At 41.7% G+C, this 144,179-nt stretch overlaps 2 protein-coding genes across 8 annotated transcripts; one reads left to right on the top strand and one right to left on the bottom strand.

Annotated features, from left to right (window-relative positions):
- Positions 1-31,097: 31,097 nt before the first annotated feature.
- BMP7 (bone morphogenetic protein 7) lies at positions 31,098-90,835 on the bottom strand. 3 transcript variants are annotated; one of them, XM_030533394.1, is made up of 7 exons: positions 90,041-90,835; positions 61,958-62,150; positions 47,751-47,899; positions 40,231-40,428; positions 38,532-38,608; positions 37,734-37,844; positions 31,098-31,403 (listed from the first exon to the last, which is right to left on the bottom strand). In XM_030533394.1, exons 1-7 carry the CDS (start codon positions 90,471-90,473, stop codon positions 31,341-31,343), a joined length of 1,224 nt encoding a protein of 407 aa, XP_030389254.1. In that variant the 5' UTR covers positions 90,474-90,835; the 3' UTR covers positions 31,098-31,340. The 3 variants fall into 3 exon arrangements, with proteins under 3 accessions (XP_030389254.1, XP_030389255.1, XP_030389252.1); XM_030533392.1 differs by lacking the exon at positions 31,098-31,403 and adding an exon at positions 34,043-36,311; XM_030533395.1 differs by lacking the exon at positions 37,734-37,844.
- A 107-nt stretch (positions 90,836-90,942) lies between these two features.
- Positions 90,943-142,183, top strand: SPO11 (SPO11 initiator of meiotic double stranded breaks). 5 transcript variants are annotated; one of them, XM_030533397.1, is made up of 12 exons: positions 90,943-91,023; positions 126,884-126,972; positions 128,723-128,789; positions 129,039-129,147; positions 129,780-129,866; positions 132,326-132,362; positions 132,599-132,708; positions 133,015-133,114; positions 139,173-139,210; positions 140,699-140,775; positions 141,026-141,137; positions 141,750-142,183. In XM_030533397.1, the coding sequence occupies exons 2-12, from the start codon at positions 126,909-126,911 to the stop codon at positions 141,867-141,869; spliced, it is 921 nt and encodes a 306-aa protein (XP_030389257.1). In that variant the 5' UTR covers positions 90,943-91,023; positions 126,884-126,908; the 3' UTR covers positions 141,870-142,183. The 5 variants fall into 5 exon arrangements, with proteins under 5 accessions (XP_030389257.1, XP_030389256.1, XP_030389259.1 ...); XM_030533398.1 differs by lacking the exon at positions 90,943-91,023 and adding an exon at positions 119,881-119,926; XM_030533396.1 differs by lacking the exon at positions 126,884-126,972 and having other exon boundaries at positions 90,945-91,023.
- Positions 142,184-144,179: the final 1,996 nt, after the last annotated feature.

Genomic DNA, 144,179 nt, shown 5'->3' with positions numbered 1-144,179 from the left:
CAAAGTCCTGTCTTGGTCTAGGTGAGGGGTAAGAGCGTTGAGGTTGGGTGCGGAAGGATCTTCGTTGAGTCTGTGATGTATGCATCCCGAGCGAACGCATTATCACCCGATTATCTTTCAGACTCTGTAGCCTAGGGTCCATCTTCTCGGAGAATAGACCCTGGCCATTGAATGGCAAGTCTTGGATAGTATGCTGAAGTTCAGGTGGCAGGCCTGACATCTGAAGCCATGATATACGCCTCATGGCGATTCCAGAGGCCGCAGTTCTGGCTGCCGAATCAGCAGTGTCCAGCGAAGCCTGGAGAGAGGTTCTCACCACCTTCTTTCCTTCCTCCAATAGTGCCTTAAATTCTTAGTGGGAGTCTTGCGGGTCCAGCTTTATGAATTTTCCTACCGCCTCCCAGGTGTTGTAATTATACCTGCTAAGTAGGGCTTGCTGGTTCGCTACCCTGAGTTGGAGGCCCCCCGCGGAGTAGATTTTAAGGCCCAACAAATCCATACGCCTAGCCTCCTTGGATTTTGGGGCAGGGGCTTGCTGGCCATGGCGCTCCCGTTCATTTACAGATTGAATGACCAGTGAGCAGGGAGGAGGGTGCACGTATAAGTACTCGTATCCCTTAGAGAGAACCATGTACTTCCGTTCCACTCCTCTGGCCGTGGACGGAATAGATGCCGGGGATTGCCAGATGGTATCTACCTTAGCTTGAATCGACCGAATGAAAGGTAAGGCCACTCGAGTTGGTGCATCCGCCGACAATATATCTACCATACGGTCCTCAACGTCTGGAACCTTCTCCACCTGCAGGTTTATATTCAGGGCGACGTGCCTCAGGAGGTCCTGGTGTGCCCTGAGGTCAATTGGAGGCAGGCCCAATAAGGATGTCCCAGCTACCGCTTCATCCGGGGAAGAGGAAGAGGAAAGGCTTGGGATGAGTGGGTACTGTATGGTCTCCTAATCGTGGGGGATGTCAGGGACTGGTGGGACCTGAGGGTCCGGAGCGTGGGTGGAAGCTTCCTCCGTACCTGCAGAAGGAGGGTGGCTGACAGTGGCCTCTGGCACCCGGTGCTCCGATGGAACGGAGCATGATGTCACTGATGGTCCATCTTGGGCTTGGTGATATGCCCAAGGTGTCCAGAAGGACCACTGGTGAGGTTCCTGGTCTGGGCCGTGAATCTCTTGGAAGACTCAGCGGTGTGTATCTGAATCGCGGTCGTGTGAGTAGGAGGCACTGTCCTCGTGTGATGGTACCGATGTAGGGCGAGACGGCCACGGAGGAGCTGAAACCATTTGGGAAGGGTCTCTGCGTCTGGTTGATTCATCTCCACGCGGCTCTGGAGAACGGTACCGGGCGCCATACCGGTGCCGGGAATGAGACCGGGACCTCGAAGCTCTACATCAAGAGCGGCTGCGAGAGGTGCGGTGCCGTGAACGGTGCCAGGAGCTGGATCAGTGCCGAGAGTATTGGGTCGGCGAGCGCGATCTCGAACGGTCCCACGAGTACGACTGGTACAGAGATGGAGAGCGGTACCGGGACTGCGAGCGGCGTCGGGACCGGGATCGGTGACGGGACCGAGAGCGCCAGTGGGACCTCAATCGTGATGGGTGCCTTTCAGCGGTGCCGAGCGAGGATGGTCTCATGAGGGGAGGCTTCCCACTGATTGGATAACCCGCACCGGTGGTGCCAGGGGTTGAGGTCACGCAGGCTCTCTCTATGGCAAGGGAGCTGATTGCTGTGACAATGTCTGTGGAGGGAACAAAAAGCTCAAGCACGGCGTGTGCCAGGGAGCTGTCAGGCACCAGACTCAACAACTCTTGTGAGGCCGGAATCAACGGTGCTGAAGTTGTCAGTGCCGCGGCAGTTGTCAGTGAGGGGTGGTCCGACTTACGTGAGTGCTCTGACTGCGATGTAGGCATGGGAGTCACAGGAGTCTTGTGCCTCTTGACCCGAGGGGGGAGAGAGAAGTACCGGGCAGGCTTCTGGGCCAGCGACGGTTGGTGCCTAGGGGCCTTCGCGGTGCCAGTGCGCTCCGGTGCTGAAGATGCACTTTTCTCTGGTGCTCAGTGCCGAGGGCGGAGGAGTAAGGGCTGCCTCCATCAGGAGCTGTTTGAGACGAAAGTCCCGCTCTTTTTTCGTCCACGGCTTGAAAGCCTTGCAGATGCGGCACTTATCTGCGAGGTGGGATTCCCCAGGCACTTAAGGCAGGAGTCGTGAGGATCTCCTGTCGGCTTCGGCTTGCGACAAGGTGAGCACGGTTTGAAACCCTGTGAACTGGGCATGGGCCCTGGCACCGAGTGAGGGGAAAGAGCTAATCCCCAACCCCTCTTAACTATATACAATAAATACGTTAAAGAACTAATAAACCTAAGTAGAAATGTAGAAAATTGAACTATATACAGAATAATGATGAAAGAACTACGAGAAGCTAGGGAGGTGGAGATCAGCTAAGCCGCGCTCCACTGTTCCAATGATTGACACGGGCGGTAAGAAGGAACTGAGGGGAGATTGGGTCAGCAGGAGTATATATCCGGCGCCATGGCGGCGCCACTCCAGGGGGCACCCAGCCGACCCACCGAGTGTTGCTAGGGTAAAAATCTTCCTACGAACGTGCACGCGGCTTGCGCACAACTAACTGGAATGGATATGAGCAATCACTGGAAGAAGAATTATTCTTCTCTACTGTGGAAGCAAACACTATCAAGGACAATAATTTGTAATTGAGACAGAAATATTAAAATCTTAATTACAATGTAACTATCTCTAAAGTTGGGGGCTGTGAGGAGGGCCTCAGTTCTGGTTTTGCCTCATCTCTAATTAGAGCTTATGGTAACCACTAACCAGATCAAATACTCCATATGAAATTATCCTGCAAGGTATCATAGAAAATAGAAGCTTGTCATAAGAAGGGGTTGGGCAAACCTTGTGAAGTTTGAAGCTTTGTGGAACCTTGGGAAATCTCTCCTGGGTTTGCAGGTCTCACTACTCTGAGCTCACAACTCTCTCTTCTCCTGTAATTTAAAGCCATGTTTTTCTTTTTTTCTAAGGATGATGCAGTTTAAAAAAATGTTGTTTTAGCCAAAGGGCCAATATTGAGATCAAAGAGCCCCTGCATACTAGCCTAGTACAAGTGATCGGGTCTGTATCTAGTTTGTCATTAGATTTTTTTTCTCTCTCTTTCTTTCTCATTTCCCCACTAAGCTTGAGCCAAATTCTTGAGCTTCTGTGTTCAGCTAGGTCCAAAATTAGGTGAGAGGATTTTGCCCATCTTTAATAATCAGAGAGCAGACCAAATTTCATTTCTGCTTTAACTCCACTGGAATAGGTGGAGTTTCAGCAAGTATGAATTTGGCCTACAACAAATTTCATATCCTTGACCCTTTGATTTGCTTGTCTCTAACATGTAAAGGAGCTCTTCAAAGGTTTGTGGTGCAATAAGACCTCAAGTTCAAGCTTAGTTTTAATGACTGCTTGGAGGATGACAGACCACGCTTTTTGGGAGCGCTGCCTTACGGCATGAAGCGTCAAAACCACTTGGCCAAATGTTAGAATATGGTAAGCCTGGTCAGCCCTTACAGCTGCCGTGGCAGCTGTCAGATGCATACCCAGAGAAAGCCACGCTCCTGGCTGAAGTTAGCAGGGTGGGGAGGTTGAAGCACAACTTCAAGCAGAAATGTTCCTTTGATGAAGATCCAAAGCCAATGGCTGGTTCCTTTCAGGCTGTGCCTGCTGTGCTAAGGAGATGCTGAACATTAGCTTGAGGGGACAACATGGATGTTTGATGGGATAGGAATCCCCACAGTGATGGCCCCGGATGCCATTTATTGGTTGACCCACAAGCAGAGCCCAGAGAATTCAGGGGGCCTGGTGCGAAGCAATTTTGGGGGCCCCTTCCATATAAAAAAGTTGTAATACTGTAGAATACTACATTCTTGTGGGGGCCCCTGCAGGGCCTGGGGCAAATTGCCCCACTTGCTCCCCCCTCCCCCCGGGCAGCCCTGTCCACAGGGCGTCAATGGCAGAAGGTCAGTTCAAACAGACTGTATCCCTCCTAGAGAAAAAGACCAGCCATGGAATGGTGGGAACTGGATAGGGCTTGGGCCTTGTAGAATCATAGCAAAGAGTTGGAATTGACAGGCCGTTTCCTTGGCTGGTATAAATCGACATAGCTCCGTTGAAGCCAAGGCAGGGGTGGAGCAAGGATTGAGAATCTGACTCTTAATATTGAACAGTGTGTTTCTTGGAGTCCAGTTATCATTCCCTGTTCCCCCTCCCCCCTAAAAAGAGTACAGTGTATGGGACTTTTTCTGAGAACTATGACGGCCAAATGAGGCTCTAGAAAAACCCATAGAGTCTATAGTATGACTTTATTACATGATTCTTAGAGGAGAGAAATCCTTGTCATATTTGGTCAGGGAAATTCTGCCAGAACCATACTAGAGACACTGTTTATGTTAAAGGACAAGGGATAGCTGTCAGGGAAGGAGATGCCTGAGGTTAGAAACTGAAAGCATGAGGGAGTCTTAGTCATATAAACAGTCCAAAATGGAAAGTTCAGTTCTGGATCCAAACTTGGTTGTTGGAATTTAGGCATGTGGTTCAATTCATTACAGAGCTGGTCCCAGCTGTAACTTTCAGGTTCAGCTTAGCTACTCAATAACTGGGTGTGCACAGATCTGGGGGTTGGATATGATTTTGGGATCTGATTTCAGAAAGCATTGTTTACCCCATGCATTATATACAGGAGGACCCAGTGTTGTAGCAATACCACAAATCACTCCTCTGGCATCCACATTCAAATTCCAGTTCACTCTCAGTAGAACATATTTTATTATAGGGCTGTGAGAACATCACCACGCATGAAGGAAAAGGCAGGAGTGATGGTTAATTTCAGATAGTTGTGGGTTTATGGAGCAGTTTGCCCTCAAATCAAAGCCAGGCATTCATGTAGAGCTATGTAAACAGGAGTATAAAGGCTTAGGTGAAGCTGGCTAGGGAAGCAGAAGCTCTAAATATGCTGACCACTTTCAATTTGCTTTTGTTCTCTTAAAGCTTTGCACTTAGGTTGTGCATAGTTTGTTGTTATCTTGGACTACATGACACATCTAAAGGCAATGGGAAAGAAGGATGTGAACCCTGGGGAAGGACTAATAAACAAGCCCTAGAATTCTCTTTTGTCTATTGAAGTAGGTTCTTTCTCTTAGACTCCATTTGGGCATTGGGGAGTTTAGGAGTGGCTCAACCACTCCAGGTTTGGAGCTTCAATTCAGATAGGCAGCCAGGAGCTCACATCCATCTCTATTCCAATTATTCTGAACTTCAGAAGAGTGAAAATTAAGCTGGGAATTTTGCAGAAAGAGACGATGGTCTGAGCATGGGCTTAACTGAATTTAAATCCCCATCCTGACACTTGCTATTTCCTCAGCCTTGGGCAAATCACTTCACTGATCTACGCCTCGCTTTCCCATTGCTAAAATGGGGATAATAATACTCTACTTACTTATCTCGCTAGTGTGATCAAATGCTATATCAGTGACCGTTATTAATGCTACTTTTCTTTCTTAGAGCTACTTTTCATTTGAGGACCTCAAACTGCAAAAAGGCATCGCAGCATCCCTGTAGGGAAGGTATTTATTATTCAACTCTTTTTATAGGCATTCAGACTTGGGGACAGAAGAGTTAACTGAATTGTCCAAGGTCACACTACAAATCTGTGACGGCAACAGGAATGGAACCCAGTTCTGCTGACACTAGCGATCATGTACTAACCCACAAGGTCATGTTGTTGTTAGTCTGAAGCTACCTGAAGTTCACAGAATGTTGAACTTGCAGGGACAAAATAGTGACAGGAAGTTGAATAACAATTTCTTCTGCACAATTCATACATTATGTTAAAAAACTAAACCATAGTAGCATTGCCAGTTTAGTGAGATTCATACATGGCACTGCATTTGTACTGTTGGTGTTGTAGATGGGGAAGAAGATTTTGAGAGACAAAAATAGTATAAAATCTCAATGGGTCTTAGGCGCTTAAACATTTGCACTGTAATCTACTTTTCAGTGTGGCACAATTTGGATCTGCACTTTTGCATCTACAATAAATAAATGATCTGCATATGTATCTGAGTATTTGTCCTTTTGCCCATCAGATTTGCACGCACATTCAGGCAGGCGGAGATGTAAGTCCGGTACTCAGATTTGTGGGCGCAAATTAGGGAGACCAGCCTTTTGAAAAGGCAATCCTCAAATTCGCTGGATCTAATTAGCCACTGGTCTAAGTGGCCACAGTTCCATTGACTTCAGTGGAGTATTGGCCTACTTAGTCTAACAGCTTGTCCCTCAGCAGTCACATCTGTAAAATTGTGCAATATAACACCTAACTCTCGGGATTGTTGTGAGCTTTAGTTAATAAGTATTTACACAGCACTCTAAGATCCTTAGATAAGAAGTTGAATCTAGATGCAAACTACTCAAAAACAATGGCAATACAACTGTATGCACAAATTCAGTAGTTTCCTGTGTGGTTGTCTAAATAGACACACGTGTGCAGAACTCCCTAGTTAGCATACATAATCACTGTAACTGCAGGCACAATTGTCTCAGAATCCAGTTACCAAGGTCTGTGTGTGTAAACAAGAGAAACAATATTGGGCCTTCTCCACTGTTCCAAGGTCACCAAAATTCTGTTCCATCCTGCTATAGATTGTCATATTATTAATTATACTGCCCTGTGGGAGGGGCAGACGAAAGAGCTACTTGTTGATCAAGATTCTTCAGGCGTGAGAGAGGAAACAATATCAGACAACACTACACTGTTTGAAATGACATGCTGCTCTGGGAACAGGCTTCAGCAGGCAGCACCCGGAGGAGGTAGAGCTTGCTGCAAGTCCAAGATCAACCATTTCCCGCCAAGGGAAAATGTGTCTGAGCCTCTTTGGCTGGGAACAAGGGAGGGAAAGGGAGAGTGGGAGAAGGAGAAATGGTCACAAACAGATTGAAACTTTCAGACGTACCCATTATTTGAAATAGAATTGTGATTTTCAACAGTAAATGATTCTTGGTTTTACAAACCAAATAGTCCAGTGTTTCTCAACTGTCAGGCTGTGACCCCCACGGGGCTCACGAGGCATTAAAAATCTCACTCCTCAGGCTGTCTAATACTCTGTCAATGTCTCAGAACACACACACACATTGTGTATGGTATCATCGTTATTAGAGACATTTTTAACTTTTATCATAAAGTTAAGGCAGGGACTCGTGAACATTTTTGACTTTGAATAAGAAATCACCAACCTAACAAGGCTGAGAAACACTGAAATGAACAATCTGAAACTTGCTGCCAGGGAATAGTAGAGAATTCAAGCTCAAAATTCATTTTTCACCAGTATTTTCACCAAAGCTCAAGCATTGGAATGTTCACAGAAAATGAACAAGATCAAATCAAAATTCAGTTTTCAATTTGGCCCAGTGCCCATGGGCAGTTTGCCTAGCTCTGTGCTAAACAAAAGTGCTGTGTGGCTGTTTATTGCCCTCAGTTTTTACCTACAACCTATTCCTACAATGCAGAAAAATGCCTTTATATCATTGCTGCTGTAGGAGCTTTTCCTGACTGGGTGCTCAAGAGTTTTGGAAGAATGCAAGGAGCTTTCTACCCTCCTTGCATGAGGCCAGTCACAAAATGATCCCTTGTGCAGAGGGGATAGGTTAGCAATCAAAAGACAAGACATGCACATCTAACTGATTTGCAGGAATAATGGAAATCGCACCATATTGGAAATAAAACTGTACAAAGGGCTGATCCCTTGCCCGTGAGTCTAATGCTGCCTGTCGAGTTTTAAACCCTGCCTGCCACCCTCTTTAATATGCAGGTGCAGCCCACACAAACTGCCCCTGCCAGCATACAGTCTGCCAGTGGTCTTTGCTCCAGGCGAAGTACTAGAGGCTAAGAACTGTACTTTTAACGAGTGGCAGCTCTGTTTTGATGACGGTGGCTGCAATGTGCCCCATTTTATATTGGTTAAGTGTGGCTCTGGGTCCTGCCAGTTTCCTAACTTGGCCTTCAGTTGGGAAAAGATCCAAAGACCAAACCAACAACAAAAATATTGATAAATGACCTTTTTTTCATTTCTTTTTACTTCACTCATCTCGGGGAGGGGGGAAGAGAGGTAGGAAAAAACTGGATGAGGTGTCCTTCATTAGCGATTGTTAAAAAGAGTAAAACCAGAGGTCTCTGCAGTCACAATGGACAGTCTCTTTTGCCACAGCAAGAAAAGCAAACATGTTTGTGACATGCCACCTCATTATGTTCAATGTAACCTACAGAGCAGCACGACAGTAGCCAGAAATGAACTGTGATGGATTTACAATGAGTTTAACCAGGTGCCAGATCAGTATGAACTGAAACACACTAAAGAAAGAGTAATGTGGTTTGCTAAATTCAAATATTAGCAAAGCACATTCTGGCCTCAGTGGAGGTGTTCATCTGCATCTGCCTGTTATTTCACACCTTGGGGAGTTTTTAATTCACCATAGGTGGGGGTTTGGGACAGGGGGAGGAGAAGTTATCTGGAAAATAAAAAAAGTGAGAGAGAGAATTTCTCAGATCTCCAGCTACCTTTCATTTACCAAACCAAAAAAGCTTCTCTGTGTGATACATTTCTTAAATTATAGGTTTACTGTTTCCTGGCATCCTAATAAAGTCGAGATGAATGATGAGAGTCTGCTGGGAGAATGAGTAAACATCTCCTACTGTCTGGAATGCAAGACAACTACTGTCTTATCCTTTGTTACAGGTTGTTAAGATAAAATTACCCTATATATCACCAGCACTGTCAATGAAATTAGAAAGAGCATTCTACCTCCCAGGTGGATTTTTTATTTTGTTGGTGGGGAGTGGAAGGGTGTTATTTCTCAGCTACGAGAGAGAAAACAAGAAAAATGTATGCTGGAGTGAAAACATATGGGATTGGCAATGGCACACTTTGGATACTCTAGACTGGGCTACTTTGAGTTGGAGCAGTGCGGGGAAGTGACCAAAACCAGAGATGAGCTAAACCAGGAGTAGGCAACCTATGGCACGGGTACCGAAGGTGGCACACGAGCTGATTTTCAGTGGCACTCACACTGCCTGGGTCCTGGCCACCGGTCCGGGGGGCTCTGCATTTTAATTTAATTTTTAATGAAGCTTCTTAAACATTTTTAAAACCTTATTTACTTTAGATACAACAATAGTTTAGTTATATTATAGACTTATAGAAAGAGATCTTCTAAAAATGTTAAAACGTATTACTGGCACGTGAAACCTTAGAGTGAATAAATGAAGACTCGGCACACCACTGCTGGAAGGTTGCCAACCCCTGAGCTAAAGCAAGAAAAGTAGATCAGATCTGGCTCAGATTGTCACCGAAGCGTGGATGAATGAACCCAGAGTTTTAGATTCAGCCCCTTGTGAACAAAAAACAGTCTTCAAATAAGCATCTCCTTTTGGGTTATCTTTAATGCTCATTCAACTGAGAGGACTCGCTGTGGAGCAAAGTGTGCAGCCTTCGGTCAGGCTGATGGGCATTATCTCACACAAGCATTTCCACTCAGTATGAGGAAGGGTTGCACAATGTAACCCTAAGGAGTCCATTACAAGCATCCCTTCATTCTGTGGTGTTACACAGAAATACAGGGCCAGAATCTGCCATCCTCACAGTGGGTACTCCCTTACTACACAGACAGTCCCGCTGATTTCAATGAGTCGACACCTAAAGTAAAATGCTAATGAATGTGAGCGGAGGTGGCAGAATCAGGTCCATAGAAAGAGTTCAGTTAGATCCTGGACTGGAAGATTAGGAGGTGATGGAATCAGGATGGGAAAAGGTCCAATGGATCAGAGTTTCAGTTCAGTTCAGTACCCCACTGAAGGAGAGTTGGCCAGGTCCACTTTCATTTCTGAAGCTTGTTGGGTTGCGGGAAGCAGCAGTTTGAAAAACCATAGGTAGCTAGCTACATGATCTGCTTCAATATACATAATAGCAGTTAGCCACTGCCAAATAGGACAGGTTCAGAGTTTACACTCTCTTCTAATTCCTCTGCCCATTGAAGGTATAATACTCTCTTTCTACTGAAATCCATTTTTTTTCCTTTACAAAATGTTTTTTTGGGACAGTTTTCATGAAGGTTCAGGTCAGAGTAAATATGGTATTTGTTTTTACAGAGCTATCTTAGTGGCAGTCCCTGAAGCTTTTAATGACACAGCCAAATCTAAGGCGCTCCGCTTACTGTGACCCAAAAGGTGTTTGTGGTTCTCTTCAACTTTGCCTGTTAGGTTTATGGGCTACTAGAATATACAGAAATGAAGCAGATGCACAAAGTGTGTGTCTGTCTGTCTTCCCAGCCAGCTACCAGTGTCCTTAGGGATCAAAATCCTTAGAGTTTGTGTAGTTCTGTCTCACACACTGGGGAAGCAAATCCCCCGAGTGAAAATCCTGCCCAGGTGGGAACTTCAGAGAAGGAGCCTTTATTTTTAAAAGGGTAAATTGTATAATGTCCTTATGCATAGAACTTTGATTAACTGATATCTCATGATAGGGTTTAGGGTTGGTTATGAGAGAGAGGGGGCAGGAGAGGCAGAGTTTGGAACTCACAGTGGGTTTCTGACATAGGCAGGGGCAGTTTGGAGATCAGAGGTAAGGTGGCCCATATTCAGTGCAGGTCTGGGATTGGGCATGGTCTCTAGTGGCAGTGTGACAAGGGAAAGGAAGATGGGGATGAGTGTCAGTTTTAGACAGAAAGATGAATCAGAGTGCTAGCACAGGTTGGAGAATGGAAACATGTCCCTTGCACTAGGCTAGTGAATCACGTGAGCTGTTGTTTTTAAATGGAAATTATTTGTGTGCAAGGATTTGAGTAGATTTAAGGGAGGATCAAATTAATTGGTCCTGGATAATAAAGATACTTATTCTTTCAGCCCATTTCAAATTATATTAACGGCCAGCAAGGATCAGAACAACAACAATTGCAAATGAATTTGAACCAAAGCAAGCATAGCAAAAGAGGTAAAAACAAAGAACAGCAGTAAATGGATCTGTAAAATTTGACTCAATAATCAACGTAACAAAGAGCAGGAGCTCTAATAACATCCCCTGTCAATGATCTGTGCATAAACATATATTACGCAGAGTGAGAAAGGATGTAGAGATGAGGAGGGAAGAAAATATTTTATAAGAGTAGCATTTGGGGCCACAAATGGAAATTTCACCACGTTCCTCAGAACCCATGAGAGAGTAGCAAAGAGGGATGGATGACACTTCTTACTGAACAGTGTCCTCTTCTGACTGTCTAAGGGAATAGCATCTACCTGGGTTTGGGGGTCCACCCTTGCGGGATTCTATAGGGGTCCACCCATGATGCCAATGGAAGCAACAACAATAAGAAGGGAGGTGAAGGGGGGGTGGAGGACGGGATTCTCTGTGAATGAGTTGGGATGGTTTTTGCATGCAGCAGAACAGGGGACGCGCACATTTGGTGCATATGCGTGGGATGTCAGGAGTATTTTACAGTGGTGTGAAGATTGGAAAGACAGAAAGCAGACACTCCCCAGAGGCTGGAGCTCTGATTAGCAAAGCTGCTATGAACTGGACAGGGTTTCTCTTATGTATGACCTGGCCACTCCTTCCGGTGCTGTCAGCTATCCAGCCTCACGGGATCCGAGAGCATTTTGTAGCAGATCAGGAAATATGGATAGCACTGGCAGCTGTGGAAGATCACATAGATGCTCAGATGGCTTTTGGGTTGGGAACAGGGTTTCCCGTTGTGGCACAAGTCATAGTGCAGCCTGCCAGGATCCTGTTTTGGGGCCTACCTGAGGGTAGTGTTCCTTCTCACACACTGACTCACCCACCAAGAAGTTAGCCAGGAACATGTAGCGCGTTCCAGCCTTGCTTGCAGCTGTGAAGGTGTGAGCATCAGTGGCATCCACTGAGAAACAGCTCCCCTGGCAAAACTCAGAGCCCTGCTGATCCAAGGGCATGTGTCAAAGTTCATCCAGCAGACTGCATCAGAGTCTTTGGCCTTCTGAGGCCCACAGAGCCAATGCTGGAGAGATGCCCAGGCTATGGTCTCTGACGGCACTTGTTCCCCAACATGTGTCTCAGCAAAGCTTCCTCTTCATCCAAGCATGACGCTGACACATGAGAATGGGTCCTAAAATAGAATTAAAGGAAATATTGCAATGAACAGGTGTTTCAAATTGAAAGATAGAAACATTTTGATTTTTTTCAGATTTTTTTTTGTTTTGTTTGAGAGATAAGGGGTTTGACATGAATCATTTGGGAAAACTGACCTAAATTTGCAAAAATTTTAGCCAAAGACTTTCACCCACTTCCCCTCATGTTCCCAGACTGGCCTCCTGCCGCACTGCTAGAATGCCTGCTCCTTTGCTGACCTGCTCTGTTTTTCCCTCAGATACTCGTGTATCCTGTAATTTGTCATCAGCAGCACTTCATCCTCCAGCATTGTGAAGTGAAAGAGGACATAGATGCCATGGTATGCAGCTTCTGATGGTACCACCTCACACCCTGCATAAGTAGGTCCCACCACCTGGGTCCAGTTGGCGGGACATGGGCCACAGTGCCCCTGAACAGCAGGGCCGGCTCTAGGCACCAGCGCTCCAAGCATGTGCTTGGGGTGACACTTTCCAAGGAGCGGCACTCCAGCTCCTTTTTTTTTGCTTGAGGCGCAAAAAGCCAGGAGCCAGCCCTGAGCGGAGGTGATCTGCGGTGGTGGGGGACACAGGGAGGGCTGCAGGAAATGACCTGGGGGCAGGGGCCAAGGAACCACTCCCCCTAGCTCACCTCTGCTCCACTGCTGCCTGATCCCCCCAGCGCGCCGCAGCTCCGCTTCTCCCCCCTCCCTCCCAGGCTTGCTGTGCGAATCAGCTGTTTTGCGGAAAGCCTGGGAGGAAGGGGGGAGAAGGAGAGCGGTGGCGGCGCACTCAGGGGAGCAGGCAGAACAGAGGTGAGCTGCGGCAGTAGGGGGCGCAGGGAGGGCTGCAGGAAGTAACCTGCAGGGGGGCAGAGGAACCTTTCTCGCCCCGCTCACCTCCACCTCTTTCCCTGAGTGCGCCACCACTCCGCTTCTCCCCCCTTCCTCCCAGGCTTGCCTGGGAGGGAGGAGTAGGAGGGGAAATGCGGCATGCCCAGGGGAGGAGGCGGGGCCGGGGATTTCGGGAAGGGGTTGGAATGGGGCAGGAAGGGGTGGAGTTGGGGCGGGGGCAGAAAACTTGGAGCCGGCCCTGCTCAATAGGATCCTGCCACGTGAGGGTGGAGGTTTCTGTCAGACTCACTCAGCAGCATCCTAAGGGAGAGAATAAGGGAGTCTCTCCAGATGCTGATTACATTCTGTTGGTCAAGCTGTCACCAGGGAGTCATTTACATAAGAGGCGGGGCCATGAAATAGGTGAGCGGAAGGCAAGCCGACACTGGATAAGGTACTTCTTCCCTGTCTCTTCATTCCATTGCATCAGATATCTGGGATGCACTGCGAAGGTTTCCCCTGGTGTTGGTACAGGCAGCTCTCTCACCTGTCTCAAAGGCAGTCCGGATTTGGTGGGAGACTGGCTGAGACCAGAAAGAGATACCAAAATCACCACTGGGTTGCCCAGTGATGATTTTTTTTATAGAGGAAAGCCAACTGCGCCCCTCATATGTAGACATGCATGTGCTGTTGTCCAGTGGGACAACAATCTGGCCTAAGGTCAGGGAAAGTGTGGGACCCTTAATCAATGGAGGAGGCAACCTAATGACAGAGGTGGAAAAAGCTGAAGTACTCAATGCTTTTTTTGCCTCAGTCTTCACAGACAGGGTCAGCTCCCACACTGCTGTCCTGGGCAGCACAGTATGGGGAGGAGGTGAGCAGCCCACAGTGGTGAAAGAACAGGTTAAGGGCTATTTAGAAAAGCTGGACATGCACTAGTCCATGGGGCCAGATCTAATGCATCCAAGGGAGCTGAAGGAGTTGGCTGATGTGATTTCAGAGCCATTGGCCATTATCTTTGAAAACTCATGGCGATCAGGCTCCCACTGGCCGCGGTTCGCCGCCCCAAGCCAATGGGGGCTGCAGAAAGCAGTGTGGGCCGAGGGATGTGCTGGCCGCCCTTCCCGCAGCCCCCATTGCCCTGTAACGATGAACCACGGCCAGTGGGAGCTGCGATGGGCCGAACCTGCAGACATGGCAGGTAAACAAACTGGCCCGGCCCACCAGGGGCTTTCTCTGAACAAGCGGCAGCCCGACTTTGAGAAGCACTGCCCTATAGCACCTCCTGCTAGGAGATACTAGGACTGGAGTAGCTGAGAGCTCCTTCATGGTTGGCCTTCATCCCTCTACACATACCAGTCCCCCGGTGGAACACCATTCCCCACTGTGCCCCTCCTGGGAGTCCATTTCTTGAGACCATTCTCCTGGACTTCAGGACTCACTTCTGTATATTCTGCCCTGACTAAAGAATCCCAGCCCTGCCCCTCAGAGGCCAAATTTTCCTGAGGGGGAAAGGAGAATGCAGAATTCAAATTCATTCAATCCCAGACTTCTTCCTTCTCCTTTACCGTCACTTGTCCCCAAAATCCTGTTCCTCTGCTTGGACCCCAACCATGCACTGGAGGGAATCAAAATTGTGCTTTCTGTCCCAAAGTGTCATGAACTTGCTGCTATTCCATACAAAGCCTCTTCATTCCAAACACCTACCAGAGATGACTGGATGGGAGGTGAATTGGCCATTGCAAGGCAAGGCTCTCCTGCAGGGTGTTTCCGTGGTTTCCTTTTGGTGAAGAAGAGGCTTTACTCGGGAAGCCAGAGAAGAGTCTCACGCTCCTCTAGCACTTGATGTCTGTTTCCTTCTATGTCTCTTTTAATATGAACATTATACTGCATGAGTCAGGGGGCTTAGAAATCTGGGGTGGCCCCTTCTCCGATTGGTGGGTTTTAATGAACATTCATGAAGGCAAAACTCCTCCCATGTTTTAGTTTTTCACTGGGCTAATGCCATCGGACCTTTGCCTCATTCCAGCTAGTCAATCTATTTCCCCTCTCTCCTTCCTTTCCCATCACTACCACTAGAGGATGACATCAGTGAGGCCAAGATTTTTTAAATGGTTGCAACAACATTTCCACTTCTGTTTTGAAAATGGATTTTTTTTCAGTTATGAAATTGGCAGATTTTAGAACTGTTTTGAAATCAGAACAATAATTCTGATTCTTTTTATTTTTGAAATTGAAATATTAATTTTTGTAAATTATTCTGCAGAATATTTGGAAAATGAAAAGGGCAGTTAGCAAATGTTGTGAGATGTACAATGCTCTTGAGTTTGCAAAACATTCTGCAGAAATGTTCTCATTTCTCCAGCAGCTCTCAGGCTACCCTCGCACCTGTCCATGGATGTTAAAGTTAACGGAAGTTATCAACGTCAGTCACACATAGCTGGGGTAATGGGCTGTAACAAACTGTAGTTTTATGATTTTCTTGCCCCCAAGTTTCCAGTTCTTACCATGACAAGAAGAAAATAGCTCTGTTAATAAAATGCAGTTGGCCTCTTTCCTTCTGAATTTCATCCTCGTTTGCATAGGCAAGGCATCGAGCATGCAGGCCTGTAGCTCATAAAAATTCTTTCTGGCTGCACTCAAGAAGGACCTCCCAGTACATGGCTTAAAAATGGACAGCAAAGGAGAGAGAAAGCAGTTGAGATGGTTGTTACCTGTATAAATTATGCATATTTCCTTTAGACAGTTTTTCAAAGGAGAATGCTTGTGGTGCTGTAGGCTAAAGGACAATTCCATACCAGCTACAATGTTCTTCAGATCCAAAGCAGCATTAAGAAATTGACTTACCAATGCATACTTTTCATCACTTGTCTGCACTTAGAGAGCAACCTTAATAAAAGGGCAAGCTCCTATGTCAGAATATGATAAGTTAAAAGAAGAGTTGCTTGGTGGACCTAGCTCCCAGGAAAACACTGTAATAATGGGCATAGAAAGTATTTAATTTTCACAATCCTACCACCTAAACCCTCTGTAATGTGCCAATACAGACTAGCGTAAAACTGATGTTTATCTCTCTCTCTGTCTCTCAATCTGCAACATGAACTGTGTGCAGAAATGATTGAGAAAAGTGCAATCTGACCGCATAAGTATTATTTTATAAATAAGGTCCGTTTGTGGTAGTTAATTGGATACACATTTTGCTAGATTCATGAAACGTTTAAAACTATCATATCCAAATTGACTGAGTTCACATTACAGCCCCCAAAGTACCAAGGGCCATTTGCCTTGCAATGTCAGACCTTGGGTTCAGAAATTTAGCTTGGGGGCCTTTAAGTACATTGCTTTTTTGCTCCCCTAATAGAGATTGATTTAGTGTATGTTTAATGGTCCCATAAATCACTCAACATGCCCAACTCACATACGAATTCCCACCCCCAACAAAAAAAAAAAAGAAAAAGCTTTCTTTCAAGGAAGCAAATGCTTGTTCTTGGAACCCATTTGCCTTGCTTGCAATATATGTATGAAACCACCATTTCAAGATCTTCCTTATAAAAATGTTCTGCTCTCCCAGATTTGAATGTTGGTCATTTTCTCTGAGATTGCTTTCTTACTATGCCAAGTTAAACTGGAGCTTTTCCCCCCTCTGTGCCCGTTTTGTCCTAGTGGCTTGTAGATTTGTGATAAATTCATTGTGGATGCCTGCAGTTCAAAATTAAGGAAAAGAAAAAGCATAAATTAAATTGCATTCAGTCTTGTGAAGATCGATGTTGTGTAAAGCAGTGTGCTATCTAATGGCGTAGGTCATTTTTCATTACCCCACTGAGGATGTAGCTCAAAGCAGAGGATTATAGAAACTCATTTCCTTTGGTTAAAAAAAAAGTTCACGTTCAATAAACCCAAGAGCTATGATGCAATGTGGCTCTCAGAACCCTCAGAGTATAGCTGTTAATAGCTTCCTTTCCCAGGACGCGGTTTACCCCGCTCACTTATCAACTTTGATGCATTAGTAAAAGAAAGTATCAACCCCTCATAACTCTCAGAAATGATACAATACATCACTTGAAAGTAAGTGAGGATCAACACATTGTTAACTGTTTGATCTCTCAAGTCAAAATTAATGATAGGTGTTTTGCACAAAAACAAATGAATGTTAAAAGCCTATTTACGTTAACTAAAGACATCCATACAACATCAGGGTTGAATTGGAGGTGATTTCCTGCAGTGCAGCTGTTATAAGTTTATCAGTCTGCGGGTGGCAGTAACCAGTAATTATAACCAGATTGCAGGAGGGGGAGAAAGAACTTATTTTTAAATAGAAAATGTAACTGACCAATTAACTAGGAAAGCTGATGGTGAGTTAAGAGGGCACAGTAATACTTACTAGAACTTTGACAAGACTGGAGGAAGCCAGGGTTCTGTATGTTTAAAGGAATGAGGCAACTCGGTAGATTTAACTGCTGGCCAGTGGGAAACTCAGGATCATAATAATTAAGAGCAGATCTTTGCTCTCTTGCACTATCTCAACATTTACACAATACTGATAGTTAATAAGTAATGGCATTAAGAAATGACTTCAGCTTTCTCCATCAAGACATTGCCACAGGCTTTGACGAACGTTTAGTTCATTCTCTTTTGACATGGGATGGAAATGTCTGAAAGTTGGCACGTATTTTAAGCAGAAGAGTGATTGAAAAGATTCCAAGAAATATCTCTGAAGAACTAAAGTGAAGTGCATTATTGCAAGATAATGCCCCTGGACAATCACAGTCTGTTAGATTTTAATGCATCTTGAATTACTTCCATCCGCAGCTAATCTGACCACTAGAAAACACTCATTTTTGCAGTACCCTCTAATTTTTTGGATCTGTGTGTGAGCAGTATCTGCTGGCACTAATATGAATATTTCTTGGATGGGATTAGAGAAAACAAGACAAGTTTCAAAGCATTTTCAAGATTTTTTGGACGAATGGGAATTTAGTAACATTCTGGGATAGTAGGAAACTGTGCAGATCATGTAGGTCCATTCCAGATCAGTATCACAGAATGATGGAAAGGAGAGATGGAAAAGTCCTGTTAGGTCATCTAGTCCCTGGGAGCCTCTTCAACAGTCCGTTAGATCTCCTTGTTCTTAAATTTTCCAGATACTCAGTATATCTTGTGCAGGGATTCAGGCATTTTGAGTAAATCACAGTCCAAGTTGCATCTTACAGCAACAACTGGCTTCTCAGCTTCCATACCCTCCATTTTCAATTTCTTTGTCCTAGACATACCTGATGGTTTATATAAATGGATAAATCAGTTTAAGACCCAGCTGGAACTTTTTCCCATCCCCAAACTGAATCAAACATGAGGTAACAGTTTTGGTAAAATTTGTAAAACTAGCCTCCCTACTAATGTACCCACAGGCCCTGGCCCCCAACCCACTTCTCCACCTTGCTATTTTTGCTGCTATTTTCTTATGTTCAAACCAAACACCTGAAGCCTTCAGCAGTGTTGGATCTTTATGGTGTATTTTATGGCAAGCTGGTAGAAAAAAATGTAAATTCGATTTCAGCAGAAAATATTGGAAGAACAAAAATTGGGTATTTTTTCCAAAATTTCTCTTGAACATTTTTGTTTCTGATTTAAAAAAATACTTAAAATCCCTTTTTTTATTTTTGACAACTATTTTTGGTTAAAAAAAGCAAACATTTTTACAGAAAACTGAACATTTTTACTGAAGCATTTTCAATTTCCATTTTTTTCATTAAAAAAAATCAGAAAATGTTGACAAAATTGAACAAGTTCATTTTGGTCAGAAAACCATTTTTAATGGAAACAAATGTTTTAAATAAAAAATGTCAGCCAACTGTAATTTGCCACTCCCCAAATTGCATTCAGTAAAAAAGCTGCATTTCACTAAGCTCCAGATAAAACATATATTGCTAGAAATGTGTGGGCTAAATTCTACCCTGGCATAAGTTAAAGCTACTCCCAGGGTTTTCAAGAGAAGTTGATCTTGCTATAGGCTGAAGAACTTTACCTGGGGTGTAACAGCAGAATAGCTGTACTCTTCTTCTCTATGTCTCCACTCAAGAACGTAAAAGGCTAAAGTGTCTCTCTGAGGCAAGAGAGTGTGAAAAGAAGGGATAAGACCACCTCAGGATAAGCAGGTCCAAATGGAGTTTGGAAGCTAAGGTTGGTTTGTTTCCTGCTTTAGGGTTTGTTATGTGAATTAAGAATAAAGGCAGATCCCTGAAAAGTGGGGGGGGGAAGGAAAAGTTTGGACAATATCCACTTGTGTGCTGTGTTAGGAGTGGGATGTGTACACAGTCTGTTTGCACATCTGCTTAGTTTGGAGCTGAATTTGGTTCATTGTGTCTCAGGCATAAAGTAGCATTAGAATTCCATCATACATGTGGGTCGCTAAACTAATAAGGACTGGCCCCACTACAAGCCCAAAGGTAGCATAGGTGAAATTTCCACATTTGTTTAATATTTATACATGCCATGATACGGATACAAACCCTACAACCATTGCCCTGAAAAGAAACATTCAACAAGGAAATGTCACCCATTCAGTCAGCATGGCCATTCTCCATTCTATGGTGGTGTACCAATTTGAATGAGCATAAAGGGTCATATCATTTATGCTATGGCTCCTTTACACCAATTTGGCAGCACAAAGAGACCCTATAGTAAATGAAGATCAAGTCTATTGTGGTCACCATTTAAAAAGCTATCATTCACTAATGCTTGCTTACCCAGTGGTCTTTAAGATATCATATATTCCCCCATTCTTGGAATACAAATCATTGCAGAGGCTTGAACACCACAGCATGGGAACTACTAGCAAATGTTGACTGGCCATGACCACTGTACCAGCTCCCTTTTCAATAAAACTAATAAAAAGGAGATGAGTCATCACCTAATGGCCATCTCTACATTAAGGAAACACTCTGGACTGAGCTTGCCAGGCTACAGAATGTGACACATTTTAAATATCTGGAGAGAGCAATTACTCAATATAACACCTTAAATAAGAGAGAAAGCATCCTCATTGGCTACTGAGGACCAGTGGGATTATGAGACTGCAGCCAAATGGTTTGGCATTTTTTAGCTCATCTGATTTTTTCCTTCCAAATGCCACTGTTTATGTGACATATTCCAGGGAGTGAGGTTATTACTGTGAGAACTGTACTAATTGGGACCTACAGACAGGGGTGCTGGAACAATTTGTATAGTGGGATACTGAGAGCCATTGGACCAAACTGTAAACCCAGTATATGATGGAAACCAATTCAAGCCAGGGGGTACGGCAGCACCCCCAGTTCCAGCACCAGTGCCTAGAGACACTTGACGCTTGACCTCCTGGCTAATTACTCACCAGATGGTAGTTATTTCTTACCAGGCTCCTGGTTTATTGGGTGTTAGTCTTTCCTTCTTAAATGGCTTACAATGCTTTGGGGTCAGCAATTTCATGCTCACAACAATAGTGTCCAATAACTGCATGTTCTGACTTACTACACGCAGCACTAATGCTTTTGCACTTACAGTAGCCTCTTTTGTCAGATAAACCCAAAGGGCTTTAATTAAATAGTATAGCCTCTCAACATCCGTGTGAAATGGGAAAGTATTGTTACCTTCATTTTACAGAGGGGAAACTGAAGCACAGGGAGGCAATGTGTCTTGCCCATACAGTGCATCAGTGAAAGAGTCAAGACCAGAACTCAGGTATTCCCTCTTATCATGTCTTCTTGCTTAACCTGTTGGATTCAGGTGAGGTGTTGCTTGGTGCAACAGCAGTTTGTATAAGAACACTGGAAACACTTTTTCTATTGTATTCATTATCTGCTGAAGGCGCATCTGGGATTTTCACGCAGTCTTTATACTCACAGAACTATAATTCAAAAAATAAGAAGCAGCTTCAGACTCTGGAAAAGCTGATCTACCTAGGAGTAAGCCAGAGGAAAATCCATAGTGCACCATAAGACAGGCACTGGGAAACATGGTGAACAAATAGTTAAGCAGTTCAAAACCAGAACGCAACTGACACTCAATACCTCTAGACCTCAAAGTACTGAACTCCTAAATGTGGAATCCAGATGCAAAAATGACAAAGACCTCAAAGTAACCCTAATCATACAAGCTATGGATCTAAAGGAAAATTAGGAAGCACACAGGAGGCTGATATAGAAGTGGGTGAAGGATAATGCAGCCCACAATCATATTTTCCGAGAATATGAAAGAAAAGGACAGTGTGACTAGTGTTAGCTCCACCTTTCCAAGGTGAGGACCCAATCCTACAAACACTTACACATGTGTTTAACCACGTGATTTGTCCCACCGATCTCCTTGCAGGTTTGGACCTTAGCACTTATCAGAAAACTTGGCAGGTGAATATCTCAAGAACAATCCTGATCATAGGTCAGCAAAGGGATTATAACATTTGCCTTTAGTAGTGGCAGGCAAACCAATTCTCATGGAATAACAGTGGCTCCCATTTACCTAGTGTCTTTTAGTAAAAAGTATCCCAAATGCATTACTAGCCATACTAGCTAGGAATTATTGCCACATAACTGAATGGACTGACAATGAAGATGAACTACAACAAGGATCACATTCTCAGAAGCTTAGGTATGCAAGTGTGCCTGTTGAAAAGCATGTGCAATTCCACATATAAGTCTTACAAAAAATTAATTAACACAGAAATTAATGCAAATGGCTGAAATCTCCATTCACTCAATTGTTGCAAATTAAGCATACACAACCAGGTGTGCAATTGTCTATGCAACTACATGCTTAAACTCTGGCACCAACTATTCAACAGTGCCCAGCAATGTAGGACAGGGAATAAAAAAGAAACTACATCCAACAAACTACAAAGTTAATTTTAAGTTGGGAGACTCTAATTACCCCAAGTGGAATTTAGCCAGAATACCGGGGCTGACATCCCTATTCTTGCAGAAACCTGGTGATCTCTTTATTAAATTGGTCAGGACCTCAATTTTATTGCTTTTTTCAAATATGAACTGATCTAAACCTGAACTGAAGCATTAGCAGGAGTTTTGTAAGCAAGACACAAGAAATAATTCTTCCACTCTATTCAGTACTGATAAGGCCTCAACTGGAGTATTGTGTCCAGTTCTGAGCACCACACTCCAGGAAAGATGTGGACACATTGGAGAAAGTCCAGAGGAGAGCAACAAAAATGATTAAAGGTCTAGAAAACATGACCTATGAGAAAAAAAAATGGGTGTGTTTAGTCTGAAGAAAAGACTGAGGGAAAACATAACAGTCTTCAAGTATGTAAAAGGTTGTTATAAAGAGGGGGGTGATAAATTGCTTCTCTTAACCACTGAGGACAGGATAAGGACTAATTGGCTTAAATTACAGCAAGGGAGATTTAGGTTAGACATTAGGAAAAACTTCCTGTCAGGGTAGTTAAGCATTGGAACAAATTACCTAGGAAGGTTGTGGAATCTCATTCACTGGTGGCTTTAAGAACAGGTTAGCCAAACACCTGTCAGGGATTATCTAGATCATACTTAGTCCTGCCTCCATGTAGGGAATTGGACTAGATGACCTAGTAAGGTCCCTTCCAGTCTGGCATTCTTATGATTTTTGAGGTTCAAATCTCAGCTAGCATTTCTTTACCATTATATAAATTATTGCACTACTGTTCACTTACTAGTACTCACCAGGGGGCAAGCTGTACCTTTAGGAGGTTCATTTCCCAGTTTAGGCCTGTGCCTGATTTCTCCCCCTCCCTCCAGATCACATGATTAAGGGCTAGGAGCAAAGCCTACTGGGAAGAGGTAAACATGATAAAAGGCAGATCCTGGCAGGCTTAGTAGTGGAAGGAGATAACAGTGATGGTGGTTTTCTAGTGGCTGGGTAAGGATTGTTAGTGATTTCTTGCAGTGAGGGAGCTGGAAAGACAGCCTGGGAGGACAGGAAGCTCTGGAGAGGCTGGTGTATGGGGCTAGGCTTGGTGTTGTTCCCTGCTGAGAGGGGACTTGGAGGCTAGATGTAAGGCTTGGGATACATGCCTCTTGGCGGGCAAGGCAATGTAGGAAGTAGCCCTGGCAAAAAGTGGAGAGAATGGGCATCTGGAGGTGGGTGTGGATGGCTGTTTCATCAATTTTCTCCAGGGCATGGGCTCTCTTATGTGTCAGCTGTCACACCTGGAGGACATGAGTTGATAGTCACTAGTGAATGAGGGGCAAAGCACTGTTGTAAATCCCTGCTAGCTGGGGCTGAAGGTTGGGACCCTAAACAGAGGACTGTACTGAAGAACTTGGAGTCCTGCACTGAGGAACAAATTACTACTGATGCTTAGCCTGTGGTGGGCAGAGGTTGATCAGTGGAGCTCTGTGCTGTGGGATGAAGGCTGTGCTTTTTCTAGGGACAAAGATTTACTGTGTTGGACTTTATTTACCCTGGAAGTGGAAGGACTTTCCCTCTATTTGGAGGACCAAACCACTAAAATTATCCACCTGAATCATCCTACCACGCTGGGAAAGACTCTGTAAAGCTGAGACAGAGTAGGAAGAAGCTGAGGGATGGTTCTGAACCTGATGTTGGAAAGGTAAGCTTTATCTTCCATGCTCCCATTTTTAAAAAAAGGCTACAGTATTTTAAAATAACTGCCCAAAACATCACAGTAGAGCTAAGGGAAGTTACAATACTTTAGGCCGGGGTGCCAACCTGAGCTTGAGAAGGAGCCAGAATTTACCAATGTACGTTGCCAAAGAGCCACAGTATTATGTCAGCAGCCCCCCCCACCCCCCAGTGCCTCCCTCTCCCTCCCTCAAGTGTTTGGTGGTGTGCAGGAGGCTCTGGGGGCGGAGAGGGATGAGCAAGGGCATGGCAGACTCGGGAAGGGGTGAAGTAGGGCAGAGCCAGGGGCTGAGCAGTGAGCACCCCCCCAGCACATTAGAAAGTTGGTGCCTGTAGCTCCAGCCCTGGAGTAGGTGCCTATATAAGGATCTGCAAATGAACTCCTGAAGAGCTGCATGTGGCTCCAGAGCCCCAGGTTGGCCACCTTGGCTTTAGGCCATTACTGTGACTTACAGCAGGAATGGTGTTAAAGACTGAAACCAGGAAGACACGTGATGAAACATTGTGAGGACAGATTTTCTCATAGCACCTTCAGCTAACCAGCAGCAGGGTATCTTGGATGAATTTCTGAGGCTCCTGTGTCTAACTGGGGATGTGACCCTGCAATCTCATGTCTCTGTTCTGACCTGTCATGATCAACTTGCAGGATCAGGGACTTGGGTTGAAATATCACAAGAAACAGGCTTTCTCCTGTGACTGTTAATCCAATTTTGCAGACTCGATAGACTCTCCCAGGCAATTAAAAACGCGTAAGTGAATGACTCTGATGGAGGCAACTAATACCTGCCCTGGAGAAGGGCTGTGAGATGAAGCTCCATATACCAGGGGAAAGGCACAGAGAGGTGGAGCTGGTCAAGAAACTGAATTTTTTCCTATGGAGAAATGTTGAATGAAAACCTTAGGGGAAAAAAGTGTTCTTTGCTGAGAGGAAACTACAGAATAAGCTATTTCATGTCAGATGGACCCTTTGAAACACATTTCACACAGTCAAAACAAGCTTGCTTTTTTTTTTTAATTGAAACTAAAATTTCAAATTTTGAGGAAATTGCCCTATTCTCATGAAAAATTCTATCTGTGAAATTACTTTTGGATCTGGAAAACTTCTGCATGAAAAATTCCAAGCAGCTATAAAAAGGACCATTGAGGGCCATTCTGGGCCAAACCACCAAGGACTATAAGAGCCCTCTTACCACTGTATCTCTAACTCATAATGGGCTGTTCCATGCAGATTGCCAGAAAAGTGGAAACTCCCAGCTAAGAACTGTGTGACATGGTCTTTATTGTACCTTTCTTGAAGCTCATGAAGTTAGTGCCACTTCTGCTTTCTCAGTCAAGGATACAGTGCCTCTCTGCTAGTGATTGAGTTCAGTTGGAAAGACTGTCCAAAAAATGTCAGCTGAAAGCACAATGTATTGTGGCTGATACTATGGAAATAGCTCTTTCGCTGGTAGTCCAAGGTAGTCAAAGGTGATGAACATGACTTCATACCCACGGTTTGGGCATGAGTAACTGGTTCAATGCACTTCCATGTCTGCCATTAATCTTCAGACGTAATGACTAGCATGGTATTTTCCATTTCCAGGTCTTGTTTGTACTGGCCCAGTTTAAAATACTGTGTGTAATTATAGTGGTTCCTACAGTCAAACTGCTAGGGCACTGTATGGTGTCTGGCTGTTTCTTCTTTAGCTAGCAATTTCAGTAATGACCATAATTCATATAATCTGTCCTTGTGGCATTGTGGTTTTCAGAAGTATAGGGGCTCTTTCTATATATCTATAGGGGCCATATCTATATATAGCTCTGTGGCTATCTAGATATTCTAAATGCGTCGCTTAAAATAAACTCGACTGAGAAATTCCACTCCTGTCACCACCAGTGTTTTCTGATGGTGCCTCTCTTTATGTAAATGCAATCAAGTAAATGGGTTAAGAAAATGGAGGGATCGGAAGGGTAAAAGCTCAGAAATTTGCCTGGTCTGTTACCTGGACTAGTTAGTTCTCTCCAGAGAAATCACTGGACTCGTATCTTCAGGAAAACAAGAAGAAAATTCCCCTCCCTAAATGAGCCATTTACTGCTCTGAGCGTTGTGGGCCTGGTTTTTTCCCCAAAGCTGAGAAACACAGACAGAGGTGGGGGATATCAGGCCACCATCCTCATCTGGAGACTATGAAGTTTAAGTCCTAGAGAGGGCAGCTGTGGGTGTCTTGGGGAGGAAGGGGTTCTTTCTGGAGGAGACTTGGCTCCGGTTGAACATGAACTTACAAGCAAACCTGTGGAGACTGGACCAATGTCAATCCCTGCAAAAAGGATACAGGATGGTTCATTCTGCCACGTGTATGTTAAGGAAGATTTGAGGGCAGGGTAGGGGGTTAGCTTAGCAATCTTCTCTGAAAGATCGGGAACAGCAATACAGAGGACTGCCTTCGTACATGCAAGCCTGCAACACTAGGCCCACAACTGTACTGGATTGTAGGCAAAAATGGGCCAGCTTTCTAGATTCACAAGCCACTTTATACTGAATATGACAAGTCCTTATTCAATTTTCAAAAGAGATCTGGAGTATGAAGCTGCTATCATGTGAACCAGGGTAAATTAGGAGCTAATCCATTAACATCACCAGAGTTACCCCAGAGTAAAACTGGTGATGAACTGGTCTTCTGTTTGCTTTGATTACAACCAAAGCAGACTGAAAGAAGCACTTAAGGCAGATGCTGTAGACATGGATTTAAAGTATGGGATTATCAATTACTGATGCGAAAAATCAAGGAATCTCCTCCCCCCCTGCCCCTTCTGTTTTGAACTGGGAAAAACTGCAATTTAATCACTTATTGATTTAGTAATGTGGAATCTCACAGGTTTCTTCATGTGGGGAAAGGACTTATGGTGTTACAGTAGGAGAAGATATTCAGTCAGTGTGTCTGATGTGAAGGATGGCCTTGTGGGTAAGGGAGTGGCCCGGGATTTAACAAATCTGGGGTCTATGCCTGCCTCTGCCACCGACTTTCTTTGTGACCTTGGGCAAATCACTTAGGGTGGGATCCACAAAGGGGGACTTATGCAATGCTGAGTGTCACTGCAATACACAAAGCCTGAGTTAGATGCCTAGGTTCCCGAGACAATGAATGGGGGGAGATCTTTGAACATGATCCACAAAAGCCAGCATGTTAGGTGAGGAGCTTCCTAAGCTAGCCAATGAAGATGTTGAGGAGAGAGGTGTGGGCTAAACCTTGCCCCTCTCTCTCAGAGATAAGTGCCTAAGCCTGGGCTGCAGGGAGACACCTAGCTCCACTAGGGATCCACAAACTGCCTGGAATCAGATGGCTTAGGTGCCTAAGGAGTTCTTAGCTTCCCTCCACACAAAATAGGGGGTGGGGGGAAGGTGTTTGGTGGCAGTGCTCACCTTATAATTGTTGGTCCAGTGGTTAGAGCATTAACCTAGGATGAGGGAAACTCTGGTTCAGTTCCCCCTCCTCTATGCCAGATGTGAGGTGAAAGAATTTGAACAGGGGTTTGCCACATCTCAGCTGAGTGCTCTAACCATTGAGTTATGGGACATTCTGATGTTGGACTTCCTCAGTCCCTCCTGTTGCACTGTGAATAAATAATGAGAGTGATTGGAGCAGGGGGCTGGAGCGGACCCAGGGTGTCGCAAATCACAGGTGGATGCCCTAACCACAGGGCTACATAGTCCCATGGTCAGCGACAGGCTGTTCCACTGTGGATAGATATTAAAATAGTTACTAGGACAAAGGGAGAGAATAGGAATGACTCTAGTCCTGTCATCAGGACACTCGCCTCTGAGACGGGAGACCCTGGGTCCAGTCCCCCTGCTCCAATTATGTGTTCATTAGTTATTTCAGTAAGGCAGTAAGACTTAATTGAAGGGTCTTGTAATTCTGAATCCATGTGTGGGAAAGGGCAATTTTAGGCACCAACAGGCTCACTTCCTGGTGAGTTTGCATACAGCATTGTTCCTGACGCTTCTAGGAGCCCTGAAGGGTAAACGCAAACTGAAACAAAACCTCAAATCCTCACTTAATCACCTGACTGAGGAGCTGGGGCTTTAAGGAAAACCTCAAATATTGTGAGACTCTCAATACAAGCAGAAGAGTTGTCAGTACTGGTGTGGGTTTCCATGCACCTGTTTGTACAGGTGAATCTATGGATGTGTCCATTTTGGGTGGGGGAGGCTACTACTATTGACTGTAGTAGGTTTTGTACCTGTATAACAAGTCCAGAACCTCACCCAAGTTAGTGGTGTTAACCAACCAAAAAAAATCAAGCAGCTCTGCTCTGTACACAAACACGAAGTAAATATGCAGAAGGGTAGATTCCATCCAAGGCTACGCTAAGCGGTTACATGTTTTTCCGAAGAAAGCGAACGATCTGGCTCCCCTGCTCTCTGGGTAAGTGGTCAAGCTGCCACATTTTTAAAAGCAACATGGCTACAAGTGTACTCAAACCACAGCAGTGGTTAGGACTTGCCACAGCACCCTAGGAGCTGGAAAACTCCTGGGCAGTGCCATGCGGAGATGAACATGAAATTAGTGCTGGATAAACAAACATCAAAAGATTTGGAAGTTGACTTCACTTTAGATAAGCACCAAGAGAGCTCAATGCATGCCTGGCTCTTTGAAGCTCCCTCCCTGACCTTCTCCTTAACCCTTCAATAGCTCCATTCCATTTTTCCTCCCCTCATCTTGACCCTACACTAACCCCGTGAGTCTCCTTCACTGCCTACAACCCACCAGTGTCTTTGTACCCTCACAAGGCCCAGTAGCTCTATTGACAGCTATGCTTGGCCATAGCTGCTTTTGTATTGAAGCATTTGGAAGTCTGGTGTCATATGGCTCAGAGTTGCTTGTGCTTCCTGGAGCATATTAAGGTTTGTATCCATCAGCCATCAAGGAGCAGAGAGGAAACTGTCAAAGCTAATGAGCCCTGCAATGGGATTGTGAAAGGGTGGAGGGTTGTGGAGTCAACTAACTCAAGATCATGGGGGCTAAAAATGGAGTGTAGACATTTGGGCTCACGCTGGAGCCTGGGGTCTGGAGCCCAGTGAGGGGGAGGGGGAGTCTTGGAGCCAGCTCCAGTCTGAACCTGAACCTCTCCACTACTTTTTTTTAATTGCCATAGCATGAGCCCCATGAGCTGAAGTCTGTTGACCTGGACCATGGTGTCTTCTTTTTTGTTTGCAGTGTAGATGTACCCTGAATGTATCCCCTACACTGGCAAACAACCTCCACACCCTGCAGTTCTGCTAGAGATACCCTGCTGCCTCCTCCTTTGCACTGGCTTGCAGAGCAGAAGCTGTGCACCAGGGGGTGAGAACTCTGTGATCTTGAGCAAGTCATTTACCCTTTCTGTACCTCTGTGAAAGGGGGCATAATAGCAGTGCCCTACCTCAAGGGTTTGTGAGGATAAATCTGTTAAAGGTTGTGAGGCACTTAGGTACTACGGTTAATGGGGGCTAAAGAAGTACCTGAAGTAGATCTGTACCATTGTCACAGACAGGGGAGAGTGCTTTGCCCGTCACCTTAAGCACTCTGAGCAACTCTGAGAGTTTGTGCTGATACATTCTCATCTACTTCTCCACATCACCTGCTGCCTGAGGCTGTGTAGACCAGGCTCCCTACCAGTATTCATAGTTACATGTCCTGTGCATGGTATGTGTGTATAGTACTGCACCAGCTTTTACAGTTGACGGCTCAATAGTAATGTGAAACCAAAACTGCTGATAGGCTCTACCTGGAATTAGTGGTGCTGCTGAATTTTTAATTTCAGAAATAAAACAGCCTTGCTGTTAGGAAAACCAGCTGTTAAAGTCAGTCTAGTCAATGGGACCAACATCTGCAAGAGAACTCTACTACCAATCAGGCACCAAAATGGATTTTTCAGAAGAGCTCATGATCTGACACATTGGTGGTGAACATAGGAATAGATCCACCAGCACTTATTAATCAGGTCAACGTTCATACCACTTTGTCATCTGCTGTATGTTGATACTCCCTGCTCTGAAGCCAGGGCCGGCTCCAGGGGTTTTGCTGCCCCAAGCAGCTAAAAAAAAAAAAAAGGCCACGATCGCGATCTGCGGCAATTCAGCGGGAGGTCCTTCGCTCCGAGCGGGAGTGGGAGACCCTCTGCCGAATTGCCGCCAAACACCTGAAAGTACCTCCCCCCTCTGGAGTTGCCGCCCCACGTACCTGCTTGATAAGCTGGTGCCTGGAGCCAGCCCTGTTTGAAGCTATCACCAGCACCATGTTTTCTCCCCTTTTTAAAAAGGGGGAAAAATGTGAACTCCAAACAAGCACCTTCAGGCCCTACACCATCATATTCCCTTTCACAGTTAGCCTGACTGGAGAAGTTGCATGTACTGGACTAAAAAGGTAACAAAACTCAACTGTCAGGGCTTGATTTTAATTAAGTGCTGACAAAGCAAAATATGACTGATGCGTTAATGCTCCCACAATCCCCATTTCCTTTAAGAGTTGCCTAAAATAAGACCATTAGCCCAGCATTCATGTTTTATCTAAGCTATGGAGAGCCGATTAACAATGAACACTGTTGCGACTGCTTCTGCAATCACTTTACTTCCCAGATTGGAAATTGAGAAGGGCATGTTTCTGATTATATCGACAGAGTCCTGTGGCACCCTATAGACTAACAAGGTGCCACAGGACTCTTTGTTGCTTTTTTCAGATCCAGACTAACACAGGTTCCCACCCCCCACCCCGATACTTTTCTGATTATATGGCAGTCCACACATACTGATATACAGTCAAGCCCCAAAACTCCCCGTCATCCAACCCAGCAGAATATGCATTCCATGTAGACACTCAAGCTGACTCTTCTGGGACCAGGGTGATTTGAGCAAACCAACTGACAATTAACAAAGGGCCTAATCCTGCAAGCAGCTAAGCGTGTAACTCTGCTCATATGAATATTGCCATTGGCTTCAGAGGAACCACTTGTGAGCAAAATTAAGCACTTATGTAAAAGTTAGCAGGAAAGAGGGCTTAGGTTCATTTTTTTTTTCTTAAGACAAATTCTGCTCTAACTGATGATCCTCAGTCTAGTCTCTGTATTTTACTTCCTTAAACATGTGACCATATTATGGTCCTTAGTGAAAGAAGGGACATTCATTGGATAGAATCAATAAAATTAATGAGATCCTCATGTCTGCATTAAGATAGCAAGGTACCAATACTCATTTTAAAATTCTAAACTACCTCGCACTTACTGTCAGCAAATAAGAGACCTAGCAACAAACAAAGGAATGCAAATGACAGAACATAATGTGTATATTGAAATAAACCTTCATGTTCTACCCTTTAAAATCCGAGGTTATTTAGGTGTCAGCTGATGAGCATAAGTAGAGTGGGGGAGTGGAAATAGCACACATTTTTTAGCAGTAGATAAGTTTATTTTTCTCTTTAAATAAAACTCAACTCTTAAAGCAATCATAATGACCCACTTGTGGTTCTCTTTGTACCCGGGTAATGAATGGCCATAGTGTTAAATTCCCATAGTTGTTGCCTCAAGCTCTTGTCAGTCATTACCTGATAAATAAAAACTTCAAACAGGCTTCTCTTTGCTTAATTGGGCTGACTTTCTCTCCAAGAGGAATAGCTAATATAGAGAGACTAATGTGGCCATGGCAACAATGGAAGTTGTCAATAGAAGTAGTTGGACGAACATACACTGTGGATGCAAATCGCTGACTCAAAGGCAGAGTATTTCTGGCTTTCTTCCATCCAAAAGTGTCTCTTCCAATAGCAGGCAAAGCTGAAAAGAGTTAAACAGAGAACTCTGGCTGAAATTCTGAAATCCTTGGCAGCAACAGGGATGTTACCTGAGTAAGGTTTGTAGCATCTTACCAGCCTAAGCACAATGACTATAATGGAGCAGAACTAATGAATCTTCATGAAGCATGAATAACACCCTGGAAGCTCAGTAAGAAACAAACTTACAATAACTGACCTATATAATGTTCTAAACGTGCTTTATAATATCATTAATCAGACAAATCTAACAACTCTGAAGCCTGTACTCAGTGGGGTTTTATGGCCAATGCCAGTTTATGGTAACATTCATATTTGTGTCAAGAATTCCCTTTCCAAAACAGTAGGTTCAGAGACAAAGCTGCAGTAGCACTGCGGACTGATGGGAGGCTAACAAACTGAGAAGTGGATTTTTGGCTCCCAGACAGGGTTTGCAGCTGCTGAGCATATATAGTAAGTCAGTGGTTCTCAAACTGTGGGTTGGGACCGCACAGTGGGTTGGGACCCTGTTTTAATGGGGTCACCAAAACTGGTGTTAGACTTGCTGGGGGTGGGGTGGATCACAGTGCAATGAAGTTTGAGGAAACCCTGCTAAGTAATGTGTGTATAGCAATGCTGAAGAAAAGTAGCATTTAAACATTGAGGGCTTGTCTACATCAGAAAGTTGCAGCGCTGGTGAGGGAGTTACAGCGCTGCAACTTTGAAGGTGTACACATCTGCAGGGCACCACCAGCGCTGCAACTCCCTGTTTGCAGCGCTGGCCGTACTCCCGTTTTGTCTCGGGTGTAGAGGATCCAGCGCTGGTGATCCAGCGCTGGTAATCCAATGTAGACAGTTACCAGCGCTTTTCTTGACCTCCGTGGAAGGAGGAAGCCTCTGGTAATCAAGCTGGTTTCCTTTCCCGGTTTGCTCTCTCGGTCCCGGAGCCAGCCAGCAAACCGCAGGGAAGGAGACCTGCTTGCTCGGGGTTCCGGGACCGAGAGAGCAAACCGGGAACGCCGCGGTTTGCTCTCTCGGTCCCGGAGCCAGCCAGCAAACCGCAGGGAAGGAGACCTGCTTGCTCGGGGTTCCGGGACCGAGAGAGCAAACCGGGAACGCCGCGGTTTGCTCTCTCGGTCCCGGAGCCAGCCAGCAAACCGCAGGGAAGGAGACCTGCTTGCTCGGGGTTCCGGGACCGAGAGAGCAAACCGGGAAAGGAAACCAGCTTCGCCGCGGTTTGCTCTCTCGGTCCCGGAACCCCGAGCAAGCAGGTCTCCTTCCCTGCGGTTTGCTGGCTGGCTCCGGGACCGAGAGAGCAAACCGCGGCGTTCCCGGTTTGCTCTCTCGGTCCCGGAACCCCGAGCAAGCAGGTCTCCTTCCCTGCGGTTTGCTGGCTGGCTCCGGGACCGAGAGAGCAAACCGCGGCGTTCCCGGTTTGCTCTCTCGGTCCCGGAACCCCGAGCAAGCAGGTCTCCTTCCCTGCGGTTTGCTGGCTGGCTCCGGGACCGAGAGAGCAAACCGCGGGGAAGCTGGTTTCCTTTCCCGGTTTGCTCTCTCGTCCCGGAACCCCCCTTGAAGCCGCCCAACAGCGCTGCAGTGTGGCCACATCTAACACCACTTGCAGCGCTGGTTGCTGTAAGTGTGGCCACTCTGCAGCGCTGGCCCTATACAGCTGTACTAATACAGCTGTAACAACCAGCGCTGCAAAATTTTAGATGTAGACATGGCCACAGACTGTATCCTTCTCTCAATGAAGCCAGAGGCAAAACTTCTAGTAGGGTCAGATTCTCCTTTCTCTGGAGTTACAATAGTTGTAAATGAAAAGAATCAGGCCCATATTGTGCACTAAGGAAAGAAAATGAAGAACCTCTTTCTAAATACCCAGAGCTTATTGAGGCCCTGATCCAAAGTCCACTGACATCAAAAGGACTCTTTCCACTGACTCTTTGCTGAGCTTTGGATCAGGCCCTTAAACGTTGAAGGGTTCTACTTTTTGTGTCTGTAGCCATGTGAGACTCTTTGGAAGATGGTCGTTTGTTTCAAGATCTTAATGATTTCATCCAACAGGCCAGCAAATATATTTACATAAACTGGCATAATGCTGCACATAGTTCAAAATACATAAGACTCCAGTAACTTCCATTGCAATGCAGTGTGGTATCAATAGTAGGAAACCTCATGCCAGCAGCACCTCTGAAATATGCTAAAACAATCTCAATTAGAAAATGTCAGTTTCTTGGCTGATAGGTTTTTTTTTTTCCCTTTCTTGTGCCTCTCTAATTTTATTGGGATGACTAAACTCTGAATTATGTTAGCAGTAAACAGAACTAATTTACCCCCTGCTTCTTTGAAACAGCTGCTGACAGCTGCACTATAATTCAATCATGGATCTTTGCAATGCAGCCTGCAAAATATATTCATATTTTTGTTTTTCCCTCTACTATATTTATACTTTGGCAGCTGCAGCAGATATTGACCATGTGCCCATGATGCCAATGTACAGAAACTGGTGGACATGGAAGCACTGTTGCAGAATAGCTGATGCTCACCATGAAATATTACTCACAACGAAAGACCCTTCATATTTAGTGGGAATAATCACACATACACAAAGTTGTTGGAATATCTTTTGTAAAGTCACAATGATTTATTCAACTACTTTGTACAAAATGCTTCTAACAACTGCTGTATGAAAAGAACCAGAAATGTGTACATATATTTTTGCCAACTGTTAATAAATATTTTCTTAAATAAGGAAACAAATGTTTAGAAGAGATGAGAATCATTTTCCTGAATGCGTGATTGAAAAGGAATTCAGAGATGGAAATAAATAAATTTTTCCCACTTTTGTGACAATTATTTACATAAAAATGTACAAAACAATGGAATTGATGTATAGCCTAGCAACAGAGATCCTGTAGTCATGTTTTTAAAAAACAAAAACAACTCCCCCCCCCGCAGTACAGAGAGAGAGAGGGCAGTCAGGACTGAACCACAATATACCAGTACTTTTGAGCACTAGTGGCAAACTCAACCTTGACTACATTAAAAAAAATAATCAGCTCTGACCATCCAATCTTAACTTCATTGGTAGCACCTGAACTCCCTGTACAAGGTTCACAGACATCTATAATATGTTGCATTGGTGGCTGATACACATACAACATTGAGTGGCATTTATGATTTTGTAGGCTTTTATGCATTTCTCCTTTAAAACAATGGACACACTGAGGCAGTTGCAGCCCAATCAACCTTTCTCTTTGACAGTTCATCGAAGGACTTCTCAGAAAAAGCTGAAAGAATATTTCAGCCACCATTTTGGAATGTGACCTAGTAAATATTGGGCCAGATTCTGATTTCAGTTAAATCTAGTGTAACAAGGGTTAGAGCCAAGTCAGACTCTTGATTCCCACTGTAGGTAAGTGTGATGCATTTGGTAATGCTGACTGGTGTTCAAGGTCCTGATCCAGGGCCCATGGGACTCCTCCTATTCTTCAACAGCCTAATCCTGCTGCTGCTGGAAATCCAGTGGTAAAACTCAGATCTACTACAATGGAATTAGACTTGGATCCAAAGAAACAAGCTCCAATTCATTGTATAGAGATTTTTGGCTTGTTTTGTTGTTGTTTTTTTTTAAAAGAGGGGGGGCATCTGATCTGGATTTCAACTGTGGCTTAAAACTAAAAGAGCAGTTTTCTTACTGCAGATGAAACTGACAGTAAGATAGGAGTCACCCAGAAAATACAGAGCCAGGGAACCAGGATTACAAATGTCATGGGTTTCTTTTCTCTATTAAGGACCTGATCCTGCATAGTGCTGGGTGTTCATTCAGCACCATCCTTGGCTTTCATCTCCTCACAGGATCAAGCCTACAGACTTGCAAAATTCCAGGGGCCTGTTCTGCACCCATTGAAATTGATGGGTATTTTTCCTATGGGAGCAGGATTTTGCGCTTGCCTTTTATAACCTTGTAAGCGTTTGAGATGTCCAAGTGGAGAGCTGGGTTACCAAACTGTTCAGGCTTTATTCGCTATTATTTTAATTTTGCTTTTAGCTGTTTTCGTCCATAGTAAATGCAAATTCTTGATGGTAATTAAAATAGATATTCTCCCGACATAGAAAATATATATCAAGATAATCTTGTTCTTTGGAGTTATTTTCTTCAAGTCTTTCAAATCCAAAAGACATTTCTAGACTTGTCCTTTTTAATTTGAGTCAATCCAGATATTTTTTGCTAGTAGAAGTTCCTATGCTTAGTCTTTCTCTATGAAGCTGGATTAATCCAAGGGTTGGAGGTAATTCTTTAACAAAATATATCTTTTTCCAGGTCCATTTTATTGTGAACAATTTATTACAGGAAGAACAAATATTTATTACTTTTGTGCATAAATGCACCAGATTCTCAGCCTGGATGGATTTGTTTAAAAAAGATGTTCACAATCAACACTGTTGAGTTAGCCATCTTCTGAAAGACTCATTTGCAGAAGTAAGAGCAATTATTTTGGACGGGCTTAATTTTTAAATGGTTCCTCTGGCTTGTTTCACTTAGCACCAGTTTGCAGAATCATGTCTATAATAAGCTAAAACAAACTTTACTCAAATGCCACTTGGAATCTAGAATTTGTTCCACTATCTCCTGTTGATTCTGCACCTTCAGAAACATGGTCCTTACAAACTTTTTTTTTATTTAAGGCAGTTCAATGCAGGAGACTTAAATCTCTTTGCAAATTCATATCAAAACGCTCCTTACAGCCATTCTTTTTTTTTTTCCCTTCCTGAAAACCTAATGGCAGCCACATGCCCGTACCACCATGTTCCTGTATTTTTTCAAGATAACATTGGAGCTGTCATCAAAATAGAGCACTGAAATGGCATTGAGTTGTGTAGGAGCACAGCATGGCTTCGGCACAGTTTCTGGGTTTATAAAGTGAACCTAGGGGAGGGGAAAGGAAACAATGTTAAGATATTTTCCCCCCCCTTCTTTTTGGGCAAACCTTCCAACTTGCATGTATGCCTTTGGCGCACTGACTTGTGTACAGAAATACCTCACTGTACACACACACAAAAGATGAAATTCACAGGCACACTTGGGCATGCCTAAATCAGGAAGATCTGCCTCTTGTTTTTTTTTTTTGTTTTTTTTCCTTATAAGGATAGTGCCGATGAAATCTAGTCAGCTGCTAGGCCTAGACACTGAAGTCCTTTCTATGTCCAGCGAATAGTCAAGCACTGGACACAGGAAGGACTTTAGTGCATGCTGCTTCTGTATTGCTGCAACCCTGTGCTGGAGAGGATAAATAGCAGTGGTAAAGGAGTGGGGGCAGAAGAGCCTATCACCAATAAATTTGGGGAAACTGATTAGTTTTAAAATAGCTCTGATCCCAAACTTGAATCAAGCTCAGCCTTTTGTAGGGTCTTGGAGATGAGTTTCAACTAGAACTGGATGGGGGAAGGGGAAGTGATGGGGACTCTGCACATTTTTAACTTGACTGAATGTTCCCCCTGCAAAAAAAACTTGGGCAAATTAAATTTAAAAAACAAACAAACCTCTCGTTTCAATTGCATTTCCAGCCAGTTAGACTCCTGGAGTCTTGTAGCTACGCAGCTAAGGAAGAGTGATGAAGCTCTGATTTGTTACAAACAGGTGGAAGTTCTCTAGGATTGTGATACTTGATGGTGCTGTTTACTTGCCACTTTAAATCTGGAAGAGTTAAAATCCTGCAGCTATTCCTCTTCATCTACTCTTGGAACCTGGTCCAAAGCCCACTGAAGCCAATGAAAAAGACTCCCATTGGCTTCAATGGGCTTTAGAGCAGGTCCTTCATGCACTTTGTTGGGAACAGGCAAACACACCCACTAACTGGACTATACTTGGGAGATCAAGGAATCCTTCACCCGACTCTACTCTCCATCCATATGGGAAAGGAAGCAGAAGCAGGGCTGATCTGTACTGTTACAGCTCTAGAGGCCCCTCCCTAATCCACTCCCTGCAGTTGTATGCAATGGATCTCCAGGGAATTTTGTGCAAGGGAGGCTGACCCCTTCCCCCCTACTTGGGGCCCTCCATTCCTGCCCTTCCCCTCTGGAGCAGTGGGACTGTGCCATTTGTGTTTACATCTAGGGCCCCTCTACATGCATGGAGCATGTTAATGCTTGCAACAAAGAGATTACTTCCAGGCCAACTATTAATTCAGGCCATTCCGCTAGACCTGTTTAGCCAGATGCTGAAGGCATTATGAGCTAACACAGACCTTCCTTCTTTGGCTAGTTCTGAGGGTTTTGCTTGCACAAAATTATTCCAGTGAAGTATTGATCATAGTTAACAGCTTCATTATTCAACTTAAATTGCACCTACCAGTGTCTGTACAATAGCATGGTTTGTAGCATTCATGTAGGAGTTCAATGGGAAGGCACATTCTCCTTCACAGTAATATGCAGCATAGCCTTCTGGAGCAATTATCCAGTCCTGGATTAAATTGATGTTAAATCATGGAGAAAAGATGGATTTAATTTCATTGTACACTATTCAATCAATTCAAATACATGCAGGCAGTCAAAAAATCAGGAAAAATGTCTCCTCTTAAACTAGCTGCTCTAACAATATGATCAACTCTTTACCTGTCTGCAGCACCTATTTATCCTGAAGGATCCCACAGCACTTTACAAAGAGAATACTTTGTATATAGCAAAAGGATCACTTCATCCACTATTGGAAGAAGCTACCTGCAGTGCAAAAAGTAGGAGCTGTTTACTAGTGTCTAAAGGAATTATCTAGCAGAAAGTGAAGAACACTGTGTCCAGTTGAAACTACAAAAGGAATTTATAGGGCCAGAAAGTAACGCTCTGAATTTAAAACTAGCCATAAAGCCGTGAGGATTATCAAATTTTCAGCCTCTCTTAAACTGGCCTCCAATTTGCACATCCCTTTTGTGTATGCAATCAGTTGTGCCAACACACAGGCAAACATCCTTTTTGTGTATGCAAAGGACAGTGAATTAACATGTGTGAATGCACACCCATTCTTGTAAGCACAGACATTTACACACAAAATCAGAGGCTAAAACTGTGGTCCGTGAGTGAACGCTACTAGTAAATGACAAATGATTGAAAAGGCATCATGTCTCTCTCTTCAGCCTGAGCACAGAAACCTTACCTGCCAGCCAAGATCTCTGAAACTGACATAAAGTTCGTGTTTCTTGCAGGCTTGCCGCTGATCACTGCTGCTGTTTTCTGAGTTGGAGGAGGGGAGAGGGTGTAGGGGTGAAAAAAATTGAAACCATCAAGTGAGATTGTGTTGTCCAACTGGATGTTTAAGTGCAATGTTCAGCTGAAAGCAAGGCCCATTAAGACTAATCCCTCAAAGTCTGAAGCTCCCCAGCACGGACACCTTTGGCAGTATTGCGATGGGGAATGTGGTGTGGCTCTCCTTCTGGAGCCATGCACTGCTTTACAGCACTTGTCACGTTCTTTTAGCTGTTTCAGCTTCTTGTATTTTAATAGTAAAATAAGGGCTGGATTCAATAAATATAAAATGCCCATCTGGTTTCTAAACAAAGCCAAGAATGTCCTGGGAATTTTTTTTTCAGGGCTTTCTCTCTCCTATGTGGGCTAGTTTGCAAAACAATCTATTTTCATTGTGCCTTTACTGTTTGGCAAGAGAATGCAGCGAGAGACCCAGGAAGGCGCTCTCACATACACAGTGATGAGCTTGGTATAAGAACCTATAGAGAATAAGAATAGTAAAGTGACTCTAAAGAGTGGAACCCTCTTAACCTCTGTGTTTTCTTTGAGTACTATCTGCTGCTGACCTGTTAGGCCTGCAAAAGCAATAGAATCATGGGAGAGTGAGCTGGAATCTATTATCTGATGCATCACAAGTTCTGACTGTTGACCCATTGGGCAGGATTCACAAGTTAGATACCTCACCCCCCGACTTAGGCATGTAAGTCCCATTTTCAGTTGCCATTGCAATTCTCAAAACTCTTACTCAGCTGCTGCCTAATGCTGGCGGGGCATAAGCTCACTCAGCACCTAAGCTTTTCCATTAAAAGTTCCTTGGGTGCCTATGTTTCTGCTTCCATGCATGCATGCATGCTTTTGAGCTGCCAACTAGGGGTCCAGACACCTGATTCCCCTCAAGCCCCAGAGGGAATTCACAAACCAGGGGAACACGGGCATTCTTCTACAACTAGCATTTGTGCCCCAATGTGGTAGGTGTGCTCAGAGGCTGCCGAGATCTACATAAAACAGCCAGGGAAGGAGGGAACCTCCCTGTAGCCCAGTGGTTGAGAACTCACCTGGGAGGCAGGAGGCCCCCTGGTTGATGTTCCCTCTCTGCCTGATGGGAAAGGATTTAAACGGGGATCCGCCATCATCTCTTAGGTGAGTATTGTAGAGTGAGATTGACTTTTCATCCTTTTTTGTTCCACTTTAATTGACTTTCTCTGGCCAAAGTAATATTTAATCTCAATTTTGAAAATTTAAAATTCGGTTCAGGTCAATTGAAACATTGTTTCTATTTTGACCATTTTTTGTTTGTTTGTTTGTTTTTATTTTTTATTATAACTAGCCTATTTAAAAAATAGTTTGAGTCAAGAAATTTGTGAAAACTGACCTTTTTCCTACAAAAAAAATGTAGTTATGACAAATCAGCATTTTTCCAAGAAACACTTAGTAAAAAAACATTCTAGTCTTAAAGCCAGTGACAGACAAACATTTGGATGATGCTAAATATACAAGAGAAAAAGAGAGAGCATATTGCTTGAGCACCATATTGTTTCATTCTAGTCTCTACAAAACAATACAGAATTATCCAGTATCCAGAAAAACTGACTTTGCAGCCTTCACTGTACCTGCAATGTTGGACACCCGAAAGGCTTCCTGGTTTTTTGGTGTTTTCGATCTATTTTGGCTCCTTTGTTTGCCTCCCGTGGAACGAATACTGCGGAGATGCACTTCTGTGGCTTTGAAGAATGCTACCGTGAAAGGCTGCTTATTTTGTGGGCCATGTCTTCCAATAAGACCAGCCAGTTTGGGATTGATGCTTTGTCCTTAACAGAAATATCAACAACACAATCAGCCCATAAGAGGAATTGCTACAACTTTCCATTTCCACCAGCAATATTGAAGACAATGTGATTGAGACAACTGGCCTACATCCCACATATAAAATTCCCATTGAGGCCCATATGCCTGGATCAACTAATGGAGTGGGCCTAAAATTAATAAGCAAATCCACTTTTGAAAGGAATATCTCAGTACAACTAATTTCATTTTATATTTGAATGTAAAAGTTAAATAAAATGCTCCTACAAATAATTATTTTACCCTAAATCAGCTTTGCATTAGATTTTCCTGCATTCTTTAGAGGGGTTTCTTAAAGTTCACCAACCTATAACTTGAAGTGATCCCATAAAAGGAACCATAAAACTCAGCCCATAGGAACACTAAATTCCCATTGGAAGGTTATTAACTTAAAATAAAAATGCCTTGTATTAAATGTTGACACAGTTCCAGATATATTGCATTTGAAAGTAACAAATAGTTCAGTTATTTAGCAATATTTTATTTATTGCCACATCTGTCAGACACAACAGCAGTACTGAATTAGATAACCTAGCTATAGATACATGATGATTATTGCTCATTCCTTTTGTGACGCAGGATTTTTAAATTAACTTTAGTTTTGGCCAAAGATGCCTGATTGATAGTCCAGGAGACTGAAGTCAACTATTTACAAAGATAGTGTATGGATAGTGGCTGTACAAATTTGTCCCCGGATCCTCCCCCTACTCCACTGTGTCTCAATTGTGTTGTGAAGGAACCATTTCTGGAGACCACCTCAGTCTCTATAACCAGCCAACCTTAGGACTCTGGTAGTGATGATAATTCACACCCGTTTTGATAGTGGATTTTGTGATGTTTGTTAGGAACTGAACTGGGACTTGCCAAGTATGTCAAAGAACTGCTGATGCTAGTTTTAGCCTGGTCTACATTATTCCTGCCGACATAGCTATTGCCTCTCGGGGAGGTGGAGTAGCTATGCCGATGGGAGAAGCTCTCCGTCAGCGTAGGTAGCGTCTTTACCAAGTGCAGCAGTGACGCAGCTGCACCAGTACAGCTTCACCGCTGCAGCGCTCTAAGTATAAACAAGCCCTCAGTCACAAGCTGAACCACATTGGCACTAGCACTGTGGAAGTGAAAGGATCTGTATTTCCATTAGCAATCCAATGAGTCCTTTGGTCCTCTGGTTTCTAAGTGCAATATTGGGGGGGGGGGGGGAAAGGCAACAAAAGAACCTGACTTTCTAAGGTTTATTTCCATAACTATGGTTTTCAAGGCATTTGTTCCATAACAAGGGAACGGCCCACACTAGTATCTCAAGAACCATGGTCTCTATTAGATCTTTTCATCCCTTTTGTCTTTAGCAGCTTTTTGAGTACATAAAAATGTTAAGATGGAAAAGAATTGCCTATGATCACAGCTCGAGGCTAACAACGGCCAATTTACATTTGCTTCTCTCACTCTTAATTTTTCTTAAATTCACAACACAAAAGGACAAATTTCTTTCCCTGTGCAAAGCTGGTGTACATGGGATTTGCACAGAGGATCATAAAGTGTATTTTATATGAGCATGACAGCTTGGCAACTGAGGGTATGTCTACATCTACAATTTTGCAGCACTGGTTGTTACAGCTGTATTAGTACAGCTGTATAGGGCCAGCGCTGCAGAGTGGCCACACTTACAGCAACCAGCGCTGCAAGTGGTGTTAGATGTGGCCACACTGCAGCGCTGTTGGGCGGCTTCAAGGGGGGTTCGGGGAACACGAGAGCAAACCGGGGAAGGAGACCAGCTTCGCCACGGTTTGCTCTCGCGTTCCCCGAACCCCCCTGCAAACCGCAGGGAAGGAGACCTGCTTGCACGGGGGTTCGGGGAACGCGAGAGCAAACCGGGAAAGGAGACCAGCTTCGCCGCGGTTTGCTCTCGCGTTCCCCGAACCCCCCTGCAAACCGCAGGGAAGGAGACCTGCTTGCTCGGGGGTTCGGGGAACGCGAGAGCAAACCGCAGGGAAGGAGACCTGCTTGCACGGAGGTTCGGGGAACGCGAGAGCAAACCGGGGAAGGAGACCAGCTTCGCCACGGTTTGCTCTCGCGTTCCCCGAACCCCCCTGCAAACCGCAGGGAAGGAGACCTGCTTGCACGGGGGTTCGGGGAACGCGAGAGCAAACCGGGAAAGGAGACCAGCTTCGCCGCGGTTTGCTCTCGCGTTCCCCGAACCCCCCTGCAAACCGCAGGGAAGGAGACCTGCTTGCTCGGGGGTTCGGGGAACGCGAGAGCAAACCGCAGGGAAGGAGACCTGCTTGCACGGAGGTTTGGGGAACGCGAGAGCAAACCGGGGAAGGAGACCAGCTTCGCCGCAGTTTGCTCTCGCGTTCCCCGAACCCCCCTGCAAACCGCAGGGAAGGAGACCTGCTTGCACGGGGGTTCGGGGAACGCGAGAGCAAACCGGGAAAGGAGACCAGCTTCGCCGCGGTTTGCTCTCGCGTTCCCCGAACCCCCCTGCAAACCGCAGGGAAGGAGACCTGCTTGCTCGGGGGTTCGGGGAACGCGAGAGCAAACCGCAGGGAAGGAGACCTGCTTACACGGAGGTTCGGGGAACGCGAGAGCAAACCGGGAAAGGAGACCAGCTTCGCCGCGGTTTGCTCTCGCGTTCCCCGAACCCCCCTGCAAACCGCAGGGAAGGAGACCTGCTTGCTCTGGGGTTCGGGGAACGCGAGAGCAAACCGCAGGGAAGGAGACCTGCTTGCACGGAGGTTCGGGGAACGCGAGAGCAAACAGGGAAGGAGACCAGCTTCGCCGCGGTTTGCTCTCGCGTTCCCCGAACCCCCCTGCAAACCGCAGGGAAGGAGACCTGCTTGCACGGGGGTTCGGGGAACGCGAGAGCAAACCGGGAAAGGAGACCAGCTTCACCGCGGTTTGCTCTCGCGTTCCCTGAACCCCCCTGCAAACCGGGGAAGGAGACCTGCTTGATTACCAGACGCTTCCTCAGGTATGCTGGGATACCTGCTTATTCCACGGAGGTCAAGAAAAGCGCTGGTAAGTGTCTACACTTGATTACCAGCGCTGGATCACCAGCGCTGGATCCTCTACACCCGAGACAAAACGGGAGTACGGCCAGCGCTGCAAACAGGGAGTTGCAGCGCTGGTGATGCCCTGCAGATGTGTACACCTCCTAAGTTGCAGCGCTGTAACCCCCTCACCAGCGCTGCAACTTTGTGATGTAGACAAGCCCTGAGTGTGACCTACATCTCATGGCTACAACCCCTTATGGTTCCCTTTGTGGGGAGGCAATAGGTTTAGACCTTTAGATATGCTAAATGGGATTAAGCAAAATTTATCTCCTAAGGATAAGACACTAGGTCAGGCTTTCCATGAATGAGGCCCAAATTGTATATTGTTCTCCAGTGAAATGTGCTGATTCATATAAATACCTGTTTACATATACAAAGGTGTGTGTTTTGGTGGGCATGAGCACCTCCACCTGACTGTATCATTTTCATCATCTGTTTAGGCCCTGTAAATTTGGCCACATAGTCTTTATTTTACACAACTAGGCTGCTCCCAAAAAACACCTAAGCATGTGTGTTGCTCTAAGTACATGAGTCGTCCTACTGAAGAACCTGGAACTATTCATGGTCTTAAAAGCTACACACACGCTTTTCTGGATCAGGGCCTTATTCCATTTTTCAAGAACAAGTTTAGCCAAATATGAGTCAGAATTCATCTAGTACGGCATTGATTTCCCTCCCATCCCCTGTTATCAGCATGAAACTTTTCCTGATTGCACTGCCATTAAAAAGGCCATGGTTTTGAGAGAGTAAATTTATTTTTAGTTGCATCATCTCACTAACAAGAACCTCAGCAGCTTGCAGGTAGTGACCCTAGATCAGTGGTTCTCAACCTCTAGCCCACAGGCCTTTTGCGGACCTATCAGCACAGAGCTGTGGCCTATGTGACATCCTCAGGGCCATACAAATAGTACTGGATGCAGCCCACATTGTGGGCTGCATATGTGGCCCACAATGGTAAATAGGTTGAGAATCACTGCCCTAGATCCACTCCTAGTTCATTCGATGGGTTTACATGAGGGCAACAGAGAGCAGAATTTGTCCAATGCATCAATTTAGGGAGAGGCTTGAGTTTTTTGGTGACAGAAAGTAAGTTACTTTTGCTGTAGCAAATCTCTCTCTCTGAGTGCAACTTTGCTTTATGCCCTATTTAAAAAAGAAGTTCTGAGTAAGACCCATATCAGAGAGCTATTGTGTTCTTCATTCATTAAACTGTGAGAACTCCCCCCCACCATACACACTTAAGTGACTATAAGTAAGTATTTCAACCTCTACCTGCAGCCAGGGACCAAATTTCAAGGAAAAAAATGTTTTTAAGATACCTGTGTATTCCTAATTAGCCAATCATGTACTTATCTAACACAAAATAGAGCTGTACTCTCAAATCAGAGAATGCAGACTATTTGTCTTTAAGAAGCTACTTTTTTTAAAACTGAGAAAAACAGGATATGAAGCAATAAGTAATAGGCTAAGTAAACCTAAATAGTCAGCTGTTGTTCCTATGTATTATGAGGGCGTGAAGCATTTCAGAGCTTAGGGTGAAAGGATGCCTAAGGCTAATGAATCATGTTAGTGTTTCTCTAGTTTGTTGTTTGAGCTTATCCCAACTTTCTAAGCGTAAACAAACATTCTTTAATTCCCCACGAGTTGCTATTGTTGATGGACTTATCTGGCATGACTGTAAAGGAATATGAAGAGAAGTTAGATGAACTAATCTGTTTTGGATCTTTCTATCCAGACAGTACTTTTGACTCTTCCCTTCTATCCTGGTTGCATTTATTCACGTATAGAGAGACTGACACAAAATAACTTGTACAAATTCTAAACAAAACTTGCCAGATTTTCAGTTTCATTACACACTTTAAACTCAGGCCATATCCACTGAAAGGTTTGCTACATTCAAAAATCTATAGTTTTGCATCAAAGTCATGCTATGTTTGCAAGTCTTCAGAATTGTGACATGATGACCAGGTGAAACTGCAGCTTTGCTAGGAGTGTGCAGTTTGTTTGAACCCCAAATTAAACTTGGGCTTGGTGGGACTTGCCTTTGCAGCTCAAAATGGAAGAAAATGTTTGCTTGAATTCCGGAGAAGTGAGACTGCAAAGATTTGTGCCACTTATAGGTTTAATTTGTAAAATGCAAGCAGCCAAATTCAGTCCTGGAGTTAGTTTGTGTGTGTGTTAAACCAAAACCAAGCCTATTTGTAAACTAAGGGAGAGATTTTCAAAAGCACAACTGGCATTTAGGTGTCCAACTCTCATTGAAAGCGATGGGAGTCAGGCCCCTACATTGTTATTCTAGGCCTTTGAAAATCTCTCCCCAAGCTTTTTCTCTGAGACAGGTTTGTATAAGGGTGCAGTTCTAACTGTCTACCTATCTGTATTGTTTGAGCAATTACCATAAATGCATGCACAGTTGTGGCACTTTTTCAGAATCCTGAATGAGAACATCTGGGCAAGATGTCCTAATCATCTGTTCCCTTACTGCAACTGCTATGATCTTATCTGCTGTTTATTCCATAGGCCTAAGAGCATAATATCTGTTTATAAAATGTTATGCACATTTCTAGTGTTTAGGGCAATATGTTATTATTGTAAATAATTTAGTTATACTATATTCAGACTTATTGCTTACACAGGCACAACTTATGTAAGTCCTAATGCTCCCTTGAATGCTCACTCTGCCAAGGTTTTACTACTTCCTATAGCCATGATTTACTCCACATGGAATACACACAGGCTGCAACCGCTAAGCACCTAGCAACATAATCAGAAGATAAAATGATCCATTCTGCCCCAGGATACAGGGCTTGTATTTTTTAGTATCACAGGCGTTCATGGTAACTTAAGCAACTGAAATCTTCTAAATTTCTAGTTGGATTAATTCTCCCTGTTCATAGAGAGCAAAGATTTTTGAGACTCAAGCAAACTATGAAAGATGATTGAGAAGGAGGCCCCAGTCAATTGTACCAAATGAACATAGGAACAAAGACATTGCCATACTGGATCAGATCCAAGATCAGACCAGTTTTATATCTCTGATACTTATACCCCACTCCTAACTCTCATAGGCTTGCATCGCAAGCTGGCTGAAGAATTTGGAGTACAGAGTGTGTCATGCCATCCCTCATGTTTCACTGTTAAAAGCTGATTGGACTGTTTATGTGAAAGCACTTTCTTGTCAGCAGACTAGACATGCAAAGCTAGAGATTGGGCGGGAGAGGAGTAGAGGAGGCGGAAAAGACAGCACAGAGCAAAGAAAAAAGGCCTGCATAGGGAGGAGTTGCACAGAGGACCAGGGAGCAAGCTATGTGCTGAATAACTCTTTCTTTGATTCACTTGAGTGCTTGCTACAGTCACCACGACTGACCAGCATTTCAGATGCTCCAGTTTGGGACTATTGCAGCTGGGGAGAGCAGGAGAAAATCATTTGCTAAATGGAAGAGGACAGTGGTGTCTCTGTGGGTGGAGAAGGAGGTCATGTCTTAATGATTCCTACGTAGTGTTAAAGAGAAAACATGGACTAGATCCATCAGCTGAGGATTTAACCTGTACAGGTTTTTTTTCTCACTTTCTAATGTAATATAATTGGAGAAACTCAGCAATTAAGACTTTCCTGACATTTCCTTCCCCACCCACAGAGACACTATTGGAAAAAGTATTTACTAAATGGAGAAAAAAAAGAAAAGAAAAGAAAAAGAAAATCCAATCAGTTTGAAACAGTGAACCACTAGGGCCAGAGTATTTATAAGTTTGGTTGAGCCAAAAGAATGGCCAATTTTTGTGTGTAGCTTCCAGGACTTCAAGTACAAATAAAGTAAATGCATGTGCATATTAGTCATGTGCACAGTTACTAGACTGCACATACAATCACGGTAAATGTGTGTGCAAATTAGGGCTCAGATCCACTAAAGCAGATGCTTAACTTTGAGCATCTTAATAGTTTCTTTTGAGATGCTTAAAGCTAAGCATGTGCTTATGGTTTTACTGGATTCGGACATGGATGTATGACTCTCTTGAAATTAGGTGGTGGTTATTTAGATATGTTCAAATAAAGCGTGATGGGTTAATATTGTAATTTTGTAATACTTTTCCAACATCTGCATCTTAAGAAAATTCTATACAATCTTGAGAAATCCCACTCAAATGAATGACTGACTACTGGTTGCATTCAGACTAATCCTGACTAGATTCCTACAGCCAAAATTGAGACTTTTTGATGACATTTACTCTCTGAAATTTACCATCTATACTCTCAACTGATAGCTGCAGGCCGAGATTGTGTTGTGGATTTACCACCCAGTGATTACTGGTCGCTGTAATATCAAACACCAGCCAACCTTCCTCTGCAGCCCAGATTATTCGAGTGTCAAGCAGAAACAAATCTGAATCCCTGAAAGAAAAAAGAAACAGTTACTTGGATTTTCAGATGGCAATAACTTACTGTAAATAGCAATTCAAGTTAGTACTTTAAGGAACACAACGGGTAGCCCCTATCATAATACACAAGTTATGTCATAGATAGATAACAATGCCAACCTAAATGCTTTTTCTCCTGAACAATCGGAGGATGGATTACAGTTGTTTGGAGCATACATATTGCTGTACTATTACAGCTAATCCTACTAATGTAATTTTAAAAATGGTTTTCCAGGCAAATATGTGAACAGTTATTGTGTTTGCATATGAAACTTGGTAATTAGGCATGGAAATACACCTATTCCATGTATAATAACCTGACTGTTGTGCATAAACATGGCAATGGTGCAAGCAAATCTTTAAAAATCTGCTCTGTTGAGGCTGCATACAATTGAATAAGGATCACAACGCAGCATTACCTTGTGCGGTAATGTCCTTTCAGTCTATTGTTTTAAAAGCTAAATAAACAGACACAATCTGATTATTTTGGACCAGAAATTGAGAACAAGAAATCAAAACTAATCAGAATTGGAGAATACTTCAAGGTCTCAGATGAGGCTGTGGTAATCATTCTGGGTCTTCAACAATTTATCACTGAGATGAGCTGCAACTGAAAATCTGGTAAATTACAAAGGTTCTGAAGAGGAATGGATCTCTTTCATCAGAAGCCAATGCAAAGAAGTAACTTGGATCATAATAACAAGAAAATTGGGTAATGGTTTAAGTACCTCCAAAAGGAAAAAGTCTTTACAAGAAGGATGGAGACAGCAAGGTGGTGTCTGGACAAGCCCTGTAGGAGATTCCTTCATATTTTGTAATGTGCAGATGTTGAGGAGTAACTGAGTAAAAAGAAACTTGTAAAGCAATAAGGAAAGTTCTCTTATTGTGTCCCATAAGCCTGGGGAGGGCCAGATTAATCTGTTTTATAGACTTGTCAGTACAAACTTTTTTAACGTCTCTAGTTCACTCAGGGCCCCTTGTTTGCCTGGAACATCATGTGATACAAAAATCTAAAATGAGAGGCCCCCGAAGCCTCAAAAAAGTATATGAACTTTAACCACTGTCTGGTAGGGAAATATTATTAGCCTTCACGTTTTATAGTTGAAACTGAGGCATCAAAAAAATGCAATGTCTTGCCCCAGATAAGTCTAGCAGAGCAGGAAATTGAACCTCATTCACCTGAGTACCGTTTCAGTGTGTCTTGACCACATGGCTATCCTTCCAAGCTTTACAGTAATGGCTTTAATCTAAGTCACTGGTGTGAATAATAGAAGTGGCTGTAGTTACTACCTCATAGCTATTTAGTAGCTTATATGAAATTAATATCCAATTTCAGTCCCTGAAGGACAAATGACCACATCACCAAATGCCTATGGAAGTACAATTTCAGATTCCCCCCCCCAACAAACGCACAACACTCTTAACCTCTGCATGTGCTAATGTGGAATATTTACAAATATTGCTGAGGCTCTAATATTACATATTATATGTGAGGGAGATCTTATCAGTGGGAGGCAGAAGGAAATTCCTTGTGAATATGCAGAGTCTTTTGCTCCCAGTGCAAGTGTGCTGCTTTTAGGTATTAGGGTGCAGTTCAGATATATCCCATAACTTGGCATTTCCTTGCTGTTGAGAGCTGGCAAGGGGTGGGGGAGGGGAATTGGGAAGATGTCACCTAAACAATCTTTTGTTCTTTTAAACAACGTTTTTGCTTATGGAAAATCCAGGCTTTAGGCTCTGTCCATACATCACAATCTAACTTGTTGGAGGACTGTGCTACAAAGCTGTCTCTTGCCTGTGTAGAGGGGAAACGGATCACAATATGTATAAATCAATTACACAAATGTGAGACTGCCTTAGAGTGTAAGTAATATCTAAGTTAAGACAAAACATGTTCCACAGGAAACACAGATGAGAAAACGCTACACTTGTGTTCACTTGTGATGTAGGCCAATATCTGATTCTGAGGTTCCAAAGGTACAAGGCTTTTATGTTAACACACCGCCTGATTTAACAATGCCTCCTGCCTATGATTCACAAATGGTTTACTTAATAGATATGTAGCTTGCTTGATTTTTCTCTTTTGTGGGTTGCAGGTTGAAGATAATAGCAATAATAATAAGTTACTGCTGTCTTGCAATATTATTACTCAGAAAAACCAGCCTTTAAGCTTCTCGTGCTGTTGTGATGCAATCAGGGTAACCAGACAACATGACGCATTAAGTGCAGGGGTGAGTCAGTCTGGGAAATTGTGTAAAGTATTTGTTTGCCTGTAGTTACAGCAATGTGCAAACAATAGGCCTGGAGGGGAAATCCTCAGTAAGAGAGATCAAAGGGACATGCTGAAGGGAATTGTCCTTCCCACATACCATTGGAACGCTGAGACCCAAAAAGGGCTTGTGTCAAATATTCTCTGGAGAGATTCACAGTATTAATGGGTTAGTGCTTTTCTTTCTAGCCTGCGACCAATGGTGAAAAATGGGTTGCAAACTTGAACAGTGTTGCAAGCGGAATATCCAGGCTCAAGAGTGCAGAGCTTGTTCTAATTAAAAGAAACCTCTTGTTCTTTTTAAAAGAACTGCCCTTTAAATAAAATGGCCTGCTTACCAAAGACACATAGCAAAATAAAATCAGAGCAGCAACTAGCAGATGGCAAGGCAAGCTCTTTAAACACAATCGTTAAACAAGTTACAGGTATATTAAAACACAGAAGCAGTTTCACTCTGCATCACAGCAAGCATTAGCAGTTTGCACTCTGAGGCCATGTCTACATCTAAAATTTTGCAGCGCTGGTTGTTACAGCTGTATTAGTACAGCTGTATAGGGCCAGCGCTGCAGAGTGGCCACACTTACAGCAACCAGCGCTGCAAGTGGTGTTAGATGTGGCCACACTGCAGCGCTGTTGGGCGGCTTCAAGGGGGGTTCCGGGAACGCGAGAGCAAACCGGGGAAGGAGACCAGCTTCGCCGCGGTTTGCTCTCGCGTTCCCGGAGCCACCCTGCAAACCGCAGGGAAGGAGACCTGCTTGCTCGGGGTTCTGGGAACGAGAGAGCAAACCGGGGAAGGAGACCAGCTTCGCCGCGGTTTGCTCTCGCGTTCCCGGAGCCACCCTGCAAACCGCAGGGAAGGAGACCTGCTTGCTCGGGGTTCCGGGAACGAGAGAGCAAACCGGGAAAGGAGACCAGCTTCGCCGGGGTTTGCTCTCGCGTTCCCGGAGCCACCCTGCAAACCGCAGGGAAGGAGACCTGCTTGCTCGGGGTTCCGGGAACGCGAGAGCAAACCGCGGCGAAGCTGGTCTCCTTCCCCGGTTTGCTCTCTCGTTCCCGGAACCCCGAGCAAGCAGGTAAGGAGAACCGCTTGCTCGGCGGTTCGGGGAACGAGAGAGCAAACCGGGAAAGGAGACCAGCTTTGCCGCGGTTTGCTCTCTCGTTCCCGGAGCCACCCTGCAAACCGCAGGGAAGGAGAACCGCTTGCTCGGCGGTTCGGGGAACGAGAGAGCAAACCGGGAAAGGAGACCAGCTTCGCCGCAGTTTGCTCTCGCGTTCCCGGAGCCACCCTGCAAACCGCAGGGATGGAGACCTGCTTGCTTGGGGTTCCAGGAACGAGAGAGCAAACCGCGGCGAAGCTGGTCTCCTTCCCCGGTTTGCTCTCTCGTTCCCCGAACCGCCGAGCAAGCGGTTCTCCTTCCCTGCGGTTTGCAGGGTGGCTCCGGGAACGAGAGAGCAAACCGCGGCAAAGCTGGTCTCCTTTCCCGGTTTGCTCTCTCGTTCCCCGAACCGCCGAGCAAGCGGTTCTCCTTACCTGCTTGCTCGGGGTTCCGGGAACGAGAGAGCAAACCGGGAAAGGAGATCAGCTTGATTACCAGAGGCTTCCTCCTTCCACGGAGGTCAAGAAAAGCGCTGGTAAGTGTTTACATTGGATTACCAGCGCTGGATCACCAGCGCTGGATCCTCTACACCCGAGACAAAACGGGAGTACGGCCAGCGCTGCAAACAGGGAGTTGCAGCGCTGGTGATGCCCTGCAGATGTGTACACCTTCAAAGTTGCAGCGCTGTAACTCCCTCACCAGCGCTGCAACTTTCTGATGTAGACAAGCCCTGAGACACCACTTCTATGTGCTTCCTGAACTTGTCCTTTCCTTTGGGGGGTGGGGAGTGGGGGGCTTTACTTAACATACTCCAACCCAAAGTGTTATCACATGATTTACCACCAGTTCAATGTAACCTCAGCTCCACCGTTCACGCATTAAGAGCTGCACAGAGGCAACCATTGGCTGAACGCTAAAAGTGTTATCAGTCCTGCAAACCCCAGGAATTATGCTACATATTCTTGAGTGCCATTTCCTAAAACCTTGTCTACTAACTATGAACAGCTCTACAATACTCTTGCAATTTTGTGAACTAAGCTTCTACAGTCAGGACTGAAAGAAATTGCTCATGTTCTTTGCACTGCTACAGCTATGCTTATCTGAGGGTTTAAAAGGCCTTTACAAACCACCACCCCCCAAAGATTGGGAAGTAGGATCAGTGCCCCAATCCATCTTTTTGAAAATTGGGGCCAGAGTTACAGACTAGATTTTTTTCCGAGGTGCTGAACACCCACAACTCCAAATGAAGTCAATGGGAGTGGCAAGCACATAGCAATTCTAAAACACAGGACCTGTAGCTGGAAAGTAACTAGTGACTTTAGGCCCCTCAGCATGGTAGCACCTAGTTCTGAGAGAGTGAAAGCTCAGCACTTGCAGAAAACGGGATCATTTTAAGGCACCTCAGGCTGGACACTAGAAAGCTGAGGCATCCAAAATGAGAAAGCACTCTTGAAAATCTGGCTGCAGGTGACTTGCCCTAACACCTGGATGGTTGCCTGGTAGTCCAGGAAATTCCCTTAGTAGGTCTGTCATTTTCTGGACTTCAGGGCCTGCTTGTGCTGACTAGCACAATTGCCTTCCTCCTGCCACACGGTACTGCAAGAGTAAGGAGCAGAAAGTGAGGCACCCTATATGAGGGACTAGAAGAATAGGAACATCTGAGGAGGGGTAGATGTTGGTGAACAAATGGATGAGGATGTGGGAGGACTGTGAATGATCTAGGATGCAGATGGAGGAGTAGGTGAGAGATTGAGGGGTACATTAGAAGAGAAAAGAAGAACATGGGCAGGAGTGAGATTGGAAGGGAAAGTGGGAGACAAAAATATAAGGAAGTAGGAAGAGAGCAAAATTTCGGGATAGAACTCACAGGGCTGATGGAGGGGAAAAGGTAACAACAGGCGGAAAAAATATACCATGGTCTATGATCCAATAGAAAAGAAGCAGAAAGTGGAGTGAAAAGACAAGTGTAAGAAAAACAAAGGAAACAAGCAAATTTCATTTTAAACTATCATTAATGAGAAATTCAGTTGCCAATATGTTGCTGTTAAATACAATATATGTGAAAAATGTTGGATTCTGCTTGCCTTTGGAATGCAGTCAACGGCATGTCTCTTCAAAGTATTTCACCTAAAACTGTAACTGAGATTCCCCCACTTTAGCACGTAACTTAGGAGGGGATTTTCAAAGGTACAAAGGCAACTCCCATCCTTATTATGTTTGGACTGCTCAAAGCTATTGCCAATGCTGCTTCCAACAGGTCATACAGAAAAATCGCGGTGGTGCAGTGAACACATCTCAGAACGTGACTCATTTCCATTTTCTAACCACCAGACAATGCATTCTCCTTTTCCCCAAGCTTTCATGTTGCCCTTGATATTGGTTGTCCTCTCCCCTGCGTTCAACACCTAAACAAACGCAGCAAAGGAATTAGTCTCTTGGGTCACAGGCAACTATCTAAAAATATATTACCTCTTGGATACATGTCTTGTGTATTGCCAGTGCCAAAAATTCAAAGATCATGAGACTGGCTTAAAAAAATCATGTTTTGGTTTTTTTAAATAGTAAGTTTGGTGTGTTTTCTTCTTCTTTCTTTTACTTTTAGGGTACACTCAGGCCATGTTTTCCAGCTTTTTCCAGCAAGCATGAATGCTAGGAACTTATTTTTGAATAAAATGAAAGCTTATTCTGTCACATAATCACTTGGTTCTATGAGCTGGGACTCAGAACATGAATTGTTGAGAGACTCTCAGTGAAATAGTGAGTTGGCAGCACTGCAAGAGCAAGGCTGAATATTATATACAAATCTTACAATTATAGAGTCAAATGCTATAAAATATAGGGATAGCCCTAAATTATACTGAATAGTGCCCCTTCCTTCGCCTCCTTTCAACCTCCCCCATCCCTCTCTTTCTTCGTCGTTGTTACTTTCAAGATGCATGTTAATGAACACTAATGAGCATTTCCAAATTGAACAAAAGAATGGACAAGAGGATGAATGGACAAGTGGAAGAGGGAGCAGGAAGGAAACATGGAGAGGTGTTAGCTTTCAGTACGTGTGAGGCGATTGGTGAGGTGACTGGTGTAACTGGCTGAAATTCGGTCCCTTTGGTGATCTAGGGGTCCTGACCACTCACCTGAACATCTCCTGACAGTAACAGACTCCAAGCAAGGGCAAACAAATACTGGTGCACACAGCACCAATAGGTTTTGAGCAAAAGCTGGCTAGTCTGAAGAGCACTAGTGATAATACTGTGTGACAGCTCTAGTATTACATTTTTCAGTCCTTAACTGATAGTCCAGAGAATGTCCCACCACAGATATAGTGGCATGTGCCATGGCCTTAGAGATAAGTGGGAATTCTGTAGCATCTTCAGATCACTTCACAAATATGGATCAAGCCTTCCAATTTCCCTACAAAACAGGTTGTTAAGCTCATTGTATAAAGGGGGAAATGAGGTACAGGTATGTTAAATGACTAACTGTAGTTCAGCTGGTGAGTCAGCAACAGTGTCAGGACTGGAACCTCAGTCTCCTGACTTGCGCTCCGCCCACTAGACTTGCTTCCAAAATATGTATGCTTAAATGTATCTCTTGAGGCTAGAGAGCTGGGCTGCAAATCACGTCGCAATATTTCAAAGAGACATTTTTTCTGGTACTACTTTCTAGCCTTTCCTGGTGGTTCAGCCAGATAGACTCAGCCTGAGTCAGCAAGTGCAGAAATGCACAAAAAATGAAAAAGGTGTGTGGGTGGTTAATTGTTTTTTTTACCCAGCTTGCCAAACTTCTTAGTGCCTCAGAAAAAGTTTTAGTTAAGATTTCAGCAGGTTCCAATTTTATCCAATCTACTGCTAAGTGATAGCTCCTTTTGCATTCAGTGTTTATGAAAGTGATATGGGTATCACATAAAATCTGGGTTCCAAAAACACAACTTAAACTTTGGCAGCAGTTATCTTGTCGGGGAGAGGATAACATATTTTCCAGACACACAGTAGGAATAGTGCAGGGAAATACTATATAAAAAGCTAATGTTTTAAATGCAGAAGCTGCTCTTCACCAATGGAGTTTGTGGATCACTTTTTCGTTAGTGCATCGTTTGGCTGAGTAGGAACCTCTATGATATGCAAAACATTTCCTGCAACTAGTCAAGTGCCTCCGATGAGCCTTACCTGCCTAAATGACACCAAGATTTGTCATGGGTTTACAGACTGCAGCTGCTCACACGGGGTGCTCATGGATAGTGAACCAAACTCATCAACATTGTCATGGGCCTCCAAGTGCATTAGTGCACTTACCAGCACGCAAGGTATGGGTAGTTACTCAGTCTGTGTGCATAAATGATGGCTTTTTACATGATCACAGAAGTTGCACCTCCAAATATTATAGGTGCATTTCTGGATGCCTTTTGAAAATTTGGTCCAGAAGTTGGTGAACACTGCTAGAGGACTGGTGCACTACAATAAAACCAACCTCCAGTTTCAGTGTGGTGCTATCCTCCCACCTGACTTCAGATCTGTTGAGAAATTGCACTGGTTATTTTCAAACATGCCCACTCAGTCTTTGTGAGAGACAAAGGCTTTAGCGGTCAGCGGAGATACATGTTTAAATTCCTTATGCCCTGATGGAAACAGGCTCCATTGAATAGGTGCCAAGTTGGGGTGGGAGCAAGGTTGGCATATTTTAAAACATAAGGTAAAATGTTTGAGATGCATGTCAAACAATGGAAGACATAAGGCAACCACTTATTTTTCATGCAAGTCTTTGGGACTAGCACACTAACTAAGAAGCTGTTGGAGATGACTGAACAACAGGTAACAGCTGCAAAGTGAACATGTCGCAACTAAATTTTAATTATCAAAGGTTGTTCACAGAGAGTGAAATCCTAGCTTCATTAATATCAATAGCAAAACTGCTACTGACTTCAACATGGCCACTGTTTCTCTCATAGTGCTAAATCCTGGTCCCACTGAAACCCAGTGGTGAAACTGGGATCAGGATTTTCAAGGTATTTAGGTGCAATAGGCAGCTATGGGGATTTGCAAAAGCAACCAAGAAGGTTAGGTGCCTAACTTCCATTGATTTCAATTGGGGTTAGGTGCCTACCTAGTTTAGGTGCTTTGGAAAGTCCCACTAGATGCCTTATCTGCATCTTTCAGCACCTAAGTACCTTAGAAAATGTGGCTGTTGGCCCTTACATTGTATAATGTACTGGGAAGGAGAGATTTTGAGGAACAGATATTTACTTTAGAAAAAACTGTTTGCATGTATCAATATAAATGCAGCAAAGTGCAGATTCCCAAATCTATATCCTACTAGAATGTGATCTACAAACAAGATCAGAAGACCTCTTCAAACTGGAGTGCAGGAGGACTCTCCCAGGACTCACCAATGTCTAACAACTGGTCTGAGATCCTCCTCTTGAGCCTTATTTGCTGATTCAGTATTGACCCCAATTTATTTGGGAGAGTGGCTTTATATGAAAACATTTCCCATTTTAGTTTCTATAATAAACTATCTTCGGCACCTCTTATTCACTCTTACACATTTTAGTGGTGCATACTCTCTAGCGCTCAGAGACGAAAGGAGTTTGTACGTTTTCCTTTGATGCCGACAAAGAGCTAGAACTGTGCTTGTACAATCAGGGATACCCTGGTTGTAAACTTTAGTTTCCACTAGCATTGTTTGTGCAACTAGAAATAGTGACTTTAGGTCATGCTGCACGGCATGTTACTTGATCCAATTTCTTTCATTTGCAAAACTCCTTCCCAAGTTCTTAGGTGAGTGAACCATGAAGACCAAATGGGAGTTGGACACAAATCACTGGACACTAAATTATGCCCAAGGAAACTGTGAGACATTGTTATATCAGTCAAAGGGTCAACTGCTTTCATGGTGTTTATGAAATTCAAGACATTACTTCAGGGTAGTGCCTGATGTTTTGAGACTGAAGAACATTTTATATACTTTTGTAGAGGGAATTGTGCCAACACTGAAACTGCAACTTGCAATGAATTATTAGATTCATAGAGTTTAAGGCCAGAAGGGACCATTAGATCATCCAATCTGACCTCCTGTATATCACAGGTCATTAAATTTCACCCAGTTACCTCTGTCTTGAGCCCAATAACTTGTGTTTTACTAAATCATAGCTTATGTTTGGCTAAAGCATAACTTCCAGAAAGGCATCCAGCCTTGATTCAAAGAATGTAGCTGTGATCTCATTTTCACTGATACAATTGCTTTATGCACATTATACAGTGTATGGGTAAATGACAGCACTTCCAAAGGTACATTCAAAGTTAATAATATTACGGAGGCCCAGAATTTCAGATATGGGTTCTAGTTTGTGAGTGCAGATAAGTCTGGCCAGAAGGAACTGTGCCTTCATTTTGCACCCACCATGAACTAAAAGTACAAATATTACTAATTAGATATCTATCAACCTGTCTGAGCTTACAGAGGAGGTTATTAATTGCTTAACTACTAGTATTTACCCACGGTCTGGGTGTTCTTAAGTCTCTGACTGCCAGATGCTGGCACAGAATGATGGGCGATGGATCACTCAATAATTGCCCTGTTCTGTTCATTCCCTCTGAAGCATCTGACATTGGCCACTGTCAGAAGACTGGATTCTGGGCTAGATGAACCATTGGTCTGACCCTGTAAGGCCATTCTTATGATTTATCTGCATTGTGGGTGAACAAATACAGGGTGAAAAACTGCATCCATAAAAATGGATGTTTGGGCATAGATGAAAACCAAGCCTTTGGCATACATACAGTACTCTTCAAAGGAGAAATATTTATGGGGCCACAACCCAGGTCTGTGGGGTAAATCCTGTTTCTGCAGCTGTGGAGGCTTCTTTGATAGTTGAACTGGTGTCATTCCACTGTATTAGAAAGGTGATAGGATGCTGTAGGCTAGTGGTTCTCAACCTATATGTGGCCCACAATGTGTTACGTAGGCTGCATCTAATAGTACCTCTATGGCCCTGAGGATGTCACATGGGCTGCAGCTCTGTGCTGATTGGGCTGCAAGTGACCTGTGGGCCACAGGTTGAGAACCACTACTGTAGGCTGTAGATTCTGTATAGTATGGATGTGAGCTCCTGTGCACTAGTAAACATGAGGCAAGTCATAAGAGGAACAATCCTGGAGAATCTGCTGTTAGATGGCCCTTCTCATTCACACTCACATCCTTATGTAATGGTCAAGTTGGCATTATGGAGACTCCAGCAGTATTAGAAGAGAAAAAGACCAGTTCATCTTTGCGTTTAACTTTAAAAGGACACTGTACTTGTCGTGCTCTCAGTAAGAGAACCTTTGCTTATATATCTAGATTTTCTTAGCATTTTTTATGCTAATTACATTAGACTGGCATAGTCCTCTAACCTGGTTAGAAAGACAGAAACAAACAACCAAGGAAACAAAGATGTAAGTGTGTTTATAGGTCAACATTGGGGAGAGTTTGCTTTCTCTTGCCACCTGCCCAGAGACACAATAACCTGGTAGCCTGGACTGTTTATACGGCTTTAATCTGATTGGAGGGTCATAAACAGAGCTGGTTGGAAAACTTTAGCTGAAATATAATTTCAATGCAAAGCAGAGAAAACATTTTCACCAATTTTTTTGAAAATATTTTTGTTTTTTGGCCACCTCTACTCAAGAAAAGTCAACAGGAAATGCTCTCCAGCAGAAACAGACAGTTCAAGATCCACTGCTGCCTACGTCTCAAATATCCCAAAGATTTTTATGGAGCCCCGGTAAATGCTAGCTAAAGAGCCAGATGTTCAGCTAGAGAAACAGATCACACAGCTACCCATGTCAGTCACATGTCCTCCATGCATATCGACTGTGGTTAAAAAAGCTGATCTTGTTGAAACAGGAGATAAAAGAGAAAGCCCAAGCTACAGATCATCAGCCTGTGAGCAGCATGAGAAAATAGGAAATGGAATGTAGAATTTCCAGCTCAGATGTGTACGTGTTCTGTAATTACAAATCTACTTCCAAAAAGATGTACAAAACAATGCTTTTCAAAACATCTAAAGCCAATTTCCATCCAGTTCTAAATAGGCAAGTTCTACTGACTTCTATGGAGATGCACCCACTTTCACCTAGACTGAGGTTAGCCATTGATCATCACCCTTAATCCTCACAAAACCCCTGGAGAGAGTTAGTACCCCAGTGTGCCTGCTTATCTTATGTATTATAGCTTATGTATTACAGTAGTGGCATGGGCTAATCACAAGATCATCTTTTCTTCCCAAACACATCTTCACTACCTAATGGATTCATATATAGGCAGTGCATCCACTTTCTCACATTCTTTGCATATGGGAGTAAGAATAACTTGTGCAAGGGACGGTTTGCAAAAACCATTGTTCAGTCCAACTAGCTGCACATGGGTAAATGCATGTACATGTGAACCATCCCCAATTCACATAGTCACATCTAGTTACACCCCTCTGCAAAGTTAGTTGCAAAGAACCTTTGGAGATGCCATTTTTCAAGTCTTGTGTGACTGAGTAGGGTAACCAGAATTGGGGCAATAAACATATCCTCTAACTTCTGCCAGCACACATTTTGGTTTATACATTGCAAGCAAGAATTCGAAGAACTTTTCTGTGTAGAATAAATTTGAAATGAACGTTTACTTAGCACATTTCTTTGTTTTATTTTCCCCTGAATTTTTGACCATCTGCAATAAATAGTTAAATACAAAGCAAGCAATTCTCATTGGACTATTTTTTGTTCATCTTGTTTTGAGAACTGTTGTTTGGCTGTGTAATAGCTCTATTTCAGGTACGTGTAATGTTATTAGTACATGTTAAGTAGTTGTGGAGAATAACTTTCTGACCAGTATTTATGAAGCACTTTATGTGCATAACTGCAGGAAAGATTTTGCTACTGTCAATGGGATTCATGTGTAAAAGAGACATGTGCAAATGCATCTGACTAAGTGTTACTGATAAATGGTTTTGAGGTTGCTGATTAATTGGGACTAAAAACAGATGAGAAAATTAAACGTGTTCTTGTTCAAGTTTCCTGAAGAATTTGTCAGGGAGCATGGCGTAAATTAATAATTGCTTGATATGGATTAAATAGCTCATTTTCTAGTTTTGTGCACACAAAACCAATCAGTTGATATAAAGAGCATGGTGTCATCTGTCTGTGTTAATTAGGATTCTCAAATGACTCTTGTAATAAAGATCAGTAAATAAGATACCCTATAGGGTTAGAGAGGAAGTATTTAGATGTGGTTTTTGCCACCCCAGAATCCATAAGCAGCAGGAGAAAGAGGGCAGTTCTTTCTAAAATTTTACACTGCTTTGTCTATGATTCCATTTCTCTCCTCCAGCCTTCCCCTCCCAGTACAGACACATACATGCAGTGCCTCTCTCCCATCTCTGCTTTACTGCTCCATGGCTAGTGGACAGTCTAGACATGGTAAGAACTTCCTGAAGGGGTATGCTGTACTTACATTCTACCGAATTTTCACACTGCAATTCATGTCACCACAGGAAGCTTTATAACCCCTGAGTAGGTACCATACATGGCAATCAAAGGATCAACAGAGTACTGAGTGGTGTCAGGCTGTAGACTATTAAGATTTGTTGGCATTCAAGCATAATGAATGATCTCTAAACCAAACTATAAAATTATATAAATACACTTTTCCTGAAGCTCTGTCACTTCCAATCTGTAAAATGGAACAAACTATACTTACTTACTTCCTAAAGGAACCAAATTCTGCTCATGGTTACCTCACTACATTAATCCAGAGTTACTTCACTGAATCTGGATTTACACTGGTATTAATTTAGGGTTGCTAGGCATCTGGTTTTTGACCAGAATACTCGGTCGAAAAGGGACCATGGCAGCTCCAATCAGCACCGCTGACCAGGCCGTTTAAAGTCCGGTCGGCGGTGCTGCGGGGCTAAGGCAGGCTCCCTGCCTGCCCTGGCTCTGCACAGCTCCCCGGAAGTGTCCGGCATGTCCAGCTCCTAGGTGCAGGGGTGATCAGGGAAGCTCTGCGTGCTGCCCAACGCTGGCTCTGCAGCTCCCATCGGCCATGAACCACTGCCAATGGGAGCTGCAGGGGCAGGGCACAGGCAGCAAGCACCGCGCAAAGCCACCTGGCCTTGCCTCTAGCCACAGGGCCAGACATGCAGGCTGCTTCCAGGAGCAGTGCGGAGCCAGGTCAGGCAGGGATCCTGCCTTAGGCCTGCTGTGCCGCCAACCAGGAGCCACCCAAGGTAAGCTCCGCCCAGTCTAAACCCATACCCCGAACCCCAGGTTGGAACCCCCTTCAGCACCCTAATTCCCTCTCAGACTCCTCACCCCCTCCCACACCCAAACCTTCAACCCCAGCCATAAGCCCTCTCCTGCACCCTGAGCCCCACATTTCTGGCCCCATCCCAGAGCCCACACCCCCAGCTGGAGCCCTTACCCCCTTTCATACTCCAGCCCCCTGGCCCTGCCCGGGGAGAGTGAGCAATGGAAGGAGGGGGGCTGGAGTGAGTCGGGGGGCAGTGGGTGGGGCAAGGTGTTTGGTTTTGTATGATTAGAAAGTTGGCAATCCTATATTAACTAGGAGCAGTAGAACCTAGCCCTGTATTTTCACTGACAGTTATACAATATACTCAGTATGCTCTTTTCCAGTCACTCACCGTCCTGGGTGCTCCTGCAGTACCTGGTAGACACTTATCTGGAATGTTTCATTGTCAAACCGTTCTCGGATGTAATCCTTATATATCCTGAACTCGGCAGCAGTCACTGCTTCCCCCTCTGGGATTCTGGAAAGATCAAACCTGAACTCCCGATGGTGATAGCGTTGATGATGGAACTCTCTGTCATGCTCCACTGAAACAGAAAAACAGCCTGTTACCCACCAGCTTTTGTTTAGTTTCTCTATCAAGTAGCTTGCAAGTAGCCCAAACAGAGGAAGGCATGAATATTTGACTCCCTCACTGCGTACTGCTGTTAAATTTCTTACTAGTTTTAGCACACGTGCAATATGAAACTAGTGATTGCATTGTCTCCGAAACAGTTGTCATCAGACAGTGCATTGAGTAATGCTGACTTTTGTCTTGTAATGATTTTTGGCAGAGCTCTGCTTGATAACTCTTTCCGGGCATTTGCCACTACTAATGTACAATCTGCAGCGTGAAGGATCTAAAAGTGAAGGTTGGGATTTTTTAGAAGCACTGACTGTTGAAACAATGGGAACAGAGTGAGACCAGAACTGAGTACGTCTGGAAATCCCAGCAAAAGATGTTCCAGTTCTTACAACCTTTCTCATGCTAGTACCCAATGTTCTGTGCCACTGGAATTTGTTATGGAATCAATGAAGTTACTGAATTCTGTTCCACAATGTCTTAAGCTTTCATTTGTAATCAATTCTAGCCCGTAAAGGCTGTGACAAAAAACCTTCAATGTGGCCATGTCTACATCTAAAATTTTGCAGCGCTGGTTGTTACAGCTGTATTAGTACAGCTGTATAGGGCCAGCGCTGCAGAGTGGCCACACTTACAGCAACCAGCGCTGCAAGTGGTGTTAGATGTGGCCACACTGCAGCGCTGTTGGGCGGCTTCAAGGGGGGTTCGGGGAACGCGAGAGCAAACCGGGAAAGGAGACCAGCTTCGCCGCGGTTTGCTCTCGCGTTCCCCGAACCCCCCTGCAAACCGCAGGGAAGGAGACCTGCTTGCTCGGGGGTCGGGGAACGAGAGAGCAAACCGGGAAAGGAGACCAGCTTCGTCGCGGTTTGCTCTCACGTTCCCCGAACGACCCTGCAAACCGCAGGGAAGGAGACCTGCTTGTTCGGGGGTTCGGGGAACGCGAGAGCAAACCGGGGAAGGAGACCAGCTTCACCGCGGTTTGCTCTCGCGTTCCCGGAACCACCCAGCAAACCTCAGGGAAGGAGACCTGCTTGCTCGGGGTTCGGGGAACGCGAGAGCAAGCCAGGGAAGGAGACCAGCTTGATTACCAGAGGCTTCCTCAGGTATGCTGGGATACCTGCTTATTCCATGGAGGTCAAGAAAAGCGCTGGTAAGTGTCTATACTTGATTACCAGCGCTCCAGCGCTGGATCCTCTACACCCGAGACAAAACGGGAGTACGGCCAGCGCTGCAAACAGGGAGTTGCAGCGCTGGTGGTGCCCTGCAGATGTGTACACCTCCTAAGTTGCAGCGCTGTAACTCCCTCACCAGCGCTGCAACTTTCTGATGTAGACAAGCCCTACGAGTGCCTTCCTAAGTCTGCAAATTGACACCCTGTGACAATAGCTTTGAGATGTGTAAAGCATCAAATTCATCATCAGGGTTTTAACTCTGAAGTTTAAAGATTTCAGGCTTCTCCCCACAACAAGTCTTATAAGTCACCTCCATCTCAGCCAGCAAAAGGGAAGAAAAGAGGAGACCTGGCCCTAGGGTGACCGGATGTCCTGATTTTATAGGGACAGTCCCAATTTTTGGGTCTCTTTCTTATATAGGTTCCTGTCATGGTATAATTCTCCACTCTGAACCTTAGCGTCCAAAAGATGGGGAACCAGCATGAATTCCTCTAAGCTCAATTACCAGCTTAGTACTTGTAGCGCTGCCACCAACCAGGAATTCCAGTGCCTGGTACACTCTGGTCCCCCCAAAACCTTGCCCGGGGACCCCCAAGACCCAGACCCTCTGGATCTTAACACAAGGAAAGTAAACCCTTTCCCTCACCGTTGCCTCTCCCAGGCTTCCCCTCCCTGGGTTACCCTCGAAGATCACTGTGATTCAAACTCCTTGAATCTTAAAACAGAGAGGAAAATTCACCTTCCCTGCTCCTTCCCTCTCCCCCTCCCCGACTCTCCCTGAGAGAGAAAGTAATCCTAACACAGAGAGAAATTAACCTCTCTCTCCCCCTTCCCTCCTTTCTCCTCACCAAGTCCCTGGTGAATCCAGACCCCGTCCCCTGGGGTCTCACCAGAGTAAAAAAACGATCAGGTTCTTAAACAAGAAGCTTTTAATTAAAGAAAAAAAAACAGTAAAAATTATCTTTGTAAATTTAAGATGGAATATGTTACAGGGTCTTTCAGCTATAGACACTGGGAATACCCTCCCAGCCTAAGTATACAAGTACAAATTAAAATCCTTTTAGCAAAATACAAATTTGAACTCCTCCCAGCCAAATACAAACATAAGCCTAACTCGCATTATCACCTAGTACTTACTATTTTGAATCTATAAGAACCTGTACCAGGGAGATTGGAGAGAAACCTGGTTGTACGTCTGGTCACTCTCAGAACCCAGAGAGAACAACAACCAAACACTAACAGCACACACAAAAACTTCCCTCCCTCAAGACTTGAAAGTATCCTGTCTCCGACTGGTCCTCTGGTCAGGTGACAGCCAGGCTCACTGATCTTGTTAACCCTTTACAGGCAAAAGAGATATGAAGTACTTCTGTTCTATTAACTCTTACTTATCTGTTTATGACATTCCTATTACCTCCCACCCCCTGTCCTGATTTTTCACACTTGCTGTCTGGTCACCCTACGTGGCCCCTTCCCTGTGTTAAAACCTCTGCCTCTGGAGTGCCAATAATGCAAATCACCCCCCAGCCGTCCTGGATGTCAAATGCCCCATTTTGCACTACTTCACTGTCAAAACTTCTAGCTTCCTTGCAGCAGCTCTTACATTGCAATGAGGGGTTTGTAATGTGTGGCATATTGCAGACTGACTATGTGAGGGCAGCATAAAGTGAATTTAATTTCAAAATGTGTGCTGTGTGCCTATTTTATTATTAATTTTCACAATTAATGCACTAAAAGTCTTTTTTTTCTTTTACTGTACTTGGGGCTGCTGAAGAACTCACCACTAGAGAATAAAAGCAGGAGCCTTTCTGCAGAACTTATGTCCAAATTGGTACATAGTACCTAGGACCACAGCTAATATTCCCTTACAATGTACACTGTGTCTGATAGAGCAATAGTAATGGCAAATGTTTATTGTTTGTAGTATGGTGATGTCTGGAGTTCTGACTGAGAAAAGGGCTCCACTTCAAACTGAGTAAGAGGCAATCTGTATTCTGAAGAACTTACATCTAAATAGACAAGACAGTCGAAGGTTAGGGAAACAGGCACAAGGAGAAGAAGTGACTTGCCAAAGCTCACAGAGCATGTCAGTGGAAGAGCTGAGATTTGAACCAGGGTTCTCCTAGGTATTAATCCAGTGCTCTGTCCACTAGACGTCACTCAGGTAATTTAACTTTAAGATTTGCTTGGCAATGATGGTCTTTTTCTATGAGCCTGATTCTCTCCTGACAGCAGTTTTTACACTGCTGTAAATCTATTGACTTCAACTGAATTATTCCTGATTTACACCAAAGTGAGAGATCCAGTCATCAGTGTATCAAGTGCTATTTAAATTTACAGTGCTATATTGTACATATGTTTAATAATATAGTTACTGATGAAGCACCAGTGAGGCACTCCTTTGCAGTGGAACAGACTGTGGATAGTCTTGTGGAATCAAATAGTAAATCCAACCACATCCACAGAAGTGAGTCCAATACCATTTTACAGTTGGCTTTACATTCCTTTTCAACTCATACATTATATCTACTAACTATTTTTTGTGGTTCTCAATTTACGGCTGTATGGTAGCCTTTAAGGGACACACTATTACAGTTGACAGTAATAATTGGGATTCAACTTAATGCAGGCTTTTATGTATCTACCCCTCATTCCCTCTAACCTCTCCAAGACAGAGGCAATCAATTTCAGTAAATGCTTTAGCATGTTGGGCATTCTAAGCATGCATTGAAAGAACACAATTATTGCTCCAAAACCACTCAGTCTAATCCTATCTCTGCCGCTGACGCCCAGTGTAGCCTTATATAGGTCACTTAGTCTCCCTATATCTGAACACGGGGTGTGGTGTGAGAATTCATTAATGATCTAAAACTCTTTGAAGATGAAAAGTGCCACATGAGTGCCAAGCACAAGATTATTAAAAATGCCTTGTCTGGTTTCCTCGAAACTATTCCCGGCAAAATAAAGTTCACTGTTAAACTGGCAGAGTATAATTTCAGCCCCAAAGGAATTTGTTTGTGCATAAATTATAAAGGAGTTTAAAAAAAAAGGAGAGAGAGAGATGTTAGAACAAAATGGATCCTGTACCCACAACTACTGAGTCACTGATATTATATTGGGTGTTTTTAATTATATTTCTGGATAACCTTACTGGTGGTAGGGTGTCTTTCAGAGAGTTCCAACAGCAGAATATACAGATATACCTACTTCCAAAAACACTTATGGATGAATTTTCAAAGGAAGATGCAGTGGGTGTTTTTAAGTATGAATGATATACATCTCACATATGCACCTTTTGAATATGCACGTCTGAGGGTCACCATCTTAGCCAACACTTCAGACAGTGAATTGGAGAGTCTGGATCTGAAAGCATTGGCCTCTACAACTTGAGCTGAAGAGTCAGGCTCTGTAGCTAGGGGCTATAACAAACAACTATCTTCAGTGAATTGGGTTTGGGAGTCAGAGTGATCTCTTACACACAGGTCCGGCTCCAGGATTTTTGCCGCCCCAAGCAGCCAAAAAAAACCCCAAACCCGCGATCAGCTCTACCACCACCGCTTCAGTCTTTGGCAGCAATTCGATGGCTGGCCCTTCGCTCCGAGAGGGAGTGAGGGACCCGCCACCAAATTGCCGCCAAAGAGCTGGACATGCCACCCCTCTCTGTTGGCCGCCCAAAGCACCTGCTTGCTGGGCTGGTGCCTGGAGCTGGCCCTGCTTACACAATGAGCAGCGGGCTACTTACTTTCTCTGCACAGAGCAAGCTTGTCCTGAATGTTTGAGACACACAACTGTTCAAAGCCTTGGACATCTTGTACCCTACATTTGGATGCAAAAATCGCTGTTTGATGCTTGACTCACTGGGTACATATGAGAAGGAAAATTCTTATGGCTGAAACTAAAGCACGCATTTCACTAAGCTCCATTGTTGAGTCCTATAATAATTACGTCCCACTACTATGAAAAATCAATGGCCTAGAGTCATGAAGTTAAGATCCCCAAACTTTGAACTTTCCCAGACTTTGGGGATGTTTGGATATAGGGTTTTGGTTTGGGCTATTTCTAGTATTAAGAGAAACATTCCTATGGCTATATAGTCATTAAAATCATGAAAATATGTGGATATGTAACTGAAGAAAGAATCCCAAGAAACCCTTCAACTCAGTGTTTGTTTTCCCTCTTTTTCTTTGCACTCTGGATGTATTTGCTGACCCAGAAGTAACAAATCCTTTCAGAACTAATTTATGAGAAACACTGACCCTGAATCAACATCTGTTAGATGGCTGCAGTAAATCTTATTACATAATTAAACACCAAAATCTATGCTAAAATAATTCTAAGGGTTTGACCTTGTTCTCATAAGAGCAAGATACTTCATAATGAAGACTGAAATCCTATCCTTAATTCATGCTGCTGTGCTTTGATATTTGTGCACATATGGTACAGTATAGAAGATCAGGCACTGTTTGTTAGACCCCAGCAATACCTTAAGCACAACAGCATGAGGTGAGCAGGAGAGTTTTGAATTTGCTATTTTTGGTGGGTGTTAGTTAGACCTTTGACAATACTGCAATATGGCTGTTTCTGATTAATTGCCTAAGAAGTGTTAGCTGGAGGTATTTTCAATAAGAGAGGAAAAAATGGCCTGATTCTATTTGAAAGGTGTTCACTGTTACAGTGAGACAATAGAATTGCGATAGTTCTCTGAATGTGGCTGTAGTTTCTCTTTTAGGCCCATAAAAATGTCAGCGATCCCTGCTGACACAACAGACCATCATGAGAACCTCTGAGTCATTCTGAGGGGATTTAATCTAAGGGGTTCATGAGCAATTATATATTTCAGTGACTCTCTTGGAAGTCATGGTGGCCTACCTTGTCTATGGAAATTTGTGGGATATATAAATAATGAAATACAGGCTTTCACCTACAGATTTAGAGTTCACATTCATCCGAGGTCAGTCGTGAGTGAAAATCATTACTATCCAATGACTGTTTAACAGATGCTCTCAGTCCACTTCCTAATGGACAAGTGCCCAATCATAACCATTGGCCTCCTTGTTGGAAACCTCAGCAGAGACATAGATAATGGAACTGCCATGACATATTGACAGGGCAGTATGAGAGGAAGCTGGTATTGCCACTCTCCCTGCTGCACCCACTCTGGGTCAAATAGAGGACATAAAATAAAAAGAGGACACAACACACACATAAGTAAATGGGACAATGTACCCTAGTAACTATCTGCCTTTAAAAAAATGAAACCATCCAGTATGACTTGTCATTACATACATTTGGGACCAGATTTTAAAACAAGTTAAGTGCACAGTAAGCTTGGCAGAATTGTGCACAAAATTATGCATTATGTTCAGGTAACTGCATATATAAATGCAACTCTCTCTCCACTTGCATGTGCATATACTCAGTTTATGTAAAATGTGTGTGCAAATGAGATATTTGGTTAAATGTAGGGCTCAAAATCCACTCATCCACAATCAGTTGAATGGATGGGCTAAGAAGAACCCCATGTGCCTGTATTGTAATTGCTTCAAGAATCCACATGTTGCAGTTCATTGCAGAAACATTAGGTGATGATCTTCTAGCAATCCTTTACTCCTTTGACATGTGCCTTTGTCTGAGTGGGAGAGGAGATGCTGAGGAACAGATGAAATCCTAGCAGCAAAGAGCAGAGGAGCAGTGGGTCATGACAGAAGGAGCAGGACACCAGTTAAGTGTTGGGGGGGTGGGGGGGGGCAGAACAGAGCAGCAGGCTTAGTTGTCATAGCAGCAGATAAATATGGGGGCCTCAGGGGCATAATTTCAGACAAATTTGAGGGTGAAGGGGAGTGGCAAAGTTGTGTCAGCATATCAATCATTATTGTGATTATATTCTGCAATGTTGGGGGATAAAAAGTGGAGCATATGAAAAGTTGGGGGGTGGCCAGAAACTCTCCCCCTCTCCCCTTGTCCCATAGCAAATGATGCTCCTTGGTTGGAAACAGAAGTAAATCTAGTTTGTTTGAAAATCTGGCCTCTCATTTTCTATCAACAATTTGAATAAAAGCTTGTCTGACTACCCAGTACAGAAAGGGCCTGTGTTCTCTGTGAAGTCTTGATGATTTATGTTCCTTCAGACCTGCTATGTTGCTGCATTGCAGTGATGCAAGGTGAGGCAATGTGGCATAACATGAAATGACAGTGAACAGTTAAAAGAAAACACACTGGACAGTTGTGCTCAGTCGTAATGGTGACTGAGCACCTGATCCAAATGTACGGGAATACTGAAGATATGAATGTAAAGAATCCATGGCATTTGAAATCCGCAAAATCTGCTTGACAGATTCATATTATTTCTAAGTGTTTTGACACAACCCTAGATTTATTGCTTGAGACCGGGGTGAGCAAACTTTTTGGCCTGAGGGCCACATCTGGGTATGGAAATTGTATGGCGGGCCATGAATGCTCATGAAATTGGGGGTTGGGGTGCGGGAGGGGTGAGGGCTCTGGCTGGGGATGCAAGCTCTTCTAGAGTGGGGCAATAAATGAGGAATTTAGGGTGCAGAAGAGGGCTCTGGGCTGAGGCACGGGGTTAGGGTGTGGGCTCCAGCTGGCGGTTTAGGCTCTGGGGTGCAGGAGGATGCTCCGGGCTGGGACCAAGGGGTTCGGAGGGCAGGACAGGGATCAGGGCTGGGGCAGGGGGGTGGGGCGCAGAAGGGGCCTGGGGTGCAGGCTTAAGGTGGCACTTACCTCAAGCAGTTCCTAGAAGCAGTGGCATGTCCCACCTCCAGCTCCTATGCAGAAGCAGAACCAGGCGGCTGCGCGCTGCCACGTCCGCAGGCACCGCCCCTGCAGCTCCCATTGGCCATAGCTGCTGACCAATGGGAGCTGCGGGAGTGGTGTGGGGAGTCCCCTGGCTGCCCCTCCATGTAGGAGCTGGAAGGGAGACATGCTGCTGCTTCCGGGACCCACACAGAGCCACGGCATGCATGGAGCGGAGCAAGCCCCCAACTCTGCTCCTTGGCTGGAGCGCCAGATCAGGGCAAGCCTTGGACCCCGCTCCCCAGCAGGAGCTCGAGGGCTAGATTAAAACCTCTGAAGGGCCGGATGCGGCCCCCGGGCCATAGTTTGCCCACCCCTGCTTTAGACATAACACTCGTAACATCAACATACACTTATTTTAACAGAGTTTGAAAATAACCCTGATGAAACATTCAGAACTCTAGGTGTTACACCTCAAGCTAAATGAGCAGTCCTAGACTGAGAAACCAATGACCACATTTTAATGTCTGATATGTCTCAGTGTCTAGGATAAAATGTACCTCATTGGAAAGCTAGGAATCTTAACTTGTTTCCAGGCCTAGAGGTTTTCAAGCTATAGCACATTAAGGCTGGGATTAAGCATACCAATTCTCACTGAATTCCAAAGGAACTGGGTGCCTAACTCTTCTAGGCTCCTTTGAAATCACAATTAAAAATCACGCCATAGTGATTACCATTATATCTTTTTTTCCCTCTATTTCGATTCTGATCTGATTTTAGTGTTTACTGTCTTGAAAATTATTAGAACTAGAGCCTATGCTGTAGCTCAAGCAATTCACAAGAACATCATCAGGTATAATAATGTCAGAATTGAAGGCAGAGAAGGGATAAGCAAGACATCAACATTTGTTTTATTAATTATTATCTATATGAAACTTTCAAAGTCGTACCTCCTCTATAGCTCTGTCTCTCAACAAGGTCAGAGAAGCTATTTAGCTCGTGCACTGCTGCTCTCATTGGAAGCCATTTTTTCTGTGTTCAAGAGGACATACAATGGCCCAATTACATGAGGAGAAGAAAAGAGCAAGTCTGATACGTTTGCAGGATCATGGCCTAAGAGGAGAAAATATCAGACTTCACTCCTTTCTTCACCTCAGCGTTAACAAACATGTGAGCAGAGATAGTTTTCTTGACTAGTGTGTAGAGAGATTTTTTTTTTCTTACAACGGTGCTATAGATTACATCATTCTACGTGGTATGAACACTTAAAAATCTGCCGTGTTTGACTTCATGTTTCAAAACACTGCTCCCTTTGACCGCATTCATCCATGTGGAAAATGACTGTCCCACTCATACAGATAGAGCCAACCATGCTCAACATTAGTCGTAACAAAGCACAGTCACCCTGTTATACCCAACCATGCTTTGTTACAATGGACAATGAATTCTGTTGACTCTGACATCAACAGGGCAACTCGTTTGATTATATGGACGATGGGGATCCATGCTTGATACCTGATGCCAAGTAGGCCAGAGTTTTAAGTGTGGACACAGCCATAGCACATAAGTTATTTAGCAGGAAAGTGTGCTAAAACCCTGCTAGGACAAACAGGATAGCACTATTTCAACTCTAGCGCTGACAGGTTCAATATGTAAATCAAAGATTCCATGAATCAGAGGAATAATTTTGCAACAATTCACATGAACTGCAAAACAAAACAAAACAAAACAAAGGCATTCAAAGGCATTAAGAGTCTGATTCCAAGCCCATTGAAGCCAACTGGAGTCTTTCCATTAACTTCCATAGCTTTGAATTAGACTTTAATTCAGCACTGCTAAATTCTGCTCACCTAAGGAAAGTAATTATTTTTATGCACAAGCAAAATGTATGAGTTTATCATAATCATCAATGTAAAGTGTTATGTCAGAGCTAGGTATTATTATAATTAGTAGTAGTAGTGGTAAAGAATGGGTGAGCGTATTTTTTTCATAGGTTGGTAAATCCATACTTTAATCTTCCTGGAATGTTTTCATGGTGCATTTGGAAAATGTTTTGAATATTTAAACATACATGACAATTATCACTAGAAAATGTGTTTATTATTTTTGTATAAGGCATTTTATTAAAGTCTCTAAACTCTTACTGATCTCTAAATATAATGATGACTTTCTATTATATGGAAAAATTAGTGTTGTTTGTTTCCAATTCACAAAGGGGAAAAAAAAAAAAAAGTGCCAACAGGAATGTGCAGTAAGATGCCTGCAACTTCTTTTATCCCAAAAAAGGCCATGAGGGATTTGTGAAGGACTTTAATCTCAAATAGATTAAAGGTCCTGAATTCCTGAGGCTGAAAGATAGTCAAAGGAAAATAGATTCCAAAAGACACCACCACCCCACCAGCAGCTTATAAGACATGTAATAGTCTCAGCTCCAAAGTCGTCAACCCAGTTGCCTGTGAAACTCACCAGGGATTCAGACACAGGCCAATGAAAAAATCTGCCACATCTTGGCATCAAACATCTTGCTTAATATATTTTCATATATCATGTATGCCTATTACTGTTGACCCCGCTAAAAGAAGTAGGTATAGATTGAAATGGGAAGGAGAAATCTTTTCTTTTAGCAATTTCAGATCTATGAGTAATAGAAATTGTTTCTTAGGTGATCACTATAGCTAAGATTTTCAAACATTTTGGTACATATTTGCCTGCCTTATCTGTGCAAGCATTTAGGATGACTGAGGACATAAACTGGCTAACTGCACATGCAATCAGATAATTTTTCATACATCAATACATCTATTTGACTTTTGCATGCACAATTTTTTGCACACATGCACAATTTAAATACCAAAAAAATTTAATCAACAAAATACTGTGAACTTAGCAGAATCTTTCTTGCATTGTTAATTTTAAAAAAGATCAGAGGCTTGCAGTTTCAAAAGTGATTAGTTTGGGTGCCTCAGTTTCCGAATGTTCAACTTGAGACACCTTCATGGGGCCTGATTTTTAGAAGTTGAGTGCTCTTTCTGGAAATCAGAATCCTTTTAAAGTATCTCAAGCTGGGCACCCAAAATCACTAGTTACTTTTAAAAATGTTGGCCCCTTCTCTTTAAGTTAGTGAGATATAAGGTTGAAGAAAGCAAACTGTGGGCCAGATTTGGCGTTCTTTGCATACCCAAAACTTCCAATGAAGCCAATGGGAATCTTGGCTGAGCAAGGAGTGCTGAATCAGTCCCTATATTCATCTAAGCAGAAGAGAGAGCATAAAGGGGATTGCAATAATCATATTCCAAGCCACAGTCTACTAAAGGCACATGGTTCCCTCTACATGGCGCTTTACAGCAAGAATTACAGGGCTGTTGTGGTAAATTTACAGTGGCAAGAATTTGGATCTGTGATTGGTTTTAATTAATTCAGTCCTCTTGGCTAAAAGATTAACATACTGAGGGTAGGAAGCTGGAACAGCAGTTAAAGGAATACCCTACATTGGGAATTCTGGAAACTGAGTAGATAAAATGCCATAGATTGTGAATAATTGATGTGAAATATCCCCCCTTTTTTTTTGTGCTAATACAGTATTTGGAGGACGCTGTCAGATCGGACTGCTGTGAGCTCTCCAGACATTCTAAAAATTTTCTTACTTGAAGAAAAACAAATGCAGTCTTGATTTTCATTGGTGAGATAAGTTTACTAGAAAAATACTGTGTTTTATTGATAATACAATAATACATCACATCATCGGCAACTGCCACTATCCTGCCACTTTTAAAATCACAAGTTCCCTCTAATAATATTATCATCATCCTAGTAGCACCTGCAATGTCCTGAATGCTGTGCCAGTAACTTGCAAATAGTCCTCAGCTCCTTTTTCCCTAGCCTGGCTCTGATTTGCCCTTGCAAGAGTGAGCAACAAGAGAGGATTTCCACAAGGATCCTCCCTTCCTCCTTGAGCAGCATGCACAGGGTAGATCATAACAGTAGTGCCTGCACCTTCTGGGAGAGCATATCACCTAAAAAGAAGTAGGAGGAATGCTGTCATGTGCCCCTTCTGCATTAACCCCTGGGCTAGGGTGGCCAGCTCTCCAGCAGAACACCATCCTGATGAAGAGAACAACCCCTGCACACACTGACCAGTCACAGAAAGTGATTGCGACTCGTGAGGCATGTTCTCTCCTGATGCTCCCTCAGGGACATTGCACTGCCCTTTGCAGAAGGGTGTGCGCTGAGCTCATCATTTGCCAGTACTCAATTACTCTATGGAATGGAACTCTTTATAAGAAGAATAATTTGTGCTCTCGTCTTAGAATCTCAAAATATATTGCCGCAATTAAGCATCATAAGACCCCTTTGAGGAAAGTCGTTATTGTTACATCCATTATGCATATGGATAAAGTGAGGTACAGAGAGGGTAAGTGACTTACCCGAAATCGTACAGTAAATCAGTGGCACAGATAAGCATAGAAACCAGAGGCCTGATTCAGCTCTCACTTACTGGTGCAACTCAATAGCATAAAATAAGATCAGAACAAACAAAACCCTTTCCCCCAAGTCCTGATTTCCAGCTCTAAGAGTCACCATTTAGAAACAGGAGGTTGAGAAGTACTTAGTACTTATTGCTGTGAACTCATGAGGTTCAGTATTTGTGCTATAGGGAAACAAACCTCTGGAGTTAATGTTTTGCCCTTAACCATAACTTCATTTTTTCAGCTTTTCATCATAAAAATAGTGTTGCCAATAACATCACCTAGCTGACAACCAAGCGGGGAGCTTCCAAACATCTTCCAGAACACTGACTCCTTGTTATAAATTCAAGATTGCTAATTGCAATGGTGCATATCACATCTGTACTAGGCTTCAGGACTGGAAAGAAGCAACCTCCCTACTGCTGGATGGAATTGGGAAAGATGTTTTCAGTCTGCACATGCATCAGCATTAGCCATTTCTTTGTCAACAAATCTCTTAAAACAGACTATTTCTATTATGTACAGATGTCCAAGAAATAATGGAATACTGTACTACAAGATTAAACACTTTAATGTCAGCATATGTGCTGCAGGACTCTGAACAATGGTGTCATTGTATATATACCAAAAGGGAGGGCTAAGGGAAGATGGGTTTAATTATGTCTAGAGCAGCAGCAAATTCTTCCCAAATGGAGTTGAACTCCAGCAAGCAAGGATGCATAGACTGGAGACTGATATTAAAACAAAGTGTTTGTGCCCTTTCTCATATTCACCCATTAGGCTTGAAATGGCAAACCTAGTCTTACCTGTCTGATTTCATAAGAATGGTGTTGAACCACCTGACTTCCTCGAAATGCTGCAGCAACAGGAAGTGATGAGATTAGATGATACTGGAAACCACCACATCCTGTCATCCCACATGTTACCCAGGAGTTTTTTAACATTAACAACATTAGGATGGTAGAGGAAAGAAAATGCTGTAGGAGTTTGTACAGTTGAAGAATGCCTCTAGCTGGCATTTAAACTCAAGATCTTCAACTTATATATCAGTGTTTCTCAAACTGGGGTCACTGCTTGTGTAGGGAAAGCCCCTGGCAGGCTGGGCCGGTTTGTTTACCTGCCCTGTCCACAGGTCTGGCCGATCGCGGCTCCCACTGGCCGTGGTTCGTTGCTCTAGGCCAATGGGGGCAGCTGGAAGTGGCGCAGGCCGAGGGATATACTGGCTGCCACTTCCAGCAGCTCCCATTGGCCTGCAGTGGCGAACCGCGGCCAGTGGGAGCCGCAATTGGCCGGACCAGTGGACAGGGCAGGTAAACAACCGGCCCGGCCCACCAGGGGCTTTCCTTACACAAGTAGTGACCCAAGTTTGAGAATCACAGTTATATATGAAGCAACTCTGCTTCTGAGTGTATGCTAATTCATTAAATTGTTCCCCCTTTAACAACCAGGGAGACAGTAGGAATTACGAAAATATGGCACTGAAATTTCTGGAAGGTTTATGAAATCCTGAAATCAAGTCCCATGAAAATGAAGGTTACTAACTGGAATTCTTCAGGATGAGCTTCTGCACATTCACACTTGTGGAGTCAAGATGCCTGTGTCACAAGCTTCCAAAATTTTCAAGAGGGCAAGTGTCCTTTTCAACCACTCACCTTCAGCAGCTGGAAGGAACTAAGGGATAGCTGGGACCACTCCCCTTGCTATACTATTAGAAATCCAAGCATTGCAATGCGATCACAGTTCTCTGCAATGTGTTGATTGCCTGTCTGATGGAATGTCATTAAGTTGTGTTGCAGTTAGTAATAGCTAAGTTGGGACAAAGTCCAAAAGTTGCAAATGTATTTGATGGTTAGATATTGTTCAAGCTAAAAAGCCTGACCTAGCAGTCTTTGCGAAGGTACTGCTCAAGTTTACTGCTGGGTTTACAGTATACAAAGGAGAATGACATGTTTGAATGTACCATTTGCCACTTAAGGAAAGTGGTCATTCTCCACTATAGCGTATATCCTGTTATTAAGCTTCTAGCCACTAAAGTTTGCAACTATTAGATATTTTGCTACTGACAGATACTAAAACAAGTTATCTTGTCATAAACTCATGGCAACTTGGGATCACTACGCTTGAAAGACCATTATGGCTTGGGGCCATCTCTCCCTTCTGTATTTTACTATTGGACCAACCGGAGAGAACACTGTTTTCAGACCTATGATTTTTTAATTTCTTTTTCATTCTTCTTGCTGAGCATGAAGAAATTTTTAAAAACTTTACTCACAAGGTAGTGGTTTTCAAGCTCATATACCTCTAATTATCTTTCCACTAGAACTAGATTCTTTTTTTTCAAACAGCCTTCTGTTCCTGATTACTATGTGTATATTATTATATAGCATAAAGTTACTTAGTACAGCAAGCAAAAACATTTGCAAAACTGGTGTAGAAAGGAGGACTGGATTTTGGACTGGTACAGCTGGTTTAAGGTATTTTAGAAGTAAATGAAATCAAATGAGAATTTATAATCCTTCCTGAGGTCTGGATTCCATCAGACTAAACTCATTAGGCATTAAGGTGCAGGTGCAGCTAAATAAAGGATTGTTCTGCTTTCTTTAATACCATAGATTCACATCATGAGTTCAAAATAAAAGTCTTTTAAAAGCACACATATATATTTTGTATATCTATTGGCAAGCCTTAAAAGAGAGTTGATGGAACCTTCATATACCTCATTTCTGTCAATGGAATTTACCCATTTCTGCACTGATATTGACTAAGTACTGTATTGGAGAATGGTGTGGAAATAGACTTCTCTATGTTGAAATGTTTAATTTCATTTTCATATACGTTTTCCTTTCATCTTCTGAACACCTGCCCAGATAAATAACACAGATCTAATTCCTCCTTAAATGTTTTATTGTCATTGCAATTAGAGCATATCCAACATTATATCAAATCTTGGGCCCAAGCCCACAGACCATCTGGGAGGAGCACAGAGGACATCCAAGCACTGAGGATTTGCAGGATTGGGACCTTTGAATGGTTTATGGTTATACAAAAAAAAATAATCCAAGAATCAGTTTTCCAGGTTTTAAATCATACAGCCAGCTGGATTTCCTAGCTTGGATCCCAAATTCCTGTATTGTTGAGAATGTAGTTCCCGTGACATTACAAAATAAGCAGGAGAGATCAGATATGTGACTGATGCGAATATCAGCCCTAGATTATAATCAATAGAATTTACAGCTTGGAGTGTATACATTCTCAGTTATGCTGTGATACAGTAATAGATTAGACCTTTTTAGCCTCTCTCTGCAGCAACAAATATCTGCACCTTTCTAGGTCAAGCAGTCTCTGGAAGATTACAGATCCTTGCTGTGCCAGGGGGATTGCAAACTATTCAGGGGAAAGGTATAGCTACCCTGGAGGTGAAAGCTCAATAAGAGTAAAGATCTTCTTTTGGACCCATACTGTGGAATTCTACTGCATATTTCTGCGTGATTTCTTTGTTGGGATCAAATGTAGAATACTGGATATTGTCATGCATTATGCACAAAAGATCTTAAAAATGCTGTTTTGAGAGCAGAATTTCATCTTAGTTATTCCAGCCAGAGGGGTCAGCCTCTTTCACTACTGCAAGTAATGCTCAGTGACCCATTTCACATTTTAATTTGAGACCCCACTCTTCTTGTGTGCCACCAAGCCAATTCAGATCAACTGGGCTGCTCCTGCTCACAGCTTTCTGGATATGAAAGTATGGGAGCTGAAGGCAGCCTTTGGCTCAGAGTCAGCAGACCTACACTATTTAGTCTAAGACCCATGTATTCTTTCAGACTTCTGTTTGAGATGGTATCTGGGCATATTCATACAGCTTACTCCTTTGTGGGAGGGGAGGCTAAAGTAAAGATTATTTTCATTGACAAAGAGAAATGAATTATGTGCTATTTTAATAATTTAGTATATGTGCTCAGGAATTTTGAGATGGGTGAATTAAGAATACAAAAATATGCATAAGTCTACTGGGGCATTGTTTATGGAATGATGGTGGTTTCCCACGCTGAGAGCCATTTGGGGGTTTTACTGCAGAAATATTCTCACACCATGTGTAGTTTAGAGCTCAGATTTTGTTGGCCTACCGTCCATTACTAAGGTCATTTGGGAATAGGGAGAGACATAAACTGCTAGCAAATAACAAAATATAGGAGATAGAGGCTCTCACTAACATTGGACCAAAGTGGTCTGCTGGAGTCAATCCTTAACAAGTAGCAATTTTTTTCAGATACATTTTTTTTATTGCAGTACTTTTGTATTAGATTAGCTGTTTAGTACTCTAGTTTCCCGAAGTCAATTTGATATGAATGAATGCAACATAATTCACACTCTATTGTGTTGCATTATTTGAAACAGTGCACAAATGAGGCCATGGGCTTTATGCACAAGGGGAGTTAAGGGTCCCTCATAGGACCAGAACACAAAGGATTCTCCTCGAGTTTGATCTATTGCCAACATGTCACGTTCAAGTGCAGTACTACTTTGCCTTAGGACTTTAACTGCCAATTATAACTACAGAAAAGGGGAAAAAAAATCACAAAAACTTTGGACACGCTGACTTAAATAATGCAGTCATTTATACCACATCATTTATAGTGAAATGGATTTATCAGCAAAACAAAGGCTACTGATACCTAAAAGATATTTGGGCCTGCTGGAGTATTTTTGATTCTGGATCCTTCATTCCTTGGGTTGGCCTTAATGTGGCACAATCATTGACTGGTTTCTGTGGGTCATGTAGTCTAAAATTCCTGCAGTTTTTATTATAATGCATGCCAATGTGTTGAAAGAGTTATTGTAGTCAGTTACCAAAATCCCCTTCACTTAAATGGGAACAGAATCTGACAGTATGTGTGATTAGAATCCCTGTCTCAGTGCTGGGCAGACTGTTCACCATGTAGGATAAGATATTCCACTTGGGCCCAAATATGGAAAAATCTTGATCTTCTAGTGACCCTGGCCTAGAATTAAATGGCTGTTTAGTCAAAAGCTTCTCTTTCCACTGTCAAGGATGGTGAGATCAATAGTTATTATTTTCAGCTATTCCTTACTGAAGTTTAATACAAGTATATTTATGTCATTAGGGGGTCTAGTGGTAAAGCAGTTAAAATACAAGTGGGCACGTTTATTGTTTCCTCTCGAAGGAAACAACCAACCACCAGCAGCCCTGGATTTTCCCGGTTTCAAATAAACATTTATTGCTTCATGTAGCTAACAGATTGTGAGGCTAAAGTTACATTTTTTCTTAAAACAACAACAAAACCCCTCCCTTCTCTTAACAATTGCTGAATTTTTAAGTCTATGTTCAGAAAGGGGAACTTAAACCCAGCAGAATGTTTATAGCACCATACAAGGTTCAGGAAAAGTGATGGACAGTATTCTTTAATAATCTCTAGAGAGTCCCCATAGGGATATAATTATTGCATAGTAATAAATAAATAAACAAAAGTAGCAAGACTGAAATGTTCAGAGCCTTTTTAATGGTACCAGCAATTAGTTTTAAACTTCTTGAAAACCGTTTGTTTGTTCGTTTGTTAGCTTCCTGCATGCCAGCATAATGGGTACCGGTGATTAATTCTTGCTAGTTATGAATATTTGCCATTTGGGATTTTATAGATAATAGACATATGCTAAGGAAAAAATCACATATTAAAATAATCATTCAAATCTTAATAAGCTGTAAGAAACAGAATTCATTATTTATAACTTTTAGCTCTTGTATAGTGCTATTAAAATGATAGACCAGATCTTGCATCTCTACTTGGAAGCAAAGCTCCCATTGTCAACTAGAGTTTCAAGCATGAATTCTGCCCTAAGTAAAATAAATTTTCCTCTTAACTTTAAATTACTACTCACAAATATTGATGCTGTGTTATTTTACAACTATTTTTGGTACTTCTTCCAGGTCCTTTATTTATTTACTTCACTGCCATTGAGCTGTAGAGACCACAAATTGGTACAATGTTAGGATGTGCACAATCCCACTGACTCCAACAAGATGCAATAACTGGAGGCAGAATTTAGTCCAATAGCTGCTCTCATGGAGTTAAATCATACCCTCATTTACAACGCCATCAAACTTGATGAAGATGCTGTGCCAGATCCTCAGCTGTTGTCAATTGTTTTGACTCCATTGCCTTCAATGGAGCTGTTCTAGTTTAACTGAGGATCTTGGCCTGATGACATTGACAGGGTTGCATGGAGGTGTAATTCAGAGCAGAATCTGATTCACGGTTAAGACCAAGGCTAAAGAAAGGAAACTTTTTTCCTACTTGAAAGCAATCATGCATGGACAGACAACTTTTTTTTAAAAACAACTCCTGGAATGATAATTGGCTTGGTCTATGTGAAGTTGTTCCCTCATTAGGAACATAGTCAAATGAGGGTCATGCTAATTTTAAAAACAGAGGATGGCAGTGTATGGTTTTTAAGAGCTTCTCATGAAGATATAAGTAAAAGGCTTTTCTCTACTACAAAGCCTGCATAGTTTCCCAGGCCAGGTGGACCTGATACTGGCAGCATGCTGAAATATCTCATCCCCACCCTTCAGGCACTTTAACTGTAAGCCTTTCCAGACACACTGACTAAACACTTTCAAGATGAACCTAGAAGGGTGGCGGTGCTTGTTATTTTAGCCATAAGCTAAGTATGAGCTTGTTGATCTAATTGCAAAATGAGCTTTTACAAACTTTGAGGAATATTTGTATCATCTTTAAAAGGGCAGAATCAGCAAAACTCAAAATTTGAACATTGAAAATTCACAGCTCTTCTATTTTCAAAACAAGGCAGAATTTTTACTCAGCATAAAATTTAATTCAATGTGATAACAAAAGAATCTAACTTGGAAGCAGTTCCAAGAAGATAAAGATAGTAAAGAATAACATGTGACCTCAGAGATGCAAAAGAAACTTAATACTTTATGGATAGAATTTTTCAAACAGTTTGGAAATAGTTGAAGGTAATTTATGAGAAGACTTGAGTGACAAAGCACATTACTTGAAGTGCCTTTCCTTCACCAGGCACTTTCTAAATTCTTTCTCTTTCATTTCTTTATTCTCAGGAGACTTTTAAATCCACTGAACCAAAACAACACTTTGTTTGTTGGTATAGTGAAACACTGGCACAGATGGTAGAACACTGCACCTGTTCCAATAAAATGGGAAAATTGTGAGATACAAAATCATAGCACTCATTAACAGAAGTGTACTGAAACATGGACAGTTTGTACTTTTTGAATACCTTCCTGGAAAGAAAAAAAAAACATCTGTTTTTATCATGTTAAATTTAAAATAAAATAGATGCATTTAATCAAAATTTTAGCTCTTTTTTGTGTAAGAAACAACACGTTGTTAAAGTAAATATGAGTACCTCTGACTTAATTTATTTTTTAAAAATAAAGTAATTTGGTTTATGTACTGCTATATTTTAAACAAAAACCCTTTCTTATTATTTTTAATCAAAATGACAATATAAATATACAGCCAGATTCTGTCATCCTTATTCATGCTGAGCAGAACCTCACTGGCTAGTCTCAGAGAAATGAATGGGGCTACTCAAGGAGTAAGGTATTATTATTGCAAGTATAGGTGACAGAATCTGTATCATAATGATCAGATAACAAAAATGTCAGTTTTAAGCTACCAATAAATAAATAAAAGCATGCTGGGAATAATTGCATCCACAAAATCACTCTTGATAACTATCAGCGAAATTCACTATGTAAGGATTTTCTTTGGCGCACAAGTAATATGCTGTATAACATTTGACAGAAAGAAAAATTGGATCCTAAATGAGAAGGAACATTAACTGATAGCTAAACAAAATATAAATCACTTCAAACATTTCTCCAGATGATCAGTTGCTATTGTGCAACAACCCATACATCTCTCTCTCTCTCTCTCTCACACACACACACACATACACACACTACAAAATGTCATGAAAATTCCTAAGTATCATTTAATTTTGGCAGCTCTGCACTGTAAAGCCATTTATATAAAACTGTGGTTGGCAGCTCTCACTCTTCCATGGGAACAAATTAACATTGGCATTCCAAACACAGGAAAGTAAGGAAATTAGAAACACAGTTTATATTTGGCCAGCACTTTGAAATACTGTACCATGCTACTGATGTCAATTAATGAAAAGCAGAATTTTGCGGAGAGGGTCTGGTTTTGAGACATATTAACACACGTTAAATATGTTTGCACAGGAACTAGATTGTAAGCATCTTGGTTCCAAAACAATAAAGCAATTACACTAAAACTTGTAGTCTCAGAGTTGCCATTAATTCAATCCACTCAATCTGGATCTCTAACGGATTCTCACTGCACTCACCATGTAGCTGACACAAATGTTTAAAAGAATGAGAATGTTACTCGGGGGCCTAATTCTGTATTCTTCCTCACAGGCATTCTTGTAGAAGTTAACAGACCTGATTCCGATCTCAGTGCAAATCTGGAGGAACTCTACTTAAATTAATGGAATTTCACTGATTTTTACACCAATGTAAATCAGATCAGCATCACAACCTGAATACAGTCCTGAAGCTCTATTCAGGAAAGTATGGGCTTCAAAAATAAGCACTTGAATTTTCATAAATATGTCAAGATACATATTTTTTGTGAAAGATATTGACAAAATCATAAAGTCTCTTGTTTTTACATTTATACAAAAAAAAATCTAGGTGGCAGATAAAATGATGGCATAACTCTATTGACTTCAATGGAGTTATGCCAACAGAGAATTTGGCTCTACAATCTTTACACCCTATTGTTTATTTGTGCTGAGGTTCAGCTATTTTGATACCAGTAATCTTTCATTACTGAGAGTTCTCCATATGAAACATGTCTTGTATTAAAATATATCACATTTTTGTCAAACAAAATATTTGTTACATTCTGCTTGTTACAAAGACAGAAATTCAATGGCAGTTCAACAACCTGGATTCAAATAATCATGATAAGCAGTGACTAATAGGATCTGGTTCATGTTTTGATTATTTGCAGTAAGGGAACCCTTTTCTCTAAACAACTAATTTCTAAGATTAGGAAAGAAACCCCAAAATAAAATACTGCGTGCTGATTATTTCTCTATAGGAACACTTGACCAGATTCAGAATTCAGTTATCCTGGTGTAAATCTGGAGTGAGTTTAATGCAGTTACTTTAGATTTACATTGGTGTAAATGAGTGTAAGGGAGCAGATCCAATGGAGCTATGCCAAGTTACATGGCTGAAGATCTAGCCAAAAATCTGCTCCTAGGCCCCAATCATATAAACATTTATGCTTGTCCTTAACTTTATCCATCTGAGTTGTCCTATTGAGTAGTCCCACTGACTTCAGATGTTTACAAGATCAGAACCTTAGTTCTGAAACTAACTTTTAAACATACAGGCCACTAATTTATTTTAAAAGGTGATTTTTTTTACAATTAATAACTTAAATGTGTTTTTAGCTAACTGAATATTTTTACTCTGGCTTGGAAGAAGCTGACTGTATTTGGAAGGGAATTAAAAATACAATGTCTTCCTAGTGCTGTATATCATCAGATAACCTCTCTATCTGGCCACTATTAATATTTCCTTAACTTATTCAGTCGCTCAGATGACTTCATCCATCATCTCAGTGTTTCTCTGGTATTCATCGACTTAGAATAACTTAGATATGTAAAACTAAATGTGTTACATTTTAACCATATATTAGCAGTTTCTACATAAATATTAGCATTTCTTCACTTGGTCCAAGGGCAGAAACCATATTAGCACTACCAACATATTTGATTTAACTTAACTAAAAACAGAGGCTCTTACAATTTAATATATTGATTTTACCAGTGGGACTTAAATCTTTTATAATAAGTGTACACAGCTGCACCACTCACCCTCTGCCACTTTTAAACCTAATCCCCACATTCCTCCTGACAATAACGTGACAGGATCCACACATCCTTGTATTAGCCTTAACCCCAGTGACACTGCCAGAATGTATTAAACTAAAGCATAGCAATGTCCTATTTAAAAGAAGCCTGTCAACAGCCCTGACTAGGCTTTAATAGTTAATCTTTTTTTTTAATTAATATTTCCAACCCCTTGTGCAACCTTCCCCACCCACAAAAGTGTTCCAAACTGTACACAAGCTTATTTACAAAAGAAAACTTAAAGATTGATTTTCATGATGTATGCTAGCAGGCTATTAAACTTAGTCTGAAGAGAGCATGGTAGAGACAATTCTCACATAAGCAAAAGGGAAGGTGTTAAGAAAGGGGTAGCATATCCTAAAACAATGGTTAATAATACAGTATTTACCACTTCTATAAAGCAAGGCACTGTAGTCTTTACTTGACAGGGGGAAAAAAAAAACAAAAAAAACCCCCTCTCACTGTGGAATCGCAAGATCTGGTCCTAAGGGCTTGTTTTCTTCAAATTACCTTACCCTACACTGTGGCTGTTTTAAACTACAGGTTCTGTTAAGGGCTTCAGCTTCCAGAGATAATATGCATGGGAGCAATGAAGAGAGTATGCTGCTCTGGCCAAAGTTACATCCTTTGACAAGGAGCAGACAGAATGGACCAGCCCTCCAGTCCTATCCAGGCCTGCTTTCCAATGTAGCCATTGGAAGAGCAAGGATTGGGATTGTGACTGTGTCCTGCACAGAAGTACAAGGGAATGAGAAGCCTTCATGTTCCCTTTCCTACCCTGTTCACAGGGTCAGCTACAGTCTGTACCCTAAATAAGGAGTCAGTCTGCACAACTCCTGTGTGAGGCAGGTAACTAACTCCTAGTCTCATTTCCCATTTTACTGATAAGGAAGCTAGAATGAAATTCAGTGTTTTCCTGTAGGACTGGTCTGTACATTCCAAGAATACTGGATAGCTCCTTGCTACACAGACACAATATTTCATTATTTTTGTTGAGGTCATTGGCTACAAACTTTTCCCCATAAGGTAATTCCACACCATCTAAGCATTGGTGGATCCATACTATCTGAAACTATCACAGGGCATATCTGTTCAGGCTTGAGAACTGTAACAGGACTAGAGGGCAGCGGTGGAGGGGAGGGGGGAATCTGATGGTTTGGCCTAATATATGGACCAAATCATCTGATCATGAGCAGACATTCAGGACCAAGATTTAATCTGCTTTGTTTCAAGTGGGAGATACGTGAAGATCAAAAGTTCAAATCCAGGTCAAATATCCTTGAAAATCTTTGATTTATATAAGCAGGAAAATGAGGTTTAAAAGAAGTGATTATGAAAGGGTTACTAAAAACACAGCTGTACTTGTACTCTTATATCTAAGACTCTCTAAAGCAAAACCGTGTGACATCTATATTAACCTTTGGCTGTACACCAGTGAAGGCCTGTAGTGAGCTGGAATGCAAGGCAGCCCCTTCCAAATTTTAACACAAGCCAGGTTACAGCTGCAAATGCCTGCAGCCCGTGCTCACTTTATAAAGTATTCCCCAGATGAAATTTTTTAACTGTTATAGAATCTTTTTCTAATACCCTACAGTGTTAAAGCCTGTTATTAAAGGGCAAAGAGATGGTTCTCTGTGCCAAACACTTGTCAACAAAAAGGATAGCCAGATGGTATGAAATAAAATGAAACTTAGGGGCTCTTTAGCTTCTTGATTTACATTAACAAAAGCCACTTTCACACACTTCTTCCAAGAATGACTAATTTTCTGGTTTTTTTATCTCATTTTTTCAAGGATTAAACAATTTTGTCCATTTTATAATCAGCTGTGAGACAAATTAACTGATTGCACATCACTCATGCTGGGTCTTCAAAAAAAAAAATCAAGAACTATTTACCAAGTCAAGACTATTAACATAAAGAAAATCCAATTATTTTTTAGAAAAAAAGCTCTCTGCAGCCCAGGAGATGTTTTCTCATTAGTTGCTGTTTATGAATTTTAAAATTAAGGTTGTGCAAGAGAACACTTTTTCTTTGAAATGAAATTCAGAGGAATACAATTTATAGTAATACCCTTATAAGCCTGGTCATTATTTATTTGAATTAGGTATTCAGACCTATGTGGCCTAATTCTGCTTTTGTTTACATCCAAGCCTATTTCTGACACAGCCCCATTCCTCATCCATCTCAGTACTGGTGTAACTGAGAACAGAAACTGGCCCATGAGTTAACTGGATCTAGTGCTATATCTAGTTAATTAGCAAGCTATTACAATAATGCTACTTGTTCGATATAAACCTAGTTTGTTTCAAGCTACCCTTGAAATAAAGCACCTGTATTCTGATTCCTAACCACTAAGGTCAAATGTACACTCTTTGAGCAAATTCAGCCCTGATCTAACTCCACAGAAGTCAATTAATGTATCTCCTCTTTCATATCTTGTAATTTATTATCATATGTTAAGCCTTTTAAGCTGGATGGATGGAGAAACATGTTCAAAGAGAGAAAGTATGTTAGTAGACGAACCTTCGGAAGTCACACAGATCTACAATAACATAGCTTGTTTACTGACGCTTAGATTTAGTAATGACTTCTCTACTTACTCTCACTTCCCTCATTACTAAGATGCACATTTTATTATGCTATGACACTTCCTCATTGTGCTGGCTTTAAAATGTAATAAAAACCTACCTGTGAAATACAATGCCCACAGAGTATCTCTTACAAAACTAGGACACAGTTTAATACAGACTGCATTTAGCAATTCAGCTCTGATTTAAATGGAATCATTGTAGAAAGCTTTAAAAAAACAGTCTACAATAGATCTAATTTTCATGGTATGTCATAGAAAACTGTTCACACTAAAGCAGGTGTTGTGTTTGACTATAAATGTGAGTTAGGAGCTAATCTGATTCATTAAGAAGTCCATAAACAAGCCAGGCTTTGTCCGATACAGATGAAAGAACGATGACTATAATGGGATGAAAGGTGTGCACAGTGATGAAGAAAGCTACTGCAGATCTATGTCCTTTTTAAACTTGTCCTGGCATGCACTATTGACAGGGGAACAAAACAGTACAGATAAACTTCCCAAAAGTGCCTTGTTGGTAATAATTCCACCTATCTATATAAAACCATTGACTGTTACCTACCTTCTGACTAATGACTGGCCATCCTGACAGCAATTAAATAAAACTATAATGGATCATTTTGCTTGAAGAATATTTTTATGCTTTCTAAACTAACTACAAAAGCCACAAGTTGTGATAGAGTGCATAATAATCTTAATGTTACATTGTAACTTCTGTTTACATATATGCAATCGCTCTGTGTTCTGTGATACTCTTATAGAACAGGAGCTCTCCAAAAATTGTTCCATATTGTATATTATGTTGACTAATTTCACTATAATCACACTTTGGGCTAAAATGTTTGTGTGCAATATAATTTACTTTAGGGCCTGAACCTTAATGTTTTATACAAAACTGCCATGGACTTCAAAGATGACCTTTCCTTACATAATGAGTATGAGACTGGGTTCCTAGAGCTGTACTTATGAAAGCTACATTGGAACTAACTTTGCTTTTTATAATGGATATAATTATTCCCCTGGAGATAAATGTTTCTTTATCTGGAGTTGACTCATTATTTATTCCTTTCACAAAATCCTCTTACAATATAAAAAGAAAAGTGTGAATTTTAGCTTCATTATTTCAACATCTTTTGTTTTCGGTTAGAGCTTATTGAGTGTCCTTGCATTCTCAGCCTTAGGCTGTACTTTATACTTAAAACTAAGGTACCAGCAAGCACAGTGTTAACATGATCTCTTATCTTTAAAGTCTAATATTTGACCACCAACTATAATTTTGGATGTTCAAATATTTGATTTTAAAATGTATTATTGATGATTGATTTAAATATCTAAAAGAGATCAGACAAGCATTATAATTCTAAATGGAACCTATTATCACTTTCAGAAAAGTGTAGACTCTGGCCAAATGTAGCTCATAAAGCCCTCCTATGAGACTCATGGTGTTTAATATGAATGTGTGACTCACGGAAACTGGAAGTCCAGCATACAATACTCCATCTCCAGGTATCACCAAGATTGCAATGGAATGGTAACAGTATATAATCATAACTATTCAACTGTGTGGCATAGACCTTATACTGCTACTAGTAATTCTCTGTTAGGGCAAGTGCCAGAAGAAGGATTATGGTTCAATTTCTGTTGCCACCAGGAAGTTCTAGGTGGCCATGATGTGAAACATAGTGACAACTGTTAAGTCCTAGACAATGATTGATTTTTTAACAGTATTAAAGAAAGGGTGCTTGCAATCTGTGCCAGTTTATTATTTTTATGCATCAGGTATCCCTCTTGCATCTCATTAAGGCAAAGTTTGAGTTGATCCTGTTTGGAAACTACTGTTCAGATTTGGTCTTGAAATTGTAGGCACCCAATCTGTACATTCGGTGGTTTCAGAGCCACACGTGATGCGTGCTAAAATTGGACACAGCAAACTCCGACCTATAATTATATATTTAAAATAGAATGCTGGCCATGACAGTCTTTTACTCAAATCCAGACCAGTTAGTCCAAAAGGCCATGCAGTCTACAGCAGACAAACAGAACTCAGCTTGGACCATGGCATCCAATTAGAGGCCTAGTGAGCTGTATTCAAAGGTGACAACTTTCACGACATTTGCATAAACCCATCCACAGACATGGGCTTGTGAAAGAAGGCAAATTAGCTGCCTAAAACTGCAGTCAGTAGAAAGAGCTGCAGGAGTAAATAAGGATTTACCACCGAATCCCTCTCAGCCAATGAACAAAACAGACTCTGAGCAGCTTGGCCCTTTCCGGTTATTTAATGCTGTCTGCCCCGCTCCACCGGACTCCGTGCATTTACAGCCGCTCTAGTGCCATTGTGATCATTTACATGACTCCAAGCCTAGGGCTTTGAACTACGCGGCAGCTCATGGTCTTGTGCTGGTTTCACGTCTTCCCTGGAGGTTCAATCTGCAGGCCAGAGCCGCTCTGACTCTTGTAAAGACCCGCACCGGAGAACCCCACCTCGGGGACAGGGAAAATACCCAGTGGCAGGGGTAGGAGGAGGAAGAATTCGGCATGTGGGGTGAGAGCTGATTCATCACAATACATGAGCTTGTAAAAATCCTAATGATGTGAAATAGGGACTGAGCCCCGGCCAGCTGAATTTCAATATTACTGCTATTTACATAGCACATAAAAAAGTAGTTTTTCCTCGGGCTACTTATTTTCCCTGCTCTGCCATCGGAGCCACCTGCCACCAGGGCCACCTGTACCCACCATTAGAGACACTTGGCCCTATCAGAGACACTTGTGCCATCAGATTCTTGTCCTCCCTTTGCCCACAAGAGAGATCTGCCCCATCTCGCCCCCAGGCACTAATCCCAATCTCAGGCACTCCCTCCCCCGCAAAGAAAAAGTCTCATCCCAGAGGTCCCGGGACTGGGGTTAGAGACTCACCCAGATTCACGAAGCTCATAACCATGTCTGCCTCAGTGAGGAAGTTGCTGTCCTGTAGGCTGGCCAGGGGTGGCCCCTGGGTGCTGAAGATGGGTTTGTAAGGGTAGGAGAATCCCTCTCCCTCTTCCCCTGCTGCTCCTGCTGCCTCCTCCTCCACCGACATGGCATTGTAGAGATCCAGCATGAACATGGGGGCAGAGTTCTGCTTGCCGTGCAGATGGGGACGGGGCCGGTGGGGCAAACCCAGGATGGAGAGGATCTCCCGCTGAATCTCCCGGCGCTCCTGGCTCCGCAGCTTCCTGTGGATGAAACTGGAGTGCACCTCATTGTCCAAGGTGAAATCAGCCAGGATGCAGCGCAGCCACAAGAAGGGAGCAGCAGCCCACAGGACCAGCAGCCAGGAGGCAGGCTGCCTGAGCCACACCACATGCATCTCTCTCCTCTCCTCCTTCACGCAGCTCCCTGTGAAGGGGAGATAAAGAGATCCAGTGGGCTGGGGAGCAGGAATAAATACTTTACCATTAAAGACAGCTGGTGCCTGCCCCTCAAAGTTCTGATCACTTGGGTAGAGAGGGGAGATCCAGCTTCAGTGCACTCATGATAAAAGTCTGGCTCTGGGGGAGGTTGTGTAGTTTGTAAAATCCATATGATAGGAAAGAGATAAATGGAAAAGATAATCCTGACTGTTACTTTCCACCCTCTTCCTTTGGGGTTTGATCTCGTTCTCTCTTTCTCTTCACTTCTCACAAGCTAAGTCTAAGTACGTTTGAAATGCTTCTTTGCAGACAGCACTGGCAGCAGGAGGTTGTATCTTGTGGGAGGAGCAGGCAGCAAAACTCAACACACTCTCTCTCTCTTCCTCTCTCCCTCCCTCTCTCTCCAAACTGCTTAGAAAAGAAAATCCATGTTAGTGCCTCGAGCAGAAACATCTGATCAGGTTGCTTTTCAGGATGTTTATGGAAGCTGCTGGATTGGAAGAAAGGGTGAGCCATTTCTAAGTAGTTAAATTAATGTAAACTTGATTAAAGAGAAAGCACCCAAGGGGGAAGGGGTGGTTTATGTACAGGGAAGGGGGGGGCAATCCTTTGAGAGAATTTGTATATATATAACACTGGCCAGAAGGGGGAAAACAATAAATGCATATATTTAAAATGTAATGATATAAATATAATAGGCAGAGATACCAGGGTCACTTTTTCCACAGGCAGGTGGGGAGCAGGGGGAGTTACTAAGGAAATGTCAAAGAAGACTAGAGGACTATGGGATGATAGAGAAACTTTAAAATACTAACAATTAATAACATTTAAATGATTTTGAACCATCAGCCTCTGCACATTGCTAGTTTGTCACTATATTATCTTACTACTCTCCCATCACCTCTTCCCATTCTATTGTCTGTGACACTCACTTGTTGAATCTTGGCTTGAACTGGATTATCAAGTGTTAAAAGCAGGGAGTCGCAACTGTCTTTTACTACCTGTCTGTACAACCTCTAGCACAGGGGTCAGCAACCTTTCAGAAGTGCTGTGCCGAGTCTTCATTTATTCACTCTAATTTAAGGTTTCGTGTGCCAGTAATACATTTTAACGTTTTTAGAAGGTCTCTTTCTATAAGTCTATAATATATAACTAAACTATTGTTGTGTGTAAAGTAAATAAGGTTTTTAAAATATTCAAGAAGCTTCATTTAAAATTAAATTAAAATGTGGAGTCCCCTGGACCGGTGGCCAGGACCTGGGCAGTGTGAGTGCCACTGAAAATCAGCTCGCGTGCTGCCTTCGGCAGGGGCAGCTCTAGACATTTCATTGCCCCAAGCACGGTGGCATGCCGTGGAGAGTGCTCTGCTGGTTGCCGATCCTGCGGCTCCGGTGGACCTCCTGCAGGCGTGCCTGCGGGAGGTCCACCAGAGCCGCGGGACCAGCGGACCCTCCGCAGGCATGCCGCTGAAGACTGCCTGCCTGCAGCCCTCCTGGCGACCGGCAGAGCGCCCCCCAAGCATGGCGCCTCAAACACGTGCTTAGCATGCTGGGGCCTGGAGCCGCCCCTGGCCTTCGGCACATGTGCCGTAGGTTGCCTACCCCTGCAAGTCTTGCACACTGAGGCCCATGATTGGGCCCTTTGGGATCTACTGTGATATAAAAAAAATTAATAAGAGTTAGTCACCAACTTTAACTACTGCTTCTCAACACTTACTTGAAAAGAGAGGAGTAAAAATAATTCACAGTATATGCTGACTTTCAAATTCAGTCTTGGGAAGGAAGGGGGAATGAAGAAAGTGGGTCAGTCGCACTAATTTTGACAGCATATGCTTTTGATGTTTCCTGATGATTCTACCATACTCAAAAGTCTCAATACTTGATCCAGAATACCTTCTTCACCTACAAACACTTATATAGCTCCGTGTATTTAAAGCATCATATAAGCAGTAACTAGCTATTTATCATAAGAGGCCTATGAAAATGGGATAGCCTGAATAAAAGAGGAAACTTAAGGCATACAATTGAAGTAAATTACCCTAAGGCCACCTAGTGAGTAAGTGATAGAGCCAGAATTAAGATTCCTAACTCCCAGCCCTGTGCTCATTCCTCTGGACCATATTCCTTCTCAAAGCTCCTAAATCAATGAGAGTTTTGGGTTCTCAATGGAGGCAACAAGAAAGAGTTCTCAAAATCTTTTATACTACCTGAGACGCACTACCAACCAGCTGTCAAGCAGTGGGAAGGCGTGGGTAATTTACATACAGCTTGTCTCTTGCTTCTGATCTTCCAGAGTCCTTCACTTTGGCTTAGCTCTATGATTTCAACTGCCTGCAATACTACACACAGCCTTATTTTATGTAACAACTTTTATACAAATCTTGGGCTTGATCCCAAGAAGTGCTGAGTACCTACAACAGCTCTGAGAATCAGGCCCTTTCTGTGTAAAAATGCTTGCCAAGTGTATAACTTAAATAGATTTGACAAAATGTTGTGGGTTTTTTTCATTTTGTTTCCTTTGTGCATTTGACAGCACCATGTCACTTCCACTGTTTTTCTTACATAGCCAGTTCGTTCCCATCTTGTTTGTGAGTGGATCTTTCACTCAGCAACAGGGGGAAGAAAAACATCTTAAAAATAGGAAAACATGATAGTCAAGCCATCAAAATTGTCAAAGGAACTCAAGAATGGGTAGAATCTGAAACTACTTGTAGCTCACTTTTTGAAACTGACTAGTTTTCAAGTTGACGGTGTCCCTTTAACTTTTCCTTTTGGGGGAAGGAAAGAAAAGTAGTTATATATTGGGAGTTGGAAGGTGTTTTGCCAGGAAACTGGTTGCTAAGACTTATTTTATCATTTTTATGGGAGAAGAATTTTAAGACTTGGTGAGCTTTTAGAGTTGCCTAAGAGGTCATTTATTTCTCTTTGTTTTCCCTATATATTCAGCTGTTTTGGTTGCCTATTTTTGACTCTAAGCAAGTGTATCAGTTTAATATTGGATATATCCTTTCTTAAGGGGTGAGGAACATTGAGGGTATATGCTACACTTGCATGGGAACAACTCAGATGATTTAATGAGTTCATTAATTAAATTATATAATTGTAGTGCTTTCTTCTATGATCCTATTTTTCATTTCCTGTCTAAATTGCAAAGTACATGGTGTAGCAGAGATTAAGAATAAAGTAGAGAGATGACGTTGTGGACAAACAATTGGGCTTTTATGAAAGGGGATTATTGTAAGAATCAGTGAACCAAACTCTTTCTTTCATTAACCGCTGCGGGTAATGCCTCCACACTCTCCCCTCTCCCCTACAACCCTCCCAAAATGTCTGGTTTGTGGTTGTAAACTAATAAATACAATACAGTACAATAGATGCATGACAGATATATATAATAGTCCACATGCCGCTGTTTCTTTACCTCCAACACATTATGCTAGGGGGATTCTTTATTAGTGTAGGTTAAGAAAGGGAATCTATTAGAGAATTCTTCTCACATCACATGTCTAATCTCTCATTGACATCAGTGGGGTTATGGGTTGTAAACAAGAGCAGAATTTGTCCCAGTATGTTCAATAAAGCATAATTCTGTATAGACTGAAATGGGCTCAAACTTCAATATTAGGATCCAGTTTTGGGTTTCAAACACTCACCAATCTATATAGATTATAGTCTGTACCATCCTTATTATGGATTCCATCTTTTTTCCCCCATCATACATTGCATACTGTTTAAACTCATTTCATCTGCTCCCTGCAAGCTACCTCCCAAGCTCTGCAGGCATATTGCTGGAAATATTGGCAGCCCATATCATCATCCTCTTTCTCCTCCTTCTTCCCAAGTCAATTAAGAAACCAGTTTTTCCTCTTACAGCTCTCTTCTCCCTTTCTCCTCCTTCTCCTCCTCCTCCTTAGCTGAATGCTCATGATGAAGCAATACCTGCATGTTGGCAGTTGTTGTTTCAGATCATTTCTTTAGATAAAAAAATTCCAACCCATTGCCTCTTTCTTGAGGATTATATATGTTACCAGATTAGCTACTTTTTGGTCTCATCATGAATTGAATGTTTTTATCTGTTTTGTGTATTAGCTACTGCTCTTTTTGTTTGTGCAGGCAACTGCACACTCTTGATGGGTGGAAGAGACAACTTTAGAAATAAAGGGCCCTACTTTAAAAAAAATTAAGCACCCAAAATTCACATGCAATTGTATGTGCCTAGTTTGCATGCATTGTTGCCATGATCATAAATGCAAATAGGGCAAATGCCTGCAAATGGTTCATTCTGGTCATTTTTGTGCAAAGTTTCCCTAAATAACTGTACATTCAGATTAGGCAAACATTTTCACACCTAACTTATTTAAAGATCAGGCCCAAATTGTATTATTTTCTTTCCTCCTATTTTTCTAAATCAAGTTTAAGGTCCAAATCCTTACAGCTAGATGCCCTCCTAATCATTTCTATTTCCTATCCATTTCCCCATTCTGAAAGCTTTGCGCCTTCCCACCCAGGGCTGGTGCAAGGATGTTTTGCACCCTAGGCGAAACTTCCACCTTGCACCCTCCCCCTTCCCCGAGTCCCCACCCTGAGGCGCACCCCGCCGCGGCTCCTCCCCCCCACCGCCCTGAGGCGCCTCCCCAGCAGCAATTCCCCCCCCCGCCCTGAGGCGCCCTCCCCATGGCAGCTCCTCACCCCTCACCCTCCGCCCTGAGGAACCCCCCCCGCCCCAGCTCATCCCTGCTCCGCCTCCATCCCAAGCACGCCATGGCTGCTTCACTTCTCCCGCCTCCCAGGCTTGCGGTGCCTAAGCTGATTGGTGCCGCAAACTTGGGAGGCGGGAGAAGTGAAGCAGCCATGGTGTGCTCGGGGAGGAGGCGGGGCAGGGGTGAGCTGGGGCAGGGAGTTCCCCTGCCTGCCACCCCCCTCCTTACTTGCTGCAGGCAACCCTCCCCGCGCTCCCCTGCCCCAGCTCCCTCTGCCTAAATGCCAGCGGCGACGGGTGGCCGAAGATCCGGCCACCATGGTCGCTGCCGAAGAAAATGCCGCCCCCCAAATCCTAGTGTCATAGGCAACCACCTAGGTCACCTAAATGGTTGCACCAGCCCTGTTCCCACCTCTTATTCCTGGAACAAATTCCTCTTCCTAAACACTGAGCATCTTTTCTTTCTTCCTCCAAATGCTTCTACTAAAATAAATGTCTTTTGGGAATCTTGGCGGACAGTATCATCAGGATCCTCTATACATCCTCTGTTTCCCTTTCCTGGTCCCTCCATACATGTGATTCAGATTCTAACAATAAAAAAAACAGTATTGTTTTTATAAGATTACGTAAACAGCTTGAATATTGCATTACACCACATTGGATTATACTTATCAAAGTTTCTATTCATTCCCCTTAACACCATTATCGCAAATGTATTCCTCAACATGAAAGTAATCACGTTATGGATAAGCCACGCATTAGCACTGTTCCAAGAATTTGAACTAATCTGGTTCTGGACTGTGCTAATCACGTTATACTAATTAAGCCATAGCTCTGTTGCCCTGAGCTCTACTCACCAGAGAAGATACAGTGATCAAAGCGGTGCACGCAGGTTTGTAGGGCACTGTTACTCCTGTGGGAAAACCTTGTAATAATTTTTAAAAAGAAATAATTTTGGAACAGTAGGGACCTTTGAATTCTAAAAATCAAATGGTATCATGGGACTGAATCCTGAGAAGTGTCGAATGCTTGAATAAGACAACTAAATTTTAGCCCTAAATTTATAAAGTTGGTCTAGATCTCCATAGACTTCCCTGGAGTTACTGTTGATTTACACCAGACACTAGATGTAGACCATTTTAGGATCAAGCCCACATAGTAAAGTATATATTGTGGTTCTTATAAGCTAACCTCAATAATATATTTTTAAACAGAATTTACCATACAACCACTTTGAGGTCCAGATTTTCCAAAGAAGCGTCTACAATTTATTCTCTAATTTTGCACTCTCCAATTATTTCATGAACACTGTTCTGGAAGTAATTTTTTGGCATAATGCAGGAAATTGTCCTTATGGGCAAAAATGTGCTCTGTACATCTAAAACCTTAGGTTCACACTTGTGAAAAAAATATGTAGGCAATAGTGTTATATGCCGTATTGTAGGTGAAGTCTTTTAGTCTGTGTTGTGCTCCCTTTGACAATTTGACTCTGGCTTTGAAAGTCTCTTGCTTTATCATGCATTTTTATAGTAAACTGCAATGATTTCATCCTAACTCTTCATCATCATCAGGCTGTCAAGATTCCTGTTTGATTGTTAATTACTCTTTTTAGTTATATTGAAGTCATTTTATATTTTTTGAAAAAATTCTTTTTAGTCATTTACACTTTGTAATTATTGCAAATGTAGTAATTATCATATTTTTACAGTCAGTTATTTGCAGGTTTCCTTTGAAATCTGACCTTTGTTCTCAGGAGTTTACAGCAATGACTGGCTTTAACATGCAACATACAATGGGCCAAATATTGAATACCTTCACTTTTGCTCTTTAGGCTGGTGCAAAATAATACCTCAAAAGAACCATTATTTTGTGCCTTTATTCTGATTGGTGCTTGCATAACCTCTGCACAGTTGCTGCACAAACTACTTGTGCCACAAGCATTAGTAACCTGAGTGGGGAGGTTGCATGGAAAATTGGGGTATGTAAGCAAAACCATATGGATCATGCCTTCAAACTGTACAACCCTCTGTTACTAGAGCTAGGGAACTATGAAGGTTGTGGACTTTGGGGTTTGTGGGGAGGCACGATTAGGTGCAACAGTTGTACTCCAAAGTTTCTCTTCTAATTGAGGCTTATCTTGCTCATGCATATGAGTAAGCAAAAGCCAGAATTTGGCCCCAAATGTTATCTTAATTCAGTATCAATTTCTGCTTTATTTATGTTTCATTTCTATAGAAACAATAATTTTAATGGTTTATTCTGAATACATATTAAAACTACTCTAATTGGCAACACATTCTGAGCTGCCAACTTTTTGTGCAGCATGGGGTTAGAGAGCTAAAGTGGTGTAATGTGCATTTTTGACTCTGATCCTGTCCCTAAAAAACTCTCATCCTATATATAATGATTTCTATAAAAGTCTGTGAACTGATGTGGAAGCAGATTGAAGCTGAGAATTCATCTGACTTGCCAAAGCTCTGCCCACAAATATCCCCTCCAGAATTACACAAACAATTACACTTTGGGACCAATTCTCCATGGTTTAAGGAACGTTCCAGCTCCCTGTCTGACTGAGAAAGGAGGTTTGCCACATTGCAAGTGCCTGCATCAAGCAGTCTCCTAGAGTTTCAGCAGCAGAAAACCATTAACAACCGGGCTTATGCTGGAGGCTTTTAAAATAAAGTTAAGGGGCCAGATCTACCACTGATGTAAATTGGCATATTTCCATTCAAGTCAATGAGTTACACTGATTTATACCAGCTGATAATCTAACCTAAGCTATCTACTTATCAAAATACAGAAACAGACTATCTTACTATTAGAGTAATATCTTACAAAGCGTGTTCTTTTTAGGGGATGCTGCAATCATAAATGCATAAAAATAATCACATACAGTCATGAGATCAAAGCTATAGTTACTGGTGGGGATTTTCCTGCAGGTTTTTTCATCGGAAACATTTGTGATAACTAAATGGTATTCAGCATGCACTGGGTTTGCACTGTAAATTATCTCTTTTCAGCAGTCATTCAGAATCTCTTTAACAATTGTCTGAACCCCATAGGCAAATATATATTGTTGGACGATTAAGATAATTTTTCAGTTAAGATGTCAAATTGCAAGGAGAACAATCTAAACAACCCCCCTTTTGTTCTGACTAAACTGTTCCTAATGATTCCCTCTATAAACTGTGGCACCAGCGGAGGTTTCAACAAGGCACCTCATTGAGACCCCTTTCAAAAGGACAAGCAGAGCAGAACATGGGGCTGAAACTCTCAGAGAGTCAATGCATTTCACTCTGCTTTGGTGGTTTGACCACAAGAGAGAATCTGTTGTTTTTGTTTATTGTTTAAGGCACCCCCAAAACATTTAAAAGCATGAATTTCCTCAAACAGTACCTTGTAAAGAGTTCTAAATGTTTGGGATGTCAAGATGTTTGTTTTTTTATCTAATTTAAACTAATGGATGTAAAATAGATTCTGCATAAATTCTAAATAAGCAGTGGGGGAGGTGTGTGCAGCCCACCTGCCATGATGATGCAAATGTTAGGTGCCAAGGGAGCGAAGATTTTGGAGACTCAGAAAGATCCTCACTTTTCCTTTTGCAATAAAAATCTCCCTTGGGGTATAATGTTCACAGTCCAATGAGCTGGGGGAAATTTTGCAACAGAGCTTCCAGGTTTTTGCTGTTTAACTTCTGAAGAAATTCAAGACTTGATGAATGTAACAACAAAAGGCCAAATACATATTCTTGTAGGATGTTCCATATGTATGTCAATTTCATAATCAGTGGGCTTTCACACAAGGGAGGGTTATGGAGGTTATAAATCACTTTGTGACGGGTCACTTCTCTATTTCGATGTCCTGCATATGTCTGAACAATAGAACAGAAGATCTTCCGTTGAAACAAAAACCTATTTACAGAGCTTCTCCGGTTGTATGTAATTAGGAGGCGATGATAGGTCAGACAGTACAAGCCCATAATTTGGATGATTTTGGACTGACACTGATTAAATTTACCAGTAGAGGTGCCACGCTTTTCTGAAAGAGTCTGGAGTTTTGTGTACTCTATCATCTGATTTACTAGGGTAACTGCTAACTTATATAAATAAAACGTGGGTATGTACATACATTAAGTATTCCTGGAAACAGCCAGTAAGAGACCACAAGAGAGAGAACAACAATATACATACACATTTCTGAGACAGGAACCAAATAATTTGAACTCCAGGAGCTAATCCCTTTCACAAGATGTGGACCACCTTCAATTCCCACTGTGGTTAGTGAGAGCTGAGGGTGCTCAGAAGCTGTTAGGAGGAAGTCCTTGGAAGCTTACAGGACTGAGTTGTCAAAGGATTGACAGTGCAATGATTGAGTAGTCATGAATCCACTCGCCACACCTCCTCTTATATAATGATAGAAAGGAAGGTTTGTGCATGTGTATGTTTTGTGGAAGAGATGAGTCTTTAGGAGGGATTTGAATGAGGGGAGGATGAAGCCTGGTACACTGGCTTTGGGAATTTTTTCCACTTGGAGGGGTTAATGTCGAAGAAGATATAAAGACACTAGTGGTAAAATGACGAAAAAGTGGCTGTAAATCTGGTATTGTTAGCAAAGCTAAGGGGATCAACCTGGATGCAATATGAAATGAGCTTTGATATGTGGTCTGGGCTGAGTTGTGCAGGGCCTTGAAGGCAAAATCAAGAAATTTAACTTGATATGTGAGTAAGAGAGAGCCACTGTGGGGATTTAAAGCAGTTAATGATGTAGTAGGACTGACAGGCAATGGAAAATATTATTACTTGCTATATTGTGGAACATTATAGGGGAGTAGTATGGGAATCAAGAAAGCCAATTGGTTGCAAATTTGCACCTAACTATTGTAAACTGCATTTTTGGATCATGACTGAAGAATAGAGTACTTTCATGTAAGGTATAATTTTGAAATAGAACATCATTGTACTGATTGGGCCTTTGATGCAAACTACTGTTTTCCACTATTGTGATATATGCTACATACTGTTGTGTTCCATTAATTTCATGTTTTACTTGTGCGCGTGTGTATGTGCATGCACAGTCTATATGGCTCCTGAGGGGTCTGGGTTTCAGAATGAAATATGCTAATTATGCATTGTATTAATACTACAGTATACAATTTAATTATGTCACTTTGTCTCTGTTTCTTCAAAAGTCTGAACTCAAAGTGTACTGTTTGCAGTGAAGTTTTCTGATAAATGGTTGACAACAACTGCCTGCAATTTGCTGGCTACAACTTCAAAGAGTTTCTGCTTGGGAATTCCAGACAGATAAATTGCTAAAACACCTTACTCTCGGAACCCACCTACAGCAACTTGGGGGAATTAATTTATCCAGAATACAATGAACAAATGCTTTTGTAACTGTATTTAATGTCAGCTAAAATATATTTCATTTAATTATTTGATCATGTTTAGAGGCCACATGAAAACATAACTGACTATACTGTTTGGTTTTGTCAGCATCTTTTCTTTTATCAAATGCTTTCTAGATGTGTCATTTTTCCTGTGCATTTTAATATATTTTGTGTGGTGCAAGCCATGTATTAATTTTAATCCCTTAAACCAGAGAGTTCTTAAACAGAGACACTATACAGCAGGGGTGAGCAAAGTTTTTGGCCCAGGGCCACATCTAGGTATGGAAATTATATGGTGGGCCATGAATGCTCACAAAATTTGAGGGTGAGAGGTCTCCGGCTGGTGGTGCGGGCTCTGGGGTGGGGCTGGAGATGAGGGGTTGGGGGTCCAGGAGGTACTCCACTCTGGGATCAAAGGGTTCAGAGGGTGGGGGGGGATCGGGGTTGGGGCATGGGAAGGGTTCAGGGGGTCAGGCTCTGGGCAGCGCTTACCTCAAGCAGCTCCCAGAAACAGCGGCATGCCCCCACTCCAGCTCCTACACAGAGTTTTGGCAGGGCCGGCTCCAGGGGCAGCATGCCGCAGGGGGCGCTCAGACGGTTGCCAGGAGGGCGGCAGGCGGCTCCAGTGGACCTCCCACTGGAGCCGCGGGACCGGTGAGCTGCAGAGCGCTCCCCGCGGCGTGCCGCCATACTTGGGGTGGCGAAATGGCTAGAGCCAGCCCTGGTTGCGGCCAGGCAGCTCTGCACGCTGCCCTGTCCGCAGGCACCGCCCCTGCAGCTCCCATTGATGCTGAATGTGATACTGAATTCCATGCCAAGTGTATTTACAGTGATCTGTGATGTTTTCACTTGTAAGTCACTCTTTAACTAATAGCATTAGGAGGTGTTGTGCTCTTTGTGGTTCTGTATTTTAATAAAATATAAAACCAAGGTTCTGATCACTCATGGCCATTAAATATCCCATAATGCTTTTTTTGGTAAGTATACATATCATAGCTCTGGAATCCTGGGCAAATTTCAGCTTAAATTCTAATATTTTGCATCCTTAAACTTCCACTATCAATTCAGCTGAATGGATGGTATTCTTTCTCACCATTATGCCCTGAGACTCTGTGCTGTTATTTGACCTGAAAAGACTTTATGATACCTTTATTTTATGTGTGTTTAATAAAGTTGTGGCCTTCTTAACCATAATTCATGACTCTCATTCTCATTCTTCAATGGTGGGACCAGCAATCTGATGTTCCGATGACACCAGTTCAAAGAGTAGGCTGTAAGACTCAAACGGATTCCTAAGCATTTTAAATTTTATTATACCTTTCCTCCTATGTTTCCCTGTTGGAAAGATAAGCGCTTTAGCTGAAGAAATGAAAAGTACAAAGCACCCATAGACCTTGTTATGTAAAATGTAAAAAGTGATGATCTTATCTACGGAAAGTGGGTGTTAGATTATATCAGCACACATTTAGCATAAAACATTTCCTATGGTAATGCCTCTCACTTTCCCAGACTTTTACAGGCACCAAGTGGCACACAGGCCACAGACCTCTTTGTAATGTTAATGAATCATCTTAATGGACTGTTTTAACAGAAACATTCATCACCTTTTGTACCACAATGATTTTTTTTTGTTATACTTAAATGGTTAAGTAGGCAATAAATGCCTATCAGACCAACCACTATAGGCTAGTAATCCATCTAACTATAAATCATTGGTGGATTATTATTGTCCTTTTTAATTAACACTCTAAGGGATTCTGTCATTAGACAGACTTTAACCTTCCACTAAGGAGGCTTTGACATTTCAAATAAGAAAAAGTGTGTTTATGTGAAAAGTTAATTTGCGTGACCTGGAACTGGCAGTGGTGTCAGGGGTGAGAGGGTAGGGGTGTCATGATGACTGCTCACTCATTTTTTCACAGGAAACTAAAAATCAGAAAGGACTAAGGGCCCAATCCAACTCCCATTGAAGTCATAGGGAATCTTTCTACTTATTTAAATGGCAGGGCAATCGAGCCCTAAATGAACTTGATATAGTTGTATATAGCAGGTTTGATGTTTCTAGCCCCTAAACTAGTAAAATGGCAGCTTTGTGAACTTTGTATATGTGTGTGTGTGTGTCTATGCTTGTCTGTTTTGTGTTTCAACCTGAAGTGTTCTAAACAGAGTTTGTCATGGGCAAACCCTTTTATTTTCCCTCAGCAAAGTAGGGGAAGGGAAGGCTAATCCCATTGCCTCTCTGTGAACTCTTTTCACACTTCCAAGAATCAGCCAAGCAGCAAGAGCTTCTGGGAAAGGCAGGGAGTTCATAGGCTCATACAGTACAGTTCTTCTGTAGAACCAGTTCTGTAGTCCTATTAAACAAAATTTCCATAACTGAACTTATGTCTGGTGCAGGATGAGGTTCGACATTGTACAAAGATGAAACATTTGTGTATTTGATGTACCTGGAAGTTGCTTTTTTGATCCATGGCAAAGTGGCAAGATGGTAGTTTCTTTTTTCTTTAGTAATGTTTATTTTATTTAATAATTGTTGCTCCTCATTTCTTGAACTGGTAATGCTACTTGTGAGAAAAATGACTCATGTTAATACATTTATTTCCATCTATGAAATCAAATCTTCTTTTCTGGACCAACAATGTATTGTCTGTTTGGTTGAACGGTTGGATGGTTTTTGGTGCAGCAGTGTTGATAATACTAGCAGTGCACTTATAATCTTCTATATGTTTTGCAAATATTCAGTAATTAAAGCTTAGAACAGTTCTCCGAGATAAAGATTAATAAAAGTATTAATGTCTCCATTTTATAGATGTAGAGGTTTAAACACAGAGACTAAGGCTATGTCTATACCAGTGGTTCTCAAAAGGTGCAAAGTGTAGACCAGTGGTTCTCAAACTAGGACCGCCGCTTGTTCAAGGAAAGCCCCTGGCGGGGCAGGCCAATTTTTTTACCTGTCACTTCTGCAGGTTCATCCGATTGCGGCTTCCACTGGCTGCAGTTCACTGCTCCAGGCCAGTGGGCACTGCAGAAAGGGCGGCCAGCCCATCCCTCAGCCCACGCGACTTCCTGCAGCCCCCATTGGCCTGGAGCGGCGAACTGCGACCAGTGGCAGCTGCGATCAGCCGAACCTGTGGATGTGGCAGGTAAACAACCGGCCCGGCCTGCCAGTGGCTTTCCCTGAACAAGCGGCGGCCCTAGTTTGAGAACCACTGGTCTACACTTTGCACCTTTTAGCAACACAGCTGTGCTGCTACAGCCGTGCTGCTAAAAGGCATATAACATAGCCACTGTTTATCTGTGGAGAGAGCTCTCCCACCAACAAAAAACTTCCACCCCCAACGAGTGACTCTCCTGCCAACAAAGTGCTGTTCACACCGATGCTTTTCATGGCAAAACTTTTGTTGTTCGGGGAGGTGGGTGATTTTTTTCACACCCATCCTCTGAATGACAAAAGTTTTGTTGTTCAGGTTCCAGTGTAGACAAAACCTTAGCATCTGAGCCACAGATATACCTCAAGAGTGTTTGTTTCCTAGTTCTGTGCACAAATTTCTAAAATGCGCTTTCCTCTCCTTTTTGTATTTATATGTGGGGATCTTTTGCCTTATTTTCCTAGTATGTCCCCAAGTCATCTTCTTATTTACTCTTGTAAAAAAAAGAACAAATAAAAATTTTACAAAAATCCCCAATCTTCCCACTTAAAGCTCTTGTGCAAGGGCAGCTCTTTTACTTTTTCATTAAGATTTTAATTTAAGATCTTACTGATTTAAAATTCTTTTGCCAGGTAAATGTATGAAGATGTATCATCTCATTTTCTGTGCTGACCTAGGACAAAAACAGCATTAGCATTTTAAATAACTATTTCAATTACAATTACACATTCATCTGCCAGTTTCTATCCTGTAATGATTCATAACCAAAAAATGTGGAAATAAGTTTGCTTGAGTGAAACAATACAAGACACCAAAGCAAATCTAATAAGATAAGAAATAAAAGTACAGTACTTCCGCAGAAATTATTGCCTGCCTGAGTGAGTTTCTGCTGCAACAGTTTCTAAGAGAAGAGGTTTCTGCATTCCCTATAGATCCACCCCATTAATTAAATTTGTCATTGCCTGGCACAAAGCCCCAGGCTTCAAGCTTTTTTACAGCAAGCACTGTGCCAACCAACATTTTATCTTATACAAGATGGACAGCCAAACTTCATGTCTGTGAACATAGTAGGACTCCTAGGCAGGATTTCCCACAGATTTTCCCCATCCTAATCCGATATATTTTGGAGATTTGTGCCAATTTAATATTCAAGGTTTGAAATAAATAGATAAAGCTTCAACTGCCATTTCAGATTATTTTCTTGTGTACCAATTCTATATCCTTCATGAGGTGGAGGACTAAATACTAATAAAGTCACTGCATCTCTCCTCCATATAGCTGCCCATGAGACATTCCAGAAGAATGGGTTCTGAATGGCTTCTACAATCCAGCCAAGTTTTATCAGAGCAGGTCGTCAACCAGTAGGCTGTGCAAATCTGTTCCATTGTTTCCCCTGTGATTAAATATCCAGAGAAATTTACATATAGCTCAAAATCTCTATGATCTGTTTAATCTTAATCATACCCAAGCTATTTTTCAAGCTGGGGCAAAAAGGTTCCTCCAACGGTGTAAGTGAAATGATGGGACATTTACTTATTTATTTCGCTACTTTGTTTGAACATCCTAGGGGCCAAATTCTCACATCAGATCCCATGCACTGAAGTTAATGGCATTGCACAGGAAGTAAATTAAGGTAAAATTTTGCCATATCTGTCCATATTTTAATGAATTTAAGAATCTGATTTCCTATCTTGCTACAGAGGCAGAGCTGAACTGTGTGTGGATGGGGGAAAGACTTAGTTCCCTTTGCACAGCAACCTCTTCTTTTCCTCATATGGACTTCATTCCCAGCCCTCTACCCACTCTTATACTATAAAATTATGTCAACCTAACTTATGTTGGCATACAGCCATCACAGTTATAAAATTGTTTGTGTGCATGCACACTTGGCTTCTTGTGTCGGCAAGTGTGCAACCTCACTAGGAGCGCTTGTATTGATTGTATTGTTAGTGTGCAGCATTGTGGGACAGCTCCTGAGAGCCAGTCACTGTCGATGTAAGCAATGCCATGTCTACGCTGACACAGCATCAGCCTAATTACATCGATTGTGACTCTACATCGCTCAGGAAGGTGGTGTTACCAGACCAGAGGAGAGAGGCATTGATGTCAGTGGGAGCCATATTTAAGTGAAGACACTTCCACAGCTAGGTCAACTCAAGGCAGCTTACATTGACATAACCCTGTGGTGTAGACCAGGCCTTACCCTCTGCCTCAAAGAACAATCTTCCATGGATCCTAGGCAACAGATCGTCTCCTCCCTTGCCCTAGGCTCTTAAGCGGTCGTGCCCCTGCTGGTGTCTATCTCTCTGTGTGCCTCCTTTCTTGCTCACTGTTCTAGGACAACAATTGGCATGGAGAGCAATAAGGGTGAGGGAAAGGAGAACAAAAAACTACTAAGCCCCAGGTGGCCAGAGGGCAAACTGTAGGGATAAAAGTTATATTTTTTCTCTTATTCCTCCGTCTCAACAGAAACATGTTTCTGAGTCCCATTGCCTTGCTGCCCTGAACAGTCAATACATAAACTCCTCTCTCCTAAGAAAGGCACAGGAAACTCATCTCATTAAACCTTGTGCTTTAGGACCTAGTATTAGAGATCAGGATGAGACTTAATATGTGTGGGGGGGAAGAGGGGGTAGATTATCCCATGTCTGCCCATTACAGAACTCTTATTCTTTACTCTGAAATGTCTGGTACTGGCCAGCGTTGGAGACAGGACATTGGATTACATGGACCTCTGTTCTGACCCAATAGGGCAATACCTATGTTCTGATGTTCCTAACTCAGCTGGGGGACTGGCCCAGGTAAAAAAATCAGAGACAGAAAGTATGGTTTTGCAGGGCTCCACCCATACAGAGTGCCATTTTCCAGTGCATTTAATTTTTTGGAGGAATCCAGCCACCTTTGTTGTCCCTGAATCTAATAGCAATGGAATAAACACATTGGTCCAGAATCACAAACCAAGAGTCATCATTCCCTCCCTGATCTGCCTGGGACAGTGCAGGTACATGCCTCCCCTTTTACACACCAGACTGTATTTACAATCTAGCCCTAAATTAGAAATGATACCAAAGAACAGAAGGAAACGAGAGGTAGGCAAACACAGCAAATGTGCTGTTAAATTCTATATCATCTCTGTCTAGGGAATGTAGATACTTTATGCACTACCACGATGGCATATCAGTTTAGTGAACTGACCTTTTGGGTTTGATTAAAGTTTTCAATCATGCCATCAGATTGTGAAATGTTATATTAGTTCTTTTAATGTTCCAACAAAGTACAGAGGTATTTCATTAGGTCAGACTGAAACTGATTACCTTAGTATTTGGAGATGAACTCCCAGGAATGCCACACCAGGAAAATAAATGTTCAAACATTGGATGATATCATAAAACATAGATCAATATACCTATATCACAAAACAGCCTTTTACGGTGACTATCACATACTGCATGTAGAAGACAGCATGTCTAATGATTATATATTGCTGAATATATTTATTACAAATATATCAGGTATCATGTTTAAACAAATACCTATTTTCAAAGAACTAAAGATTCCCCTTTGCTTAAATATTAGTTTCAATATGACACTGCATGAGCTGCAAAGTTGGGGGGGGGGGGAGAGGGAGAATAGAATTTTGTATTTAATTTCCCTGTCAGATGAGTAGGAAAGGAAGGAGAATCTGAACATATGTTCTGCAAGCTCCTCTTTTACTGAGACAAGCAATACTTAATTTATGAAATGTGAAGTTTTCTTTCACATGGCAATAAAGATTCAGCTCTCCTGCCAATTTCATCCCCCCATAAATATTGACTTTGGGCATCATTCAAATATTTGATTTTTTTTTTCAAATTACAAAAAATCAGTGACCGAAACCATCTTATGGCCTCTGTTCTCTGGCCAACGCTGGTAGGAACAGTATTAATTCTCTCTACACCATGGAATTAAGTAAAGTGCAGATGTGGCAAGGGTCTCCCAAGAAAGATATGTTGCTAGAATAAAAGGAAGGCTTGGAAAGCAATTTGAAAGCCCTGGAATCTTTGAGACATGGACTCCACTGATTTTCTTTCCTGCTTGCATGCGTTCTTTCTTTCCAAAAATAAGGCAAGAACAGAAAAAAAAATAGTAAAGAAATGGGAAGGGAGGAGAAGAAAGGCATAGAGGGGAAAGGAGAGTGACATTTTTAAGGTTGTGTCCTCAGCCTAAAGCGGCTAGTTTAAAACACACATACACAAAGGCACATCACCATTTCCCCCCATACTCTGTCCTCTACAGTACTTTACTCTGTTCAGCAAATAATAGGACACTCATTGCTCATTGTCTCTCCCACTCATTTCAACACTTCCCTTATTTCAGGCTTCCCGTCTTCTCTGTCTGCCAATCTCTAGACTTTGTCCTCCTACTTTGGTTTTTCTCCTGCTTCATTTTTTCACCTTCCCCTTTGCTCCTCACCCCCTTCTGATTCCCTAGCAGTGACATGAAAGGACTTAGGCACCAATCTTGTGACTGTGCGTATGTGAAGCCCCATTTCTCCTCTCTCAGTACTCGTTCCACCATTTCTCCCACAGATTTTCTCTCCCTGAGCAGATCCTCACAGTTTTCCTATCCTTTTGCCCCTGCAACCATTAGTTTTATCCATTGGAGGGGGCAATCTGGCCCCATGATTCTGTAAGCTCTAATTCCCACACAATAGCTCTTTACTGCCTTTTCGAAGAAACAGTTGTGTAGTGTTACTGGAGTGGAATTACTTCCACACCTCATGCCAGAGGTGGCCACATATCAGTGGTGCATGAGTGATCCAAGTTTATAAAGCACTTCAGAAACCTTCCAGATAAAAGATGTGGTATAATTTTCTTGCTGCTTAGAATTATTCTAATGATCATTTTATTACGTTTATGTGTAAATCTAACATTTACTTTTTTGCAGTAACTAATAGCATTGCTTTCAGTGTTTCAAAATGCTTTTAAAAACCATGTAAAATGCTCTATCTCCCTCTGTCTCTTAGTTGTTAATTTATTTTCATTTATATGTATATTTTCTTTTGATTTCACTGCTTAGCACCCAAAATCCTCTGAGCACATCACAATGGCCAGGTCTTTATGTAGTGTAGTTGTAGCCATGCTGTTCCCAGGATATTAGAGAGACAAGGTGGATGAAGTAATGAAGTTGCTAATAAAATATATTACCTAACCTACCTTGTCTTTCTGCAAGTCTTTATAACATTCTTAGCCATGCTTGTTTTGTTTTTTTTTTTATTTTGGCGGCGGGGGGTGGGAGGAAGTATGATTAATCTATCTTCCAGCTTTCCTGTACATATGATACCTGTAACTTTTGGGAGGTCTTCCTAACCAAATCTAATCCTTCCGTCAGGTGTTTGGGAGAGGGATGGGTATTGGATCATGATAGAAAGATACTCATTAATTTCCGAAGTTGGCTGCAAGCAAATTATGATACCTGTAACTTTTGGGAGGTCTTCCTAACCAAATCTAATCCTTCCATCAGGTGTTCGGGAGAGGGATGGGTATTGGATCATGATAGAAAGATACTCATTAATTTCCGAAGTTGGCTGCAAGCAAATTATGTAAAGACAAGGATGTTGGTGGGCTGAACATATTAGCATTTTGATCCATGGCAGGAGGTCAGAGAAGAGCATGGATAATGATTTGTGTCAACATGCAGGACAGAGTCTTCTGACAAAGTTAATCAAATACAGTGTATATATATATATAAGAGCACTGCAGTTTGGGGAGGCAGGCATATTTGTTTCAGAGAGGGAACCTACACCAAATCATTTTTTTAAAAGAAATGTAGTTAGTTTTGAAAAACGGGGGATATACTGGAATATTATTCCTGCGTGGAAGGAAGAAATAAACTTTGTGCATATACAGTGATTTCATATCTATGAAACTGTAAAAAAAACAAATAAAAAACCAAGAATGTGGGAATGTGTCGATTTCAAGAAAATTTTTACAGGAAAAGTTTCTAAATTATTCAGAATCAATATAGAATATTTTGTTTTGCTTTGTTTTATTTCATTTGGACTTGCATTATAATGTTTTTTGAGAAAGAGCTCTATGAAGCTCAAAACTTGCCTCTACCACCAACAGAAATTGGTCCAATAAAAGGTGTTAGCTCACCTTCTTTTGTCTGATTGTAAGGTTTTGATCTAAATTAAATATATCATCATTATTGAAATGAAACATTTTGACATTATCAAAACCTTTTGTTTTGGTAAAGGTGTTTCAGTGTTTCTAAATAAAAATATTTTGGAATTTCGATTCTACAAAATATTTCAAGATTTTGATTTTTCATCCTGATTTGGGACAAAAACAACTTTCAAAATGTCTTAATTTTTCCCAGAATGGAAATTCCAATTTCTGACCAGCTCTATTTAAAATGTTCTTACCTTGGTTGCTAATCATGCAGATATTTAGGTGTGGCCTGCACATAGTTTTGTACCAGTATAACTATGTGGGTTAGGAGTGTGATTTTTGTACACTATTTTTAAACTATTTTTTGGACTAATTATAGTGTTATCACCCTAATGTAGACATGATTATGCCAGTATACAGGTATTAATACCAGTATAGCATTTTCCCATAAAGTATACCAGTATTAGACACCTTTATAGTGGTATAACTGCATCCACATTGACTCATTGAAGTCAATGGGACTATTCACAGTAATAAAGTTAATCATGTACAAGTGTTTGCAGCCTTAACGTGGAAACTGGTTCTAATGTATTGTAGAACATCAGGGGTTCCAACTTCAGAAAAGCATACAGAGATGCTGCAGCAAGCCACTGTGAGCTGGATTCCAATTTAGGCCCTTCATCATACTTCTTTTAGTAAGAATTATGGAAAGCATCAAGGTCTAGTGGACAGAGCACTGAACAAGGGAGTTGTGAGACCTGGATTCTATTCTAGCTCTGAAATTGGCTCACTGAGTGACTTTGGAAAAGTTGTTATTAGAGTTGTTTTTATGTACGTCAAATGGCTTCCTGTGGGCAGCTCTTAGCACAAGTCACTTAGCTTCTCTGTGCCTCACTGTTACAGCATACTTAAAGATATTCAGATAAAAATACTAGACAAATGCTATTTACATACATTTTGAACATAAATTATATAAATTATTACACTGTTATTAAACCATCATTCAAGATTCACCAGTCTTCTAGAGCACTCTTGTTTAAATTTGTAATGTGTTGGAATCAGAAGTGCCTACTGAACACTTTCCGCAATGAACTGTAGAATCATAATTTCTTTCATACCCATATTGTTTAATGAGACTGAAGACCCATTAACTCAATTATGGAGGAGCATTTAGAAAACCAGTTTGATGAACAACAAACTAATAGTATGCCTGCAACATAAATCTAGAAAATCAACTGTATTTAAATTTAAATAAATAATTCCTTCCTGTTCCTATCTCATAAAACGGAACAACTTATGTAGTGTAATAACGACTGGTAGGCAACGGCTATTATTTGTTTTTGTTATATCGCTAACATGAGGCGACCTGAAGGTAAAATGAGAGGGTTAGAAATTCGCTTTCCTAATTCACTTCTGAGAGTTCTATAATTTTGCTGAGACCATGATCTTATCTCTCAGCTCTCCACGGAGGGGAATGTGGATTGGCTGATGGGGATGTTTGTTATCCTTCTGGTGGGACATCAAACTTTATTAAGTGACTTGAAGAAAAGCTGCAGTCTGATTAGTTGGAGAGGGTGCTGAATATATGATTATCTAAGAACAAATGCACATAATGGCATTATATAGCATTTTCACCAACCTCATCACTGCCCCAGTTATTTCTGACTTCTCTTTGCCATGCCAGGGTCCCAGTTTGGCATTCCAAGATCATTCAGAACTCTCATTGAAGGAATGATCCAGATTTGGAAAGATTCCAGCACAAAAAAATGAGGGAAGCTTTAAAGATATACGGAAGAATGTCTGCAGAAAACAAATGGAATGTCTTATAATAAATTAACATGTGCTATCAGATTCTTAAGAAAGCATTCATGATGTGGGCACTAGAATCACCTACTGCTTATCAACTTTGTCTATGACACAAATGAATATTCTTATACTGGAAGAGGTATCTCTGATGGCATATATCAATTTATTATAACACATTTTTGTTGCCAGCTTCTGGTTCATTTTCTGTAAGGCTACAAAGAACTGACTGACTCTGCCTGATTTTCCAAGCATCTGTCTGTTTACAAACTGTTAACTGTTGATAGTTATTCCAAAATAACTATAGACTGTACACAACACAGTACTACTTAGACCATGTGGTTTGTCTTAACATAGGTTACACCATATTCAGTTAAATATTGTATCTCTTTTAAACAACCAAACACAGAAGAAGCTAGGCTTTTGCAGCAACATGGCATTAACGTGTATTTATTTGACACCATATTCCTAACAGCTTGTGTGAAGTAATCCTAAAACTGACTGCTGAGATGTGAGATCCTTCAGTCAGAGGCTGCATTACAAATCTTTATTCTCTTTACTGGATTGTCAACACACAGCTTATGCACTGATTTAACAAAATCATTAGAAAAAAAAATTTAGTTCAATTGGTGTATTCTCCTAATGTGAATACAGCTATACCAGTATAAAGGTGTTCATACCAGTATAAAGGTGTTTACACCAATATAATTGCTTTCAGTACATTATACTGTTATAGCTTGTTTTAGTAAATTCAATAAAGGTCCTTGACCAGCTACACATCAAGGTAAGACTACTATCTCCCTGCCTGTATTTGCTATCATCTGTTAGTTATTTCATTGTAAAAACAAATATTTTTCCTAGTGTAAACATGGCCCCTATGCACTTGTCTACATGGGAAATTGACCAGAATATCTATCTGTCTATCTATCTATCTATCTCACAACAGCTATTCCAGAAGAGCTCCCCATAAGGACACTCTGTTATGGAATAAAAGTCACTCTATTCTGGAACAATTAATGTGCTTTGTGCGTGAACAAATTATTCCAGAATAAAATTATTTTTATTCCATACTAGAATGTTTACAAGGAGACACACAGAGAATTATTGTGGAATATCTTATTCCGCAATAGCTATTCCCATCAATTTCCCTGTGTAGACAAGTACTTAGTCCACAGTCTTCCAAACTTGGACCAAAGCGCTTTGTCCTTACAGAGTATAGTAAGTACATTTTATTCAAACCTTTGAGGCCCTAACATGTGGCTGAGCTCTCTTCTGTATGACTAAGGTCAGCTAGAGAGAGTTCTATTACTATATACTAGTAATTTGCCTTTATCTTCCCTGGTACTGTAATTTTATTTACAGAATATTTATTTAATACCTTCCCATAGCTATGAGCTGTATGCTCTTTTTGGCTGCAGGGTGCCCTCAGGGCTTCTCTGGCTTGACACCTTTCAGAGCCCAGTCCAGATCCAGGAGCCAAAAAGTTGTTTGGAAGCAGACCCATGGAGCCAGGAATCAAGTTCATTAGCAATCCACATTGCCAAATGAGAAGTAAAAGTTATATCTTCCTCCATGCTCAAATATGAAAGGTGGCTCACAACAATACATCCATCTGACTCATCTGGGTTTGTTCTGAGCAAACAGAGAAGAGTGACCTACACACACATAAGAGGTCGATGAAAAAGTTTAAAGGAACTTAGACTTCATCACAGCAGGGAAATGTAGAAAACCCATCAGAGATTAATTTTAAAAGCTTGTTAATGTTAACCAACTCACTAGAACCAGAACATTTACAAAACAAGTTGATTAACCATAGTTTGGGATGAAGTCCTTCTTAAATGTAATGAAGTTGTTTTCTCTCCTCCCCTAACCCCCACACTCTCTCTCTCCTAATCTTTTATTTTAAATCCCTTTTATTTCAGCCCGATGACTTTTTAAAGAAAAGCTTGCCATTTGTCCAAAAGCATGTGTATGTGGTTTTGTAGTGTGGACTAATTGACATTAGAAACTAGGCTAAAATCACCAAATGCATTTTAAATGGTGAATAAAACTGATTTGAGTCTAGATTTCCAGGGATGAAAAGCTAGTGCATTAATCAACTGCCCCACCTAGCTCATTATTTGTAAGACTCATAGTGCCCAGTGTCAGTGTAGACTGCTACATCATCCTTTTACTTCACTTCCCTAGGCATTATTAGGTGACTAATAACAAGGGTCTAAATTCCATCCTGAGTTATACCTGTTACTGTCAATTGGGTCACACCCATGACTTCAGTGGCGTGGCATGAGTATAATTGAGAGCAGATTTTGGCCCAAAGAATCTATAATACACAGCACCTGGAACTGTGGGTTCAAAGAGCAAATCACACTTGAGCGGGCATGTTTTTTAGGATTTGGCTAACATAAGGAAAATAGCAAAGGAACAAAATATTTCAGATGTTTTGAAGTCAGACAAAAATGATGCAGCTGTTGTTGGGGATAGGCTCAATCACTGATCATTAGATTCAAGCTGTGACATGAACAAGGTATAAAAGACATTCTGAATTAAATATTTTTACAACATTTAGTGCCTGATTCAAAAGCAATTGAAAAACTTCCACAGTTTACTTAAAGGGGTTTGGATCCAGCCTTCACTGTGCAGACAACTGTAGCAGCCATTTGGTGGGGGAGAAGGGGAGATTGCTTGCTTGTAATTCATCCATAATCCCTTTGATGGCAGAGCCCAGTTTATGTACAGGTATTTATTGAACAGCACCTATGAGAATGAACATTAGTCATATCATTTGGATAGCTCAGTAGTTTGAGCATTGGCCTGCTAAACTTAGGGTTGTGAGTTTAATCACTGAGAGGCCCATTTAGGGAACTGGGGTAAAAATCTGTCTGGGGATTGGTCCTGCTTTGAGCAGTAGGTTGGACTAAATGACCTCCTGAAGTCTCTTCTAACCCTGATATTCTATGATTTGGATTATCCAAGTGCCATATGCTTATCAATGCGATAAGCAGGAGAAGACACAATTTAGTGTCTTCTCCAAAGGATATCTGGATAATTTTTCATATTATTTACATGTCAGAAAAATGTCTATTCAACTGCAAAACAGACTCTTTCTTGTGCTTTCATCATAATGTGTAGACTTGAAGTATTTATTAGAAGTGCTGACTCTATTGGTATTCTTTAAACCCTCACAACAATATAGTCTTTAAAAAAATAAAAGTAGTAATTATAGCTGAGGCTGATAGCACTGCCTATTATTAAGGTTATCCAACATTTCCCATTATAAGAACTTGTTGCTTATAACTTTGCCAAACTTTAACCATCTGGGAAGAAATTGTTCATACTAGATGTTTGCTTCAGGCTGATTTTTTGGGGAAATTTTTAGTTAAAATAGTTCACCATTTCCAAGAATGAGGTAAAGGAAAAATATTGTTTTGTCTATGTTAACAAATTCTGGCAACATTTTTTTGAGAAGCACTCCATTCTTAGCAGCAGAGACTTGAAGTTTGGCAGGGGGTGGCCCTTGTGTTAGGGATGTGCCATCTCCATGAAAATTTGCCTATATTTGTCCAGGTTATAAATCTTTGAAAAATCATACTTTGCACATGCTCAGTAGAGAGTTTTGGAGCTAAATTTCCAAAGATTCCATCTGCACTGGGCATGATCCACCACAGGGCTGAGTAGGACTTTCACTGTTGGGCCAGCTCCTCACACCAGAACTGAAAGCAGGGAGCCTCTCTCTCCTGTGCTCCACCCTACCCCACTCTGCTAGCCCCAGTAGCTGGGCAAGGACACTGGGAGCTGGGGCAGACTTGGACTGGAAGGTTGAGTCCAGATGGTAAGATTAGGACAGCCTACGCAAACAAATGGGAACTGGGATGAGAAGTCCGTGGAGTAGAAATGGGACTGACTACTTGAGGACAAAGTGACCAAGATGAGGAGCAAAGAAGGGAGAGGGTTGGGACAGGAATAGGTTGGGGGGACAGGGTAACGGGGAAATGGGCAAAAGAATCTGTGTGCCCTAGGAAATACACCCATCTAGAGCCTGCAATGGAACATCTCCAGATCCTGAGTCTCACCTTCCTCTGCTGTCAGCAAATATCTGTGAAACCCACTGACAAAGTGTCCCATCCCTCTCTAGAGCTTGTGCACATAGAGGATGACAGCCTACTATTGCTGTCAGTTACTCCATTAGCTCAAGAAGCAGATACCAGTGTGGTGGATGTAAAGGTTCTACCCTTGTGGTGACCCATGTGGGTGTCAATATGATGTGACATGAAGAAATTCATTTTTTTTCCAGTTTACTTTTTGGTGGTGGTGGTGGTAGTGGTGGAGGGCGGGTGTTTGTTGGTGTGAATGACTGCATCATAATGCATATGCATCAGGGGGCAAATTAAGGTTTCGGAGACAGCCTTAATTCTGGTATTTCCTATCTTTTGAATACTTGACTGTGCAACCTTAATAGTGTTCTTTTAACATATTTTAACATATCAATATACCCATGTTGAAATAATGCCACTATAGTCTGAATACTAAATAGATCAAATACAATTTTCTGCCTTAAAACTGTGACACATATAAGTATCTGACATGATGAGTGAGCCTGAAGAAAGAGTCAGGTTTCAGGAGTACCCTATTTTGCTGTGAGCTCAGGAATGGAAGTTGGTGGCGAGGGTGGTACTAGGCAAGCACTGATTTCTCAGCATGTAATACGTGCTTCTATGCATGCTCAATAAAGATCTTTTCCCTAGTACTCTGCCTGCCTGCTGCTCGCTTATTGTGAACAAGACAAAGTGTACACAACATTCATACTGTAAGAGATAAGGAACATTTGTTGATACTACTTTGTCAGTCTTGCTTTTTCTCCATTACCCTTCTTGCCCTCCCTCCCCTCACCCCCTAAAAACAGTATTAACATCTCTAGAGGCATTAGGAAATGTTAGTTCTGAAAATCACTGTGATAGAGATTAGATGCAAGCTTTCTTTCCACAAAAGACAAGACCTGTCAGAATTTATATATGGCTAAATGATTCAAGACAAAGAAAAGGGTCAGAAACTAAAATCCTCCTATTATAGACTTGGCTAACTGGATAGTAAATGACTTGCAGGTGTTTCTCACTCAAATATTAGGTAAGATAAAAACATGGATTAGATTTTCTTTTTTATCAAATCATGTCAAATAGAAAGGGATATACCATTTGTAAACTCTTAGCGATGCGTGACTTTTCATCTTTTATTTCCCTGGGCTTTGTTCATATAAATGGTAGGTGAGGGATCTGGCTCCCCTACTCCACTAACTTGTTCACAGTAAAATATGCTAGTTCACAGAGTTTCAAGTTTTGTCCAACTCATAATTTTAGGAAGCTGAAAAGAGACGGAAACTTGATATAACTTACTAGTTGCACTCCCAGGAAGCTCTTACATGACTTTTGTGGAAAAGTTTTGGTTTTGTTATTGTTGTTTTTTAAAGTATCACTAGGCAGAAGCAACTGGTATGCCAGCTTCCACCAACCTACTAAGCATTCCTAACTGCCCCACATATTTAGCATTGTACCTGGTCTCATGCTGTCACAGACGAAAAGAGTTCTCCCTTCTGTGAGATCAAAGGCAATATGTTTCCCAATGTGATAAATGTCAGTGGGAATATAAGGATGGCAGAACTAAGCCAACCAGTTTTGCTTGTACGCTGCTGCATGACATTTCATAGGCCTCTCCCTCTGTTTAGGATTGATTACTTAGAATTGATTTTCATACACAGTTTGAAGATAATTGACTTGATATCTCAATGCCACTACTGTGGTTACTGGTCTGTTAAAGTAATTGATTATGGCCTAGTTAGTGAATGAGGAGTATCATCACAATCATGGAAAAATCACTGTAGGAAAGAGACTGATCATACCAAAGAAAAAATATATCTTCTTCAGATAAAATATGCAATGAACAGAAAAAAAGCATGTAAAGCTCACGTGCTTTGATATATTAGTCTGTGGAGTGCTTTGCTTGATAAAGCTGTTAACATAGGAATAACTTGTAAATCTGGGGTCAGTTTAAAAGGTGGCATTGAGCTAAACATGCACTTTAATTTAATGTAATACTTTTTAATTTTGACTGAACCCACAAATCCAACCAGAAAAGTCTCTTCAGCCATTTACAGAAATTATTTTAAAATTTGATAGACCATGTTATAGTATAATGACCTTTAAAAATATCCTTAAATAAAGCATACATTTGTAAAAGCAAACAAAACCTAATGAAGGGAACTTTTTGGCGCAAGGATATTTTTTTAATTGTGCTAACAAATACAAATGTATCTCATTTTCTACCTTGTGCAATTTTGTCAAGGACTAGCGCAGCTATAGGTTAAAACCTGAAGCAATTACTTATTCTTATGTCTGCTGTCTGTGGTGTCCTCTAACGCTCATGTGCTTTCAGACACACAGTGAATGTTGAGGCAATTAGGGCACCTATGCTTCTTTTGCTCCTTCTTTCTCTGTCCACTTCAGCATCTAATATAATGGATCATTATTTGTTCTTTCAGTCATTTTTTCTTCTCATATACGTGGAAAACATTGAGTCAATACTTCGGGCTCTAACTCATTTTTTACTGAGATCTATCAGAGTTTGCCAAGTAAAAAATGAATTAGGACCTCAGGAAATAGCCCAGTGTTTGTAGATTAACTGATAATTTTCTAGATGCTAGTTTATGTGGGCTTTTGGTTTGGTATGAATAAAGATTGAGACACAGAGGGTTTTTAATATTTATTATTATTATTTTATTATTGTTGTTTATTGCTCTCAATTCCTGCTTACACTTAGCTAACATTGGATGAGGCATTCAGTATTTGGGTCATGCTTTTTTTAATTGAGGTTTACTGCTTTGCTGGAAGAAGTAAGTCATTAAAATACCTCCCTGCAAGTTCACATATCCAGTTTTATTTGAAATCTGTTGCTAAGGGCATTGTATAATTTTGTCAGTTCTATATCAAAGAAAACTCTGCGACTCTGTTGATTTTGACATGGAATTACTGAAAAGAGCTATGGGGGTTTTGCATAAATATTTCCTGAGTGATCTGAAGATACCTAAAGGCCAAAGAGTCAAGATTAAAGATCTGAGAATTTCAAGGATTTATTAATTCCCTCTTCTTTTGTATGCCTCTGATAATTGCAGCACTTTGTTTTCATGTTACCATAGCCTGAGGTTTTCCTTGAATGAATAGGTTTGTGGATTTGTTACTACCAACCCAGGCTGGATTTGGGCTGCTTACTCCAACAAGTATCGGGAGCAAGGGTTCATTGCTGGTAGCAACACTGGGAATGCCAGTGAAGACCAGCTGCTAGTGGTTGCCAACTTCTTAAGCACCATGACATCAAGTCCTCCTAGAACAAGTCTAAACAACACAGTTAGATGTTAGGCAGCCCACAACATTGCTAACTACAGTGCAGCAAAACTAGTGTTAGTAACAGTGGGATTTTTTCCAAAAATGTAGACGTTTTCAATGTGCATATCCCCCAACTTACCCCCTAACCAAGAGTCTAAACCACGACTTTCAGCCTGACAATTATTATGATGCTGTTATGAGTTGACAATACAAAAATCTTTGGTATATCAAAAACTGTAAAGGTGAAGACAGCACAAAATAAATTCTCCAACTTTGCTTTTTCTTCTGCAGTTGGGCTCCTTCACAAAAGAAAGGAATAATCTTGCCACAACAACCACTATTAAAGAAACAGAGGACAGTTTTCTACTAGCATACTCATGCAACACCAATAGGGCTCAATGGGAGCTGTGATCAGATTGCACTAGTGTGAAAGCAGAAATTGACACTTGCAGTGTTGCAGACCATAGGTTTTCAGAAGTTCTTCTTAAGCCAGGACATCTCTTTTTAAAGGTGGCATGAAAAGAAAGACTGTTTTTTTTTAAAAAGAGAGAGAGAGAGAGAGAGAGAGAGAACTAAAAGTCTTACTAACAGGAGGAAACAGTGTATGGAACACTTGAATATGATAAAAACTTAAATCTATTGTATTTATTCCTGCAAGTGCACAGAGTTCCCCACTTCCAGCACCCTGGCATCCCACTTGGAGTGACACTGCAAGATGCTCTCTGGCTATGGATATCCCACACCAACTCCCATGATTTTATCATGCAATAATTATTGTGTTTTTTTTCAAAAAGCCCAAGCTCCTGGAATCCAGTGATCCAGAACCTCAGTTTTCAGTTTAAAAAAAAAGTAAGTTTCTAACCCTCCTGTTTGTAGAGAGAAACTTGAAAACATGACTCGGGTGTACACTGAAGTATCAAACAGAAGACAAATAAAAAGACAAAATATTTATTATTTTTCAAAATCCCTTAATTTTAAGTCAGAGTCTACGGTGGGGGGAGGGACTCATGATTTTTTGAATACTTGGGGTTGGTAAAATATTGCACTGCAGTTTTCAGCATCCTTTCTTTGTCCCTCTTACTTTACACTTCCCCTTGTCTCTTCTCTAATAACCCAGCCATTTGAAGACCTCTCCCAGCCCTTCCCTTCTCCTGGTTGTTGCACTCTATCTGGGAAACAGGGTATGGATACTCTTCATTGCCTTGTACTTCTAATACCTCCGTGTAGCTTTTGTTGGTCAGACACAGACTTAGGCTGCCTGTCACAGACCTGGGTACTTGCCCCTAAACTTTCCTCTTGGTTTCTCAACACCTTTGCCAGCCTGGCACCCCTGCAGCCCCTCCCTCTTTTCCTCAGCCTAGAACACCTTTCACTCCCACTCCTTGCTTGCAGGTTCACACCTGGGCCACTGTACTACCCTTTATCCCTGCCTAGGAGCCACTTATTCCCTCCACATGTGGTGCTCCTGCTACATAGCAGCTATTATCATGCTGTTTAAAAAGTCCACCTCACCTCTCGTTAGCCACCTGACTGTGCTAGTAGGAATCAAGATTGAGCAATCAAGGCTCAGTCAGTGCATGCTTTCAGGAAAGTGATTAGTCATTAAGGGTATGAAAAGCCATTGGTCTGTCAGAAAGGGCAGGAAAAGAGGAATCAGTCAGAAAGGGCGGGAAAAGCCGTTGGTCAGCCAGAAAGGGCGGAACAGAGGTGTCAGTCAGAGAGGGCAGAAAAGTCATTGGTCAGCCAGAAAGGGCGGGAAAAGCCGCTGGTCAGTCAGAAAGGGCGGGAAAAGCCGTTGGTCTCATACTGCTGCTTCTTCAGGAGTCTCCTACTCTTCCTCACTGACTGGCCCTTTGCTGCCCCTATTATTGGGTTGGGAGGGAAGGAATTTGAAGTTTGATGCCCATAATAGCCCATTTTAATCCCTTTGCTGAGGGTGTCACCTCTTCTTCAGAATGTCTTTGTCCCTCCCCGGGGAGACAGACTGGTCGGCATTCACCGTATTGGATCACCACAGGGTTTCCCTGCTGCGTTCCATCAAGGAGGCAGCCAGAGAAGAGACCAGAATTGGGGAAACTGGCCACTCCAATAACATTTGCCAAATCACTAGGTAAATCTTGACAGGGTGAAATCTCAAAGGGTACTCACACAATCTTCCACCAGTGTGGGTGTAGCAGGTCCCTGCATCATTGCACACACAAACAGCATCTCAATTCTTCCATGTCAAAGCAAGACACAAGTTCCCCTATAAAAATATGCTATTGACACGGGCAAAAAAGGGTACCTGTGACACTGCACATACACGATGCTGTAATTCATTCATGCCAGTGTGGAAAATAACAATTCTCCCCAAAGGCCATTAGCATAGGCAAAAACAGGTCTCTGCACCATTGCACATGGTGCCCTGATCACTCATGCTAATATGAAAGGATGATGCCCCCCAAAATACCCCATTGGCTTGAGCAAAATAGGTATCTGTGCCACTATACAGATGTGCATCTGACGAAGTAGGTATTCACCCACGAAAGCTCATGCTCCAAAACGTCTGTTAGTCTACAAGGTGCCACAGGACTCTTTGCTGCTTATACGGATATAGTGTGTTGATGGAACCATACCAGCCTAGTATGGACAATGTGCCCTGAAGTCCCCTGTTGTCAGAAATGTCACAGCACACACACAGCATCAGGTTTCACATATGCAACCACATATCTACTCTAAATAATAGAGTTTAATATCAGTTTTTTCAAAACCATAATTTGTAATCTATTGCTTAAATTGAGAATGAACATAAATAAAATTAAATATTTTTATTTATCTTCATTCCCAGTTTAAACTACAAACTCAGATTAAAATTTAGTTATAAAATTATTAGTCTCATAAACTGCAGATTTGCATTTGGAATAGTTTTACTCTTGTCTACATATCATTGTTTGCTAAAAGTACTATAAGATTAATTCTTCAACAGTTTTTTTGTTTTATGACATAATTATTTAAGTGCATTCCATGTACTATGCCAAACTACTAAATGTTCATGTGTGACCTGTTAGAAATGAGCTAACAGGCTGTATCCTGATGTAAGATCTATAGTGCCTAGCACAGCTTAGCCCAGATTTCATTATTATTAATGCAAAGTGCATTTTAAATAGGCATAGTAGGCCCGCACTGTGTGCTTACTTACTAAAACTAGGTTCATCTCTTGAAAAGGAGATGGAACAAAGGAAAGAATATCTGAAAGTTGGTAGAACTTTGCAGCCCTCCCAGCTTCTGATGGCCCAGAAAGGAAGAAATCAGGATAGGAAATGAAGTCTGGACCTTCCATTTGACAGCGTAGAGCAGACCATGCATTTTATTACAGAAATGGGAAGATACCTGGCAAAACAGTCTGAGATGTGCAGATCTGAGGCAAACTTCAAGATGCACACGGAACATAAAATATAACTATGGTATCTAAAGAAATAGAGTCAGAAGAGCCTAACGATAAAAGTATCTATAAGAGGCATGTCAATGCCAAAAGTTGAATGATCTATCTATCTACCATTCTATCCTAGGTATTTATATGTCCCTCATCACCATAGTGTTTGAGCATACATCTTACTTGCAGAACAGCCCTATTCAGCTTTGCTTTCCTATTTTACTCTACCCCTTCTCTACACTTTACAGTGTTTCAACTTTTGCCAATTTTCTCTGCACTCATTAGAATCTTTTTTAGAAGTCATTAAGTTTTAGGAAGTAGAGTATATATCTGAAGGTTAAGAGATAGGGGACTCAATTATGCAGCTGCTTCACAATGGCAAGTAAACTTATCAGGGGCTGTATGATCAAGCCTTTTTATTTTTATTGACTTTTCAACTGTGTTGTTATTTGACCTTAGTCAGTGACAAAATTGGGTTGCAGGTAGAACATTGGGCTAAAATATATTTAATACATTTTCTAGTTCTTACCCAGATTTATACTGGCACACTGTGCACTTGTAATTTTAAGGACAGATCAGAGGTTGGAATCAGATTGCTTTTGAAAATAAAAGGCATCTGTCACAACAGTTGGACCAACCTACTATTATGCTATAGGAGATTTGCTACATGGTTAGTTTGTCTGCTTAGGTGAAAAACATAGATTTTGTCCTTTTCACTGTGCATCTTTTGAGCCAAATCCTTCATATAATTAAAAACCTCAACAGTTCGTTCAGGGCAGCAGATCAAAAGGTTAATGTGATATGGTACAACAGGAATTATTTGTACTCTTGAATATTTTTGCAATTTACAGCATTTAAAAGCAAGTTAACTCAAATGCTAGCCAAAACCAATATTACATCATTTAAACTAAAACATTAATCATCTGTCTCAAACCAACCAGTTGGTCTGAAAGTTCAGCTGGTTGAAAATCTGATGGTATGAGGAGTGGTTGGAAATGTATTTTTAACTTGTGCAACTCAGTCATGCATGTGGAATGGAAAATCAAGGATTCTAGGGAAACTAAGCAAGACAAAGTTCAGGAAAGTAGTAGTGGGAGAAAGTGGTGTTATCCATCTTTAAAATCAATACATAAATTGTAGCAATTAAGATTTTAAATATTTGTTGTAGATTTTAGGGGAGAGAATCAATGTTAAGAACTGACAGTGAATTATGGTTAATCATACAAAACTTTAATATTAATTGTTTCAGTTCTGAGATCCTTGGAGCAATAGAAAATGTTATACAAGATATAGTTACAAGTCTAGCCAGAAACAAAGCACCTGTTCTCAACTTGGTTAACAGATCAGATTGGGGAAATATACAGTAGGTATTATTGGTGTGTGTGTGTGTGTGTTTGATTATTATAAATATCACAAATGGTTGTAATTTGTCTCCATTAAATATTTTCAAATGAGTCCACCTTATGAAATCCCATGTACAATAGAATCAATAAATAACTTCATGCTTCATGGCTTCAGCCGATCAACTCTAGGAGTCAGGAATGAAATTTTTTTCCTCAATGTATTCTGGATTTTGGGGTGTTGGTTTGTCTTCTTCCTCTGAAGCATCAGCAATTGCCACAGCTGGAGTTGGGACACTGCTTAGAGTAGACCAATGCTGTGAGGTGGTTCTGAAATTCCCTTTCTCAGGTGCTTGGCTGGTGGTCTTGCTCACATGCGCAAGATCTTACTCATCACCACCTATATGTGGGGCCAGGGAGGAATGTTCACTCAGGTCAGATTGACAGTGACCTTGGGGAGATGGAGTTCACTTTCCTCTGCAGCATGGAACATGGGTGGCTTTCTGGGAACTTCTGAGTATATGTCACTTAATCAAATCCCTGCTATTGCAGGAGCCTCTGGCATTGGTGCACCTGTTCTTTACCTGTGGCACACAATAGGTTATTCTCATGAGGGCTGTTATACTTTGTTCAAATCCTGATTGTTAGGCTTGGTGAGGTATCATCAGGTAGTGCTAGGGCCTGTGAAGTTCAGGAGGTCCCATCTGATCTTAAACTCAATGACTATAACTTTATTTGTTCAAAAAAACAAAAAGCAACCAACCTTAGAAGCTGTTTGTTTTTTTTTTAAAAAGGGAGCTTTAATAATCATTATGCACAAAGACTCAGTAGGGACCACAACAGAGGAACACAATGTGGAGGAAAGAGTGACACCACTGCAAAAGGAGAATAAAGTAGAGAAAGGTCATACAGAGGATATTAGACTATCCTTTTCTGGTGGGAAGAGAAAACAGATAATGGGTTGCATGTGATTGAGAAACCTGGTTCAGGCTGGATCTATTTCTCCAATTCATTCTGTTTTCTCAGTTTCTTCTCTCTATTCTCCCTCATGTTATCTCCTCATCTCAAGCTCTGCTTCTTTCATCTACTTTGTGATGTTTAGGCTTCTACCTTTTTGCTATTCTCTTTCCTTTCTGTCCTATTATTTAAGTGTCTTTCCTCCCCTGGATACTGTTTCTTTGTTGCTCTATTCTGAGTGCACTTGCAGGAAATTATTATATAAGGAATTCTTATATAATGAGAATAAGAAACTTCTCTCTGTGAAAAACTGAAGAGTCTAAAGATATTCAGTTAACCAAAGGGCTTTGTATGGTCCAGTGGATTTAATGGTTTATATCCTCATAGTTTCAAAAAATGTTTTTCTTATATGGCAATACAATTAAAATAGTATAACAATATTTGGCAATGTTAGGGGCACTGATATTCCAGGCTAAGAGACCAAATATGAGATATTATATGCCATTAGATCACATGGGAAGAAAAAAAAGTGTTCAAATCAAAACAAGTGAGTATACTGTTAAAATAAAGTATTAGCAATTAAATAAAAATAATTACACCCTTATTTATGATGGGCCAAATTCCAATCTCAGAGATGTAGTTCCAGCTAAGTAAGGCATCTATATTCCACTATGCCCTGAAACCTAGAAGAGAGCAAATAAAAATAAGTAGGAACAGAGTGCTTTAAAGGCACTGTGTGTGGGGTGGCAGTAAAGTCAGGGGGCATGTTCCCCTTTTCCCGGGAGCCTTTCCATTTCAAACCTGCAGGACTGGAGCTCTAAAGAGCAGGAAGGGTGGAACTAGGCAACAGCTCCATACTTAGCATGTGCCTCATAAACAGCGGTAGGTATCCAGTTGGATATCTGTCTGAAAATACGTAGTACTGGTCCCTACGGTAGTACCATTAGTTTCCTTTATCCAATGATACCTCCTTCAGAAAGGAAAGTATTGCAAAATCATGGAGAGGAGAATCAGGGAATTCTTTTGCTACAGCAGTAGCACTGCTGGATCTCTCACATAATGCAAGGTTGGAGCTTCCTTAACCCCAAGTGTCTCTGAGAGCCACAGTGTTTACAGCTTATTCTCAGTATTTCTCTGCAGAGCTCAGCATTTTGTTCCCTAAAGGAAACACTTCTCACACATGGCATGAAGTCAGCCTAACAGAGTGTCTTGGGCCCTGTTCCCTTTTCATGAATTTTTAATGTGTAGGTACACTATAGGGTGCATCCAACTGAAAAGCAGGAACACCTCTCTGCAGTGTTGCAGTCCAAGAGCAAAGAGTTGTTTCAAAATAAAAAGCCAAATACAATGGATTTGAGAGAAGATTTTCATTGCTGTTTTTTTTCTCATACGTATGGTCTATAAAGCACCATATACAGTGATGATGCTGCTATACTCAATAAAATAATTATTATTACCATCACTCTAAGTCTGATAGTTTTTAAAAGTGTCATCATTCTATATTGCATCAGATTTGAATATGATGCTTATAACATTTGTCAAAATACTTCAATTTAGCTTTGATATTACAAAATAACAATGAACAAAAACCTTGTTGCTCTAATATCTCTTCAGATATGCAGTTTTTCTCTTATTTATTTAGGTTTTGCTTGTCCATTGTGACATCCTGCACATTCTCATGCTGTGCTGTGTGGTATGTTCTGCCACCCAAAGGATGCATGAGGCAATACATGTGAGAAGTAAAGAAATAGAGAAGTGTTATGTTAGTGTATTAGAAACTATTATTGTAATTTTAATATTGATACTTTTTTAAAGATCAGTTATTAAAAAACAGGATAAATATATGCAGAATTCTTGTGGGAACATTGTGCTTTAGAACAAAAATGATGATCCCCACATAGCTAGTAACACTGGCTTTCCAGATGGGTTTAGCCACCCCATTGATGTTAATGGGGTTGTGCATGGGTCTTGAAAACTGCACTAGCAGTTCTCATTGCAGGAATAGAGGCTTAATGTGAACTATCTGGCACAAAATAACTAATTGTACTTTCCCTTCATCAGCTTACATTTTTATTTTATTTGTTCACAAAATGTCAGGTTTAAAGATTCTGTAGGTCTACAGATGATCTCTCATTATACCACAAGAAAAATAAAAAGTGACTGTCCCAAATCAGCACTAAAATTTGGTAAGTTAAAAATATAGCAAAAGAGTTCTCTATTAGTTTTGTCTTTTGTTTAAGGTTTGTTTATCATACTGCAGTATTCTGTAGAAGAAATAAAACATATTTTGTGTCATTAGAAGTATATAAATAAAATAAAACCTAGATCTATCTTCTAAGCCCCAGTCCTCACCCAGTCTTTTCCATCTCCGTTAAATTGTAATGTTAATTACCATGGAAATAATTAATAATTAACATAGAACCTTTCTGATTGATAGAGTAGAAATTAATTTCTGTGGCTGCTGGCCTATGTATTCAACTGCACCACCAAGCAACTCTCTCTCGCTCTCTCCCCACTGGGATCTGGCATCCAAACCTCCTGCTTAACAAAGTCAGTTCAGTTGAGGGTGACGAGTACTTAATTTGCAATGAAAAAAATGCCGGGGCTCAAATAAGTTTTTTATATTCATTACTGATGTGGCAAGCCGACAGGTACTGGGGCTATTAACTGCCAAGCCTAGAGGTGCCAGGGCTCAGCCTTGGCAAGTCCTGGCACAAATTAAGCACTGAGGGTGACCCCCTCAATCAGGACAAGCTAAGCACAGTTCTGCCCTTTCCTCATACAATAACAATATTTAATTACCCCTGCATTCAATACTAAAATGATTTGTAACCTCACACCAGCCAAAACTGATCACTTAGACAACACAGCTGTATCTGCTGGATCCCTAGGCAGAGTAGGTTTGTTCATGTAAATACAGTCTGATCCTGAACAGTGTTCCCTCTAATTTTTCCCACCCATTTATGGAATTAATTTTGTTATGTGCACCAATACGGAGGTGATGTGGGCTGAGGGGTTTGAAGTGTGGGAGGGGGCTCAGGGCTGGGGCAGAAGGTTGGGGTGCAGTCTGGCTGGGGATGTGGGCTCCAGGGTGGGTCTAGGGATGAGGGGTTTGGGGCGCAGTGTGGCTCCTCAGGGCTACGGTGGGGAGAGAGGACTCACCCCCACTTGTCTCTCCCTGCAGCAGCACCTAGGCTGGAGGAGAGAGGCACTCATCACTAGCTGTCAGGGAAGAGCTCCAGGGCTGCTCAGACAATTCAGAGAGCCTGGGGCAAAGCAATTTCGGGGGCCCCTTCCATAAAAAAAAAGTTGCAATACTATAGAATACTATATTCTCTTGGGGGCCCCTGTAGGGCCCAGGGTCTGGGGAAATTGCCCCACTTGCCCCCTCCCGCCCCGGCAGCCCTGAAGAGTTCATTCAGACCTTGCTTACAAATCATAATTTGAAATTATAAGGTTGGCCAACATCATGAAAATGAAAAAAACAAAAAAAAGCCATGTGAGGATGCTAGTCTTTGTTCACACTTTTCAAACCTATTATGCTTTTTCAGGTACAAGTATTTTATCATATACTGTATATGCTTTTAAAGCGTGCATTATTGTTTCAATTTCAATTCAAATTTCCAACCAAAGACTAAATTCTCAACTGCATGTTAACTAGTTGACCACTGGGGGATTGTGTGTTGGGGAAATCCAGGAAGGATGTACACACACACACACAGGGTTGTGGGGGAGGGAAGAGGAGAGCGTACGGAAATCCCTGTTTTTGCAAACACAGTTTTGAAAATGTGGAATACAACTGTTAAAATGTTAAATGGGTTACTTTGCAAAATATACCTAAGCTCCTATGCCATTTTTTTCATATATAATATAATTCAGTTTATTTATTCTATAGCTTTATACTGGCTAAGTTTAAAATATTACTTTGTTTTCCAGCTCTAATGCTTAAAATATTATCTGTGATCTACAAGATGGTGCAAAACAATACGTATGCAACCAAAAGGTAATAGACTGCATTTCTCTAACTGCAAATCAAAAATATATTTTAACAATTTTATATAGATAAAGAACGAACCTAGTTATTAAGCTTGTCAAATATCATAACAGATTTGTGTACATAAAATGTTTCAAACTGATTTAATTATTCATACTCTCATTAAAATGTTCTTTTACAATCTCAGAATCCTATGAGTCAATCAGTATTGTATTAAAATTAGTTTATTTTTACAAATACAATGTTTTATCTTGATAGAGATATATATTACAGTGATACACTACTATTTGGTAGCCAGAGTGTTGTGGACAATATAGTCAATGACATTTCCTGCATGCTTAAGATACCTAGGAGAAGTCTACATATAGTAAGTAGTTGCTTATGATTATTATGATTATTATTATTAAATCATATATATTGCATTATATAAACAACTGAAAAGTAAGAAAATGATTGGTAGGAAGTATGTATGTAGCAAAAATTAGAAATTGTAATTTTGTTAAATAAAATACACTCTTTATTATTTTTATAATGCTCACAGATGTACTAGAGCTTGAGGTAAAATGCTGGCTCCTTTGAAGTTGATGGGAGTTTTGCCATTGGCTTCAATTAAGCCAGGATTTCAGCCTTAGAATATAAAGCCTTGATTCAGTAATTTATGCTGAGTGGTTTGCTGATTTGGGGTCTAAATGAGGGTTTAACATATCTAACAGGAACATGGCATCCTTTCAAATTTTATATTTGTTTCATGCTTTGACATTTGTAACATTTTTTTCTCTGTAAACACAATTAATAGCATATGTTAAGTTATGTAGGATGAATGAATTAAAAAAAATCTGTATTTCATGATTTAAAAAAAATCTGTATTTCATGATGATAATAATGGTCAGTAACAGCTTATTTCTGGTCAGAAGTCTTTTGTAGCTGACTGCAACTTTTCCTATCCAATATACAAAATTTACTATACAAAACTTGAGTTACTGCTATTTTTTCCCCCAGCTTTCTACAACTAAAGGTTGCATTGCTGGTAACTTAAGTTATACTGAGGAAGATGGTATAAAAGTGAATTGTACATGCAGTGCAACAGTATGTATTACTAATATTAACATTTTTATGTCCAACTTTGTGTGATTTCCTATATTGTGTGATTTCCTATATTTGTTGTGACCTAATTTATTAACGTATGTACATTTGTGCTTGTGGCAAACTTAGACATTACTTAAACTCTCACTACTAATGCCCACTTCCTACAAATGTTATACCAGGGCCGCCCGGGGGGGGGGCAAGAGGGGCAATTTGCCCCAGGTCCCGGGCCCTGCAGGGGCCCCCAAGAGAATATAGTATTACAACTTTTTTTTATGGAAGGAGCCCCCGAAATTGCTTTGCCCCAGGCCCCCTGAATCCTCTGGGTGGCCCTGTGTTATACATTCAAAATTCTTAAGGAATGCAGAAAAAGTTTTGCATGAGAAAGAACTCTAAGATCTGAGCCTCCATATACTTTTGAATGTAATCTCTGTGTGCTTTATATATTGTAAATTTAGGGGTCAGCTACAGAATCAACAGAAGCACTTACCTCTCGGGAAGAGTAAACTATGCTTACATTACCTTCAGGGCAGGCTCTAGGTTTTTTGCCGCCTCAAGCAAAAAATTTGCCGCCCCAAGTTCCAAGAGCGCAACTTCCCAGGAAAAAAAAAAAAGAATGGCCGGAATGCCACCCCTGGAACTGTGCTGTGCAGCGCTTGCTTTGCTGGTGCCTAGATTCCATCCTGATTACCTTCCATATTGGAAGTTCTGCAGAGGAAGACATTTAATTTGTGGTTGAGGCTCTCTGTGACATTGCTCTGTCTATGTTGTGCTCTGAATTTGAGTGTCCTGGGCACATGAACACACACAATTTCTAGCCATGTGCTTTTCTGGCAGAGTTGGAGAATAATCCCTTTGCAGAACTCTGACCCTGTCCTCTGGGTATACCTTTCATTGCAATGGGCATGCCACTAGGATCTGTGTTAGTAAAAGGTATCAGAGGGGTAGCCGTGTTAGTCTGGATCTGTAAAAGCAGCAAAGAATCCTGTGGCACCTTATAGACTAACAGACGTTTTGGAGCATGAACTTTCGTGGGTGAATATCCACTTCGTCGGATGCATCCGACGAAGTGGGTATTCACCCACGAAAGCTCATGCTCCAAAACGTCTGTTAGTCTATAAGGTGCCACAGGATTCTTTGCTGCTGTTAGTAAAAGTACATACTGTGAATAAAGCCATATATTCAGAGACACGAATTTATTTATGGATCTGATTCTCTCCTCACACAAGTTTTACACCAATAAAAACCCACTGAGTTCAGTGGAGGCACTCGTGACTTCCATCAGTATAAGTAAAAGTCTTCAACTCATTCGTATCCAAGTATAGTGCCACATTATGGCTTATAACAATAGGGTCTCAGGCATTAGAAAGAGCTATTTATAATCATACCACTTACAGACATCAGAAAGAGTTCTGTCATCAGCCTCATTTTACAGATGAAAAAACTGAAGTAAAGAGAAGTTAAGAGCCAGATTTTCAAATGCTCAGCACCAATAGTTGGTTTGAGAATTTGAAAAACCATGCACTACCTTAAATGGGAGCTGAGTTCTTTTGAAAGTCTAAGCCTAAAAGATTTGCCCAATGTCATGCTGCTAGTGAGTAGAAAGCAGGAAATAAAACTGATTTTCTGACTTCCGCTATCACTCCCTGGTCAATGTTTCTACTGTAAGCACACGTGAATGATTTAAAAATGGAAAGAAAACCTTATCTATCTTTACTTTGTTTTTCATCTAAATCAGAACTGTAAAGATCTCCATTATCCATGCTCCTCTACAGGGCCTCACATTTCTATTTATGGAGCTGGTCCACATTGGCACCTGAGATGATACAGCAGTAACAAATTAAAACAGACCACACATGTCAATATATACAGACTATTTTGCCAAGATCTTCTTCCATTTCCTGCTATCTCATCCATATGTTTACCAGACTGATCCAAATCCTAATCTGAGATGTGAAGTAAGCATTACCATATCTCAAATTATCTGTTACAAAACAGTTATAAACATAAAACAAACTCCAAACAGAGGTTATCAAAAGCAGGAGTTTAAAGGTCTTTTGTAAAGATCTTTAACGAGCATCCATTACATTTTTAATCCTGCTTTAAACTTGCAGTCTCACACCCAGTGTTTTTTTTTTCCTGGCTAAAACACAAAGGAAAATGTAGAGCTGCATCACTGTGCAGTGATCATGTGATGGGTGATCCTGCATGCAAGTAGCATCAGATATTTTTGAAAGATGCCTCATGGTAGTAGTAGGATCCCTATACATCCTTGCTTCACAGCAGGCTATATAGGATAGAATATGCCTATAAAGCAGTGACGGTGTCAAGAGCAATGCTGTATATAAAAAGATGAATGGTCATTTCAGGATGTAATTTTGACCTTCATTACCTAATGTCATTGTTTTAAAATACATCATTTTCTCTATTTAAAATTATTAATTTCATTTTTGTTGTTTTAGGCCGTCGTTGTGCCATCTAATGTTCAAGGAATTAGAAGTATCCTTTAAGCAAGAAGTCTAGTTGTAGGCTAAAAAAAAAAAGTATAAACAAAGAATATTCCAAGTTAAACAAAGTTTTTATGATTTTTTTCTTTACTTCTTGGCTCTGAAACTGAGTTATGAGCACTGCCTTTGGCTTGAAAACAAGTATATTAGAGCATTCATTTTGTAGTTGATTAATATAATACAATGCCACAGATTTCTTTTAATATGTAGCTAGTCTTAATATCAAAGATGTGATCACAGATGCAAAATTTATACTAATTGTAGAAAAAGATGCAACTTTTCAGAGGCTCCTGGATGATGACTTCTGCAATAAATTGTCTCCATGCATAATGATTACGGTATGCATCTGACATTTCACATTCCACCTCTAGAACTAAGAGTTTTAATAATATAGTAACAGTATGGTGCTTTCCAAAAATAACTTCAAATATATTAAAATTAAAATAAGACATGTTTAACGCCAACATTTTCCTCCATCTTTATTAAAATAATACCATAAAAAGGGAGAAAAACAGAATTATATTTAAGACAGAAATGCATTTTCTGTTCTTATACATATTTACATGACATACCTAAGCACGTGTCTAGTCAGACTTTGTTTTAGTTAATTCCAAAACTTATGATTTTATTTTATTTTCCCTTAGGGAAAAGGAGTACCAGATCTGAACACAAGACTTCTAGTCAGAAAGCTGTGGGATACATGTCATATTCCTATTTTCACCCTCATGGATGCAGATCCACATGGTAATTGCATGCTAACAGCAGAACAGAACTTTATTTATTTGACATTTAAGACCAGAACTCATGGTATGGATATCTGAATGGAGTTTCCCCATCAAAGCAGAAAATTCTAAACTCAACCAGCATGCCTGCAGGAGTACTGAGGAGTACTGTGACATCTATGCTGGCCTTCCTCCATTGTTTAATGCAGAAGTGGGGCATTCCTCACGCTCTGGGGTGACTAACACAGCTGTTGGCTCTAGGCAATCCTGGACCTTGTGCCTAAGGAGTGAAAGGACTTTCCATAGAACTTGCGAGTCAAAGTCACTTAGGATCAGATTTTTAAAGATACTTGTGCACCTAAAGATGCAAATAGGCACCTTATGGGATTTTCAAGAGTGCCTAGGCATGCCGTGGGGGACTCTCTGCCTGTCACCGGTCCCGCGGCTCTGGTGGACCTCCCACAGGCGTGACTGCGGACGGTCTGCTGGTCCCGCGGCTCCACCGAAGCCGCGGGACCAGCGGACCCTCCGCAGGCACGCCTGCAGGAGGTCCACCGGAGCCCTGCCAGCCGCCCTCCTGGCGACCGGCAGAGCGTACCCTGTGGCATGCCACCCCAAGCACGAACTTGGCGTGCTGGGGCCTGGAGTCGCCCCTGTAGGTGCCTAACTCATTTATATCAAAGGAACTTAAGCGCCTTGGGGCTTTTGAAAAGCCCATTAGGTGCCTATCTGCGTCTTTAGGCACCTAAGTACCTTTGAAAATCTATCCCTTTGGCATTTTTGAACAGTCCACCCTTAGACTATAGCTGCCCCTTGGCAGGTGTATGGGAGGATGGAATAGGGCTTTTTGCATCCTTTTCCCAATTTGATACTAGAGGAAAGCTGGCCACATACTCTCAGCAGAACTTTATATATACTGTGATGCATACACTTCTCAGCCAAGGCCCAAATGTGAGGCAAATGCAAAATTATAGACAGGAAAAAAATAGTACAAGATGATTTCAACATGATTTTATTTTAAATTTGATTTAGGGTAACCAACATTCTTTATAGTTCCACCTCATAATCCAATACTTGTAATGTTGTTAAATTACCATTCTGAAAGCTAAATACTACAAACTTGACGTTGGTTAGAGCCAATTTTAGTCTAAAATGAGGGGCGTGCCTTTTAATGCAGGATCACTTAGAGCTACCAGTATGATGACTCATGTCAGAATGGTGCTTTGAATATTGTTCCATTGGAAAAAGCAAAAACGGGAAATATTTTAAAATGTCATAGTTTTGTTTTCTTCTAATAGACAAACAGTTATGTACTGCAGGTCCAATCCTTCAGTCGCAACTCATGCAAAATTCCCATTGACAATAATGGGAGTTTTGTCAAATTAAGGCCTATTAGATTTAGCCCTAAGAAAGTAGTATGATGTGTTTTAAGTAAAATAAAAATGCATCTTACTGTGTTCTACAGCTAAAATTTGATTCCTGAATATAGATTTGTTCACAAGTTTATAACTTTTTCCTGGTGAAAGGTGAATGGTTTTTGTTGTTTCTCTTTAAATTTTAACTATACTTTGATAGAGATATCATGGACAATGACATTTTGCCTTTTCAGTTTTGCAAAGAATATTGGGGATGCAGCATGAGGAAATATTCCAGTTGCCATCATAGGCGAGGCAGTCTTTCTCCCACCATTATGTGGGAGACAGCAGGGTCAGACCTAATGGATGACAGAATCTTTGCTGTCTCCATATTTCTGTGACAATGATGTGGGGGAAAGCAATGAAGCTGAGAGCTGGTGGAAGGTAACTCGCTGCTGGAGTGGGAAGCAAGCTTTAAGAAGCTGATGATTCAACTACAGAACATGCTTCTTGATGTGTAGTTTTGTAATTACTCTTTGAAATGTGACTTTTTCTAAACTAATGTATAGCTTTGTTTAAGGAATTTATGACTAAGGATAGTTAGAATACTGATCATTAAAACTTAAAATGAGGTACAATGGAAAAACAGGTAAAAACTGAGACACTGAAGAAGAGCTTGACAGCCTCCATGTTGACTGGGCTTTTGCTCAGAACTAGGTGTGGTCATGGAATCCCATTTTTAAACATCTATAAATTAGTAGCTGTTAATATTCATTTTAATTAAGTAGTAGTCTCCATTACCAATTAATAATACAATATAATTAACTGGAATTTGAACCAAAAACAAGATGGAATCTAAATTAAGGTCAATTTTCTCTCAGCGGTGCTCTAGGTGAAAAAGACCTTTGATTAAAACATGACATTAAAATGTTAAGTAACATTGAATAATTTAAATAATATTTTGCCAGTGTTTAATGTCATACATTAATGTTATGATTAGCAGAGCAACTCAGTTTATGATGAAAAACAAGAAGTGCTGAACTCTAAACAACCCAGTTTAGCTTCAAACCTGATTCACTGAATCAGAAAGGAAATCAGATGGGCAGAATTTCATTTCACTAAAAATGTTCTGACTGCCACTAGTTAAATAACAGAAAATTAACACTAGAACAGTAGTGTTTTATTCTGCAGAGAAGGAAATTCAGTAAATATTCCTTAGGACAATAAAGAACCAAATATATTAAGCATGCTTGAGACTGACAGTTGACTGTTTAAAGAATGATCTAAACTTAAAATATGATTTACTAAGAAAAAGCTTTTCTTAGCCACCTATTTATCCTGTTTTAACATAGCCTGACTGCATAGCTGTATAGTTCTGTTTTGGAAGAAGATAGAACAGTTTTTGTGTATTCCCACAGACAGTGGGTGAAATCTTTGCCCTGCTGTACTCAGTGGCATATTTGCAATTGACTTTAATGGCATCAGGATTTCATCCATTGATTGTAAAATAGCTCATTTGAACTGTTATATCTTTCTTTTTGAGAGCTGGTTGGTTCTTACTATTGTCTGAGGAAGACAAGGTGGGTGAAGTAGTACCGTATCTTTTATTGGACTAACTTCTATTGGTAGAAAAAATAAGCTTGTGAGCGTCACAGAACTCTTCCTGAAGTCTGGAAATCATAACCAGAGTCTCACAAATAAATATAAGGTGGAACAGATTGTCAAACCTAAGGGCTTGTCTACACTTACATTTCATGGTGCTCTAACTTGCTGGCACAGGGGTGTGAAAAATCACCCCCCTGAGAGCAGTAAGTCTGAGCACTTTAAAGCACTAGTGTAGCCACGCTCCCAGCACTCAGAGCCAAACCCCTCATGCAGGTGGATTACCAGGAGCGCTGGGAGAGACCCCACTCGCACTTCAAAGCGCTGCCACAGGAGCATTCCCACAACAGTGCTTTGAAGTTTCCAGTGTAGACATATCCTAAGAGTTAACACACATTGCAAGAAATCTATTAACACCTCTACAGTTATAGGACAAAGGTGGATTAGTAGTTACAAATAGTTGTCATGAGCCAGAAAACCATTCTCTGTTGAGACCATGATCTTTAGTGTCTAGCAGAGTTACAAATTTAAATTTGGAAGGTGTTGTGCAGGTTGCCTTTGAGGATGAGGACTGATAGGTAAGCTATGGAGTGATTGCTTTATGAAAAGTGTTCGCCCATGGGTGATGGCATTTTTTGTTTGTTTGTTCGTTTGGGGTTTTTTTGGGTTTTTTATCATTTTTCATTCAAGAGCATAGTGATTGTCTGGTTTCACCCATATTGTGGTTTTCTGAGCATTTGATGCACTGGATGAGGTACACCACAAGTTGTGATAGGCGTGTGTAAAACCCATAGATCTTGAAAGATGTGTTGTGGCAGGTACTGATCATTCTAGTGGTGGAGATATGTCTGCAGGTTTAGCATCTGTTGTTCTGAAGAGTGTGGTGCCAATTTGAGTTGTTATCTCCTGGTCTGTACATAAGAACATAAGAACGGCCGTACTGGGTCAGACCAAAGGTCCATCTAGTCCAGTATCTGTCTACCGACAGTGGCCAATGCCAGGTGCCCCAGAGGGAGTGAAGCTCTAACAGGCAATGATCAAGTGATCTCTCTCCTGCCATCCATCTCCATCCTCTGATGAACAGAGGCTAGGGACACCATTCTTTACCCTTCCTGGCTAATAGCCATTTATGGACTTAGCCACCATGAATTTATCCAGTTCCCTTTTAAACATTGTTATAGTCCCAGTCTTCACAACCTCCTCAGGTAAGGAGTTCCACAAGTTGACTGTGTGCTGTGTGAAGAAGAACTTCCTTTTATTTGTTTTAAACCTGCTACCTATTAATTTCATTTGATGAGCCCTAGTTCTTGTATAATGAGAATAAGTAAATAACTTTTCCTTATCCACTTTTTCAACATCACTCATGATTTTATATACCTCTATCATATCCCCCCTTAGTCTCCTTTTTTCCAAGCTGAAGAGGCCTAGACTCTTTAATCTTTCCTCATATGGGACCCTCTACAAACCCCTAATGGGGGGTTTACTTCTGATGATGAGCTTGGCAAGGCTGGGGGGTTGTTTGAAGGATAGAAGATGGGGTCCAGGAAAGATTTCTTTCAGGATGGGGTCCCTATCAAGTATGGGTTGTAATTGTTTCATGATACCCTGTATGGGTTCCAGTGCGGGGTGGAAGGTGACAGCAAGGGGTATGTGGTTGGTGCCGGTTCTTTTCCTGTACTGAAGCAGGTTCTCTCTGGGTATTTGGGTGGCCCATTCAATGATGTGTCTGTGGCGGAGTGTCCTTGTTTGGTGAAGGTGGTCTTAAGTGTGTTAATGTGTATATCCCAGACGTTCTTCCCAGAGCATATTCTGTGGTATGTGAGTGCCTGGCTGTAGATAACAGATTTCTTGGTGTGTTTGGGATAGTATTGAATCTGTGGTGGTCAGTGTGGTGATCCCTGTAACCTACGAACCCTCTTTTGTCCTATGATTGTAGAGGTGTTAATTGCCCACTTCCCTCTAAGTGGCTTCTTGCAACATGTGTTATCACCTGATGGTTAACAACCTGTCCCACCTGTATTGAGCTATGAGACTCTGGTTATGTATTCCAGACCTAAAGAAAAGGAGTACTTGTGGCACCTTAGAGACCAACAAATTTATTTGAGCATAAGCTTTCGTGGGCTATAGCCCACTTCATCGGATGCATTCCATGAAAAATACAGACCTAAAGAAGAGTTATGTGAAGCTTAAAAGCTTGTCCCTTCCACCAACAGAAATTGATCCAATAAAAGATATTACTTCACCCACCTTGTCTTTCTCAGTATCTGGGTCCAATATGGACACAACATTGCAAACAACAATGGAATATATTATCTGAGAGGCAGTTATCAAAATGTTGTTTGTTAAGGGGACAGTAAGGGCAGGTCTACTCTTAAAATGCTGCATCAGCACAGCTGCACCGCTGTGCCATAGCTGTGCTTTAATGAAGACGCTCTACACTGACACAGTAGCTACGTCGATGGGAGAAGCTCTCCTGCCAGCATAGCACTGTCTACACCAGGGTTAGGTCGAGACAACTGTGTCGTTCAAGGGTGTGGATTTTTCACACTCCTGAGTGACATACTTATACCAATAGAGGCCTATAGCATAGACCAGACCTAGGAGGTAAAACTGTAGACCTGAAACCACTGGTAATGTTCCTTTTATCATACCGTGAAAGGAAAAATGCTAATCAATTATCTGAACAATTAGCACATAAAATAATTAAAATATTAAGACTGTCAAATGAAAAGTATGAAAATTTAGAATAACTGATTAAACCATCAATGCTGAATTCTATTAAGTTGCCACAGGACAAAGTAAGAGATGCTGGTTTTATGTGACAGACATGGTACAATATGTAAAAAAACAAGATTCAGATGTCCATTACTTTTGTATGATGCCTATGCATAACAGGTATGAAATTTTAAATATATTGAGGTAAGTGTCATATTATTAAAAATGTTGATTATATATGACAATATGCTGTAAAGCTACTTGTAAAACACAAAGGGCCTGATTCATCAGTTCAGTTTTACACTAATGTAACTCAAAGCGGCTTACATAAGCATGAAACTAACACAATGGTGAATCATGCCCAATGTAGACAAATAGATATGTGACATTTGGTATTCTGTAAATTAGGTATAGAAATAATGTGCATCTACAAGTATGGATCTGTGGTGAGTATAGTTGTTTTCCACTTCAGGTCTAATTATTTTGTCATCCAGCCTTGGTGCTGGCATGTGAAAACTGTTAAAGTGTAGTTTGGATGGGTGTTTTCTTTTGTTTTAATACTAAGAAACAACTTTTGGGCCGAGGGTGCTTTATTTTTTTAAACAAGTTTTTTTTTAATCGCAAAAAGTTGGATTTTGCCATAACAAAAAGAAATTGTTATGAAAATGGTAGATTTATGAAGTTTTGCCTACTATACAAAATTGTCCATATTATTATTATGTATTATTTGTGGTACAGTAATGCTCAGGGGGCCCCAAGTTAGATCTGTGCTGCACTGTTCTAGGCAATGTAGTCCATATAGTAGTCCATATAGTATGTAGTCCATATAGTAAGTCACAGTCCTTGCCCTAAAGAGAGCTTACAGTCTATATAGACAAGACTGGTATAGAATGAAGGGAGGAGATAGAACATGTAAGCAGAGTGAACAATGTGATAGTTTGCAAACAGCGTGTTATGTTCCCAGATTTTTGACTGAATGTTTGTTATTATTACTATTTACTATTGTTTATTAATTTGGGGAGGTTTTGTTGGGAAGGGGTTACCTAACAGAGAGAGAAAAGAAAGGAGAGGGCACATTATACTTCAAGGAGTTGGGGTAAGAAGGAAAGAGAGAGAAGAGAGAGAGTAAAAGTACTGAGGGCAAGTGGAATTAGGCAAAGACACACTGAGGTAGGAGGGGGAAGTGAGTTGGACAGAAAAACAGTAGAGGGGAGAGAATGTCCACAGTAAAAACTATCAGATCATCTGTGTCCAAACAGGAGTGGCGCCAGGGTTTTTGACGCCCTAGGCGGGGGTCCTTCTGCGCCCCTGGTCGTTGGCGGCAATTCTGCGAAGGGGGGGGCCTTCCGCGGCTCTCAGTCTTCGGGGCACTTTGGCGGCGGGTCCCGGAGCGAGTGAAGGACCCGCCGCAGAATTGCCGCCAAAGACCCAGAGCGTAGAAGGACCCCCGCCACCGAATTGCCGCCGAGGGTGGCAAAATGCCACCCCCCCAAATCCTAGTGTCCTAGGCGACCGCCTAGGTCACCTAAATGGAAGTGCCGGCTGTGTCTAAATATATGCTATAGCTGCTTGTCTCTGCTCCATCTGACTTGAGTTTCTGACTGGCTCTACTCAAAGTTCTCACGGCTAAGGAGGGCAGACTGTCTTCTGCACAGTTCTCTAGGAGAGGGAGCAGGAAGTGGTACCCCCAGGGTCTCAGCTGGATTTTAATTTCTCCCCTTTCCTTCCCTGTATTGTGGTTTATCTACTGCAGCCACTTGTCCCAATTTCTACAAGCCTGAGTTTCATAAAGAGCTCTGCTTGTGAACAGAGTTAGCTTCATTTTTACAAAACTTGACCCCATCCTAAAAAAAACAAATGTTTTCTCAAAGACAAACATAAATAATTCAAATTAAAGGGACACTGAACATAATATATGACATTTCATATTGTAGTCAATGTCTTTTGAAGCCCATCATCTTACAGTTCCAGCTATAAGATGGCTTGGTCTCCTTCCATCTGATATTGAAAGGTTAGTTATTTTCTAGAAGAAATATAATTATCCCTCTATTCTATCACAAAAAGTATACGTAACATTGTCTGATTTAAATCCACATAAGAAAAGACAATTAACTGTTGATTCTGTTCTCAATAAACTTATTGGTTTTTTTATAGAGCATTTTGATGGTTGGAAATAGGAATTTAAGTTGGAAATGAAATGTAGTTTTAAAAAATATATTAAACTATATATAAATATATAAAACTTTTGTCCGCATTTTCAGATTAAATATACGCAAAGATGCGCTGATTCCACTTACTAAACAAGATCAAAATAAACTCGCCAGTATGCAGAAGAGACCTTATATGGCTTGCCAACCAATGTGGAAAAAAGAAGTATGAATAAATTATATTGTTTTCTGTTTCTTAATCCCTAAAGAACAAATCCTATCTACCCCAATGCCATCCCTCCTGGCTATTGTGAGCTCTGAACACAGCAGAACCAATAAGGTTTTGCTGCACTCCACCTGGAGTGGTCAGGATTGAGAGCCATGCAGGCTGTCTTGTACCAATGTGCCTCATAGTTCCATCCCCAGCAAAGAACCTGCAGCATGATAGGCTTTGCTGCCATTGGCCATCTGATGATCATATGTTTTAGAGGGGGTTTACTACAGTTCTAAATATCACAGAATAAATTACATCTCTTGAAGAGAGGGAACATGCTATGTGGAACAATTACTTAACCTCCACTTGGTCTGTATAATTTAGAACACAAAGCAGATATATAGTGACTACATAGTGGGAAAACATATTGTGTGCTTTCCCCATCTGTTTACACTGCCCTGGTGTATGAATTGCTATGATTTTGCTATGTGCTGCACACTGGAGAGCACATCTCCTTATGATAAATATTAATCAACTCTAATGTAATTTAAACATTTAATTACACCACCCTATGGGTCAGGCCTTTCTCAACAGTACATTAATTTGCATTTTTTTCTTTTTCAGATGGAAATTATGGCAGCATCTAAAATGAAGGCTGAAATTCAAGCTTTGACTTCTCTTTCATCAGATTACCTTTCCAGGGTGTATCTACCAAGCAAATTGCAATTTGGTGGATGGATCTGAATATTTGTTTGTAGATCAACTGTTTCCTGATGTGGATTTATTTTGGAGCTATTATAATATAAGCCACTATTTACAAAAATTGCATAACATTGCATTATTTCTGGCAATTGTTCTACATATTCAGTGAAGAAATGTAGAGGTTTGCTTCAGCTCCTTATTCAGTTTTTTTTAATTATGTCAATAGTTTAATTTCTTTACAATTTTGAACATATTTTAAATTTTTTCTTTCCATTTTGTGGCTACTGTATATAACTGTAGCAATAATTCCAACTGTAAAAGAATTCTTCTTAAAAAGATATTGACATTTATTTTGAGGGGAGAAAATAAAAAGTTATATTTGTTTAAATTTGTGTCAGTTAATTCACAGTTTGCTTTAAAGCACAATCAAGCTAAGTCTGTGTCTTCTGATATGTTTTACTTTTGATGGCAGGGAAGTAATTTAAATTACTGTAATATTTTTAAGGTACAATCCTCTGAAAAGATACTGTAAACTCATAGACTTCATAGACTCATATACTCCAGGACTGGAAGGGACCTCGAGAGGTCATCGAGTCCAGTCCCCTGCCCTCATGGCAGGACCAAATATTGTCATGGCATTTCATGTTCCTCATAAATGAATCCATAACAAATGTGCTTAGATTGCAGATAAAAGAGATGAATTTTCTAACGGCTAACTCCATAAACCCAAGCTGAGATCAGAAAGTCAAGACAGGTTCTTTCATTCTTGCACATTTGCAACAATAATAAGGTTCTGCAAGCCAAATTATGCCCTCAGTTACTACACCCCCACTGCAATCCACAACTGAGCAAGCATTTTTTTTTACTGATTAGAATTTAGTAAACAATTCTGTTTATAATGTATTGGACAATAGAATCCATAGACCACTTACCGTATATACTCGTTCATAAGCCACATTTTTTTAGTAAAAAAGGGAAGCACCAGGGGGTCGGCTTATGAACGGGTATAGAGAGGGAGAGGTGGGACATAGTCCCTCCCCCCAACAGACGGAGCAAGGAGAGGCAGCACAGCCAGCAGAGGCAGAAGAGAAGAGGCTAGGCCAGAGTCTCTCCATTTCTGGCCACGCTGCTCTCCCCGCAGCCTCCGAAGCAGCTGCAATTCCAGGGCTCGCAGGCTGCAGCCATGCTGCTTGGCCCCGTTCCCCAGAGCATGCTGTGGCCGTGCCGCCCAGCCCACTGGAACATGCTGCGGCCGTGCCACTCAGTCTTGCCCACCGGAGCAGGCTCGACCGTGCTGCCCAGCCTGTCGGAACAGCTCCAGCCAGGCCAGAGACATCCTCCCCTGGCCCTCCCCAGGTAAAGTGGGAAGGGATGGGATGGGGAGAATGTGGGGGTCCCAGGCTAGGGGTGGGGTCATGTGGGGGGTGGTCACAGGGATTACTCCCGACTCCCAGCTTCTCCTCCAAAAAAATTTCCCCACCAGTTGCTGTCCTGGACCATCAGGGTAAGTAGCTGGCATGCCGGGACACTTTGTTTACTTAGGTTTACCTCCATGCCTGCGGACACTCGAGGTAAACAAACCATCTCAGCGCACCAGCAGCTTATCCTGATGGCCCCTGAATTATAGGGTTGGCTTATGAATGGGTTACAAATTGTTTCCATTTTTACTTATCCATCTTCGGGGGTGACTTTATAAACGAACTGGCTTATGATCGAGTATATACGGTAGTTTTGTTGGTGCTAAAATGCTGACAGGAATAAAAAGTGACAAAAAATAAGTAATTATGTATGACAATGCGGAGAGAGTGTCTCTATTGGATGCTTTTCTAAAAGATATGATCTAGGAATTTTTGGGTAGAAGTTCTATGGAAGTCTGTGTTATACAGGAGGTCAGGTTAAAGGATCACAGTGGTCTCTTCTGGCCTTGGAATCCATGAATTTATTAATAAGAATGTGCTGTTTCTACAGTTACTCTTCAAACTTTTCATAGAACTTCAATTTAAGGCCACGTCCAGACTACCCGCCGTATCGGCGGGTTAAAATCGATTGCTCGGGGATCGATATATCGCGTCTAATTTAGACGCGATATATCGATCCCCGAGCGCGCTTATATCGATTCTGAACTCCATCAACCCCAACGGAGTTCCGGAATCGACACGGAGAGCCGCGAACATCGATCCCGCGTGGTGTGGACGGGTGAGTAATCCGATCTTAGATATTCGACTTCAGCTACGTTATTCACATAGCTGAAGTTGCGTATCTAAGATCGATTTCCCCCCCTAGTGTGGACCAGCCCTGTGGTACAGTACATCAAATTAGTACCTGACAAGGAAAAAAGTCTGGTTCTGCTGC

Source organism: Gopherus evgoodei, chromosome 14 (assembly GCF_007399415.2).
Source record: "Gopherus evgoodei ecotype Sinaloan lineage chromosome 14, rGopEvg1_v1.p, whole genome shotgun sequence".
In the NCBI taxonomy this organism is placed as follows: Eukaryota; Metazoa; Chordata; order Testudines; family Testudinidae; genus Gopherus; species Gopherus evgoodei.
This window is presented reverse-complemented; position numbering and strand designations above follow the sequence as displayed.

Coding starts and splice junctions, on each gene's coding strand:
- BMP7 (XM_030533392.1), bottom strand. CDS start 90,473: ATGCATGTGGTGTGGCTCAGGCAGCCTGCCTCCTGGCTGCTGGTCCTG. Junction 47,900..61,957: donor CTGCAGGAGCACCCAGGACG/GTGAGTGACTGG, acceptor TTTTTCTTTCAG/GGATTCAGATTTGTTTCTGC. Junction 36,312..37,733: donor ATGCTATTGTACAGACACTG/GTAGGTGCAATT, acceptor CCCCTCCCCTAG/GTTCACTTTATAAACCCAGA.
- SPO11 (XM_030533396.1), top strand. CDS start 90,945: ATGTTAGTGCCTCGAGCAGAAACATCTGATCAGGTTGCTTTTCAGGAT. Junction 139,211..140,698: donor TCTACAAGTATGGATCTGTG/GTGAGTATAGTT, acceptor TTCATATTGTAG/TCAATGTCTTTTGAAGCCCA. Junction 141,138..141,749: donor AACCAATGTGGAAAAAAGAA/GTATGAATAAAT, acceptor TTTCTTTTTCAG/ATGGAAATTATGGCAGCATC.